At 46.5% G+C, this 144,179-nt stretch overlaps 3 protein-coding genes and 1 long non-coding RNA gene across 8 annotated transcripts; 2 read left to right on the top strand and 2 right to left on the bottom strand.

Moving 5' to 3' along the window:
* The first annotated feature begins 50,366 nt into the window (after positions 1 to 50,366).
* On the top strand, positions 50,367 to 95,774 carry LOC126542501 (3-hydroxyanthranilate 3,4-dioxygenase-like). Of its 4 annotated transcripts, none has more exons than XM_050189604.3 (5): positions 50,367 to 50,425; positions 81,904 to 82,747; positions 83,602 to 83,852; positions 90,059 to 90,316; positions 92,304 to 95,774. In XM_050189604.3, the coding sequence occupies exons 2-5, from the start codon at positions 82,436 to 82,438 to the stop codon at positions 92,554 to 92,556; spliced, it is 1,074 nt and encodes a 357-aa protein (XP_050045561.1). In that variant the 5' UTR covers positions 50,367 to 50,425; positions 81,904 to 82,435; the 3' UTR covers positions 92,557 to 95,774. The 4 variants fall into 4 exon arrangements, with proteins under 4 accessions (XP_050045561.1, XP_054932638.1, XP_054932641.1 ...); XM_055076663.2 differs by lacking the exon at positions 50,367 to 50,425 and adding an exon at positions 71,586 to 72,068; XM_055076666.2 differs by lacking the exon at positions 50,367 to 50,425 and adding an exon at positions 72,115 to 72,189.
* Positions 95,775 to 98,331: 2,557 nt separating this feature from the next.
* Coq5 (ubiquinone biosynthesis protein COQ3, mitochondrial) lies at positions 98,332 to 123,467 on the bottom strand. The gene is made up of 7 exons (XM_050189617.3): positions 123,220 to 123,467; positions 123,007 to 123,156; positions 118,773 to 118,949; positions 116,685 to 116,791; positions 113,949 to 114,037; positions 110,108 to 110,219; positions 98,332 to 98,620 (listed from the first exon to the last, which is right to left on the bottom strand). Exons 1-7 carry the CDS (start codon positions 123,401 to 123,403, stop codon positions 98,519 to 98,521), a joined length of 921 nt encoding a protein of 306 aa, XP_050045574.1. The 5' UTR covers positions 123,404 to 123,467; the 3' UTR covers positions 98,332 to 98,518.
* A 506-nt stretch (positions 123,468 to 123,973) lies between these two features.
* Positions 123,974 to 126,462, bottom strand: LOC126542524 (dynein light chain 1, cytoplasmic). Of its 2 annotated transcripts, none has more exons than XM_050189640.3 (2): positions 126,331 to 126,462; positions 123,974 to 124,957 (listed from the first exon to the last, which is right to left on the bottom strand). In XM_050189640.3, the coding sequence occupies exon 2, from the start codon at positions 124,954 to 124,956 to the stop codon at positions 124,687 to 124,689; it is 270 nt and encodes an 89-aa protein (XP_050045597.1). In that variant the 5' UTR covers position 124,957; positions 126,331 to 126,462; the 3' UTR covers positions 123,974 to 124,686. The 2 variants fall into 2 exon arrangements, with proteins under 2 accessions (XP_050045597.1, XP_054932646.1); XM_055076671.2 differs by lacking the exon at positions 126,331 to 126,462 and adding an exon at positions 126,165 to 126,254.
* Positions 126,463 to 127,095: 633 nt separating this feature from the next.
* LOC126542535 (uncharacterized) lies at positions 127,096 to 138,010 on the top strand. Its single transcript, XR_008614736.1, has 2 exons — positions 127,096 to 127,347; positions 137,772 to 138,010. It is a non-coding gene; the product is annotated as an uncharacterized lncRNA (long non-coding RNA).
* Positions 138,011 to 144,179: the final 6,169 nt, after the last annotated feature.

Below are 144,179 nucleotides of genomic sequence, written 5' to 3'. Positions count from 1 at the left end.
TGTTTCTGTATGCGTGCAATAGCCAGATTTTTCATGCTCCTCATGACACTCCATTGGGTGGTAGCAAATAAAAGCGCAGTTAATAAAGGGAAAATCAGACATCCACCCAATCGTAGCAATTGCTACAATGGAAACTCATGCGGGTTCCTTGAAAGATAAGCCTCGCAGTTGAAGAAAAATTCATCCTGGTCCGAGACTCGATCCCGGGACCACCGCCTTTCCGGGCAGCCGCTCTACCATCTGAGCTAACCAGGCGGTTGGCAGATGGTAGGGCGAAGTCGAATTTGTCGACCACACGAAGCAAAGGCAAGAGTTTGACGTAATCATGACTAGCGATCATTGTTTCTTTTCTCCTCTGCTAGTCAGAAAGCGCCCAAACTCTGCCAGGCAAAAATCCATTCGGCCAGAGAAAAGTGAACGCGCATCGAAGTGCGCCGCGCGGTGGTCGGGGCAACACGAGAAAAACGCATGCGCTCTGGCTGGTGCCAGCAGCCCGCGGGTAGCGAGAACAAAAAAAAAAGGCTCAATGTGTCCTCGCGAATAAAAGCCAAATATAAACATAAATAAGATCGTGGGTACCTTTGCTGGCTTTAGTATGTTGACATGGATGCTTTGGCGCAGGTGAAAGAAATGTTGATATTCTTTTCTGTGGCATGACGGCACAAATGAACCACCACAACGCTTCGTCTCATCGGACCTCGCTGCCTGCTTTGTCAACTTGTCTGATAGTGTGTCGATTTCGCTTGTCTAGTTGTGTGATCCTATGTACGACTTTAGGAAAGTCAATGTACCTTTGGCGTCAAATATTTATCACAATATTAAACCCACAAAGTTCCGGAGTCTAAAATCTAAAGCGCGACTTCGGAAGTGTCAATGCACCTTTCGCATCAAAAGTTTATGAGAAGTTTATACCCATAAACTTTCATAATTGAAATCCGCGCGCTCCGTAGATTCCTCGGCGTTCGCGAAATGCCGTGACGAGCCCGCTCGCCATCAAAACGCCCTTGAAACTGTGCTCGGATGGGGCTCCTTGCGTTACGATATGTGACTCCCAGTGCATGGGCGTTGCTGCGAAATCCAGCCCGATTTCGCAACGTTCGCGCTGAAATGTCTTTTCGAGCGTGGAAAGGACATTCTGGAGAAAATCCAGCATGATTTCCTGCGCCGGGGGTTGTTTTGGTCGGCGGAGCACGACAGCACGAAACTAGCCTCCCCCCCGGCTACGCCCCTAACACCAGGTGATTTCTTGATGTCTAAATTCAGAAGCATCGCCAGGACACCATCCTCACTAATAGATACATCATCTATAGGCAGTATTTCTTCCAAAAGCGAGATGTTTGGAGTGTTACCATTATCCTGCGTGAACAGAGAACAGAAGTATGTATTAAGTGTTTTAGCTATATCAAAATTATAGTCCAGAACTGCATCACCGATGGATAGACGTAGTACTGGTTTCTTTTTCGGCGACAAGTATCGCCAGAACTTTGCAAAGCATGAAAGAAGAAAGTTTTTGAATTGATGGTTCTGAAAATGGTCTTTCGCTTTTTCGATGCCGTTTCCTAACGTAACGCGTAGCTCGGTAATCTTTTCCGCGTTAGCGTTTATTGGATTTCGCTCATGCTTATTTTTCGCTTTTTTGAGTTTACGCCCCAAACGAACGAGGTCCTTCGTCAGCCAGGGGTTACAGGTGCGCATAGTCTCGTTTTTTTTAATTTTTGGTACGAACTGCGCAATCCATCGAGAAAGCGATTCCTCAAAGAAACATTTGTTCGACGGAAACATCAGCTGACTCGTACGTTGTGGTGAAATCAGAGAACGAGTTACCAAGCCTATCCAGTACGTAGACGCCACTAGCACGTGGAAACAACGGGACTATAATTTCTTTTTTCTTAAGTTTCGAAGAAAAATGCATTTATATCTATAAGCATACAATCCTGTGATCAGATATGCCATCAAAAAGATGGATACTTGGATTCCTCCGTAATAGCCTACTGGAAACAAGGAAGAGGTCCAATATAGACTCTGCATTCTGTTGAGTCCGTGTGGGTAATTGAAATAATTCAGCTAAATTGTGCAAACTGACGACGTGAACGAATGTTTGAGACGCGTCATTAAGAGCTTCTGGGAAATCGGCGGACCAGCGTATCGCTGGTAAGTGGAAATCGCCTCTCAGTAACAAGTTGCAGGAACGAATGGTGTTTGTACACAAGAATTCGTTTAGGTTTTCGGCTAAGCTATCGGAGTTCGGTGGACGATATATTCCAGCAATAATCAGGTGGCATTTCTCAAGAAACAGCTTAATTACAACGCGTTCTATTCCCGGTGTGTCCAGTAACCTGGACACACGCAATGATTCCTTGAGTAGAATTGCGACTCCGCCTCCCCTACTGTCGCGATCATTACGGTAAATCCTGAAGCCATTTGGTGTTATCGCGTGATCACTGATGTCATGACGCAGCCAGGTTTCGGTTATTACTATTACAGAAGGATAATGCGCTGTAATAATACTTTCCAAGGCAGCTAATTTGTTACTAAAGCTACGGGCGTCTATGTTTAGCCAACAGAATAGTTTTTTGCAACCAACATAATTCATCGATTGCGTCCGAGCCGGTTCGGCCTTTGGATATCAGAGGCCAAAAAATTTTCTTATCTGTGAGAAGAGCAACCCTTTTCTTTTGGCTGCTATCCCATCGAAACAGGGTGCCGTTGATATTGATTTTGTCGCATACGAGCTTAACTTTTTTTCTTCCCTTCTTTCTTTCGAAGCACTATCCAACAGATATTTGCGCAGTATCCTAGTAGTGGTAGGAAAATCATGACTTACGGAGACGCTCTGGCCTTTAAGCTTGTGACAATTCTTTGGGATTTCTATTTTTAGCGGTGGCCAATTAATTTTAGGACAATCGGTCGCGGTTACAGAAGCTTGTCGCATCGCACGATTTCAGTGCACTTCTGCTGTCATCATTGGGTACATGTTGCGACGATAGGTTTTCGTCGTAGAACAACAGTTCTCTGTAGTACAACAGAAGTTTGTCGCATTACTTCAGGAACACTTCTGTTATGGCAATTGGGGGCCTGTTGCAATGATACGTTTCTGTCGTACAACTACATTTTTCTGCAGTACAACAGAAGTTGGTCGCATTACTTCAGGAACACTTCTGTTGTGACAATTGGGGGCCTGTTGCCACAATAGGTTTCTGTAGTATTTCAACAGCTCTCTGTAGCACTACAGAAGTTTGTCGGGTTACTTCAGGAACATTTCTGTTGGGACAACAGGGTGCCTGTAGTGATGACAAATTTTTCTGTAGTACTACAAAAATCTGTTGGAGAGCTTCAGCTTTCTGTTGTAACAACAGACATACGACAGAGTGTACTTCTGTAGTCACAACAATGAATGTCTGTTGTACATCAGAAAAGTCTGTCGCTCCATCAGGAATCTGTAGTTACTACAGAAAAATCCTGTTGTACAACAGAAATTTCTGTAGTACTGAACACAACCTCTGTTGTCATTTTCAACTGGGTTTACTTACTTGTCTACGTCCTAGTCTATTAATGTGTTCAACAGATGTGACTTCGACGTCAAGCGTCGTCCCAAATAAGTCATCGACCACTTTCGCGAACAACGACTGTGATGTTTCATCCTCATCCTCTGGAAGGCCAAATACGAGAAGATTATTGCGACGGCTTCTGTCTTCTAGGTCACTGAGTTTCATTTGCAAATCATGAATACCTTTTCGAGTCCCGTGATTTTGGCACCAAACTCCTTAAGCGTTGATGTGGACGCTTCTACCTTTTTCAGTTTAGATTTGCTTACATGCAGCCTACGTTGTATTACCTTTTGGCCTTCCAGAAGTTGCTGAAGCAGCTCATTAGTGTTCGGTCCCGGCTGGGTGTCAAGTTATGGCTCAGAAAATAACATCACAGGAGTTACACGACAAGAATTCTTGGGGAACAAACTTACGACGTCATGTATTGACCACATACTAACGCGTGTTTCTAGCATGCAACCTGTAACAAGTATTGTAAAAGAAAAAGTTGCTGACCGTTATTTCATTGTTCTCACAACATTTAGTGAAGACTTAACGAATTCACGTGGGGAAACTAAACAGGAATTCCACATCTTCGATAACCAGAAGATTGATACATTAATTAAGGAATATAATTGGGACACTTTATTAACACTAAATCGTTGACAAGCATACGAGAAGCTAACTGGCATATTTAACTCAATTTATGATAAAAGACGGAAGATAATTACTATAAAAAGGGAAAATTGAGAAACCATGGATTACCGATGAAATTAAAGAGTTAAGTTGCATCAAAGAAAAGCTATGGCACAGAAGTAGGGCTAATCAATCAGACGTGCAGTTAAGAGAAGAATTTAGGCAAACAAGAAATAAGCTAACAGCTTCGCTAAGGCTAGCAAGGAATAAATACTATAGTAATAAGCTAAACAAGTGTAAATTTAATTTGAGAAAATCGTGGAACATAGTAAGTTCACTAACAGGCAGACAAACGAAACGCAACATAGACGAAACCATAAGAAATAGTTTCCCCAGAAGACAAATGGATGAAACAGCAAACGAATTTACTAACTGCTTTGTAAATACTGTTAAGAAATTTAAGGAAAATTCCCCTAGGGGTACAAGTGACATAACAATCAAATAAAACGTCAACTCTGCATATTTGAGTGAGGTAACTGATCTCGATGTTTGGGATGTAATAAGGTCATTTGCCATTACTAGAATGCCAGGATATGATGGGATTAGATTTCGTGAGATATTTTTCAACTTTGCTTGTTTGAAGAGTGTGCTGCTATATATTTACTCAGAAGTTTTTAGGACGGGTCAGATTCCCAACGCAATGAAAATAGCTTTAATTAGGCCAATTTACAAAAACGGTAAAATGCAACAGTGCGGAAACTACAGACCTATAGCAATCTTGCCGACATTTCCCTGCGTTCTAGAAAAGCTTATGCACAAGAACATGGTTTCCCTTTGCGAAAAGTTTCATCTGTTGTTTAGTTCACAGTATGGGTTTCCTTGCAAGAAAAGCACAATCACACTACTAGAGGACTTTTCAGACGTAGTTAACAGTGAAATAGCTAAAAATAAGATAGTAATTGGGCTTTTTTTAGATCTGAAGAAAGCTTTCGACACGTTAGATCATGAAATACTCCATGAAAAATTAGCTCAAATAGGATTCCGCGGGCCTTTCATGGAGGTTTTTAAAGACTACTTCAAAAATCGTTATCAGGGCGTTCGAATTCAAAATATAGACAGCGAGTTAATACACATAAAGCATGGAGTCCCACAAGGATCCGTACTAGGCATACTACTTTTTAATTTGTATGTGAACGATTTAGCCCACCTAGCGCTGCACTCAAAGTTATACCAATTTGCGGATGATACTGCTTTAATATTACCCCATGAAAATAATAATGAATTCGTTACTTTGTTACAAGACGATATATACAAAATAATGGCATGGTTTGAGAACAACTGCATATTTGTGAACAAAGCAAAAACACAGTTAATCTGCTTTCACAGCCCGCACAAAGAAGTGCAGCTAACTGAACATCTATACCTGCATAGTGAATACTGCATTGGATCCTCTTGCCAAAGTATGCAGTATGCCACAAAAATAAAGCACCTTGGTGTTATTTTCGATTTATATTTCTCATTTGTCCATCACATACAACATGTAGCTAATAGACTCCGAGCAGTATGTGCCGTCATGTACAAAATCAGATCAGTATTTGACGTTCGGTTAAGAAAAGTCACATATAAAGCTCTAGGGGAAACCGTATTACGATATGGCATTACGATATACGGACTTGCTTCGCCATATAGGCTAAGCGTGTTAATTAGAATAATACAAAAAATAACGAATAATATAGCATATGGAACAAACAGCAACCCCCATCGGCCACAGTGAGCTGATGGCAGAACATGGTATATTTGATGTTAAACAACTTTTTCTCTCCATGATATTTGCGAAGCATAATTTTGATTAATCCTTTAAAACAAGAAACGTGAAAACCCGTGATCTGCGCAAGACTGAAACATTCGTTCGGGCTAAAGCATTCACGAACTACGGTAAAAGAACGAGATCATTTTATGTACCGTTCTACTTCAATAAAATACAAGTTCCCAAATCGTCATTCAGGAAAATAAGAGATTTTGTACGTCACACGGTTCTGACAAGTGGCTGGGAATAGCAGAAGCAAACCATGTGGCAGGAATTTTCTGATGAACTTTCGCTAAAAATTGTATAAAACAGACTAGAGTATTGTGTTCTTTCTATGTGTATTTTGTTACTTTTACTTTCCAATAGTGATTGATGACTGCTACTTTTCCAACATATTGACAACTGTATATGATGAAATAGAGGGATGTGCTGTTAATATATTTTGCTGCTGCAATATGTCTTTGTTAAACTATGGCTCGTGCAGGAACAAATACACGAAAGTAGACGAGCGATTGAGCAATAGGGTGAGGGAATGGAAGGGAGGAGGGATTGAAATTTTGTACTTGTATTATGCCTTGTTGAAAGCAAATACACAGTGCTCCGATAAAAGCATCGGTGCTTTCGCGGACTACAGGTTACTCTTTGTGGCACATGCAAGAAATTTAATTTTGCTATTGTACTTTTTGTTTTTCTCTCTTCCGATTGTTTCCTCTGTCCTTAGAGCACAAGACTGTGCGATTTAGGCCAGAGCACTGCCCGTCCCGCTCAAAAGCACCATTGCTTTGGCGGGCTGGCAAAATATTTGACTGTATGTTTTATGTTCTAATAAACAAAGAAAGAAAGATTCGGCTCTACATTTCCAGAAAGCATAAGCAAAGAAAAAAGAACATTCTGTGCATACGAACAAAATACAAAGACACCGTTGGAGCACGCCAGCTGGAGCAGACAGCAGTCAGCAGACAGCAGTCAGCAGACAGCAGACGCGTGTTTGTTACTAAGCTGCATAAAAAGCAGCAAACGGTTCATCGTGATGTTCACGGGCGGCCAGCTGACGTGCCCACTGAAGGAACAAGATAAATATACACCTGGTAGCGAAGCTTCCATAGGAGCCCATACGTTCAAAACATGGCGGTTCATCGATGGTTCATGGGGCTTAGCGCCATCTGTATGTGGAGGGAACACTTCCCGCGGAAGAAAAAATAATGTGACGCCATATCCGTTAAAAACAGAAGTGACGTTATTTTGTTTTCGAAGGCGCGAAATTTGTTTTGTTGGCCTGCCTTTAGAGCCATATATTCAAATGCCTCGCCATTCGACTTGCTGGGAGTTTCGAGCTTTCAGCGCGGAAAGCTATGCAGGAAAAGCCCAGCCGTACGGTTATCGAAATCGCACCCCTGCACAGAACATACTTTCTTTGGAGGCCGACGAAAGCTTTAGGTGTAGAGTGCTGATCCTATCGTCGGATGCCAAGCCAATCGGCCAGCGCAGTCGCACGAAAACAACTAAACAATTATCTAGCGGTCGTAAGTCACTACTTTTTACTGAGAAGGTTAAGAAGCGATGAAGCTACCCCCGTCACCTAATTCAGACAAACTTCGACAAGCAAGAAAGCACATGTGAGGGGGGCGTATTTCAACAGGTGTACTTTACGAGCGCGCCTTTCTGCACATTGCATTGCGAGCGATAGCGGCGTCATCGCCCCCTGTAACGATGGGCGCTCAAAAGAAATGTATTTATTAATAATAATAAAATTATATAAACTTGTATTTTCTTAACTCCTCAGAAATATATAAAATTGACCAGGAATTTTATTTTCGTTGAATGAATCAAACTGTGCCTCGCTTGAAATTAAAAAAAAAGAAGTCTTTTTTGTTTCCCAATGTTTGTTCCCTTCAAACATAGTCGCATTTGAATCGCTGCTCCCATAACCACCCTTGCTGATGTCGGTGACAATTTGTACTGAACCGTTTATCGCCCGACGCTTCGCGACCTATTTGGATCGACCTTGAAAGGAATTCCAGCTGTAACTGGAAGGAAGCAGACGATGTCGCAGAGGGCGGTGGTATCCAGTCGTTTGATTCGAGCTTGTGCTCAAGTCCTTGCGCGCAGTCTCCGAAGCGACAGGCAGGAAAGACGGTACACACAGCATCCCCTCTTGCATCAAACGTCCGCGCCGTGTTCCGAGAAAGGAAATCTGCATAAAAAGCAGCAAAGGGTTCATCGTGATGTTCACAGGTGGGCAGCTGACGTGCCCATGTGTATATATATATATATATATATATATATATATATATATATATATATATATATATATATATATATATATATATATATAATCAACGAGAAGAAATGGGGTTAACCGAGGGGCCCGATTCTTATTAGTCATATCATAAGAAGCCAACAAACACCACACCAAGGACAACATAGGGGAAATTACTTTTGCCTAATAAATGAAATAAAGAAGCGATAAATTAATGGAAATTAAAGTGGATGAAAAAACAACTTGCCGCAGGTGGGAACCGAACCCACAACCTTTGCATTTCGTGTGCGATGCTCTGCCAATTGAGCTACAGCGGCGCCATTTTCCCATCCACTTTCTTCGGTATTTAGGTGTCCTAGTAGAACCCTGGGAGTGTTAGCCAGCGCCACCACTCACAGACCTCGGCGGCAAACGTGGAACGTCCTTTTTGCCGCAGGCGTCACGAGAACGTGACCTTTTTGGGTGAAGGCAACTGGTCAATAAAACCACATATGCTACCTTAAGGCATCAATGTTGCCGGATTCGAGACCCTCGTGTTTGTTGGCTTCTTATGATGTAATTATATATATATATATATATATATATATTAACCCCACTGACGTACATCACTCGAGAAGTTCAACAGAACATGCGACAGTGGCCTTCTTTATTTTCTTGTTGTTGTACTATGGTATATATGGGGTAACCAAGGGCAATAACAAATTTAGTTGTTTGTAACGCTGTGTCTTGGTTCCCACTCTGTTGTCTTACGCGCTTTATTGCGCTTTGATTAGTTACACTGGAGAAGCTTCGTTTTTGGTTAAAGAAAGCGCGAAGAAATGCGCTAATAATGACGCCACTACGCTTTTGTTTTGCGTGCGCAAAGCCAGTAACAGGGAACAGGCCATGGGAAAAGCAGACGACAAAGAAAAGCGACGGCACACGACAGCCATCGTTGCTTTATGATTGGCTGGAGATGGAATGCTCACGACGACCTGCAACGACAGTAATCCGCCTTACAGGAAGCACTGAACACAGCCTACGAGTGGTGTCAATCCATAGGACTGACACTTTCAACAGAGAAAACACTCTGCATGTCGGTTGCGAACAAGTGGAGTCGTCGACGGCTTCTATCTGGATGCACTCTTACGCCAGCTCACCAGCTACGCATACTAGCCGTTGCCATCACGGCAAATGGTTCCGCAAAACCTCGGGTCCACGAAAGTAAGCAACAAGCGCACCAGGTGCTTCATTTGATACGACAGGTCTCCAAGGCTGGGAGTTCCCGCACGAAAGTCTGCCCGTTTACTCGTCCGTACAGTGCCACAGCTTCGTCTGATCTATTCGGCTGAATTCCAGCACATCGCGGTTAGAGATTGGGCCCATTTAGAATGTATCAACAGGGAAGCAATGCGCATCGTTGCCGGGCTTCCACGATGCACACCAATCCCGACACTTCAGGAAGAGGCGCAACTGAACACCACTGACGAGTTGATTTATCAACGCCGCAAACAAGGAATCTCAAACCATCCTTCCTGCAATCTGCTGCTGATTTAGCTACATACATGAGCGGTCGGGTTTATATCACGCCATCTTCTGTAGATACCCTTCCACCCTTGTCTGGAGGACCATCCCAGTTGCTGTCCCCCAGATTTCGGACCTTGCCGTTGGGTACGGGAGATGGCCGAGGTTGAGGAGGACTTTGAGATGAAAACTGGAGGTTTATTTACATTATGTACAGTGAAAGTACAAAGAAATTAACAGTCATAAGGTCATTACGGGCCGGCAACAACTCGGACGCTGCGGCCCGTGGCAAGAAGCTCGAAAGAGACGAATGAAGGAATGCTCCCTTGCTGCTCCCGGTCTCTGGCTTTTAACCCCTTCGGTGTCTCGAAGTCACTTCCCGTTCGGCCAATCGTCGAGCCCGCTCAGGTGCCGTCATTTTCGGCCAATCGGCGAGCCCGCTCAGGTGGCGTCATTTTCGGTCAATGATAGGCGCCCGTGCGAATGTAAGTCACACCCGGCGCAGAGGGTCGCTCCATTGTCTCCACCTGTCCGAGGGAGTACTTCTCTGCGGTATTGCCTACCTGAGCTGCAACTGCCGTCACAAAGGCGGATGGGGGGGGGGGGGTTGCTGCCAGAGCTTCACGGCGCATTACAGCCGTCTTGCCTCGCGGCTTGAAAGCGCACAGCGGGGCCAGGCGGTTTGTTCTCGAGCGACCTTTCAGAGCCGCAAAGCAGCTTTGCTCGGGACCCACGTTACCTGGAACAATGCCAGGCTCCCGCTACACTTTCGGGAAGAGTCGACAACAGCTCCACATGCGGCGCACTAAGTGGGGGACGCCAACTTGTTTGGACGTGCCGCGCCTCGGGAACGTGGTAGATGTGCTTCTGCGCTCCTTAATTAGGTGTGACGCGATTCTGTGTGGCCCGGTGAACTCGAAGGAGGCTCAGGAAAAGGTCCCGTATCTAACACCGTGGGGTCACCAGCAACTCACAGACAACAAACCCATCAGCCACCTCCGAAATCCCGTCCTTCGTCCATCGGTTACCATCCGGCGCCACATTGAAGAAGCAGATGCCGCACTCCCGACAGGCTCACTGGTGGCCTATACGGATGTGAGCTGCACGGGCAAACAAGTGGTCGTGTGCACCGTGGTGCCAGGGCACCCAACCTTAAGTGCTAATTATGTGTACCGTCTGACAATTCTGGTACCATCAGTGAGTGCTAGACATTTGGCCCTACAAGACGCAACAAACTTGCTGTCAGCTACTTCTGCGTCGGCGACATCGGTTATAGTAATACGTACAGACCCCACCTCGGTCATAAACGAGATTCGGAAGGTATACATTGCCCACCCTTTCGCGGACGAAATACACTGCTGCACAGATGCCCGGTCTGCTTCGGATATATACAGTGTATTCCATGGGACACTATTTCTGCTCACATACAAGCTGACACCGATACCCACAGTGAACTGCCACCAACTGTGGAAGCACCTTTCACAAGTGACCCCCAGGGTGATTTCCTCCACAACAATGAGATTCTCCGCCGCACCAGACGAGATTTAATTATAGCGTGTTGCCCGAACCTCCCAGGTGGTCTTACCCGCCAGGCGGAGGTGGTGTTGCCGAGACTTTGTGTGGGGGCGGCACTTAACCCATCGGTCACGTATGCCTGAGCACAGCATCTCCATAGATAAATTGTGGATACCTGCCCTATTGCTCAGCTCGAGCGTCTGCGGCTACAATCAAACACGGTTGTGGACATGGCCTGGCCTAAACCAGATCCTACGGCGCTACTTGCAAACAGTGGGCCTTCATCCGACGAGACTATCAAACTATGATTCTTGGTTCTAGGGGACCAGCCATCAAGCACTATATGTACAGCGCCGAAATCGGCCTATATTTATGTATTTAATCGTTTGTGTTATTGGGCAAACTTTCAAAATAAAAAAAAATGATTGACTGGAGATGTTGTAGACCCCAGACTAACATCAGCCCTGGGCGAAATGACGTCACTAACGTCTTTCAATCGCTTAATGCGATGTTCTTTCTTTTTATTCTCTGATTTAACAAGCCCTTCATAGGCGTTATCGAATTCAGCGCAAGAATTTTCGTCCAGCCGGTGACGGTATTACGGTGCCCCCGCGCCTGCTGCGCAGTAGTCAGGTCAACACCATGACGAATAAAAAAGCCGGTCACAGTGGCCTGGTATCGCAAAGTGAACAATTTGAAGCGTGCACGACTATAAAGGCGGTAACTAAAACGCGGCGTATCATCAATATCAGCGTTTGCGGCGCTCAAATTGTGCTGTCTTGTGCGCTCCCCCGGCGGCGCACAGTTTGGTCCCTTAATTCAGTGCGCTTGGACGAAGTCACGACATTTGCGTATAATTAGCAATACAAATGATTATCGCATGGATTGTACTGAAGGACTGGACGAACTTCACATCAAGGCCGTGATAATTGCAGCATTCGGCTGACAAGAAAAATTATTTCATGCGTTGTATAACTTTTATATTTACGTTCAGCTTTCACGCACGTATCCGTATCTCCTCAGGCTTCAACTTTGCCTCAGTGATAATTTCGGGACCACGTGTTTTAACTATCCACAAAATAGTGGAAAAGTGCCTATCAAAAAAGTTGGTCAAGTAAAGAAACCCCATCGTTCCAATGATATTCGCTGCATGCTTAGCAGAGATATTCAAGCTGTTACACAAGGAAGGCGACGATCAACGGCGAATATCTCGACAACCTTCAGCTTGCCGATGTCATTGTCCTGCTGGGCAACGCTCGGGACACAATGCAACAACTGATTGAAGGACTTAACCGAGAAAGTGCAAGAGTAGGTTGAAGATTACTATGCAGAAGACAAAGGTAATGTTGAATGATCTGTCAAGTAAATAGAAATTCCTGATCGGCAGTCGGCCTCTAGAGCGTGTGAAGGAGTAACCTTGTCTAGGTCAATTGCTCACAGGGAGCGCTGATTATGAGAAGGAAATACACAGGAAAATTAAAATAGGCCGGAGCGCACATGGCCGGCATTACGAAATCATGACTGGGTGCCTACCACGGTGTTTCAAAAAGATCTCATCATACCATTCTCCGAGTACTACCGTGAAAGAGAGAAATTGGCATTCACCCGAATTGTAGCACGAAGCTGCAAAGGAAACTCATACTGGTCTCTCAGATATAAAGCGTCGCAGTTGAAGAAAAATTCGTCCTGGACCGGGCACGAACTCGGCACCAACTCCTTTCCGGGGCGGTCGCTCTACCGTCTGAGCTAACCACTAGACTAGCCCATCGCAGAGCGAGGGCGAATTAATCGCCAACTCGAGGCACTGGGGCACTGAATGTGGCAAATCAGTTCTGCGGAAGCCCGCAAGGTGGAGGAAAGCACATGCAAGGGAAGATTTGGCATCCACCCGAATCTATATAGTGCCTCGAACTCTGAACGTTCCGTTTGGACGGCAGGCAGGACATAGCGGGCTTTAAGCAGCCGTTTTCAGCTGCACTGTGTGTTTCGTTTTCAGTCATGCTAGACTGATGAAATGTAACGTTCTCCACCCTTCATGTAGATGTTTTAAATAAAGCCCGTATTCCTCGTTCGCGTTGAGAACAAGTTCCTCCCTTCAACAACATCCTTAGCGTGGATGAGTCGAACGATGGCACGGGCCAGTATACCTTTCTTGACATGCCTGATCCCAACTCTTACACGGCGCGTAGCCTCTACTGTGCCTTCCCTCGAAGCCGCGGTTTATGACTTGGCAATGGCACTCAACAAATATCGCTGAGCTTCGCACATGCCGCAGCTTTCCGATCACCGGCAATTGTTGACATTTCCTTCTTGCTTCTCTCCCCGTCCGGCTTCACGATCAAAAAACGAATGCGGCAAAGAACAAAACGTGAAGGGGGCGAACGAACCGGCATAAATACTGCAGATGCGCTAGCGTGCAGCAGGAGATTGCGAGGAATGCGTTTTTTTGACCTGCAGACAATGGAGTGCTCTTGCTGTGGGATGAATGACTTCTTCTAGAGACACGACCCGACGTGAGTCACCATCGAGTACAGACGCCGTCACAGGTACAGCCTAAGCATTCACAACGCGGAGATGTCGGTTTTTGAACGGAAATTTCAGAAGTGTATATGTATCAAGATCGTGGCTTTGGTGGCGTTGCAACAGGCGGGTCTAATCTGGCACTGGTGGCTCGCGATTGGTCCACCTGAATCGTCTCCTTTGGGGATATAAAGTTATAACACCACGCATTCGAAGGAACATTTTCACAGGAAAACGCACATAGAAGTGTGACGGAGTTTTCCTTCGGCCGATTTTGTGGCCTTCTTGGAACACTGAGCTATTATAAAGAGTAATGTCCAAGTCCTCTCCTACGGAATGTGGCAATGAAGGCGTATCACTTCATTTTATAACGTTGTCAACCAAGTTTGGCGATGCTGAGAACTCTTGAACTATCTGAGCAGTAGGATGAGGTATGAAAACCCATGAATCAAATTTGCAAGGAAGGTTATCTTTGTGTGCATGCGCTTGCAAACAAAATACCAGCAACCTGAGAAGGAGGAGGATGGTGCGAGCTAGGAAGGCGGATCCAGCACTGCAAAAGCATATGCCAACAATTGCTCCGCCCGAGCTTCTCATTTTAATTTGCGTAGGTTAAATGTGCCTCAGAGATATATGCAGCGTGAGCATGTCACTTATCACTAATACTGTTAAAAGTAAATGAGCAAGGCAGCCAAACGGAGCAAAAGCAGGGTGCTTCCCCTCCACCGAGTCCAGTTTTGCTATACCGTAGGCCAAGCGATCGGCGGCTATTAGCAAGTACAGGTAAACGTAAGCACTCGCTCGTCAAATAATTCTCTCTAAGGACAGGCAACGGCTTTAATATTTACTGATGCAGCTTCTATACCATATAAAAAACATACACTGAGACACTGCCCGTACGCATAAAACAAGCCATTACACTCTAATATGTTAAATAGCCTTGTAGATATGACCCTCACCGGCCTTCACGACCGTTGTCGATGCAGTATTCGAAGTGGGGGAGGGCACTGACGCGAGCCCAGTGGAGGAAAGGAGTAGCGTAGGAAGAGTATCTGGCTTTTGTCGACGCAAAGAAAATTATACTACTGAAACTTTTCGCAAATGACTGGTCGGTAACCGCGCTAACACACGTTCGTAGGCTATAGTTGGTTCGGATTCATGATATCAAATGTGCAGCGCGACTGGGCGAGTACAAAAAAAAGGCTGTGCGTGTCGTATTTTTTAAATATATGTTCGTCTAGACGCGCCGCAAGTTTTAGTTATGAATCGGTAACCAGGCTTGCTAGTTGACCCGCCCGTGTCACTCTGTGAGCTTCGAGTTCTGCAGCTCAGCACAAAATTGCGGTTTCAAAAATCCTGGCCGCGCTGCCGCATTCACATAGAAACGGAATAATAAAAAAAAAAACGCCCGCGTATACGGCGTCTCTCATAGCCGCTGACAAGTCTTGAGACGTCAAACCACGTTATTGTAAATTTTAGAGCTGAGCTTTGGTCTGTGTCACTGAAGCACTGCCACCTCCTTCTGACACTACGGCTGAATTGGTGTTTGAACGTCGGTATAGTGTTTCGTCTCAGTACGGCGATGAGAATTCCTTTGACGTTTACCACGAGGCAAGCCCCCCCCCCCCCCCCCCATTAATCAGCGCCTATCCAGAAGTCGATGCAGCGTTGACGCCGACTGTTGACGGGTCAACAAAAGACCCCTGTACCTGAACCTGACAACTTGAACTAATTGATGAAAATAGCCAAAGTCGAATGCTACCGTGAGAACGGCTTCAACCTCAGATTCCCAGATTGCTACGCGCTTGCGCCATATGCGGTCGAGAAGGTGCAACATCGCAGGCGGACTTCGGCGGAACGGTGCTCTATCATGGGCGGGATATTGCGATCGATTCGGTGGTTGTGATTGGCCGCGATACAGCCATCATATTCAGGGAAGACGACGGTATTAAAACCGGAGACCTTGGTACAGTGAGGGAGGTGGTGCTGACGCTTCCTGATGTGAAATAAATTAAATTATGTGGTTTTACGTGCCAAAACCACTTTCTGATTATTAGGGACGCCGTAGTGAAGGACTCCGGAAATTTTGACCACCTGGGGTTCTTTAACGTGCACCTAAATCTAAGTACACGGGTGTTTTCGCATTTCGCCCCCATCGAAATGCGGCCGCCGTGGCCGGGATTCGATGCTGTAAGATTTGACAGGCGTAACTGCAGAGATGAACTTGGGACGACAGGACTGGGCGAGCAGGCATTAATTGCAGGATTTACATTGGCAGACTAGCGCGACTCCCACATGGAGCCCGCAAAACTAACATACAGCAAACAGTTTACGAGCACACAGCTCACTACTACATTTCGAGCATGACAGAGCACTTAGCTCCCGACAACGATCACGACACGAGCACACCCTAGCAGCCGGCAAACGCTGCTTATAAGCCCTTGCTCGACGTCATAGTTCGACGTCATTCAAGATGACCCGCCTTTTTGGAGGATGAGGTGTGTCGGAGCAGGAATGGTCGGGAAGGTTCGTCCAAACATTGTAAACTCGCCGCCGCCCCGCACTATGGCTCACACACACAAAGGCACACACGTTCGAGCCCATACACACAAAGGCTCCGGAGTCGACGACCGAGGGCTTCGTAGAACTGTGCTCCGTCTCGGGTGGCGCGGCGGAGTACCACATTCCTGAGCTGACCGCGCGCCACGTGGCCGCCGGTCATCCGCAGTTCTCGGTACCGCCCAGCTTTCAGTGCCGACGTCAGAGGGCTTCGTAGAACTGCTTTGTCCCGGGTGGCTCGGCCAAGTACCAATTTCCGGAGTTGATCGCGCGCCACGTGGCTGCCGGCCGTCCGCAGTTCTCGGAAGGGCGCCCCGACTGGTGGGCTTGGAACACGTGCAGCGGGCTGAAAACTGGCACGTTGCCACCCAGTACGGCCATTCTTAACAAAGCCGTGATCTCGTGCTGAGCAGCCTAACACTATAGCCACTGAGCAACCACGGCGGGTTCTGATGTGAATATGATCTTGGATTGTAGCGCGAAGTGACACGGACACAGACAGGACGAGCGCTAACTCTCAACTAATTTTTTATTAAAACGAAGAACATATATATATATATATATATATATATATATATATATATATATATATATATATATATATACCGCAGCATAAGAACGTGACAAGGTAAAAAACATCAGTTAAACGGAAAACAACACAAAAGAAGGCTACTTCAGATTAATACACGTATTGTGAAGGTACTGAAATTCGCATTCTAACAGAGACAAGGATGCATGACTAACGCAAGTGTCTCCTGATCTTTTGATGTGGAATGCCTCGATTATTTCCCGTGTGGTTTGGCATTTGTGTCTGGAAAGAATTTTTGTGTCTGCAAAGAAAGGTTCACAACCACAATTGAAACAATGTGACGCTAGATGTGATGCAGATGTGATGCAAGGCAACCGCGAATGCCCGTCGAGGCCTTCGAGTCGCAGTGTACCGTACGCACAGGCAGTCTGAGCTTCGTTCTCTTCTTTTAAGATGCGACGTTTCCCTTACAGAGCCGTCGACACATAGGCTACCGACTGGTCGATCCCGGAGGCTATGTAATCAAGGCGTCGTGCGTCAGTGGGCAGATCCTCATAGCGCTGCACGATACGTGTCTTCGCAAGTGTAATTGCGACAGGGACACCAAGAATGACAGATTAGGTGTGGTACGTATTTGATCACGCGCTTTTGCACCTCCAGCTTCACGCGTACTGCTGTAGTATTGGCGCACAACTATAAATGGTACGTGATAAACATTGTCATCGTGACATACGTATATACATGACGCGCCATAAGTAGATAGATGAGGTAGTGCAGACTAGGCGGGCAGCTTAAGATAATAAATTTCTTAAGTTAGGTTAGAAGGGGGGAAGAAGTCTACACGCCTGATTATGTATAATCATGAAATCATACGACGCGTGCACAATGCTATCGTCGCATTGAAGTCAGTGGGCATTAACATGAGGACTTTGTTGTTTTTCTCGTCTGCATCATCGTGCGACGAAGCAGTTTTACATTCATGAAAAAAAAGAAAGGCGCAGTTTCGCCCAAAAGGCGAAGCACCTATTGCGATAGAAAATTAATAGATAGCTATAAGAAGTAAGGATAGTAGATTTGTCGGCCGTACATGCTTGTAAACATTCGCTTACTAAATTAACAATTATATAATGTGTAAGCGCGACTGAACGAAGACGCAGAAAGAAACATACACCCACAGAGAGACAGCGCTGTCTCTTGACTTGTGTGTTTCTTTCTACGTCTTCGTTCAGGCGCGGCTACACATTCTAACATGAATTCAATTCAACTAGCCCGCCAAGGTGTTTCGACTAAGTTAACAAGCACGGTGTCACACGGGCACAAGTAAAAATGAACATATCTCGCTCGATGAGCGCGGAAACTCGCTGTAAAAATGCTGGAGCGAGGAATCACGGCAGCAGCAGCGATCGAATTGACTTTCATGCATCTCTCGCTTCAATGCGAGCGAAACGTCAAAAGTACAGCGCATACGAAGCAACCGACACTACGCGCAGTCTGCAGACATCGCGGATCGCTTTCAAGATGAGGCCCGCGCGGGTGCGCAGTTTGGCCACGTCGCAGATCGCTTTCAAGATACGGCGCCCGCAGGAGAAAAACGCCTCCCCCCCCCTCCCTCCCTTCCTCGCTCGCTCGCTTCACCCCCGTGCCTCGCCCGCGGCAACAGTGGGTGCGTTTCCCGCCTTCCTCGCAATGGAAAAGAAACCTGTCATGAGTTACTTAGCAGGAAAAAATTAAATCAGGACAAAAAAGGGAACCTCATTACTTTTCGATGCGAGATCCGGATGCCTTAGAACACGCACTTATAAAGCGAGATATAAGAATGAAGAAGCATGTGCTTGCTGCGTTCAAGCTAAGGAAACGATGGAGCATGTTGTATTATAGAGTGTGAAGATATCTGCCCAGCGATCGATTTAGGAATCACTGGCCTCCTTTAAGCCCTTGGACTTCCTTGAAGCCCTTGGGGAAAGTAAACATGTCCGCAATACAGATTAGTAAGAGGCGATTGGAAGATTGGTGGAAGAAAGGAAGGGAAATGACAAACAAAGGAGGTGTACAAAAACGAAGTTCACAATAGGGTTTCAGAAACTTTAGTTATGGGAATTCGTCGTGGATTTTTACTTTCTTTTCTTTTTTAACATAGATAGGACATTAGGCAGTAAAATAACAAGAACTTGGTGGGGCAACTCGCCGCCCTGTTGCAAAGGGGACGCTCATAACATCCAAACTTCCATTCCTCGCTCGCACACGCGACATTGAGCTGCGTTCACCGGCACATCCTCACACGCTTTCACTCACACATAAAGCATAGGGCGCGGCCACACGGAACCGCACGGCAACGGCGACGGCAGAAATGCGCCTGGAGTGTCCATATAATTCCTATCGCAATAGAACACTGCAAGAGACGCCAAGCTTGCCACTGAAAACCAGTATTTTCCAGCATCCTGCTACTGCGCCTCGAACAGCTTGAACTGTGTGTGGCTTCAGGAAAATGAGGTGTTTGACCGCTTATGGCTTTGCCAAGAGGCGGCTATAGAGGCGCCTATCAACGTGGTTATGCGATCAATATCGGCTAGAGGTGCGCGAGTGAAGTGCCGACGTGGTGTCAGACGAAACCTAATGATGACCGACATGGTGGCCACGTATCAAGGAAAGTCGCAGGGTGACTGTATTCACAAAACTCCTCTTCAGTAAACCTTGCCCGCGACTATAGTCATCGTAGGGGAGGTCGTTCTGGGCGATCACCATATCATGAGCAGCAGATGCCCGAACGCTATACAATGGGGAAAATGGGGAAAGGGCCGACGTAAAAGATCAAAGAGAGGTTTTGTTCTAAGAAAATCAAAGAAGTCGGCCACATCTAGTGCGCTATGGCCTGGCACTGGGCATTGGGAGAGGAGGAGAAAAGGAAGAAAAGTGACGATGAGGGATTTTCAAGATACATTGCATGAACAAAATGTTGTGAGATTTGTGTTGAATAAACAGACATTCCCTGGGGTTACAGGTGGCATAGTATGAAAGCAAACAAAATTGTGTGCGTTGCCGTTAGTTGTAAAGCATTCAATTAATCGCCTTACTTACGCTTCGCTTCACATAGATTTCAACGTGTGCGTTGGATGTGAACATTCTTTTTTTTTTTTGACGTGATTCGTTCAACATGTATGATGAAATGAGTGCTCACATCTTAGCCGACCGACAGAAATCATTCCTGTGTTTGGCTCCTTTGTTCAAAATGTCTTCAAAACTTTAATGTCAGAGCGCGCAGTTTTGCCGAACGCTGACGCTCCTGTCAGTTCTCGATGCTTCGCGAAAACGGATAAACATGCGGAAAGAAAAAGAAAATGTCCGGCAATACCAAGAATGCCAGGAATGCTATTCGCATGAAAGGAAATGTAGGACGGCGGCATTGCATCGTCAATGTTTACGAGGTAGACAGCGAGTGCGAATGGAGCCGCGAACGGAAGTGCACGTGCTGCACTATGGCCCAAAAGTTTTTGAAAACACCGTTGTAAAGGGTGGCCATAAAAATGCAAGTGAAAAAGAAATAAAGGAATAGCGTCAAATGTCATTATTATTACGGGAAGTCATGGCGAAACAAACCGAACTCAAGAGCCCTGTTACGTTTCGCCTACGACGCGCGGTATAGCCGGCGCGGATGCAACGGACGCCGGGGCTTCGTTCAAAGCGGCGGACATTTTGGCCCGTTCAGCGCCGCCGATACGCCTCCCCGCCAAGCGCGTCCAGGCGTGTTTCAGTGCCACGTGTCTTCGTGTGTGCGTGTGTGTGTGTGTGCCCACGCTTGTCAAAGCGCGGCAGCCGGGGAGAGGAGCTCCCCAAGAGTGAAGCGAGGAGGTCTGACCACGGCGCCGGCCTGGCGATGCGTCACTACACTCGTCTCAACCTGTCTCTCAGCGTGTCCGTGGCGCCGTCACGTCCGCCAGTGACGAGGCGTTCCTTCTCGCCCTCAACTCCGAGACTATAAGAGCAGCTGCCCCCGGACGCCGAGAGAGAGGCTCCGATTTCTTCTGTCGAGTTACGTGCTCTCCCGTCTCTCACTTCGGTCGACCTGACCGCCCGCTCTTTTGCGATGTTAGAATAAACCAGTTGTTCTGTTACCAGTCGACTCATGCTTTGCCGAGACCTTCGGATGCTTCCAGTGCCCCAGGCCGCCAGGCCAACGCTACCCTTGGGGCTTGCGACCCGATTGCAACAACGGGTGTCAGCGCTGAGTTTGCAACAACTCGTGCCAGCGGTGCGATTCTAACAGCTGGTTGCCAGCGGTGAGATCGCGACAACGGAGGCCAGCAGCGAAGAGATGCGGTTGACTGTATGCTGAGCAGCACAACGACCATCCGGGAGCAGTGCAACGAGCCCTGTGTGATGACTGGTTGCCTGCAGCGGAACGACTGCGCTGAATTCTTGGCTGCGAGGTTTGGTGAGTGCGGGACTTTCTTCTTCTGAGTTTTGCCAGGCTTTTGTTAGTGTCAGAAACAGAGCTGGTAATTGTGGTTGTCGTTGCTGCCGGGTTAGTTTGCGGCAAGACAATAGTAGGCAGTAGAGAAAGCAGCATTCAGAGCAGCCATGGATTTGAAGTCGTTGCGCAAACCGAAATTGCTGGAGCTTGCAAGAGAGTTGGGTCTGGATGTCTCAGACAAACTCAGAAAACCAGAACTGTTAAGGGCTATTCTTGAGTTAGAAGCTGAGGATGACGAGCTGTCGGAATGCCTTGAGACCATTGAGGAGCGGGCAAAACGACAGGAGCGTGAACTTAAAGAACAGAAAGAAAAAGAAGAGCGTGAACGTAAAGAACAGATAGAGCGAGAGCAACAAGAAAAAGAGCGCGACCGTCAACACGCTTTGGAAATGAAGCGTCTCGAGGTAGAGATGGAACGCGCTCGTAATGGAAGTCAGGCACACGGTGCAGGAGAACGAGTATTGTTCAAAATGACTGACCTGATGCGGCCGTTTAAGCTTGGAGAGGACATTGGTTTGTTCCTGGTTAACTTTGAGCGAACGTGCGAGAAGCAGGGGTTCTCTCGGGAAACGTGGCCACAGCGCTTGCTCACTTTGTTACCCGGCGAGGCGGCCGACGTAGTCGCTCGCTTGAAGAGAGAGGAGGCAGAGGATTTCGACCAAGTGAAATCGAGTCTGCTAAAAAAGTACAGGCTGTCCGCGGAGGCGTTCCGTCGGAAGTTTCGGGAAAATGAGAAAGGTAAAAGTGAGTCATATACAGAGTTTGCCTACAGGCTTATGTCAAACATGCAGGAGTGGCTCAAAGAAGAGAAAGCGTTTGGTGACCACGAGAAAGTTCTGCAGTGTTTCGGGCTAGAACAGTTTTATAGTCGGTTACCTGAGAACGTGCGGTACTGGGTCTTGGATAGGCCAGACGTTAGTACGGTGGCTAGAGCCGCTGAGCTAGCCGAGGAGTTTGTGACGCGTCGGGCTCGCGGAGCTAAGGACGGTCAAAAGGGTGAATTTGGCTCCAAGTTTGAGAGGCCGAAGTTCACGCCCATGAGAGCAAAGGGGGACACACGTAGTGCGGATGCGAGTGAAAGCAGTCCGACCGAACGTAAGGAGACGGCGGCAGCCGAAGCCGAACGCAGAAAGCGTTTCGAGACGAGGCAAGTGCGCGTGTGTTATACGTGTCAGAAGCCGGGTCACTTTTCGGCGCAGTGTCCAGAAACAAAAACAAAAGTCGTGTTTTTGTCCTTATGCAGCACTGACGAGAACATGAAGCTTCTCGAGCCTTACATGCGAGACCTCCTCGTGAACGGGAAAGAGTGCCGAGTGCTTCGCGATTCCGCAGCTACAATGGATGTAGTTCACCCCTCCTACGTGGAACCCTATATGTTCTCGGGCGAGTGCGCATGGATCAAGCAAGCCGTGGAAGCTCATAGCGTGTGTCTGCCCGTAGCAAAAGTGCTTATTGAAGGACCTTTCGGAGCACTTGAGACGGAGGCCGCAGTGTCATCTATGCTGCCCCCCCAGTACCCGTACCTATTTTCGAACAGGTCCGATCACCTCCTGCGCGAGAAGGGGCTTTTGTTTGGTGAGGCTAGCGTTCAGGCCTTAACCAGATCGAAGGTTCGGGAGCTCGCTGCAAAGGCGGTAGTTGCGGGACCGACGTTGTCGAACGATGAGAAAGGGTCAGAGGCGCAGCAAGCTGATATTCAGAGCACGCCCGAACTGAATAAGATTGAGCCTGTAGCGTTAAAGGCACCAGATACTGGAGAGGAAATTCCCGATGCGGGAAAGTTAGAAGAGCTATCTGCAGATTTGCTCATCGCGCCTACGGCAGATGGACTTAATAGGTTGCTAAAAGTCAGCCGGTCGGCTTTGATAGCCGAGCAAAAGAAGGATGGCAGCCTAGAAAACATCCGCTGCATTGTCAAGGAAGGTATCGCCAAGAAAAATGCTCGCTTTGTGGAAAGAGGTGGGGTCCTGTACCGGAAGTATCTAGACCGCAGGGGAGTGGAGTTCGATCAGCTGATCGTGCCTCAGTGCTACCGTCAGGATCTGTTGCGCTTGTCGCATGGGGGTTCGTGGTCCGGACACCTAGGAGTTAAGAAAACTAAGGACCGTCTCTTGCAAGAGTACTATTGGCCAGGGTGTTTTCGGGACGCAGACCACTTTGTGAAGACATGCGACACCTGTCAGCGGGTGGGCAAACCAGGGGACAAATCGAGGGCGCCGTTGAAGTTGGTACCTATCATTACGGAGCCTTTTAGACGGCTCGTTATTGATACAGTGGGACCTCTGCCGGTAACAGCCACGGGGTACAGACACATTTTGACTGTGATCTGCCCAGCGACAAAGTTCCCTAAAGCAGTGCCGCTCAAAGAACTCAGCTCAGTTGAGATAGTTAATGCACTACTGTCCATATTTGCGCGAGCTGGTTTTCCTGCGGAAATCCAATCAGATCAGGGCACAGTGTTTACTAGCGCTTTGACGACAACTTTTCTCGAAAGGTGTGGGGTAAAGCTGTTAGACAGCTCAGTGTACCACCCACAGTCGAATTCCGTTGAGAAGCTCCACTCCGTCATGAAGCGCGTGTTGAGAGCATTGTGGTTTGAACAACAAACGGACTGGGAGCTGTGTCTGCCTGGGGTGACGTTGGCATTAAAGACCGCGCCGCATGTGGCTACGGGGTTTTCGCCAGCTGAGCTAGTGTACGGTCGCTCGCTGCGTTCTCCGCTTCGCATGCTTCGAGACGGATCACTGCCCTCTCCAATGGCTGCAGACCATCTCTTCCACAAATGGCCGCCTCCTGCGCTGGAGCCTAGCTTTGCAACAATATTCCTTTGAGGTGCGTTACAAAAAGGGGAGTCTCAACGGTAACGCCGATGGCTTAAGTCGAAGCCCCTAACGTGGGAATCAGCCTCAAAATTGTTTGTTACTGATGTTTTTCTTCCTGAGGCAGGATTTTTAACATATTGCTTTTGTGTAGTGTTTCAAAGTGATGATGTGCTTTCTCGTGCAATTTTCCAATTTGTGGACGTGTTCTGAGTGCTGCTAAACTACTGTAAGGAACTAGGCAGTAGTATAAAAGGGGAAAGAGCCTGGCAGGGCTTAGTGAGGGTTGTGCCGTGCTTGCGGACTGAGCGGTTGAGTTTCGGCGTAGTTCTAACGCTTGCCGGGAACGAGAACAAAAATGTCAACTCTCCCGAAGTCACTTTGCAGTGTCCTGGGTGAACCTGAACGAGAGAACGAGGCCTTCTCTGTGCGCTGCGCTCAAGAAACGCCGAAGGACGACCGACTTCGGTTATGAGCATCATCAAGCGACATCCCTCCGGACAGCGGATGCAGTCCCCTGACCATCGGGATCTCCTTCCCCCGGCGGGGCGGTCTGTTACGTTTCGCCTACGACGCGCGGTATAGCCGGCGCGGATGCAACGGACGCCGGGGCTTCGTTCAAAGCGGCGGACATTTTGGCCCGTTCAGCGCCGCCGATACGCCTCCCCGCCAAGCGCGTCCAGGCGTGTTTCAGTGCCACGTGTCTTCGTGTGTGCGTGTGTGTGTGTGTGCCCACGCTTGTCAAAGCGCGGCAGCCGGGGAGAGGAGCTCCCCAAGAGTGAAGCGAGGAGGTCTGACCACGGCGCCGGCCTGGCGATGCGTCACTACACTCGTCTCAACCTGTCTCTCAGCGTGTCCGTGGCGCCGTCACGTCCGCCAGTGACGAGGCGTTCCTTCTCGCCCTCAACTCCGAGACTATAAGAGCAGCTGCCCCCGGACGCCGAGAGAGAGGCTCCGATTTCTTCTGTCGAGTTACGTGCTCTCCCGTCTCTCACTTCGGTCGACCTGACCGCCCGCTCTTTTGCGATGTTAGAATAAACCAGTTGTTCTGTTACCAGTCGACTCATGCTTTGCCGAGACCTTCGGATGCTTCCAGTGCCCCAGGCCGCCAGGCCAACGCTACCCTTGGGGCTTGCGACCCGATTGCAACAACGGGTGTCAGCGCTGAGTTTGCAACAACTCGTGCCAGCGGTGCGATTCTAACAGCCCGCAAAAAAAGACAGCAGGTCTGTGCGACCTTTCATGAAACCCGAGTTCAGTTTTCAGCGAAGCTGTTTCTGTCGAGCAGTTGCAATGAGAATTTGAGTTGCCTGTCATTGAAATACAAACACATACACACACGCACACACACACGCACACACACGCACGCATTAAAACATTGCCCAAATACGATTGCTCAGCTTGAAACCTTGCTCACGTTTTCCGAGAACTTGTTAAGGCAGCTTTTTTTTTTTTACAAAAGCTGCAATTTATCCACACACATCTTAAATCTCGAGCCCATCGGTCATGATGTCCCCCCCCCCTCCTCCCCCCAATTTTCACTAAATTTGATCTCAGTGACATTTGTAGTTATCCAAGGGCAGCGGGCTAAGCTCCTGCGCGGCTCTTAAAACACGCTTGTAACGTTCCGAAGCGCTTGCAAAAGTAAGTTACTGTAGAAGCCGCAATTGATCCGGACGCTTTAAGCTTTGCCTACACATTACCCCCCATAGATTGCTCGAACCTTTTCACGATATAAATGAGGTCCCTCGTTTAGTTCACTGAGGACGCTGGGGAAACATACCATACGAAAACTGCAAAATGATTTGCGCGCTTAATAGCGAACAAAGGTATGAGTTGATTGACTAGTTACTTAGTTAATGGGTTTTATAGGAGCAAGGGCCAGTTCTGGCCAAGGAGCGCCTAAAGGAGGTGAGTTATAGACCGATGTACATGCCTATTCACCTTGACCGGTGTAAATTATTTACCGTGAATCTTCTATAATTCCTGCAAATAGGGAAAAAAACGGGGGTTCAGTCATTATTTACAAAGCTTATAATTAAGCGAGGAATTTGTCCGCGCAACACCGCTAACACGGTCCTTCTTTTCAGTTCTTTCGGGACACCATGGAAACATACAGCGTTCAACGGCTGCATGACGCTTCCGAGCACTTGCCTTAGGAATTTTTTAAAAATCGCATTCGACAGACGCTTTCGGTACTTTCACTACATAGCACGCATAAAATACCCTCTATTAATTCTCTTGAACTGGAAACTTCGTGGAATGTCGGCTTCTTTTTGGGTATTTGGCAAATTTCCTGCGCGGTTTGCAAAATACGTTTGTAAAGCTCTGGAACGTTTGTATAAGTGACTTGCTGCAATGGCTTTATTAACTTACGCAATAAAAGCTTTTTGTACTGGTCACCCATAACATAGCCTGTATTATTTTCGAATTAGGAGTGCTACCATCTTTTGTTTTCCCAAGGCAGCGGGAAAAGCTTGTAAGTGTTTCATACGATGCCTCGAAAGAGCTAAAACACGAAAGCTTAGCAATCTTCCCTTATGCCCTAATTAAGCCATAATACACTTCAAAATGTACCTACACATAGCAACTTACGTGCCCTCCAGTCCATTAAATATAAACTCGGCGAATGGTGTAGCTCTTTCAGTGCACCGGGAGAACGCACATATAACGTTGTGAAGCAAGCGCTTCTCCAATGTAAAAATTCGAAGCGCCTAAAGCTATACGTCGGACGTACTCGCGAACAATCCATGTTTGTCGTCTTAAAGATAGAGCGGTATACCCTATAGGGAGAAAGCTCTTCCGCAAACACGCATCCCGCGAAGCTTCGCTCTACCTTGAGAATACAGTGGTTAAAATAAGAACAGAGCTGCTTACCATATGCGCATACCTTCCCGTTGTCAAATGTGCTAGGTGGAATCCTGAGCAAAAAAAAAAAAAAAAACGCGAGAACCTATGGGCCGTACCGTGTACACTCCGACGGCAATCAGTGCTAGCGTGGTGGAGGGTTCGCGATTCTAACGAAACAGGCGTTTGGAAGTGGTTCTATAGGCGGTAAATACGTTATAGGACAAGAAGTTAGAGCAGAATGTACGTAAAGTGCTTAAGAATTGGTCTCCGGAACGCCAAATTGAACAACAAAAGTGCGGCAAAGGCTTGAAGAGCATTGCGGCAGTGGAAAAGTTATTCGGGAAGCTCCAGCGGTGATGTAGTGCTGGCATCTCTGATTGCCATGTTGTGATCCTGGGTTAATTCAATATGCCATGGCATGTTCTCACAGAAACCTATCCCAACCTGTTCACGTTACATGCGATATATCCGGAGATTTACACTGATGACGCGTGCCCATGCTTGCGGGAATAGATCAACACTTTCGCACATGCTCTGGGGATGTATCTCTATAGCAAGCCCTGACCTCAGCTCAGCTAGGTGGGAGGCGGCCCTCCGCAACCCACTCCTGGCTGAGCAACGTTGGGCTGTCCAGCAGGCCCACGATGCGGCTGGCAGGCTAGGCCTGTCGGTCCCGACGTCGGAGCGGCCCGCGACGTGCTAATACGCGTTCTGCAGGACTGTAAAATAAAAGTTACTCAATCAATCAAAGGCATGTTCTATCTTCTTTTCTGAGGGGAATAGTCTTCTTCTACTTCGAATTATTATTATTATTATTATTATTATTATTATTATTATTATTATTATTATTATTATTATTATTATTATTATTATTATTATTATTATTATTACTTACTTACTTACTTACTTACTTACTTACTTACTTACTTACTTACTTACTTACTTACTGCAGAAATTTCTATTCCGTGGAGAAAGCCTTTTTGCTATACTTAAATCTCATAATGGCAAATGACCGCAAGCAGCGCGTCCCTTACTGCCGCTCGACATCCAGATCTATTGCGCCGCCGGGTCGTGCGTGTACAAGTGCGTTTATTGCGCTGCTTCTAGTTTTTGTTCCGCTGTTCTTACATGCGTCTTGTAGCGCCATGTAAGAACGGCGCAATAAACTTACTCAAAGGCGTTATCCGACGGTTCAATGCGTGTGACCTTCCGGGCAGAGTGAGGACGCACTGCTTCCCGTCATCCTGCCTTGTCAGATGCATAAGTAAGTGGCGAAAGAAAAGGTATTCGTCAGGTCAGGCAAACTGCCACAGACACAAAAAGAAAAGAGAAAAAGCTGCCGCAGCCCTGATATGCCTAGCGTAGCAATCGGAGATTTTTTTTTCCGCAACGCTAACAAAACGGCAGACTACAGCACTAGTTTCTCAATTTTATTATTCACCATTTAGTCACTGACTTCCAATCGTCCAGATAAGCTGCATGACTTTTGTTGACTTCGGCGTTTAAAAAAAAAAACGATTACTCATGTTGTACTCTAACGTTTTTATCCGTAACGCATTGAACTCGAACAGTCACTGCATATTTCTTTAGAAAAGCGAGCCCTCAACAACGTTGCAATGATTGCCATCAAAGAGAGCTGCTGCAGGTATATGATATTCTCCATTATGTTTGCGCACATCTCCACCTGTACAGCATTCGCTACTTTATGTATAGCCGAAACAGCGTCAAAGTAGAAGTGCGTGTATACAGACGGACACGGCAGAAAATGCTTCTAAACGTTTGCAAAACTTCGATGCCTCGTACGACGCCTTAACTCGTGCTACCAATTTTCTTTATTGGTGGTCTGTATAGCGGTATAATCAAGGCAGTCCCTGAAACATCTTTCAAATCACCACGCTCGATGGGCGCTCCACCTCCAAGAGTACGATATTCGAGTGCTGTATGCCGCTCTGGCCGTAAACATTCGGACGCGTATGCCTTGTCTCGCTCCCCAGTGTCAGGCCAGCCCAATTATGAGAAAATACGTATATGCGAGTCCTCCCTCACCACCACGGACATGCTTTCGGAGCAGCAGAAGGATCAACGAATTGTTGCTATGCTGGCTTTTCTGTCACACCCAGTAGCGCCTTCTCCTGGCCGTGCATTCCGTCGCCAAGCACACCACTTCGCTGTTCGTGGCGAGCTCCTGTACCGCCGTAACTACCTCTCGGACGGGCGCAAATGGTTATTCGTGGTTCCTCGGCATCTACGTTCGGACGTATGTGCCCGTTTCACGATGACCCGCAATGCCTACATGCAGGAGTACTAAAAACATACGCGCGCCTGCGACTCCGTTATGGCGCGGGACGTACCGATTCGTCCGCCAATACGTCCGCTCCTGCCTCGCTTGCCAACGCCGCAAGAATATCCGTCGTTCCTCAGCTAGCTCCACTGCAGGCGTTGCGCTGCCCAGGACGCGCCTTTCATGGCGTTAGGTTTGGTATTTACGGGCACCTTCCGAGTACTGCAGACGGCAACCGCTGGGTAATTGTGGCGATAGACCATCCTCACGCGCTACGCGGAAACTTCGCCTCTGCCCAACGCATCTGCGCGTTATATGTTGCGAGGTTCCTTCTGCGTAGCATCACCCTTCGACATGGAACCCCCAGAGAATTGCTGAGCGACAAAGGCCGTGCCTTTCTCGCTGGCGTTATAGAAGCCCTACTCAAGGAATGCCACATAATACACCGTACCACAACTGCGTACCATCTGAAACTAATGGGATTGCTGAGCGCTTTAGCCTCACTCTTGACGGCATTTTATCCATGTATGTCGCATCTGACTAGACCAATTGGGACCGCGTTCTGCCCTTCGTGACGTACGCTTATATTACCGCCACACAGACCCCTACGGTATTTTCCCCGTTCTTTCTTCTTGCGGACGCAAGCCTTCCTGCACAATGGATACCATCCTTCCGTATCAGCCTGACTCAGCGGAGGTTACTACCCTGTCCGAAACTGCTGCACACGCGGGAGAGTGCCGAAAGCTCGCCCGCGCATTTACTTCGGAAGATCAGCAGCGACAGAAGCACCTTCGGGGCAGTCCCGCCTCTCCTGCATTTTATGCCCCTGACTCACAAGTCTGGCTATGGGTTTCCACTACGATCCCACAACCTTCGTATTTCGCGTGCGATGCTCTACCAATTGAGCTACAGCGGCGCAGTTTCCCCATCCACTTTCTTGAGGTTTTATGTTTCCTAGAACCCTGGGAGTGTTAGCCAGCGCCACCAATCACAGACCTTTGGCGGCGGATGTGGAACATCCTTTCTGCCGCAGCCGTCACGTGAGCATATCTCTTTGGGTGAAGGCAACCGGCCAATAAACCCACACATGCTACCTGAAGGCATCAATGTTGCCGGATTCGAGACTCTCGTTATGTAATAAACGAGAAGAAAGGGGGTTAACCGAGGTGCCTGATTTTTATTAGTCATCATCATACGAAGTCAATAAACGCTGACATGCGAAGGTTGCGGGATCGTTCCCCACCTGCGGCAAGTTGTTTTTTCATCCGCTTTCACTTCCACTAATTTATCATTTCTTTATTTCATTTATTAAGCACAAATAATTTCCCCTGTATTGTTCTTGGTGTCAGTGTTTGTTGGCTTCGTATAATATGACTAATAAAAATCGGGGCCCTCGGTTAACCCCCTTTTTTCTCGTTTATTACATAACGAAAGTCTCGAATCCGGCAACATTGATGCCTTCAGGTAGCATGTGTGGGTTTATTGGCAGGTTACCTTCACTTAAGAAGATCACGTTCTCGTGACGCCTGCGGCAGAATGGGTGTTCTACATCCGCCGCCAAGGTCTGTGAGTGGTGGCGCTGGCTAACACTCACAGGGTTCTACTAGGAAACATAAAAACCCAAGAAAATGGGCGGGGAAACGGCGCCGAGGTAACTCAATTGGCAGAGCATCGCACGCGAAATGCGAATGTTGTGAGATCGTTCCCCACCTGCGGCAAGTTGTTCTTTCATCCACTTTCATTTCCATTAATTTAGCGTTTCTTTATTTCATTTATTAAGCACAAGTAATTTCGCCTGTGTTGTCCTTGGTGTCAGTGTTTGCTGGCTTCGTATAACAATACAACAGTACTACGTATTGCAAGAGTACCTTAGCTTATTGCTCTTTCTTGGAACTAATTTAAAATTCTTGGGAACCTACAATATACATATGAATAAAAGTGGACAGCAGCCTTGGTATATGCACGCCCTGATAATAACGGCAATGAAAGCATAAACAAGGCAGCTTATTTGAAATACTAACGATCGACGTTTGCATAAGCAAAAATGCTGCCGCTTGTATAAACTATGCTGATTAAGCGACAAGGTAGAATGTAACTTTATTTAGGGTACAAAACAGTTTGTGCACAGTGTTGATGAAAAAAAGCAGTTGAAGCTGCACTAAATTGGATATCGGTAAAGTACACGCTAGGCAATGACAGGATGCTTTAGCTACAGGTAAGAGATGAACAGAAGCTCTAGAACATGAAGTTTCTGACGCCAATGCGCTCTCACTACACCACAGTTCACTTTAATTTTGACAGACAGTGAAAGCTGCTTGCGGTAGAACAATAACATCACATCCAAATATCCCAGTCTACTTCTGCGATCCGATGCTCACGTTTTCGTTACCTTTTTGTTAACCGATGGTTTTGAAGTTCATTTTGTTCCATGACCTGATTTGACCCGAAGGTGTGTTCTGAAGCTTAAATTCGTGAAATATTCTGAAACATGGCCAAATTTCAGCTCTCGCACAGCAAGCCCGATAAAAGAAACAATGCGCGTGAAGGACCAAACTTCATGGCCAAAAAATAGACAGCTGATGCTTTGGAGAATCCATTTACAGAACTCTTTGTTGATAAACATCGTAACGCTGAACTCTTGGTTGAGCTACAGTTAGGGACAAAGTTTACTTCCCATTGGCACAGTGAAGTTGGGATTTACGATAAGACGAACAAAGTTCCCTTTAGGCACACAGATTTTCAAACCACGTAACGAATTGCTGATCATAGCCCCTTCATTATTATTCCACAAGCTCAATAGCACATGTTCAAGTCTAAACAACTGCATTCGCGAACTTCGTTTCAGTGACTACGAAGAATATGTTGCGTCAATTCAGCATAACTCACAATACGGCGAGAGCAAGAAGAAGTGCGGGATATTTTTTGTAGAACTGTTCTTGTTACCGCAATGGCGAGCGTATACCACAGGTGTGTCAGCCCGAAATTCACAAGTTGTTATGATGTTCTCGTGTGTACGTGACACGAACGACAAATAGAATAGTGCACGAATGCATGTCCCGAGTGCAAAAACGGTGCATACAGCGAAGAAACGGGAGCGAGCACACCTGCTGACATAGATTCCCCGTCAACACTCAACGCTGTTCAACACAACTGAAAAAAAACCGAAAAATTGCAGTTTCGCCATAAGGGTGAAGCAATAAATGCGATAGCAACATGTTATAATATTACACGCAGTGTAATGCTCGTAGATTTAGCGGCAGTATGAACTACAGCAAACGTGAGCCGACTAAGTGAACATGCGCGGTGTGGCGTGAATAGGCACACGAACAGAGCAAGCTCAAAGACCGCGAGCAGCATCGGTTACAACTACGGGGTCTTGTCGGCGGTGCCGCCTTGCGTCGACCTCGCGTTCCCGTACTGCGGCATACTCACGGCGGGCACGACGTGGGCGTCCGCTTCGCGCGTTTGAAATCGCAGGGTCTCGTCGACGTCGTCGCTTAACCTCGGCCTCCGCTTCCAGCAGCGGCACGTCCGGGCGCCCCATGACGTTGAGCTGCGGCGTGCGCCACACACGCGGTGGAATATTATTTCTGCATCTGAACAAACGGAGTGGTCCTTGCACGCGTGCTGCCCCGTCTTGCTCCATCGCAAATCGGGCCAGTAAACTTTATTGGAAGATCGTGGAGACCCGTCGTGCCTCGAAGTTGGAGCCCTTAGTCCCGGGCCCCACGGATAGCAGCCATCGCGTCGGCAGGGTCGACCACAGCCATTGCTGGCCTGTCGCCGTCGTGTCGGTTTCGCGGAAGCTTCGCTACCGGCGTTCTGACAACACGCGGGGCAGCGTTTGCGCCACGTGAGGGACGCGGCGCTTTGCTGCGGAGACCAGGCACCAACAGGCACTGTTCCGGCTATAGATACCGTACGTTGCCTTACTACGTGCGGGGAAAACGATGTCGCAAGCCGACAGGGTCTGCACGGTCTGCACTATAGTGAACTAGAATACTTTCTAGTATTCTAGTTCACTATAGACTGCACAGTCTGCGCAGTCTGTTGTACAATTCGTTCCGGAAAGCAAAGTCGTCTAACCTGAGGTGTTAGGATACAGCTTCTGTGCAGCAGTCTCGGCGACTGGAACATCAACGCGCCTAGACGTCTTTCGCCGCCTAGCGTTAAAATTTCGACGCAAAGGGAAATCGTACAGTTAATGTGAGTAATGTTCTACAGAAAATATAGTAAAAGTAAAGGAATCGGTATTTTTACGAGTAATAATTGGTGACGGGGAAAAATCGTGCTGTGAGTTTATAAAATGCGTCAAGCGTCTCATCGCGCTATCATGCACGTGGGAAATACTTTAGCTCGGTGTCTCCTATCTAAACACATGGGAAAGGGGAAATCCTTTTTCTCGGCAACCACTGCAGAGAATTTCGCCACGTTTGTTGCATATAAAAGAAAAAATTAAAATCTAGTGACTGTTGGCTGCGAATTGTTTATTTAGGTCGAGAATTTTTTTGTTAAGAATTGACAAATATCGCAAATTTCCAGAAAACGAGACTCAAATTTAGAACTTTGTAACTTCGCAATGCAGAATGATATGGCAATTCTGTAAATTGCACTTAACAGAACATCTAAAGCGGACAAAATTGATATTATACGTGGCCCTCAAATAAGCCACTAATTTATGAGTGGAATATTTGCGAAATCCTTGTAAACAATGTAACAAATTCACCAATGTAACAGATTCACGTAAGATAAAAATTGAAATAACAAATCTGTCCGCTTTTGATGCTCTAATGGATGCAGTTCACAGAACCGACATCTGTTCTAGGTGCCGAGCTACGAATTTGTAAACTTCTTGCTTCTATTATTGTTTCCAAACTTACCGATTTTTGAATATACCATTCAAAAATTCAGGCCCTAAATTAAAATTCTGCTTCCAACAGTCACTAGAATTTAACTTTCTCTCTCAAGTGCTAGAAATCTTAAAATTTCCAGCGGTCATCTCAGAAAAGCGTTTCTACATTTTACATCTGTTTGAATAGGCGGCATATCGGAGTTGGGCTCAAGGAAGGAAGGAAAAAGTGGAGAAGGAAAGGCAGGGAGGTTAGCCAGTTTAGCTTAACCGGTTTGCTACCCTACACATGGGAGCGGGATGGGGGGGATGAAAGATGGGGAAGGGAGAGAGAGAGCACATAGCATAGCACACACACATCGTCCGTTAGAGTCCATCACTCTGGCGTGGTACGTGATATCACTGTCACAGCCGCTTGTCCAATCCCGTCTCTTTCAAAAACCGAAGTAGCCCCTTCGTCGCCTTCAGCTGCGATGTCTTCTGTCGGCGGCATGTTAAAATCGTGTCGAGGGACAATGGTCTAGTGTCAAGGTGTGCTAGAACGGATGCCAGGGACTGTCGCTGAACATTATATTCAGGACAGTCGCACAGAATGTGTTACAGCGTCTCCTCGCAAAGACAGGCATTGCAGAGAGCGTTGTCGGCCATTCCAATGCGAAATGAGTAAGATTTCGTGAAAGCCACCCCTAGCCATAAGCGATAAAGCAGAGTTGCCTCTCTTCGGCGGAGTCCAGTTGGCATATAGAGATGCATCAAAGAGGGCAGGTGGTATTGACGGTTGCTCCGGTTGGTCTGGCTGTTTGGTGTGCACCATAGAGAGAGCGTGATCTGCTGTGCAAGCACTCGAAGTCTGCTAACTGCGTCGGACCGTAAAAGTGGTATGGCCTCTTCTTGTGCGCCTTCAAGAGCTGCCCGAGCGGCATTACCGGCGTCTTCGTTTCCTATGACGCCGCAGTGACTTGGCAGCCACTGAAACGTCACGTGGTGCCCTTTCTCCTGTGATGTATGGAGTAAGCATCTAATATCGAATACGAGCTGTTCGAATGGCCCGCGGCGCAGAGCTGATAGCACAGATTGTAGGGCTGCCTTTGAGTCTCTGAAAATTGACCATTGTGGAGATGGCTCCCGATTGACGAAACAAAGTGCAGCGCGAAGAGCCGCCAGTTCAGCAGATGTCGGTGCTGTCGGGTGGTCAGTCCTAAAGCTGATGGTAATAGCTTTTGCTGGGACAACCACAGCACCGGACGAACACTGGATGTTTGTGGAACCATCAGTATAAATGTGTTCACTGTCCGCGTACCTCTCGTGCAGAAGAAGCAGAGACAGTTGTTTCAGCACAGGCGACGACAGTTCAGACTTTTTCCCGATTCCTGGTACACTGAGATGGACTGTGGGGCTGATAAGACACCAAGGGGGTATCGATGGCTTAGATGCAGCGGTGAAGCCCGAGGGAAGTTTGTCGTTGTACTTGACGATAGTTTTAGAGAATGATGATTGGTGCCTGTCTGAAGGTAGTGTTGCAAGGTGGTGATAGGGGGCACGTGCAAAATGTCTGATGTGCGTTCTCAGGGCTTCCACCGCAATGTGAGTTCGCATTGGATGGTCCCGAGCAATCGCAAGAGTTGCCTCTGTTGACGTGCATCTGGGCAAACCAACTCTGAGTGCTTGAGCTTGTGCTGCCTGCAGAACACGAATATTTGTCTTGCAGGTGTTGTTCAGTGCAGGTAGACTATATCTTTAAAAAACGAGAAAGAGAGCTCTGTAGAGTTTATGCATTGCGTCTACTGACATCCCCCCCGTCTTTCCTGTCAAGTATTTCAACAAGTGGGAAGTTGCTTTCAGGCGCCGTTTCATGTAGGCCACGTGCGGGCTCCAACAGAGGTCTCAGTCAATAATTACGCCAAGAAATCTGTGGGTTCGGTCATAGGAAATGGTCCACCCATTGATTGAGATGACATGAGGCGTCATCGGTTTGCGAGTAAATGCCACTAGTGCGCATTTTTCTGGTGATACGCTGAGACCCTGTTTACACAAGTAGTTCGCTGTCGAAGTGGCCGCTCTTTGAAGCCGCGCTCGTATCTGAGGACGTGTGACTGCTGAAGTCCAGACACAGATGTCGTCAGCGTATATGGAAATTTTGATGGTAGTTGGCAAGTATTCAGCAAGTCCAATAAGAGCGAAGTTAAATTGCGTCGGGCTGAGAGCACCGCCTTGAGGAACGCCCCTGCTGGTGTAGCGTCGCGTAGTTGGGCCATCGTCAGTTAACACATAGAATGACCTTGCAGATAGGTAACTATCTGCTGGTTGGGCCTAAGCTAAAGCTTCTTCTAATTTGGGACGTTATATTCCATTTACTGAGGCATGCGCCCGTGGCCTAATGTATAGAGTATTGAGCTGTAGTGTTAGGGGTCCTCTGTTTGAACCCAATTGTCGGGCAACTTCATTTATGTGAATTAAAGTCAAGGTCTTTCCTATAGCGGCTTTACCACCACTTTTCAGTATCGGGTATATTTCTAACCTCTGTCGTGGGCCGATGCCGGACATAGTGCAGCCTGCCGCTCCAGTAAAATTACATTACTTTCGGGTTTGAGCTTTGATATTGCTTCACACTTTTAATATTTAATAGCCTGATAATATTTAAAATAAAAGGCATGCGCTGTCACTATTATGTTTCATGAACTCTGTTTGTGGGCTGCCATTCTCAGAACTCCGAGGAATAATTTTGGTAAGGATGTAGAACCTGGTGTGAGCAACTTTAGAGATAGAACAGTGTGGCAATGTAACCCGCATGTACAGCTACCATATAGCATGGCATGGGGTATAGCATACATATGCATAAATATGTGGGGAGCGTCACGGCAACGACGGCGAAAATTCGCTGCGAGTGTCCATACAATTGCTATCGCAATAAGAACGATTACAAGGGACATAGTATTTATTTGTTCATTTATTCAATACTACAAACCTTGTACAAGTCCAAGCAGGGCGGGTAAAAAATTAACAAAGCAAATATAAACAACGTTTTAAAATATCAAAGTGTTGCGAAAGGCAAAAAATAATAATTCCAATCGGTTACAGTAGCAGAAAAAATCAAAACTTGAATGAATCCGTTCGTGCAAAATACGGTGTCAGCGAATTAGGATGATGGTGGCCAGTATGCCTTGAGGTTGAAGATGATAGATAGGGTGATGGGTTAATTGCTAGGTCCCGATTCCAAACCAAGAAAAGAAACATCAAACGTAAGGCTTTCCTTCTTTGTTCGAGACATTGGATGCCATTCAATGACATTCAAAGTCTTTGTTGCACTTCGCAATGTCTGATCACCGGAGCGGCTCAGTATAGATTTCCGGCGTACAAGATTGTTCGAGAGATGAGGGTAAAAGCGCATCCAGTTCTCGCTTGCAGCAGGGCGTCATTGGTCTGCGTTCGGACCGCGCGGTCGTTGACGTAGGCGAAGTTTTTTATGCATGAAATGCTTTTAGCTCCTATTGTCGGAAACCATTAAGTGACCTTCAACCAAAAGCCAGAGCCGATAACCGTGTGTTTAGAAAAAGTTTATTTCGACAAGAGACGATACGAACGCTGAGTCATAATCACGGCACAATTCCACCGGGACGATAACATGTAAGAAACGAAACACAGCACGTTTTCAACGTAAGTGCCGTCCGAGTCCTCACGCACCAACATATAGACACATATACCCACGGAAAGGCACAGTTACACAAACTAAATGCCACATGTACAAAATGATTTTCAATATGTACAGTGTACACAATGGTTATGTAGAATGATGATGTGATAGAACACTTTACACAATTTTGAAGTGATGTGCGCGGGATGTGTATATACAAAAATGATCATGTATACGAGAGGACACACACACAGAAATCACGGGCACACTTTACACAATTTTGAAGTGATGTGCGCGGGATGTGTATATACAAAAATGATCATGTATACGAGAGGACACACACACAGAAATCACGGGCACCTGCATTCTATGTGCATTAATTGAACACTTCTGATGGTCTGGCTACAAGAACCAGGCTGGACGAAAATTCAGCCATACGCGTCTATCAGCCACCGACAGGAAACGACATGACCACTGTCGAAGGAACTCTTCTTCTCCAAGGAAGAACAACTCCTCCGACAGAAACGACAGTAGCTCAGAGTAGAGCTTCCCCATAAGTGGAAACAGAGTGCGGTGACGACGTCCCGTGGCAACTGCCTCGCACCGGTTACGCCATAGACAGAAGGCCCCCGCAGCAATTAAAAGTCGCGCGAAGCGGCCACGTGAGCAGCGACCAGATGTAATAAAGCGGTTAACTCCAAAGCCACGAAATCCAGTATGCACGGTCCTCCAAAATATCCTGGCAACGACGCATTGCAGCAGTACATGTTTATTGGATTCCTGAAGGGGGCAATTCGGACACCGCGAAGGTGGGACAACGCCCCACCGCTCAAGCCTGTCCCGAGTTGGAAGCACTTGCCACCCTAGACGCCACATGAAGTCGCGTAGGTGGCCAGGCAGGAATGACGCCGTTATCGCATCCCACGACACATTATTTGAACGTGCGAGGTGCGCTGGGGGAACTAGAGGAAGCAGTAAGGCTGACATAGTATCTACTACACGGTTTTGGAGAACGTCTACATCAGGACATACCTGTTGTATGTGGCGATAAAATGCCACGGCCGTACAGTAAAATGTAGGTGCGTTTAACACTTGTGGTCCGCGATTTAAGTGTACGCCCGGTAACATGTAGCGAATATTTGTGCCAAGGAAATAGCAAGCGAGTTCACGCGCTGGACACTGATCATGCTGTAACAGACGGAGCAGAAATCGCAGAGCAAGCAGCCGGCAGCGGACAGACACGGATGGGAAGGCGAACCCACCGCGAGAGCGTGGTTGCCCAAGCGCCGCGCAACAGACCAGTTCTGTACGGCCCGACCAGAAGAAGGCACCAAGAAGGGACTCCAAAGACCTAGTAACCCGTAATGGTGGCTGTACGACGTGACAAACGTACCACACTCGGCCGCAAAATACCGACTGCGCTAAGTACCTTCTTTCTGATAGGAGTAAATCATACCCTTGAACATCTTCAATATTTCGCCTTACACCTTCAAGAATTGAGAGCCACACAGAGTCTGATATGCCATTAGAGGTGTAGTCAAGGCCTAAAATGCGAAGAGAATTGCTCTTTTGAAGACGGAAAAGGGGACTTAGGCACGTCTGTGGTGAACCAATGAACAAATAACGACATCTTGAAAAATTTAGCGCAGCACCTGAAATATTTCCGTACTCAGTGAAAATTCGAAGGCTACGGGTTAAGCTATCTTCATTCCTGAGATATAAAGTGATGTCATCGGCGAAGGCTGTTACCTTCACAACACCGCTACCAGGCAGTGGGAGACCGCATACGTAAGGGTCTCTCACTATTGAGCGCAGAAATGGTTCAAGGCTGAGCACAAAGAGTACTGGGGATAGAGGGCACCCTTGACGAACGCCACGAGTAACGGAAAACGGTGCACTTTCTCGATCATCAAGGAACAATGTACTTCGGATATTTGAATAGGTATTCCTAATAAGTTCAACAAAATTTGACGAAAAGCCGAAAGAGGTCAGTACATTAAAAATGTAGTTATGTTCAAGGCGATAGAATGCCTTCTCTTGATCTAGTGAAACTAAGAGACCACGTGCCGACCTGGTCAGCGTGTATGTCATTATGTCACGCGTGACGAACGAAAGACTGTGTATCTCTCTGCCAGGGATTGAGCATGCCTGATGGTGTCCTATTAGGGAAGGCATCAGGCTTCTCAAGTGCCGGGTGAGAACAGCTGTGAAGGTTTTGTAGTCAGCGTTGAGAAGCGTGATTGGCCTCCATTCCTCTGGACGAACTGATGACGGATCGTGCTTAGGTATTAGCACAATACGACCGTCCCGAAAACTAAGCGGGAAATCAAAGTTCTCAAAGCATTGGCTGATAACAGATACGAAAGTGGCACCAATATCTTCCCAGAACGTAAAATAAAACTCAATGGGTAACCCGTTCGGCCCTGGGGCCGAGCCGTGCTTCATGGAAGATAATGCTGCCTTCACTTCCTCGTGTCGTGCACAAAGACGCTCAGCTACCTCAGGTGGAACCTGAGGCAGCCCACTAAGCAATGTATGAAATCCTCGATAGCCATAATCTATTTGCATGGTCGTACGCGCCATGTTTTCAAAATGCGTTACAAAGAGCGAATAATCACGCGTGGGAGGTGGTGTAACAGGAAGTGCTCTTGGGGCCGCAGAACCGAATGCATTCGGCTCTCTAAAAAGCGAGTTTCTTGAAAAGCGCAGAACTTCGGGGTGTGCACACGGATTACGTCTGCATCGCCAAGCAGCAGCTGACAAAGACGACGCCGCGATGAGGCGTTGGAAACGCCTCCGTAGCTCACGCTGCCATGACCGCAGCAACGGAGTCAGTTGGTTGACCCGAAGGGCGATGCGGAGCTTCGTGGCAGTATCCGCCAGTTCTTCTGACGTACGTCGTCTGAGTGCACGTTGTTAAGAATGGCGAGCTGCAAGGAAAAATTGCCACCCAATTACGACTGGGGGACAAGACGCGCATCCCCCACTCTCCGTCGTTGCAGCTAGGCTGCGTTCGAAGAAGCGGGCTTTGTGCTGAAAACCGCCTCCATCCACCAGCCTCATCGCCGTTGTGACGAAACGGGTTCGACGGACGAACTATTGTGCCCGAGGCCCCCAGCGCCGACCTGATTTGCTACGCGTGAGCAAGCCGCAGCGGGACAACGAGCTACCCAGAATGTCTCCGAGGTACCCGGAACGACTCCCCTCCTACGACGGCTCCAGACCTTCGCACCTGTGTGCCTTTGTGTGGGCGTAAACGATACTGCGGAACGGCGCCCCTCTGTCGTCGACTCCAGACTTTCGCTGCCTTGTATCGCCGGAGGACCGAGTGTTTAAAAAATTACCGACGATTACGTTACTTCCTAATGCGAAATTTGAGCGCAGCAAATAAGCTGTTTCACCTTTTCGATGCACACCGGAGATTCTCACGGCACGTATCCGGAAGCGGTTTCACGTCATTTTGGAACCAGAGCCGATCACACACTGAACACAAACTTCCAAACGGATTGTCTGTAAACTGTCGCCGGAAAGCATTTGTTGCACCCTGACTGTTTGCGAGCCTTTGTTTGCGTTTGGCCTCGGCCTCGGCCGCGCGAACGGTAGAGTCTTCTCTGCGACGGCGATGAGCTTCTGCTTCAGCCTCGCTTACTGCTGGTTGCTCTCGACGGCGGCGATGAGCCTCCGCTTCGGCGGTGCGAACGGCAGGGTCTTCTCGGCGGCGGCGATGAGCTTCTGCTTCAGCCTCGCTTACTGCTGGTTGCTCTCGACGGCGGCGATGAGCCTCCGCTTCGGCGGCGCGAACTGCAGGGTCTTCTCGGCGGCGGCGATGAGCTTCTGCTTCAGCCTCGCTTACTGCTGGTTGCTCTCGACGGCGGCGATGAGCCTCCGCTTCGGCGGCGCGAACGGCAGGGTCTTCTCGGCGGCGGCGCTTAGCCTCTGCTTCGGCGACGCGTACTCCTGGATCATCTCGACGGCGGCGACGGTAAGCTTCTGCTTCGGCGGCACGCACCTCTGGATTCTGACGGCGACGGCGCTGGGCCTCTGCTCTGGCAGCTCGTTTAGCAGCAGCAGCAGCAGCAGCAGCAGACGGAGGACTTCCATCGGTCGTCTCGCTCATGGCTCAGAAAGAACTGGCAGATAATTTCGCAGTGGCGAACGGCAGCGGCAATTTCGGCTCGGGTGGTGCACATATACAGATCCGCCGCCACCGATCTGGCTCTCTGATTGCCACCGCACAGGGCGAACGGCAGCGGCAATTTCGGCTCGGGCAGTGCACATATACAGATCCGCCGCCACCGATCTGGCTCTCTGATTGCCACCGCACAGGGGTTGCATTGGAGGAGGAGCGAAGAAAGGAATTAAGTTCGAGCCGGCGCTTTGACAACCGGAGACTCGCAGGAAGAGGGGGGAGGGGGGCGGCGTGTACACCCAGCGGCAAACGATGGGGGCAGAAGCGCGCGCAGCAAGCGGACAACACGATAAAGGGAGGAGGGAAGAGATAGCAGCGACTGACTGATGCCGCTGACGCCGATAGTGAGTCAACCCCAGCTGCGGAGTTGGTTTCAGGGACAACGCCGCCGATGCCGACACAAACAATATGATACCCTCGCTTCCGCAGCGCTAAGAACCAGGTCTAGCCGTGGGAAGGTGGTCACGTATTCGTCGACGTGCCGGGGCCTACGTGAAATAACCGGCGCGTCGGCAACTGAAGAGCACCCTATCCGCCACACAAGAACAGGGGGGGGGGGGACCCTTTCCTCCTCTTTCTGCATGGCGGCGACGGTGTTCTATGCAGTCACGTTATCTTGACTCTCTAGCGGCGTCAGCGGCACCCAGCGGTATCAGTCGGTCGCTGCTAGCGCTGGGGGGATGAAAGGGGGGCGGAGCTGGTTACGAGGCCGACGACAACGCCGACGACGACGCGAAACCCAGGAACGGACGCCAAAGAGCTGCGCTCTAAAACGGCTGTTGGGCGGAGGCTCGACACACTTCTCTCGTGCAGTCAGGTTGGACTGACACACTTTCTCTTAAACAGTCATGTTGGACTGACACTCTTTTTCTTAAGCAGTCATGTTAGACTGATTTAAATTCTGTAAATAAACCCATTTTCCCCGTTCTCGATGAGAAGCAGTTCTTCCCTTCATCAACGTCCTCAGCGTGTTTAAGTTGGACGACGGCATGGGCCAGCTACCTTCGAATTCATGCCGGACTCCAATCTTGGCAAAGGATCTCGAGCGATGGGATTGAGCCCCCAATCCTGACAACGTCCTTCAACTGAACAGTGCAGACGCCACTGCACCTTGAGCGCATCCCATGACTCTCGGTCAGATCTAGAAACAGAGGCGCCCAAGATTCTTGACAAACAAGAGCGCGAGCGCGCGTCATGTAGACCGCGGATGTCTAGATGCCAAGGTTTTACTGATGAGGAAGCAGGGAAGCGAATTTCAAGTATAACTGGTTTGTGATCGGAAATATAAACAGGGGATGAAGGTAACGTTATCACATCAGACTGGGTGACATACTGAGCTAAATTGCTTGGCACATAGACACGGTCTAACCTGCTTGACGACGCACCGCGTCGCCAGGTCCAGGCAAATAAAGAACCATGAAAAAGTCGATATGTATCCAGCAACGAAAAATGCTGGACGAGGCGACGCAACTCCCGTGCGTTCCAATCAGGGCGACCCCAGCCCGGGCCTTGCACATCTGCTCATGTGTCTAAGACGCAGTTAAAATCCCCAACAAGCACCACGTGACGACCGTCAAGGTCACGTCCAGGTCACGCAAAAAATCGTTGGACTTAATGGCCTGCGCGGGTCCATATATGCACAAAATCCATAACCTAAATGAAGATAGTACACAATCAAATGCCAATATTCGCCCAGTCCCGTCGTAAAAGACATGATGATCTCGCAAGACAGCTCTGTTGAAAATAATAATATCAACTCCGCTAGATCGTGACGTCGCGAAGGAGAAGAAACAGTCTAGGTTAAAAGTGCGTATGAAAGTAAGGACATGTCCAATGGTGAAAAAATTTGTTTCTTGTAAACACAGTATGTCACAATTTTTTGCGCGGGGCACGCTGATAATTTCGGCTTGTTTTACAGGACTTCGGAACCCTTGTGCATTAATGAAATAATTTTCAGGGTGTCAGCCATATTTAATTAAATGTATCACCAAACTGACCTGGTCGTGTTGTTCAAGTCGGCGCCCCGGGAACAAGTCCAGGGGTTAAGCAGTGCACGCATCACTTCGACCCTCTCGAAGAAGGCCGAGGTTTTTTGGCCCGCTGTAACTCGGCACGGCGATCCGGGCCGCGGTCCGAGTCAGAGGCTGACGCATGAGCGCGCTTTACGTCTCGTGGGGCCGCCATTTCTATGTCGAGTTCATCCAGGCTTGGCGAGAGTCGAACGCTGCTATCAACTCCGAGGCTGAAGCTGTTTTCTGATGAGGTTGATGTCGGTAGTGGTAGGGCGGCGTAATTGATTTCATCGTCGCCGACAACTTCGGCAGCTGGGGGCTCATTCAGATGTAATGGCTGCGCCGTTGTAGGAGATGCAGTTGAGGCGGATGAGGCCACAGCAGATTTCGTGGGTATATCGACTGTAGTGATCGCAGGGTCAGGTGTTTTATATGCGTTTAAAACTTTGCTGCGATCAGGAGGAGTGATGGTAGCAGCCAAAGTGGAGGCGCTTTCGGCCACAGCACGCGCGTCCTTCGCTGCTTGGAAGGCCAGCGAACATGGCGTGTTGCGATCCGCCACGTCATGGTCTTCTTTTTCAGTAGAGGAGGCCGGCGAAGATGGCGCGTTGTGACTTCCCGAGCTGCATGCCTCTTCTTTTTCATTTCTTGACGCTGGTTCTTGCGGTGTCAGTGCAATTTCTTTGGTTACGGCGTCACGCGCAGTCGCAACCGCAGTTGACGCCGGCGGTAAGGGGGGAAAGGCTCCAGCAGCAGCGTTTGACTATGAACGCCGCACAGGGCACGCGACCGTAGGGTGACTATCCCCGCAACGCCGACAAGGACGGTCACACCCGTCACTTTCGTGGCCATGGACGCCACAACGGCCACAGAACGCTGCGGACGGTAGTGGTCACTGGAACCGCACCGACGACACACGCGTTGCAAGCCGCGGTAGTCAAACGTCACACGATGACCAGAGACTCGCAGATAATTTGTGACCGGGGTTGTGGTACTCATTTCCATACGCAGGAAGCGTGTGCCCGTGAGCACGCCACGTCGTCCGCTCATAAGACCAGCGTTGACAGACAGAACCTTGCCGTATGGTGATAGTGCCTGGACGAGGACTTCATTCGGAACGAAGGACGGCAAAAAGAGGCAGGTTACGTTGGTTACCTGCGGGCCGACGGGAACGACAGGACAACGCTCGGCACCGATGACGAGGCAGCCAGCATTGACGATTAGAGTCATGGAAGCCATGCTCTTGACGGTGACTTGGAAGTTGAGGCCTCCCATGTGCTGAACGCAGTAGACCTCAGAGAGGCCAACTATTGAGGCCGTCGCGTCGACGACGGTCTCGGGACCATTCCCCGTAGGGACAACAACATCGAAGACCTGGGCCTTCGAGGGAGTCCATGACGCTGTAGGCGCCATGGCGTGAGAGGTGGACGTCCCCGACGTGGAACACGCAGGGGCGTCGGTACGAGACAACTGAGAAGGGGCTGGAGCGATTACCAAACGACTCGTACAGGCAACAAATCGCAAGATGGTTTGTCTTTGGCCCCCAACCCTTTGTACAGGACCGCATTACATGCGCTACTTAATACCCAAACAAGATACAAAAAATATTGCTTCCGAGTTCACCTTAATGTTTGTTCACGACATCGCTCAAGCTGTAAACTTCCAGTACACTCGTTTTCTTTCTAATTTCCAACAGCAACGTTCAAAAGGCAGGTACAGGGCACTATGCACTTCTTTGTCATCTTTTGGCGCTGAGTCAGAGTTGCCTGTGCTCTTTTCAATGCCAGCGGCCCGCGAGTTCCATGGCATTGGTCTTGCGTCGCCTCGAGAGATGGGACCACGCTGCGTGGCGCCTCCTCCAGGCGCTTCTAACCGCCGGGGTCGCTTAGCGGTTGTAGCCGTAATAGTTGTGCTACTAAGCACGAAGTCGCGAAATGAAATCCCGGCCGCGCAGGCCGCATTGCGATGTAGGCGAAATGCAAAAACGCCCTTGTCTCGTGTATTGGGGGCGTGTATGTGGTAAAAATTAATCCTGAGTCCGCCACTACAGTGTGCCTCATATTCAAATCGTGGTTATGGCGCGTAAAACCGCCGAACTCAATTCATTCTTCTAGCTGAGCAGTGCAATCCGTCTCCCTGGCGTCTTTCGTTGCCTGTCGTGCGGCCTTCAGTCGGTTTTCTTCTCCTAGCTGGGCAGCGTCCATATGGGCCAGTGCACAGTATAGCGTGGTGCGGAGTGGTGCGGTGCGGTGTGCCGTTGCGAGCATGAATTACAACCATTTTAAGATTGTGGCTAGTATTATCTCCAACAAATCTGCTTTGCCGGTGGCCATTTCGTGCTTACATCTACTCTAGATTACGCGTGAGCCAGCAATTTGTTTCCTTTTCTTTTTTTGTCTTGTGCTAACCGAATTTTGCATGCAATACCAAAGGACTTTCACTGGATTTCCAGTTCGGTGAATGAAGTTTCTGTCGGAATCCGAAAGGGTATTTCAAGCGAACTTTTATTCGTGTTCTAAACGCATTCGTAGGCTTCGGGCCATATTCCGCTAGATTGTGTTCCCTCTTTAACTTCTTAGAACGGTACGAAGGCGTAGCGAATGGTGCAGCGGTTAGAAAAGTCTCCCAAGAGGATAACCACATGCCATGCTGAGCGCCACACGGAGACGTGTGTATAGACGAGGCAGCCTCAAAGTTTCCGCCCGCGACACCAGCGCCGATCGCTCCCCTAACGGACACACACACACACACACACACACACACACACACACACACACACACACACACACACACACACACACACAAACACACACACATATATATATATATATATATATATATATATATATATATATATATATATATATATATATATATATATATATATATATTAGCAATGAGAAAGACGCAAACTCAGTATGATGTATTTATGGGCGACTTCAATGTGAAAGTGGGTGAAAAGCAAGCTGTGGTAACAAGCAATTGGCAACTACAGCATCAATTCTAGGAACACTAGAAGATAGATGTTGGCAGAATTGGCGAAAAGAAATGGGCTTCGAATAATGAATGCTGTCTTCAGCAAACGGAGTAACCTGAAGTGAACCTAGAAAAGCCCTAAGGGAGAAACAAGAAATTAAATATATTTCATACTATCTGTCAATGCCAGAACAGTGCAGCATGTCGAAGTGTTAGGCAGGGTAAAGTGCAGTGACCATAGGTTAATGAGGTATAGAATTTCTCTCAATTTGAAGAGGGAGAGAGTAAAATTAGTCAAGCAGAAACTGGCCAACTGAGACGCAATAAGAGTAAAAGCAGACGAATTCAGGCTAGTGCTCGCAAACAAGTATGCGGCCATAGTAGAGGAAGATGATAACAAAGAGGTAATGAAAGAAACAGTAACTAGGCTGATTTCACAAGCAGAAATTGAAGTGGGAAGTAGGCCACCAATAAATAAACGACAAAGCATGAAAGTGTTGTTGTAATCGCACCGCTGGCACGAGTTGATGGGGTCTCGGTGCTGACGCCCGTTATTGCCAATGGGTCGCAAGCCCCAAGGGTAGCGTTGGCCTGGCGGCCTGGGGCACTGGAAGCATCCGAAGGTCCCGGCAAAGCAAGAGAAGAATGGTAACAGAACAACTTGTTTATTCTAACATAGCAAAAGAGCGGCCGGTCAGGTCGACCGAAGTGGAGAGACGGGAGAGCGCGTAACTCAACAGTACAAATCGGAGCCTCTCCCCTGGCGTCCGGGGGCAGCTGCTCTTATACTCTCGGCGTCGCGGTCCAAAAGGGAAGGTCACGGGATGAAGGTCACGGGACGGCGGAGCATGAGCCCACGACGGCGCGAACGGTTGAGCCGAGAGACCTGCTGAACCGAGTGCAGTGACGCATCGCCAACCCGCCCACACGACGGCGCGAACGGTTGAGCCGAGGGACCTCCAGGCTCCTCATTCGGGGAACTCCGCTCCCCGGCTGCCGCGCTTTGACAAGCGAGGGCACACACACACACACGCACACACGAAGACACGTGGCACTGAAACACGCCTGGACACGCTTGGCGGGTAGGCGTTGCGGCGGCGTCGGACGGGCCAAAATGTCCGCCGCTTTGAACAAAGCCCCGGCGTCCGTTGCATCCGCGCCGGCATTACCGCGCGTTGTAGGCGAAACGTAACAGTGTCCAACTCAAGAGATCAGATAGAATTCGCTTAACTGTCAAGACTGATCAACAAGAACAAAGTAAGGGCTATTCCTTATTATAACGTCGGAAGATTTGAGGAAGCAGTAAAAAAATTGCCGCAGCATGAAATCAGCGGCAATTCTACCACATCTACCACGATCTACCACAATTGGCATAGTAAGGCGCGCGCGTATGACGAACATAAATGATAGGGCATGACATGAATGTCATGACATGCGTGTCATGTAGGTCACGAAACCGCCGCCTACGCCTTCATGCTCTCGTGGTCGTTTCGTTAACTTGGTCTGTACCACGATTGGCATAGTATGGCAAGAGCGTATGACGGACATAAATGATAGGGCATGGCATAAATGTCATGACATGCGTGTCATGTAGGTCACGAAACAGCCGCGTACGTCTTGGTGCTTTCGTGGTCGTTTCGTTAACTTGGTATGTACCACAATTGGCATAATAAGGCAAGAGCGTATGACGGACATAAATGATAGGGCATGACATGAATGTCATGACATGCGTGTCATGTAGGTCATGAAACAGCCGCCTACGTCTTTGTGCTCTCGTGGTCGTTACGTTAACTTGGTATGTACCACAATTGGTATAGTATGGCAAGAGCGCATGACGGACATAAATGATAGGGCATGACATGAATGTCATGACATGCGTGTCATGTAGGTCATGAAACAGCCGCCTACATCTTGGTGCTGTCATGGTCGTTTCGCTAACTTGGTATGTACCACAGTTGGCATAGTATGGCAAGAGTGTATGACAGACATAAATGATAGGACATGACATGAATGTCATGACATGCGTGTCATGTAGGTCATGAAACAGCCGCTTACATATTGGTGCTCTCATGGTCGTTTCGTTAACTTGTTATGAAAAAAAAAGAGGTGAGGCGTGCAGACAGGACGCAAGAGTAGAGAAGTGGACAACACGAACGCTGCCAACTGAAGGGAGCACCTCTTTTTTTGCATAATGAATCCTTACCAACTAGCTCAGCTTTCTGTCGTTCTAATCTCGTTAACTTGGTAGGCTCCCCGCACACTGCTTTGCATAACATCGATTCCCACAGCGCGTGGGATCTGCTGGCTTTTTATTTTTTTGTGACTCCTGCCCTTGTCTGTGTACACTTTCAATTACCCTGTACTTGGTTGCAACGCAAGGCGCAGCAGGGTCGCCTGGCCGAGGTCGTCTAATCTATTGCGAAATCTGCACAGTGACATACGTCATGGCTGAGCAGAAACGCCTCGACCTTACGACGCCCACTATCATGGCATTGAATGGGATTGGCGCTATCTCAATTTTCAGATAAGTATATAAATAAGGAACGGCCGCTTGTACTATTGATAACAAACTACTTGAGACTGCGTGACTGTTCACTTAGCTCGATAAGTGGAGGTGGCCTAGGATGCTCTAAAAAGGACTGGATAGATAACGGGCAGTGACATTATCAGCAGAAAGGCTGCAAGCTTACATGCATGATACATTTGCATAATACCTCGCCTACTCCCTAACTGACTGATTGCCCGCCAAGAGGCTTCTGTGGCTATGGCACTGTGCTGCTGTGCACTAGGAAGCGGGATCAGTTCCTGGCTGCCGCATTCTCATGAAAGCGGAATGCAAATCTGCTCGTTTAGCATGCAGCTGGGTTCCCCTCAAGGAACCCCAAGTGGCCAAACCTAATCAGTGACACGGTGTATTCAGCCCATCGCCGCAGCTTTGGGGCGTTAAACTTCACATATGAAATTCATCCATCCATCCAAGCTTTCATCCTTACATTCATGCATTCATTCACCCACCTATTGACAGACACTTGCATCCATCAGCCACCGCAAAGCAAACCATATCTTAGCGTATTGAAGGGCGACCTAGCAAAAACGGCTTGAACTTTCCCGCAATGTACACGCCGCAATAACTCGCATATTTTCCGAGAAAGAAGAAACAAACTCAATAGCGCTAAAGAATACGTAACAGCAACATGTATGCTATTGGTGTTCACCTTCCGGGAACGACAGATATATACTTCGAACAATGATGGAGATATCAGCTCCCGCGCCTATCAGATATGCTGAAGTGACTCTTGAAGGATACGCGAATTGCTTTTGTACCTCACTACGTGCGTCACAATACAAACGACGCTTTTCTTTTTCAATGTCAAGGTCGCGCGATAAACTCGCCGGTACATCCTGGACACACGCTCACTTCGTACCTTCATAAGCGCGCCACGGGCATGCAGCTGAAGTACATTATACGGGAGTGCTCGGAAACCTCGTAGCCGGTAAGCGATCCTCACTGTCGGTATACTAGCGATCCATGGTTCAATCTCTCTAAACAAGTGTTAACTGAAACTATAATGGTTCGTCAAAAGCGCAGCAGGTTGGGCGAGTTGGTATGTCATGACTTTTTTAGGCTTGTAGCGCAGCTCAGAACGAGCAAAAAGGAAGGTGGAAAGTTCCTTTTCATTACCCGTTCCACCTTCCTTTTTGCTCGCTCTGAGCTGCGCTACAAACCTAAAAAACTCATGATATATTGGTTCGTCCTATCTGTCTTGCGTTTGTCTTGGCTGTTTAAAGCCTTCATGACGTTCGCTTTTTAAAATCGAAGCTTTCTTTGCCTCTTCCTTCGACTTTATCGCTGCTGCAACTGCTGCTGCTGCCTGGCACACCGCGTCGGAGAGTGTTCAGAGCGTGTGTACATGACAGCAGCGTGGCAGAGATGAAAGGTGACGAAAGAAACTCGTTTGCACATTTTCATCGCGTCGAATGTGCACAGTACCCTCTGGAGCTCCCTGGGCGTCGCCGAATTTGTCTCTTGACAGCTGTAACTATCCGTGACCCCCGCAAAAGCATTGCAGAAATTGCAGCGCTTACCTTACTACTAACGTACAAATCCAGACGGAAGCTAGAGCTAGATAGAATGCGATAGATGAGGCAGAGAATGGGTAGAGCCGACGCAGTCGCGAAACGAGTGAATAACAGCCTTGTCACTGTCCCAGTTCCAAAACAGGGAAAGGGGGAAACAGGGAGTGGATAGGGAAAAGGTGACGTGAGAAGACGAGGAAACGCTACTACTCCAGACACGACAGCGGTTGCCGGCAAACGGGATAAATTTAAATTTAAGGTATGATACGGTACGTTTGTGCTACTTCTGAAAAAAAAAACACCATGCACATTTGTCAAACGGACAACTTACGCAGGGCGTGCAGAAGCAGAGACGCATTAAAGCGCACCGTAGGGTATGGGCGACACTACGGCAGCGGTGGCACGTCAATCAAACCAATACTTATGTGCCCGCCAAGGTAGCTTTGCGGCTATGGCATTGCTCGAGGTCGCGGGTTTGATCCCGACCGCGGCAGCCGCATTTCGACGGGGGCGAAATAAATACCTATCGAGCACTTAGATTTAGGGACACGTTTATGAACACCACGGTGTCAAAATTAACCCGGAGTCCGCCACTACGGCGTGCCTCATAACCTGATTGTGGTTCTGGCGCGTACAGCCGCATAATTCAATCAAAGTTTAACACTTCTGCCACGATGCGATGTGCCATGTGAGGCAGTGAATATGCTCAACCCTCTCAGAGGTTATGAAGTGTGGCTCACAACAATGCCTCAAGAAAACACCTCTCCCTGTGTGTTCTGTGTACTATGCAGACAAACAGCAGTGGTGCACGCTGAGTAACGTGTACCATATCAACTCACCCGTCTCGTATTGCACTAAACGCTGAAGAAATGTAACATTCGCTGTCAATATCACCGCCAATAATTGTCAACCAAAGCAAACAACGCAGAAAGCTTCGCTTACATCGATTCCTAGAGTGCGTGGTGCCCACATAATTTTTCATTCCTATTGTTTTTGTCTTTCGAGTGCACGTGACAATATACATGTTTGTTTACTGTAACGCCTGCTCCTATGTTACGTGATTATACTTACGTTGTCTTCGATATAATTCGGTCGTGTTGCGAGCAGTAGTAAGTGCTCGAACAAACTCACTGCCTGTCATTGTAGTTGTGCTCGCTATTGCGTGCTTAAGAGTGGAGGTTTTTAAAGCTAAGTTTCCTTTGCCTCTTCTTTCTACTTTTCCTCTGACGCTGCTACTGCTGTATTGCACTCCACGTCGGGAGGTGGTTCAGAGCGTGCACATACATGGCAGGAGCGTGGCAGAGAGGAAAGACGACGCGAGAAACTCGTTTGGACCTTAGCACCGCGTCGAATGTGCACAATACCCTCTGGAACTCCCTGGGCGTTGCCACAATACCTTCTTACCTAGGTGTGGGCAGCGCAACTCAGACGAAGGAAAAAGGAAGTATACGATACGTCTGCTTTTATTTGTCCTTCGTCCGGATTGCGCTACTCGCCCCTAGGAACATGTTCAGTTACCAACTCGCCCAGCTTGCTGGTTTAATAGCTTCTTGACAGCTGCATTAATCTGTGACACTCCGCAAAAGCATTGTAGAAACTGCAGCGCTCACCTTTCTACTAACGCGCAACCGTCTGTTATATAGAATGCTAGAGAGGAAGTGGAGAGAGGAAGCAGATAATGGTTAGAACCAACGCAGCTACGAAACTAGTGAATAACAGCGTTGGAAGTCTTCGCTCGCAACTCGCATCCATGGGGGGAGGGCGGGAGAGGGGAAAGGCTACGTGAGAAGGCGAGGAAACGCAACTTCTACGGTGCCTGGATGCGCGCGCCCCCGAGGCACCCTCGCTACTACTAGACACGGCAGCGGTTGTGGACAAACTGCATAAACTTGAGTCCAATGTACAGCGCCGTACGTTTCTGCTATTTCTGAAAAAAATAAGCACCATGCAAATCTGTCAAGCGGACAATTAACGCACGGCGTGCAGACTCAATGCCTCACTAAGCACCGTAGCGGCTAGGTGACATCGTAGAACCACCGCAGAATCTAGGCGTCGCACTTCAATTCAAAACTTCTCTGCCCGCCGTGGTAGCTTTGCGGCTATGGCATTGCTCGAGGTCGCGGGTTCGATCCCGGCCGTGGCAACCACATTTCGACGGGGGCGAAATACGAAAACGCTCGTGCACTTTGGTATAGGTGCTCATTAAAAAACACCAGGGGGTCAAAATTAATCCGTAGTTTTCCACTACGGCTTGTCTCATAATCTGATTGTGGTTTTGGCACGCACACTCCCATAATACAAGTAAAGTTTAACATTTCTGTCACGATGCGCCGAGTGAGGTGACGACGATACTAACTTTCTAGGAGGTTATGAACAATGGCGCACAATAACGCCACAAGCAAACACTTCTCGCTGTGTGTTCTGCGTACCACGGATAGACAAAAAGAAGCGGTGCACGCAAGGTAACATTTACCATCAACTCACCAGTCTCGTATTGCACTGAACGCTGAAGAAATCTAACATTCGACGTCAAAATCACCACTAATTATCGTCGATTAAAGCAAACAGCACAAAAAGCTTCACTTCCGTCGATTCCCGCAGTACGTGGGATCCGCGTAATTTCGTTTCTGGTGCGAAAGCACCTAATGGCCCATTGAGCGATAAAGCCGGCGGATTTAGCAGCGAAACGGCATCAAAATACCCAATGCCTGCGACGCCACGTCGCGTCACGTGCGCGCCTCGACGGAGCTGAGCCAACACTCACCAAGATAGCACAAGGCCTGTTTACTCCGATCTATGACGTCACGCTACCTGGCCTGAAATTTCCATTGACAACGCTGTCGTGACGAAAGCGTTGACGTCAGACTCACTGTTGCCTACTCGCGAGCACCCCCGTTAGATTCTATGGCAGTCGGGCCAGGTAGCACGACGTCATGTATCGGAGTGAAAAGGCCTTGTGCTATCTAGGTGGTGTTGGCAGAGCGGGCGAAACGGTGCACTTGCTGCCACGCCAGGTGTTTCGCGAGGGTAGAGGGTATCGCCGCGAAGCCACGTCATCCTCGCTCTCGCAAACCTGTGCTATCCGCGCGTTCCTCGTCCGCGCAAGCTCTCTCGCCTGCGTTCTAACTTCGCCTCGATAATCGCTATAACGAAATTTATGTATAAAGAGAGACTATATTCGAGAGAGAAAACGTTGGCGGTAGTGAGTTTCGAACCTACGACCCACGCTCATGAGCCGAGTGTCTTACCCACTCGGCTAAACCGTTGGCCAAGCGTCTCAACGCGCGGGCTTGCCCGCGATGAGTTCATAACTCGAAAGGCCGCTCAGCGGCGTTCAATTGGACATTAATGCTTTCGCATTCACAACTCACATATAGGTGTCCTGGGAATTTTTTTTATGAAGTATTGAAGCACCTTTGCTATGAGCTTCTGTAAAATCGTGCGGATTTCTGTATTCTTATTTATATCTTCGTTATATATTTTCTGGTTTGTTCTTTTAGTATTTCATTATCTTTTCGTTTTTGTTTCATGACCTTTTGACTACCCTTACTCGGAATGTCGTGGTTATTACTGATGCAAGCCTACCAACTTGCGAACCTCAAAATTCAAAACATCCGGTAGACATGACAAACGCGAGGGGTGGGGTGATCGCATCCGTTTTATTGAAGTTTGCACTAGGCAGACATTCTGCAGGATACGTACGCACTTTATTATTTATGACTTGTAAAAAAACTAAACAAGAAACAACAACAGAAACTGAAAAGCGACCGACTTTTTTTAGATCACAGCGACATTGAGGTTGCCAACTTGGCCTGCTTCAGGAAATTGTATGAATAAACATGCTTGCAGCATGCACCCCTCTAGTACACGGCGTTTTCTGTTGCCAAAAAAAGAGCACGCAAAAGTACAAGTTTACCAGCAAAATTTATTTATTGTGCATTATTCTTTTTTCAGTCTTGCGCAGCCTGCACGTTTTGACATCTTCAAAATTTTTCGCACACGGAATATATTTTTTCGTAAATCTTGACGCAGCAATCGTAAAGTCATAAAGCAAGCGAAAAATTCGTAAAGTTTACGAAACATTTGTAAGCAGAGAGAGAGAGAGAGATAACGAAGGGTTTGTAAGTATGCTGATGGGCGCTCAAACGTGGCCAGATTTGAAGGGAAAGGAAACGACTGCCCCCACCCCTTACGTCCCCATTATATGTGACGAGTGACTGTGTTCCTGTGACGGCGACAAATCGAATAGCCATTGCTCCTCCATTCGAATATGATAATTCACCGTTAGATAGCGTCGAATATTCGTTTCTGCTGGAATACAATAGATGGCACTTCTTCCAAGTCTACAGGGAGAAATATCTACGCAAGTGATAGCTGTTCCAAACGATTGTGCTGCTGGAGAGCCGTTGTCGCTGCATGCGTAGAGGCACCAGTTGTTCTTGAGCGAACGTACGAGACAGGCAACTACAGCTCAGTGATTCAGTAAGGAATTCTCAGCTTCGTAACATCTACGAATTTGTTGCCTCGATTCGGGCAAATCGATGTACTACTTAGCCAGACTCGCCGTGTTTGCGTCCCTCTAAAATAATCTGCAGTGCTGTAGTTTCTTCCACGAACACAACACACTTGCGTGCATTTGGTGTCGTGCATTCTTGTTTGTTTGTTTCGTCACTGTATAAATGCCATGTCACACCAGACACTTTATTTATACTTTATTTATACAATACTGCGGACTCATGGTCCAAGCAGGGTGGTCGACAGAAATACAAAATAAAGACAACAGAAACAGCTACGAAAGAAAAGCAACAATAATACAGGCTCAGAAAGGTTATTTGACAGTTGGATCACTTGCTTTGATAAGGCAGTTCCATTCACTAATGGTTCTCGGGAAATAAGAAAACTTAAATAGGTCTGTGCCAGCAAAATATGGGGTCAGAGCGTTTTCATTGTGGTGTCGGGTGGGCCTGCTAGTTAAGGGTGACAAATATCATGCATCCAGCGCTAGTTTGTTTCCCAATGGTTTGGAAAGAAATTATAATCTAAATTTTTGCCTTCGTGCCTATAATAGGGGAATGCCATTTGCTTGCATTAAATCGGAAGGCGATTCTTATGCTGAAAATGTATTAAAAATAAATCTTACGGCCTTTCTCTGGATACGTTCAAGACAATCAATGTTGCGCTTAATATGAGGATCCCATATAATTCACGCATAAGTCAGTCTTGGCCACACAAGAGCAGTATAGCAGAGCAGCTTAAAATTAATGGGAGCAGTTTTAAGTTTATATTCAAGGGCACAAAGCTTGCGGAAGGCGGATGAACAAACATTATCAATATGAAGATTCCAAGACAGGTTTGAAGTGAGTGTTACACCGAGCTATTTATAGCAACTTACTTCTTGTAATGGTGAAGACCCTAATATATGGGTATATGACAGCGGATTTTTTCGGCGCGTTACTGGAAGGCAGACACATTTGCTCGTGTTAAGGGTCACTCCCCGTTTTACACACCATTGATGTATATTGTCCAGACTAGTGTTGAGATCGTTGTAATCGTTAATGGAACGAATTTCTCTAAACAAAACACAATCATCAGCAAACAATCTTATCTCTACACCAAGGCGAACAACATCAACAATATCATTGATATACAATATAAAGAGCAAAGGGCCTAACACATCAACTGTTACTCATTTGCGAGCTACACCTTGACTGAATTTCTATCTGTGAACGGCATTACATTTATCAAATTAATGGAAACATACGTTTTCTTACCAAACGCACTTCACACAACCGTTATATTTCACGTTGTTCAGACACATGGAAAAAATCTGCGACACCAGCGTCAAAATCTTCGTCAAGAACTACGGCAGTGCGGCTAAATTAAAAGTGAAAGAAAGCACACGCACTTAATCCAAGCTCCACCGCGCCGACATCTGACGATAGCACATTCGCATGGGACCTAAAAATAATTTTTAAAGCAGAGCATCTTATTTGTTACAATACTCGTTCGTCTATGACAGACAACCCTTCCTTTGATAAAAGGCACTGTACGTTTAACCAACACGAAGGTCCAAAACGCGAACTCGCATTTTATTCTCTTGGCACTGCAGCGTATGTCGGAGAACGATTTCTTAATTGCCGTACAGTGCCCCACTTTGCTTTCTACGCGCATCATGAATGAGGCCATTTCTGTCTCGCAGCAAATCAGCCATTCGGCTGCACACGTACAGGTAGCGTCATATGGTCATAATATGGCTTTGTCGCAGCTGTTCGTGCCGCTATTGAATATGTTGAAAAAAAAGAAAACCATCCTGCAAAGGGGCAATACTTTCTTACTCCAAATTAACCCTTGAATGCGCGCGAAGTTTACGACGTGGTAATTATGACAAAGTTATGGCCCAAAGCAACGAAATTTGTCATTGCGTTGCTGTTAGAGGACATGGTGTAATCTTTCAGAGGCGCTCCCGGGACATGGTGGCATCGTTGGTAAACACATCGCTGATGACGTCACTGGAGCACCGACGCGCCTCATACCTTTATCAAGAGTAGACACGCTGCAATAGAGCTTCACCATCTCGCGCGTGACATCACGTTCAATCACTGGAATACTCCGCAGAACTCCAACCACCGATCCACTGTCACAACTGCAGTTATACCAACAAATCTTTCACGATGCTCCGAAACACTGCTGTGTCGGCTGTGGGTCGGAGTAGCCTTCACTAACTTGTGCAGCTATCACATTGGATTGACTCACTCACCCATAATTTCACTAAGTGCAGATGTGAAGAGACCATCGATCATCTCCTGTGCAGCTGTTCCCGCTTCGATAAACAACGCCAGACTCATGCAGTGTGCCTTGAATAGACTGCATGATAGGCCTTTTACAGAAGCAAAGGTCTTGGGCGCCTGACCTCACATCTCGTCATCCCAGAAAGCCACACGAGCGCTTCTACAGTACACGAAGGCGACGGACTTGAGTGCTCCACTATAGATACCTTGCACCTTGCTTAGTTCATCTGAATAGTCTAGACTATAATGCCGTCTCTCTCTCTTTTTCACTTCCCCATCCTCCTTCCCACGTGTAACAAGCTAAAGAAATCTGGTAAACTTATTTTCCTTCCTTCCTTCCTTCCTTCCTTCCTTCCTTCCTTCCTTCCTTCCTTCCTTCCTTGCTTCCTTCCTTCCTTCCTTCTGAAGCCGGTAGCACCCTCTCTTTTGCAGTCCACAAGCTAACTGCTGAAAATCAGCTTCAGCGAGGACTAGACGTTATCACAAGTTTTCTTGACAAACGGGGTCTCCAAATTTGACCCCCCCCCCTCTGGTCCCCCAAAAGAAAAGACAAGTTTGTAGTGGTTCTCAAAACGTACAAGCTACAAAAAGCAGCAATTTATTCGAGATAACACTCAACTCTCCATTCGAAACACGAACTTCCAGCGCAAAGACATCAAGGTTCAAGAGGTATTGTATACCACCAAACCGCCAAGTCCACCCAGTGGATCGACAAAACACTGCAGACAACCAAACAAACAACATGGGTGCTGCGAAAGCTGACGAGCAGTACCTACGGCCAGTCCGAAGACAAAATTAATAGTCTCGCACAAGCGTTGGTTTGCTCAAGGTTCTATGGCCTCTATGACCTCTAAGGCTGACCTTTTCTGCCGACAACGCCAACCCAGCTGCACAAAATTGAGAGTATGAACAAAACATCCGTTCGCATAGCGACAGGGCTGCCGATATTATAAGGCGAACCCAGCGTACACCAACCGACCTCCAAATTAGCTGCCGAAAGACGCCGTTCTTTATGTTGCCCGATATCTATAGTATAAACAGCGCGCAATGAGGGGTGCAGAATTTCTGTCTATATATTCTTGAGCTGGAGCTGAAAACATTACAATAAAAGACAAGTGCCGCCAGCATGGCTTCTTACTATGGCTTGGTGGTCGTTAAAATTATAATGCGCTAACAATATGGCAAGGAAAAAATTGATGATAACAACCGAGAAAGCTTATGAGGACTTGTAGAAAGGCAAGTACGTACAACACCTTTACAAATGCGGCTCCGTTGGCAATGATGGATGGTTACAATTGCTGCGAAGATATTGCTCACAATGTCGGTACTGCTTTATGACAGACGGTGCCCAGGACAATAGCAGACAATAGTTTCTAAAACGCTAACACTGGCATCATACTTTATTTGCACCACATAGCCCGCCCACCGTGCATACATAATTAGCGTGTTACAAAAGATGTATCACAAGAAACTCGCAATATGAACCAGCAGCGAAAAATGCCTGCGCGCTCATGAGAGAAATTTTAATGATAGGTGGGGGGTTAACGGAAGAGAAGGTTTGGCATGCTGCTACAGGTCTGATAAGTAAAAAGAGATCAAAGAACGAGAGAAAAGACAAAAACAAAACGCACGCGCATCCACTCGCACAAGAACTCGGAAAGAGGTAGCAATGAACACCATGAAATAAGCGAGTTGGAAAGTGGAGCTTTATGTCGCCGTCAAAAAACAAGACCATTTCTGTCCTTTAGAGCTGCACCACGTGCTGCTCACTTCGTCGAAGTATAGGCAGCATGCAGTGAGCGACGAACGATAAACGTTTAATCAATAATGCAGGGTAATTAAAGCCTTTGTAGAAAGGTGCTCATTCAAGTGTTCCAGAGTGTCTATAGTACTGTCGTCATCTGCAAATGTTTTCCAGAATCCTAAATAACCTGTACAAGACACTAGCTACCTGTTAGTCGAAAATAGTGCGAATGTTAGTAACAACGTGCGGCGAAACTTTCACATTCCTGGCTTAATTAAAAGCGTCGCAAATAATCACTGATCCCACGTTTCCTCCCTACTTTCGTGCGTGATACGAGGTTCGTATAGTTAGTATATAGCTTTCTTTGGTGTAGTCGATAAAATAAATAAGGCACCTTTATTTATAAAGGTGCGTGTGCGCGTGTGCGTGTGTGCGTGTACGTGTGCGCGCGCGTGTGTGCGCGTGTGTGCGTCTGCGCGTGCGTGTGTGCGCGCGCGTGTGTGCGCGGGTGTGCGTGTGCGCGTGCGTGTGTGCGCGTGTGTGTGTGCGCGGGTGTGTGTGCGCGGGTGTGCGTGTGCGCACGTGTGTGTGTGCGAGTGTGTGTGTGCGCGTGCGCGTGTGTGCGCGCGTGTGTGTGCGCGCGCGTGTGTGTGTGTGCGCGCGTGTGTGCACGTGTGTGCACGCGTGTGTGTGTGTGTGTGTCTGTGCGCGCGTGTGTGTGTGTGCGCGCGTGCATGTGTGGGGAGGGGGTGCGCGCACGCGTATGAAATACAGCATTTCTAAAAAGAAGAAGAAAAGCTACTGCTTGAAAGCGTTATATTGGCCATTCCACGCTATATGTTATCCAATGTTCCAAGCAAGCTCAAGTTACAAGAGAGGTTACATTCAGTAAAAAGAAAGGGCTCATTATTGGTTATGTGCAGAAAACATTCGGCTTGTTGCGGTCAACTAAGAACTCTGCAATTAACTTACGCGTACAAGTGCTCCAAGGCATTTTGAGCGTGTTTTAAGAGCGGAGCCATATTTAAGCCCGCTGCCCTGGCATAACAACGAATGCCGATGGCACCAAAATCGACGGAACATGGGGTTAACGCTATATGGCAAATGTGTGTGCGAAGTTAAACGTGCGTGGATAAAACATTGCGTCTGAAAAAAAAAAAGACTAAGCAAATGTTCGCAAGTGTCATATACCGCCGTTATAACCTCTGCTTCGAGATGTCTCGAGATACGTCTGCGTTATACGCTTGCTTTACATTTGGTGCTGATGAAAATCATGTTCAGTAGAATGTGTGACGAAACTTTAGCGTTCCTAGCTTTATTAGAAGCATTGTAAAATAAATGCTGAACCATATGGTTCTCTGTCTCTTATATGCTGCATTATACGTGATTCGTACGCTTTAGCTTTCACCAGTGTTCCCAGTGAACAAAACAAGGCACCTCGTACACATTTTTTTCTTTAATTAGGAGCAGGTTCTGAGTAATATGTAGACGCCGTGTGTGGGCTAAAAAGAGCCTTAGGAGTAAATTACGCATGCAAGCCATCCGGAGCGTTATAAGAATATTTTACGAACAACCCGGATTTTATCCGGCTGCTCTGGGAAAGGTATGAACGCAACCGAGATCAGATTTAGCGAAAAATTGGTGGGAGGGGAGGAGATCATGGCCAATGTTCTGACGAAATCAATGTGTGGGTATGAATTACCGGCTTCGAAAAAATTCATTTACAAGTCCTCGAAAACTTTATGTGCAGGCAAGGTTTGAAACCGGCCAGTCATATATGGATAACGTTCTAAACTATATGATTTAATTACAGGTTACTGAAATTCTTCTAGCAACTGCTCGAGAGAAAACACTTCACTGGAAATAGATTGTTGTCTACCCTCAAGGGTGCACAAGTCAGCTATCATTTTTTTATTGCGATAGCAATTATATGGACACTCCAGGAGCAATTTCGCAGTCGGTGGCGCCATCGCCGGGATGCCGGCCCTCACCGCTCCCCCCCCCCCCCCCATTTAATACCCTCGTAATGAAGGTCTTTGAGGGTACCTTGAATGAATGAATGAATGAATGAATGAATGAAGTTTAAGTGCGATAGCGCTAGGGCTTCGGGCCGTATGCTGTGGGTGCGAGTAAAAGCACGCAAGGGTGAGCGGAGGACGGTGGCTCGATATCGCGCGCGCAAGGGAGGAAGTTGGGGAGGAAGCACGCCGTCTTTCTAGTGATACACGCTTTTCTTTTTTTTGCTTAGAACCATTCGCTGGAACACTCGGCACATATACTCGTATACGGTCAGCAGTTTCTCGTGGCTATCTCTCAGTGGTGTGTCGTTAAGGCGAGACTGCAGTGCGCGGCTAGACGAACAGGATTCCCACCGTGAGCAAATTATGATGAGAGCCGTCCACTTATCTTAACGACCGCCCAACTTTTTGCTGGGTGACCCTGATGACTTGTAATCGAAAGTGCGCTTTAAGAAGAAGCTTTATCACTGGCGCTGCTCCCATCTAAACACGCGGAACGGCAAAAAAATTTTTTTTCTCGGCAACCAGTGCGCCAAATTTGATCAGGTTTGTTGTATTAAAAAATTCGAGGACGCTTAAGCTTCGCCTTCAAGAGTGAAACGCGACAGCGTTCCCGTCGACCCGCCAAGGGGTGTAAGACAATGCGCTACGGCGCAGCGATCACTTACGAGGCGCCCCGCATCGGACTTTGCACCCACCAATCACGCGGTGAGCAACGCAGCGTTCGGCGCGGCAACGAAACGTGCGCCTGAGCAAGCGGAACGAACCAAAGAACTCGGTGTCTCAGAGGGGGAAACGATCTACGCCAGCCAAACGTCGTGATCGGCACGGGCAGAGAGATATATAGATAGTGATCTAAAGAAAGGAAGGACGCTTGATTCTGCAACCTGTGAGAGAGCACGGCGAAGCGTCGTCAGGGGAGAGGGAGTCGGGGCCGCGACGCGCCTCGCACCGGTCCCCGCACAGCCCCAATGCCCGCGTGGCGCGCCACCTGTCGGGGCAGCGCCGTACATCGAGAGGAGGGGGTCTTCTGTGTTTGCCGCAAGATGGCTCTGCGTGTGCGGAAAGCACAGAAGAAATGTAGCGGAAACGTACTTCGCTACTCGTGTAACTGCAACTTCTGTAAGTTACATGCTCATAATTACCGATATACACCGCAGTATAACTTTCTACGGCACGTTTCTAAGACAACACCGCATTCACTAGAGGCGCTTTTGTACCGCTTTCAAGCACTGAACTCGTGGCTGAGTGGTAGCGTCTCCGCCTCACACTCCGGAGACCCTGGTTCGATTCCCACGCAGCCCATGATGCAAGTTGTTTTTATTTATGAATTGCCTGCTTGGATTTTTCGCTCACGGCCAACGCCGCGGACGCCGACACCGACGCCGACACCGACGACACCGGCTTTTATGCGACACGAGCTCCTTAACGCTGTCGCGTTAAAAGACAAAAATAAATACGTGAAAGTTTCGCCATAAGAGCGAAGCAATGAATGCGATAGCAACGTGTTACAATATTACACGAAGCGTAAGACTCGTATAGCTGTATAGTGGCAGTGTGAACTTAAGTAAACGCAAGCCGACTAAGTACAAAAAGCGAACGGTTGTGCTAGGTGTCCTTTTCTTTAATCTTGCCATATTGGACAATTTATGTTTATTAATTAAAGACAGCGTCTTTCTTAACGAATTTACCTCCACGTTTCCGTATCGGGTATGTTTCAAATCTCCTTCCTGAGCCAATCCCGGAGGTGGTGCACAGCCGCGCCAATAAGATCATCTTTTTTCAGATTGGAACTCTGTTATTGTTTCGAATGTTCAATATTTAAGTCTGATAAGATTTAAGATAAAATGCAGGCGCTGTCGATGTTTTATTTCATGACATTTGTTTGTGGGTTGCCATTCTCAAAATTTTTAGGAATAATTTTGTCAAGAATGTAAGACTTGGTTTGAGAAACTTTAGTGATTGAATAGTGTGACAACATAACCCGCATATGTCCAATACTACACAATATACCCGCCGTGGTTGCTCAGTGGCTACGGTTAATAAAGGGGAAAATCAGACATCCACCCGTTCGTAGGAATTGCTACAAATGAAACCCATACGGGTTCCCTGAAAGAAAAGCCTCAGAGTTGAAGAAAAATTCGTCCTGGTCCGGGACTCGAACCAGGGACCACCGCCTTTCCGGGGCAGCCGTTCTACCGTCTGAGCTAACCAGGCGGCTAGCAGATGGCAGGGCGAAGTCGAATTTGTCGACAACACACGAAGAAAAGGCAAGTGTTTGACGTAGTAGGCGAAATGCGAAAACACCCGTGTACTTAGATTTAGGTGCACGTTAAAGAACCCCAGGTGGTCAAAATTTCCGGAGTTCTCCACTACGGCGTGCTTCATAATCAAAAAGTGGTTTTGGCACGTAAAACCCCATAATTTATTATTATTGCTACATAATATGGCATGTATAATACGGATACCTAAACATATGCGGAAGCTCACGGCGACGCCGATGGCAGAAATTCGGTTGGCGTGCCCACATAGTTGCTATCGCAATAAAAGTTACATAATATAGAGACTCTTAGGAACCGGATTCTTGATTTTGGCCGCCATTGTATTTCAAAAGTGCAAACTCTCGAAAAACGAAACTATACAGCTTAAAACTTCAATTCAGGGATGAAAAACTACATCACAATTTTGTAAACTGAACCTAATGATAAATCCAAAGAGAATAAAATTGGTGTATTGTAAGGCGCTCTGAAATAACTAGTTTGCGAGCAGGACTCTTGAAAAACTCTCGTAAACATTGTGAGAGATTCACGTAAGCTGTAAATTGATAAATCAAATTTGTCCCGCTTAGATGCTCTAACAGATACAGTTTAGAGAACTCAGATATCTGTTTTTGCTACAAGGGTACACATTTGTAAGCTTCGTGATACTGTTTTTTTTAACATGCCAATTTCCGGCAATTTTATAACCATTTTAGGCCCTCAATCAAGATTCGGCTTCGTACAGTAACTTGAATGTAACCGTCTCTCTTAAATGAACCAAATTTCAATTATTACGGTCCAGGTCTTGTTGCACAAAAAATATTTCTGCGTTTCACATGTGTTTGAATAGACGGTATCGGAGTTTGCCCCGAGCTAATGCTTCCTCTTAACTGTGACCCATCTTTCCAGTTTTCCATCCAAAATGAATTCTACATTTTGCCCTCTGCTGTAGTAATTATTTTTTTACGTTTCTAGGTATTTAAGTCGACGTCAAGCACTACAGCTCTATAGATCTCGCGACCTCTATCTGCATATTCTTCATTCCTTAATGTATATATTTATAATATTAAATAAATAAATTGACATTGAAAGCAGTACTATCGAAAGAAATACTACTTAAACCAGACGTATTTAAAGATAGACGCCGTAAATCAATATAGACGTTTGTTTAGTTTAAAAGAACAAGTCAAGAGAGATTTGCGTTGCATCGACACGAAGCTACCGTTCGTCCTATAATACACTGTATCTGCCACCACGTGGAAAAAGAAACTCCTAGAATTGTCAGCCATCGTCATGCCATACATATCGTGCTCGTAAACGTTAATATAACAAACAAACAGGCCGCCATTGGAATCTGAATTTGACAACGCTTAACACTAGAACGTTATCTAGTGAGGCGAGTCTAGCAGTGCTATTGGAGGAATTAGAGGGCAGTAAATGGGATATAATAGGGCTCAGTGAAGTTAGGAGGACAAATGTAGCATATACAGTGCTAAAAAGTGGGCACGTCCTGTGCTACCGGGGCTTAGCAGAGAGGTGCGAACTAGGAGTCGGATTCCTGATTAATAAGAATATAGCTGGTAGCGTACAGGAATTCTATAGCATTAACGAGAGGATGGCAGGTCTTGTTGTGAACCCTAATAAGAGGTACAAATTGAAGGTCGTACAGGTGTACGCCCCTACATCCAGTCATGATGACCAGGAAGTCGAAAGCTTCTATGAAGACGTGGAATCGGCGATGGGTAAGGTCAAAACAAAATACACTGTACTGATGGGCGACTTCAATGCCAAGGTAGGCAAGAAGCAGGCAGTGGGGGAATATGGCATAGGCACTAGGAATAGCAGGGGAGAGTTATTAGTAGACTTTGCAGAACAGAATAATATGCGGATATTGAATACCTTCTTCCGCAAGCCGGATAGCCGAAAGTGGACGTGGAGGAGCCCGAATGACCAGACTAGAAATGAAATAGACTTTATACTCTGCGCTAACCCTGGCACCATACAAGATGTGGACGTGCTCGGCAAGGTGCGCTGCAGTGACCATAGGATGGTAAGAACTCGAATTAGCCTAGCCTTGAGGAGGGAACGGAAGAAACTGGTATATAGGATGATAGAACTCGAATTAGCCTAGACTTGAGGAGGGAACGGAAGAAACTGGTGCATAATAAGAAGCCGATCAATGAGTAAGCGGTAAGACGGAAAATAGAGGAATTCTGGATCAAGCTACAGAACAGGTACTCGGCTTTAACACAGGAAGAGGACCTTAGTGTTAGAGCAATGAACGACAATCTTACGGGCATCATTAAGGAGTCTGCAATAGAAGTCGGTGGCAACTCCGTTAGACAGGATCCCAGTAAGCTATCGCAGGAGACGAAAAATCTGATCAAGAAATGCCAATGTATGAAAGCCTCTAACCTTACAGCTAGAACAGAACTGACAGAACTTTTGAAGTTAATCAACAAGCGTAAGACAGCTGACATAAGGAAGTATAATATGGATAGAATTGAACATGCTCTCAGGAACGGAGGAAGCCTAAAAGCAGTGAAGAAGAAACTAGGAATTGGCAAGAATCAGATGTATGCGTTAAGAGACAAAGTCGGCAATATCGTTACTAATATAGATGAGATAGTTCAAGTGGCTCAGGAGTTCCATAGAGATTTATACAGTACCAGTAGCACCCACGACGATAATGTGAGAGAGAATAGTCTGGAGGAATTTGAAATCCCACAAGTAACGCCGGAAGAAGTAAAGAACGCCTTGGGAGCTATGCAAAGGGGGAAGGCAGCTGGGGAGGATCAGGTAACAGCAGATTTGTTGAAGGATGGTGGGAACAGTGTTCTAGAAAAACTGGCCACCCTATATACACGATGCCTCATAACCTCGAGCGTGCCGGAACCTTGGAAGAACGCTAACATAATCCTAATCCATAAGAAAGGGGACGCCAAAGACTTGAAAAATTATAGACCGTTCAGCTTACTGTCCGTTGCCTACAAAGTATTTACTAAGGTAATCGCAAATAGAATCAGGAACACCTTAGACTTCTCTCAACCAAAGGACCAGGTAGGATTCCGTAAATGCTACTCAACAATAGACCATATTCACACTATCATTCAGGTGGTCTAGTGAAATGTGCGGAATAGAACCAACCCTTATATATAGCTTTCATTGATTACGAGAAAGCGTTTGATTCAGTCGAAACATCAGCAGTCATGGAGGCATTACGGAATCAGGGTGTAGACGAGCCGTATGTAAACATACTGAAAGATATCTATAGCGGCTCCACAGCCACCGTAGTCCTCCATAAAAAAAGCAACATAATCCCAATAAAGAAAGGCGTCAGGCAGGGAGATACTATCTCTCCAATGCTATTCACAGCGTGTTTACAGGAGGTATTCAGAGACCTGGATTGGGAAAAATTGGGGATAAGAGTTAATGGAGAATACCTTAGTAACTTGCGATTCGCTGATGATATTGCCTTGCTTAGTAACTCAGGGTACCAACTGCAATGCATGCTCACTGACCTGGAGAGGCAAAGCCGAAGGGTGGGTCTAAAAATTAATCTGCAGAAAGCTAAAGTAATGTTTAATAGACTCGGAAGAGAACAGCAATTTACGATAGGTAGCGAGGCACTGGAACGTGGTAAGGGAATACATCTACTTAGGACAGGTAAAAAAAATTATTAAATTATGGGGTTTTACGTGCCAAAACCACTTTCTGATTATGAGGCACGCCGTAGTGGAGGACTCCGGAAATTTCGACCACCTGGGGTTCTTTAACGTGCACCTAAATCTAAGTACACGTGTGTTTTCGCCCCCATCGAAATGCGGCCGCCGTGGCCGGGATTCGATCCCGCGACCTCGTGCTCAGCAGCCCAACACCATAGCCACTGAGCAACCACGGCGGGTATTAGGACAGGTAGTGACTGCGGATCCGGATCATGAGAATGAAATAATCAGAAGAATAAGAATGGGCTGGGGTGCGTTTGGCAGGCATTCTCAGATCATGAACAGCAGGTTGCCATTATCCCTCAAGAGAAAAGTATTATAACAGCTGTGTCTTACCAGCACTCACGTACGGGGCAGAAACCTGGAGGCTTACGAAAAGGGTTCTATTGAATATGAGAACGACGCAACGAGCTATGGAAAGTAGAATGATAGGTGTAACGTTAAGGGATAAGAAAAGAGCAGATTGGGTGGGGGAACAAAGGCGAGTTAATGATATCTTAGTTGAAATCAAGAAAATGAAATGGGCATGGGCAGGACATGTAATGAGGAGGGAAGATAACCGATGGTCATTAAGGGTTACGGATTGGATTTCAAGGGAAGGGAAGCGTAGCAGAGGGCGGCAGAAAGTGAGGTGGGCGGAGGAGATTAAGAAGTTTGCAGGGACAACATGGCCACAATTAGTACATGACCGGGGCAGTTGGAGAAGTATGGGAGAGGCCTTTGCCCTGCAGTGGGCGTAACCAGGCTGATGATGATGATTATGAACAAACAAACAAACATGCAAGGAAGCCCATTTTTCCCAGGATATATGCGCTTAAGTACAGCCATTTGAGCGAGTTACCTTTCCTGCATTACACACCCGCGCGGTGGCCCCGTGGCGATGGCGTCGCGCTGCCGAACTCCAGGTCGAGGGTTCGCTGCCCGTCGCGGCGACCATACTTCGATGGCGGCGAGACGTGAAAACGCGTCCGTGTTAAATGCGACTTGGGAGCACGTTTAAAAGAAAAAGAGCCCAAGAATTGCCAAATTAATCGACAGTCGCATCCCCTCCCACTTTCCCTTCACGACGTGCCTCGTAATTAGGCGGTATAGTTTTGGCTCATATAAATATCCCGCAAGTTCTTTTTTCTTTCTTTGTTGCATTCCCCATGGATAAGCGTTCCGGCATGTTCCGACAATAGCAAAAACCTTCTATACAGCCGCTCATGCAGGTAACCTTCTGAAATGAAAAACATTTTCAGCACGAGGTTGAACCTGCATTTATGTGTGTATATATATATATATATATATATATATATATATATATATATAGTGTGATTGTTTATATGTGTCTGTATATATATATATATATATAGTGTGTATATGTGTGTGTACGTGTACATACGTGCGTGCGTGTGTGCGTGCGTGTGCGTGCGTGTGTGTGCGTGTGTGTGCGTGCGTGTGCGTGCGCGTGGGCGTGTGCGCGCGCGTGTATGTGTGTGTGTGTGTGTGTGTGTGTGTTTACTGATGATCGTCGCATCTCATCCATTTTTCACCTGTACAAAAACGACGTTTCACAGCGACGACTTCGTTGGGGCAGTTGTAGAGCTGTCGACGCCTGATCGCTGTGACTGGACCCACACTACGCGCAAAGCTCGTCCACGTTTTTTGGAAAGCAAGACGAGCTGCTCATCGTGCAGTGCATCACACAAATCAACGCATGCCATTTCCTAAAAGCGAAGCTTGTCGCACGTTTTTCGTCGCGCACTCCCTCGCGCCACGACAAACGTGGTACATTTCCAAAGTAAATACAATCATTGTTCACCGCGCGGTCCACCACATGTAGTACCGCAGGCAACATAGCATAATGTACTAATGTAATATACTACTATAATGTACTAATGTAATGTACTAATGAAAAAAAAAACAGAAAATATGCAAGAAAAGAAGGAGGAATAAACCGTCTTCGCCAGGTTCTCATCGCGCGCGTTCGAATACGCGCAAGATTGCCATGCGACTGGCCGCTCGAAGCACTTTGCTTGTATTAGCGAGCTTCTTTCACGCTCGGAAAAAACGCTTTTATGTAGCACGTATTGAGTAACAGGAAGCCGTATCGGGAGTTTTCCATATGGCACTACAATTTTCTCATTGACACTTTTCATCTAATTATAATATTTGAGAAGTTCATTAGTTAAGTAACTATAGACGGAATGCAAAAGATAAACTGAGTATCGCAATGGTTGGGGTCGGGCATGAAATAGATGGTAGCTGGCCCATGCCGTCGTCCAACTTATCCACGCTGAGGACGTTGTTGAAGGGAGATTATGCAAGAAAAGGTGAGGCCTGCAGACAGGACACAAGAGAAGTGGACAACACGAACGCCGACTATCAACTGAAGGGAACACTGAGGCGAAAATAAGAAAGAAGACACAAAACTCATCTGCGCAAGCTCTGGAATATTATCACCACGTGCCAATCAGGTACACGTGCCGGTCTACGTGTGAGATAACTGTTAAGGCAGGTAATCTCTTCCTTATGTAAAGTAATCGAAGGCTGACTCACGCACGTACTTCCACAATTATAGATATGCCATGCCTCTACCATAAGACGCGTATCTTCATTCTTGTGCGTGTACAATATCGCGCATTCATCTAACCTAGGCGTGCAGTTACAATCTTGGCAATGTAGGGAAAGATTAGAATGCGATCCACCGGTTAACGAGCTTTTATGTTCCATTAGGCTCTGATTGATACACCGCCCCGTTTGCCATTTGTAGAACTGGCCACAGCTAAAGGAAACTTTATAAACAACACCCATACGACAGTCAGTAAAACTGTTGCTCTTATTGTGCTTCACTGGACAAATATCTGTTCTTTTTTTCTTTTTGGCCTTTCACCTGCTCCTTCTCCCTCTGCACGGCAGCGCATATCTTACCTAGCTTATTGGAAGCAGTGAAAGCAACATTCACATCATATCTACTTGCAACTTTTTTAAGCCTATGCGATACTGAATGAGTATCATTCGATGAGTATCGCATAGGCTACAAAACGAGTCGCCGCAGCAGGTGGGGAAGGGTTCCAAGGCCGCTTCTGGGAAGCTCACCACCTCGGCAGCTGCGGCTGGCTGGGAAAATTTTGTAGGTCGGTACCCTTGCAGGCCGTTCGTAACAGTATCTCCAAGCGTCGGCAAACAGCATTACCTCGGTTCCGTCCAGCTGCGTGACATTTGCATACTTTGTAATGTTTGGCTCAAGTGGAGTGAAACACCCTGCATATAGCAGCACAGTGTTGGCTGGCTACACGTGCGAGTCACTGTACAACTAAAGTGAGCTTCACGTAATCCAGCCGAAGTTGTGGCACTGTTCTATATACATCTTCAGCGGGCGGCGTTTTTTCTGCGTTTATTTTTTTTTTCTAACTAAAGGAAAATACCGAGAACAACCTCTATCAGCACGTGCGTTTGTGTTTAGCTTCCCTCTTTTTTTACTTCAATATATATATATATATATATATATATATATATATATATATATATATATATATATATATATTGCGGCTGTGCGTGGGTCGTCACGGGGATGAAGTGGACGGCGGCGGCACAGGCGTGCAACGTGTCCGGGAATACCGCACGAATAGCAGATGGGCCGATTGTCCGGTGTGCGCCAGGGATTAATTACTCGATGGGCTGGAGGTCGTGGCGGCGTGGGGGTAAAAACAGGGCTAGGCATCGGAGGCAGAGCCCGGAAGGTCGGCGGTCGTGGTCGTGCGACGGCGTCGGCGTAAGTCAATGGGGCGGTGAGTTGAGGCGCCCGTTCCAGAGGAAGGACCTCGGACACTTGCTCTTCTATAACATGTCGTAGGGTCGGACTAAGGGACGAACTTAGTAGCATTGGCGATGCGGCTGCGGAACTCTGCACGGCGCACTTCTTCCTTACAATATATATATATATATATATATATATATATATATATATATATATTAGTACTGCTAGTCTGTTCTCTCATCGCTGCTTTATCTCCTCCTTTTACGGGCCTAAACCTAATACATTCCTGCACGTCTTCTTCCGCAAGCATCGGCCGCTTTACGTGCACCTAGACAGAAGCGCATTTCAATGACGCCACAGCGTGCCCGCACGCACGCACACGCAGGCACGCGTAGCCTTCCGCTCGCTTATTAGAACCGGCAGACGACCGCTACACAAACGCGACGCCGGCGTCTCTTTTCGCAGTGCTGTCACGTCCACTCGGGTGAACGTCGTCGTCCGTATCTCTCCGCCGCCGCCGCCACCGTCGCGGTGACTTAAGACAGCTCGATTTAAAAAAAAAAAAAGGCAACGCAATAAATAAGAACAAAAGAGATAAACGCAGGTTTGCGCGGGAAGGCCTCGCACATCGGCAGTTTGTCCGTCCGTCGTATACAGGCTGCAGCGTGCGGCTGCCGCTGCCTGCGGCGGCAGACAACCGCCTCTTTTGCCGGACACATGCATGGTGACTTTCCATTGCTCGCGCTGGAACTCATACACAGGCGACGCCCGAGTTCAATTTACAAGTGAGTGAGTGTGAATGGATGTTCCAGTGCCCTGGGGGATATTGTACCACGTGATCGGCGTGCGAGCGCCCGCGACGCTTCTCGTCCTGCGGTTCGAGGTTTCCGGCGCCCCCCGTAGCAGGTCAGTGGACGACCCACTACGGAGATCTATGCGATGGCAGCCGTGCCTTCTGCTGCGTTCTATACGCCTTGTACTAAGGGCGTACGCGCGTATCTTCAAATAACGAACACGTGACGACATGACAACTGCCAAAGCACGCGTACGTATGGCTGTAAAGCGATATAGCTCAGATGCTCCGCGCTTCGAAACAGCGCTGTGCAGAGGGCGCAAGCAGGCAAAACACGGCTAAACGACATCGCTCGATTGAGTGGTACCACAGAACACCTACGCTGGCACACCTCCAGTGCAAGCATCGACACGCTCGTGCCGGTCGACGGAGGCCTCACTTCCGTGTAGGACGCTGCGTGCCGCGAGAGGTGACACACACACACACGCACACAAAGAAATCCTGTGTCATAAATGTTTATTTCTTTTGCCCAACTCACTGTAATTACACTAAGTCACACAGAAAAGTATATAGAAGCCGTTTCGACGGTATACGAGCCTATGGATGCGTTAACAATTTCATCATCTTACTCTATAAAATGATATCCTCTGTTAAAGGTCTTTGTCAAAGCGCGATATGCCGACATCACAAGCCATAGCAGCGAAGGGCGACGATGGCACTGTTGAAGTTTTTAAGGACGACAGATTTGGACGAGCGGCTGTAGCCTAAACTAATGTATACAGTGCCACAAATGCTATTGCGTCGTGCGGTGATAGTATGCGGTGACAATGACCGACTGCGATTGCACGTGCTCCCTTTATTCCTCTCTTTCTCTACTTTCCCGTCACTTCCCCTTCCTTCTCTCCCTAGTGTAGGTTAGCAAACCAGATCTTGCCCTCTGGTTAACCTCCTTGCCTTTCCCCTTTCTCCTGTCTGTCTCTCTCTCATCATCTTATTAAGTATAATTGTGCATATCCCACACGTTGTGGGAATCGACGTTATGCGAAACATTTTGCAGGTGCCTGGCTATCTAGCATTGTTTGTGGTGCCGAAAAGCGATACCAAGTGGACCAACGTGTTTGTTTAAATTGAGCAGTGCCTGGGTCGTGAGCGTACGTGCCTGTGACGACAGCAGCGCGACGATGATCACGCTGATGGTGATCGTACGGCGATAAAGGCGTGGTTTTTACGCCGACAGTTCGACGCGAGCTTGCATATGCAATGCTTGGTTTTTGCATAGGTGAAGGACGAGCGTAAACGAGCGAAACACAGATTGTGACCTCATAATGCGATCGCGCTGCGTGTTATGCAATTTAATTATTGGAATCGAACCCGAATGTCGCAAGAAGTGTCTGGAGCAGAATTACTTAAATCTGCACCTGCCCTCCACAGTTTGCCAATTTGTAAAGGCGATATATTTTGGGGCTTACCAGGATTTAGTACGCCGACACAACGTACCATCTGCTGCAAGCATCCTCTAGCCATAGCAATGGCACTCGCATCTCGCCCAGGGGTAAAGCCCTGTGGCGTATAGATGCGCTCGGCGGGTGGCTCTGCTCTGTGCTTAATTAAAGGAACGCCAAACAGAAACACTTCAATCATTTCGCATAAAAGAATTGGCTGTCCGCGATAGCGGACAGCCGATCTTATACTCCCCTGGCATGCGCAGGCCTCTGCGAACCCCAACCTACGGACCAGTCCGGCTTCTAGCTTTGATGTCCCCGTTGCCGCTTTGGTGCCACTATTTAGCATTATTGCCGGTGCCTCTAGGACTCCAAAGCGGCATCATCATCGTCATCAGCCTGGTTACGCCCATTGCAGGCTGATGACGATGATGATGCCGCTTTTGTGTCCTGGAGGCGCCGGCAACAATGCTAAATAGTGACACTTTGTTTTAATTAGCAAACAACGCGATCAAATAAATATAATGGCGTCGAGCTGCCAACTTGCGATGCTAAGTTCAGCACTACCGCGCCCCGCGACTTCTGCCGGCGCGCCTAGGGACAAGCGCATACAACACGCGCTAAGGAACTCCTCCGTAGTACCTAGGCAGAGTCGTACATTCAAGGAGCAAAAGTCCTCACATTTCTTCTCTCGCACCCGCTCTTACTCGCGCACGCGCGCAAATATGCGTTTATTTCACTCAAATGGGACCATTCAAAAATGCTCCTGAAAAGTCGCGGACAGCAGCATACGAAAAGCTTCCCAAGAGCGAAGATACTACACCGGGAGAGCAAGCCCGGCCTCTACTACGGCCCCTACTGCTCCCCCGGGAAAATCAGTGATGTTTTTTTTTTGAAATATAGAAAGCCGCAAGGGGCAAGAAAGGTTAAATCCGGCATGACTGACTCAGCCCCAGCGCCGCAGGCGCGATAGTCTGTCCGACGTACCTTCAGACACAGCGATCACCAAATGGCGCGTCCGTGCCCACTGTTTCACCGCGCGGGCAGCCAGCATCAGAGTGTGAACAAACTCGACCCCACTCCGCAATGTTGGCACGCCTACGGGACAAACGCATGCCACATGAGCAATGAAACTTCTCCGTAGTGTCTAGGCAAAGTGAGATATTCAAGGAGCAAAAGCCCGCAGATTTTCTCTCTCTCACCCGCTTTTACTCGCGCCTGCGCGGAAACGCCGGGCGCCTCGGGAAATGCCACGGCCCGTTGTACTCACTAGCAATTGTAAAAATGCACCCGGGCCACCAGGAGTAGAACGTGACCCCTCTTCCCTCCCCCCGGGGCCTCGTGCGCGACGGAAGACGGCGCGCTTCCTCCCCGCTTCTCCCTCTCGTGCACGACATTGAGCCCCGATCGCCGGCTCACCCTCGCATGCTTTCACCCGAACATACAGCATTCGGCGCACGGCGACGATTTTATCGGCCTTGAATTTTATACGGAACCTCACGACGACGGCAACGCTGACGGCAGAAATGCACCTCGAATGTCCATATAATTGCAATATCATTGCGATAACATTTATATGGACATTGAAGGCAAATTTTCACCATCACGGTGATGTCTTGTATGAAGTCCAAGTGCGATAACATCATATCGCGCCCCGCGCGTCGTACGCTGTGGGTGCAATTGAAAGCTTGCGAGGATGAGCTGAAAGTGATGATGGCTTGAAGCGCGTAGTCTTCCTGCGCGCTGTAATGGTTGGGGTCGGGCATGAAATAGGTGGTAGCTGGCCCATGCCGCCGTCCAACTCATCCACGCTGAGGACGTTGTTGAAGGGAGAGACTTGGTCTCACCGAGAACGAGGAATACGGGATTTATTTACAGTATCTACATGAGTACGCTACAGTTCATCAGTCTAACATGACTGAAAGAGAAATGCACCACGGCTGCTTATAAACAATCTGTCCTCCCTAAATCCCTAGTTGAGGCAAAACGGCCATTCCACCAAACGGAGCGTCCAAAGTCATCGTAGCCTTTGAGGGGGAGGGTTGACGCACGCACTTCCGCACAGGTTGCACTGACCACTACAACATGCGAGGGTTCTCGCAGACACGGTGCTTGACCCGAGCAGGCGCCTTTTTATCCGAGAGTTGACCCTGCAGTAAGTGGCCGCCGCGTCTGCCCATCGACGGACGACTTCTAAGCTGCGTCAGACGGCACCGCAAAGCATCTCCTTCCAGGAATTCCCCGCTCCAATCGAACCGTGAAGGCGGCGTATTCTTGTCTTCACAAAGCAGGTTGTCGCCGCAGCAGACATCCCGGCGCCGAACGGCTGGGGACGATGGTCGCTTCCCCGAAGAACGCCACCCCCGCGGCTGCGGTTGGCAGGGAAAACTTTGCAGGTCGGCACCTCTGCAGGCCGTTCGTAACAGCGTCCAATGTTGGAGGTCAGGTGATCAAACGCGCTCTAAAGAAGTAGAATGCGCGTCTCTCTCTCCTCCTCCGTGGCTGCGCACGGCCGTCCGCGCCCATGCATGCCGCATCTTGGAGGTAATCTGCGGCGGGTGCAAATACTTATAGGGAGAGCCGAGATGGGTGGTGGCTTCATGCGCATTGTGTTCCCGTGCGCCTAATGCTAGAGGTCGCCTAATCTCAAGTTTCCTGGACGCGATGGAGCGAGAGGCGCCACGAAGCGTTCGCTCCCGGCTGTTGGCGCTCTTCATTACACCAGCGTTGTGACAGCGAGTGCTCCAGGTCGAGTGAGAACTGACCATGTCCGCATCTCAGGGGAAGAATGACACCATGCTTCTTACTAAAATTAGCAAGTGAATGCTTACTTCAATTTATACGGTTGATTGATACTTTGTTATTGCTATCAAAGCTTGCTTTTCGCGCCAAACTACGACCTTTATTGACGTCCTTCTTAGCAAGGTGTGACACGACTCCCTTCGTCCAGGGCCTTTTGGGCAAGTACATCCAACTCCACGTCGCCATGATATCGGATGTGGCTGCGCACACACTCAAATATCGATATCGTGGTCCGGCGTTGACGCATCTTCCACGGTTTCTGCAATGCTGCGAACTATTTCTCCGTTTTCATGAGCTTCCCGCGAATTCACGATGACTTCAAAGCCAATTTGCTGCCAATATACGAATTATCCATTGTCAAGTTGTTTCTGTTCTTTCGCAGATAATGTTAAATGCCTGAAAAAAAGAAAGCGTGAATGTACTTATGCAATTCAAGGAGATCGATGCGACAGTTATGCATTCACTTTTCTCGGAGTTCAGGAACAAGAAAAGCTGAAGCTAGCGATCGTTCAGCGGCCTCGGAAGACAGTGCGTACATTGTACTGCACATTGGCTTTGAATCTTTTCAACGTTAATTCGTAAACGATTACGTAAAATATTTATACTGAACACGAAGTCAGGTGCCTGTGGAAGTGGTTTAGTTATATTGCCGCCACCAGTTTTCGATGAGATAGACACTCATTTGACATAAGCCGTTTTGTCGTCACTGACGACGACAATCACACGTGAAGTGTGTTTCGAATACCGCAAATTGACATAAAAATCATGAATGCAGCGCGAATACGGCAACCCACCACACGATGTCGCATCTTCCGCTTCCTGTCTATGCAAACAAACGCAGTCTTTACCATATCAAATATTGCCAGGATGGTCACTTTGTCCGCATTCATGGAGGTCCTGCTTCTGCCATCTATAACAGGGATATTCTATCAAAAAAGTCGCAGTTCTGTCCGAAAGGCGAAGCATTGATAGCGACATATCAAATCATTAGATAGTTATACGAAGTAAGCTTTGTAGTTTTATCGGCCGTACAAATTGCAGTAAACATACGCGCTTACTAATTAAATTAACAAGCACGGTTGCACGGGTCCGCATAGGCAAACGTGAACAGTTATCACTCAATGACGACGAAAACGCTTTATTGCAGCGCTGGCGTGACGAAGAGCGCCCCCGGATTCGCGCCATGCACCCCTCGCTTCGCCGTGTCTCGGAAACTTGAGATTACGCGACCTCCAAGAGTAGGTGTGCGGGACATAGTGAGCATGTAGGGCAACCAGCTCTCTCGGCTCACCCTTAGCCTGTGCACCCGTCGCAGATTACCTCCATGATAAGGCGCTTAAGCCGCGTAAGCGCTCAGTCACGTGAACAGCCTCGGCCGAGCTAGCGCGCGCTTGCAACGTCACCAAGCGCTTGATCACGTGTCCTCCCACATTAGGCGCGCGGAAAGGTACGGGCGCACCAAAAAAAAAAAAAAAATGAAGCCGCCTTCCTTCTCGGCTTACCGCCAGTTACCGCTGCCCGCTTGCCCTCCAACACATGGCATAAGGTGCGCGATGAGATCTTGTCGCACTTGCAATGGACTTACATGTGGAACCTCAACGCGGGGTTGAAAATTCTCCTGGAGTGACCATACATATTGATAAAATTGGTTTTCCGCGTTCGTAACATATCAGTAAATAACAAGAGCCGACTTGCAAAGCCGTTATGCCCTTAAGCTATCTTCGTATCTCAGGAGGATAACTATATTTGTATTTCTCAATTGTATCTTGCATACAGGTGTCAAAGCACAAGTTTTACAGCTGCAGGAGGCGCCTTGTCAGCTTTCTTATGTGCATGCCGTGTACATCAAGAATAACGCTCAGTGACGGCAGCGTAAACTGTTGCTTTGATGGTGACCAACGTTTGTGCACCGGTACTATGGTGGCTAGAGGAATAGCTGCGCCGATCGAGCTCACCACATCCTACGAGTAGGTCACCACTTCTCCGCATCATGACGCTGAATTGGTGCTGCTTTCGCACGCACACACACATGCAGACACGCGGAACTAGCGTGTACTAGACATAGACAGAATCGACCTTCCCTGCTTCCGTTTCCTGTTGGAAAAAAAAAATTTCACTGACGATTACGATACTCCTTAATGCCAATTTTGAGCGCAGCCTCTGCTCGGGCAGCTCGTTTAGCAGCAGCAGCGGCAGACGAAGCATTTCCACCGGGTAAGTCGCTCATTGTTCAGAAAGAAAGCGTGAGCACGGGAAACGCGTACCATGCGCGGCGCCGCAGACGAAGTAGCGCATGCGCAGTTGGTCCTAAGCCCACGCCAGCGCTTTGTTTCCGGGTTGACCGCATGCCTCGTCGTGCTGGCACTCCACTTTCATCTTCACCCTTCTCGCCATATCCTCTCCGCTTTACAAATATAGGTTGCATTGCACCGTCCTCTCCGTTTTCCTCCTCGCGTCTTGCATCCCCCCGCTGCGCTCTGCGTTCGCTCGGTTACGCCGACGCTCGCCGCAGGGAAGAGATTGATACGGCCAGGCCCATACAGGAATAGGTGGCGCCATGGGGTAGATAGAGAAGTTTTGAGGAAGGAGGAAAGGAGATGTATACAAAAATTCTAGGATGAAAAACATGTGTAGCATGCCTGATTAACTCAAGCAGGCTGGTTGGTTGTCGCAGCCCCATTTCAAAGGGGATGTCAATAAATGATGATGATCATCATCAAGTCAGTATAACGATACTTCTGCGCGTGTCGTCAGCTACCCTAAGCAGACGACCAGCGTGTTTTACGGTATCGTTGCCGCTGATTTCAGATTTGATGTACACGTAAAAATTAAATTATGGGGTTTAACGTGCCAAAACCACTTTCTGATTATGAGGCACGCCGTAGTGGAGGACTCCGGAAATTTCGACCACCTGGGGTTCTTTAAAGGGAAGCTGAAACGGTTTTCAATTTCCATGAATTGCTGGGGTTGGGAAGAACAGACCTAATAATTTACGGTTCCGAATCTTTTTTCTTCGTTTTGTTAATATAAGGGGCGGAAATCGCTTTCTAAATCACCCCCGCGGACACTCCCCCATCGCTTCCCGGAGCGCCGGGTGAGGTGGTTGCCAGAGGAGAGAACCGGCGAGAGTGACCTCAGTCGCGGGGACCGAGCTGCCGGACCGGCGTGCTGGCATGTGCTGGCATGCCTCTTTCCGTCCTGCGCTTTACTGAACGACGCTACGAGAGATTTGCTGCCGCCGCCGCCGCTCACGTTTGTTTTCTTTTGCGATTTTCGTAAACTGTTCTTTCCTTCTGTGCTGCGTGAGTGCCTACAGCCAAGGGCGCCCAACATACCCTCGTTCTGTGCAGCATTCGGCTGCGCGAACAGAGGCGGGCGGGACGATGCGGTGTTTCACAGGTTCCCGAAGGACAAGAAGCTTGCAGCGCAGTGCGGTGAAGAGAGAAGTTCGTGCCGACGAAATCAACTGTGCTGTGCTCGGACCATTTCCGCGATAGCCGGATAGCCTTACGACAAATGCGGAAACGCGTTGTTGCTAGCGTTGCTATACTCCGTTTCATACATCAGGTGCAGCGCTGTGTAGGCTTGAGATACTTCTTGCAGTGGCTGCGTTCGCACTTAGAAAAAGTTCGGTGTTTCTTGACCCGATTTTTTAGAAAAATTTTTATATATAAGCTCGGTTCTGAATGAAAAAAAAAAGAATTTACCCATAGAAACAATCCGTGTACTTATACGGCTGCTAACACTTCTTTTAAATAAATTTTCTTTTCGGCATTTTTTAATTGCAGCCCGTCGCGGCAGTTTCACGTGCATGCTCGCGCGAGCAAACGCCGCTGGCACGCTGCGAAGCATAGACGGAAACGCGCGCAGTAGTAAATTTTGGTGACCGGACTTCGTGCGTAGCTTCCACAGCGTTGCACCTAAGGTATGAAATGGAGTATAGGCTTGCCTAGTGACATTCCACGTACGGTTGCAGTTATCGTGTTTACCACACGGCGGTGCTAAAACTGCCTAATATCTTTATGTCAATACTAGCATGGAGCACGCATACCGATTCTTGATTGAGCCACAATCGCAAAGTCGTCGAACCATAGTATGAATAGTGCACATATAATACCTCTGGCCATCTCTGGATGTGTATGATAAGCAACTTCCATGACTGTACCTCGCAGCACTGCATGTGCGCGCTTTGAAACGCGGCACTTATGTTCGCGATCGTGTATCGACACTCAAAAAACCACGGGACTTTAGACAAGCAGCGGCAAGGTGCTTGACATCGCGGAATTGCACCCGTGTTTACAATCTAATGAGAAGTTAGCGCTTCGGCATTCTTCCAACAGCAAGTTCCCAGTGACACTTTAGCGCATTTTTTCTCCCGTCATTGGAACGTGCAGCTACATGAAAAAAAAAAAACATGCGTACCAGCTAAGATTTCCAACGCGCGAGAAGGTGCACACATCGCTCTCGCTTTTGGCACACTCAACATCGTCGTTGCCGCCATCGTTTTCCGTATCGGCTGTCGGTTCGAACATGTACGGCGAAAATACAAGCTGTCCGAGACAGCGAGAACGTTCCATAATGCTTACAACTCAGCTATGAAGCCAGAACAGAACAGCGTGCTACGCTCTGAAACGGCGGCGCCGACCGGCGACTGCCGCGAATGACGTCACAGCGGCCCCGACCAATCACGGGCAACAGCGGCGTTCGCGCGATGCCCTGAGGCGCTGGTGCGCGTTTTCATGAAAAAACAGCCGCTTGCGCTTGTTTCTGGCCTTTTTGAACCAGATATTCGTGTTCAGGGGACTCAAAACTGTAGAATGCCGCAGAGAACTCTTTTTTTTTTTTTCGAAAAGTGTTTCAGCTTCCCTTTAACGTGCACCTAAATCTGAGTACACGGGTGTTTTGGCATTTCGCCCCCATCGGATCGAATCCCGGCCGCCGCGGCCGGGATTCGATCCCGCGACCTTGTGCTCTGCAGCCCAACACCATAGCCACTGAGCTACCACGGCGGGTGATGTACACGTAATAATGTTGCTCTGAGTGCGCCTATGTGTGCGCGCGTACTATGTCTTTATCTACAGTACGTTAGCTAATATGTAAATTCCGTGTGCGGGTGTGCGTGTGCGTGCGTGCTTCCGTTTTCTGTAATCTTATAGCGCCGTGCGCGAAGGCGCGTACATGTGTGAGGCCTGTGTTTACCGTTGTGCTAGACTCTAGGTATTCATTCGTCATAGCGCGCGCACCTCAGGTGCACACAAGACCATGGGTCTGAAAAAGGTACAGCACACGCGCGTACTACCGAGTGTAGCTAGTTAATTCATGCGTTTAAACTGGAGGACACAGTGCCGAACGCTGCTCACTTCGTCAACAACCGTGCACACAGCTGTGCCATGGGCAAGTACGAGGTCCGCGACGTGCGTGCCATGATACACTCGTGCACGTGTCGGCCGCTCACAGCTGGCGGCACTTGGCGTGAGAGCAGTGCTTCAGTGCGGCATCTGGCAGTATATGCATGTGTGTTTCTGCATTTATTCATTTATAATTTATGTGATCACACTGACCTTTTATTATTCGAATACGCAGCCTCACCCCTGGACCAGGCGTCCAGCACCACGGAATCGCAGAGTCGCAGCGACCATCAGCCCTGCTGAGTCATCAAAACTGCAGAGCCCGGTGGGATTAGATATGTTCATACATTGGCGCCGTCGTTCAAGAAGTACTGCTTTTGTATTCGACCCTTAAGGAAACGCGATTATTGACCGGGACGTTAAAAAGAAAGGAAGACCAGGACGCGAGATTGCGTGCGCGTTCTTTTGAATATCATTCGGAAGCGTATGCATGCGCAAGATAAAATGTCTACTGAGGACAGTTCCTCGTGTTCTCGTTGACAAAAAACATGTCGACGTGAGCACTACGAGCAGGGGAGGCTCGTCTGTCCGCACTATCTCGCGAATACACGACGGATAGCTGTGATCTCCAGAGGACAAAACAACAAGCAGCTGCCAAGTGCAGCAAACCCAGGCCGGGCTCCTTCGGAGAGCCTGTTCGAAACAACTTAATTGTCACCGCGACCGGCCCCGACGCGTATCTTCTGTGCAAACCACGACAAGCCATAATGATAGCGACAGCCACCATAAACGGTCCGTTCGGACCACGGCGGCAGCACAGCCGGTCGCCGCTGAGGGACCCGAGTCCGCCCAGACGACGACGTGCGACCGCTCCAGCGCGACACATTCAGCCGAGCAAGTTCGGGTGCGTCGACAACGGCAGCAAGCCACTTCGACTGCGCAAGCGCAGGGTATCATCCGTCAACGCAACCGCCATGGGGGCCGTCAAGTACAACGTGGACCAGTGGGTTGAGGCCAACAAGGCCTACTTCCTGCCACCCATCTGCAACAAGATGATGCACAGCGACGGTCAGCTCAAGGTCAGTGAAATTGGCACTCTCGAAAACCAGTTGCCCCGAACGGGCGCCCCGCCGGCAACGTGTCTTCCACCGCTTCACTTTTACGAGGTCGACCATCTGGCGAGAGAAGCGTGTTCTTTCAGCGATCGTATAAATGCAATTAAAAGGTAGCAGAAAAAGGATGCCCTTAAAATGAACTTCGCTTTTTCTTTTTTTCCAGCATGTGTAACAATATACGAATGCACCGTGCGCATTTTAATAATGGAATGCATATGTGTTGCCTATGGAAGGCAACTATTTCGCGCCATTGTATGACGCGGTTTATCGCACCACCCAAGTTTTAGCGACCCATAGAATATTACCCCCTCTCCTCAGTAACAGGCGCCTGAGGTATCGATATATTCTTGCCGCCATACTAGTAACTTCGTTTCGCACTCCTTCTGAAGGGTTTCGTGAGCGTCATCCGTTAAGTCAGGCCCTACATCACAGAGCACGCTTCCATTACTACCTTCGTGGAAATCTGACAAAGCAACAAAGCTAATTAACTGTGTGGCATGTGGCGGAATCATACACAAGAATCGGACTCCGAATCGAGTATACAAAATTGAGCATGCCGGTGTGCATTCAGAAAGGCCTGACAGCGCAAAAAAAGAAAAGAATGCACCAATCATAAGGACGTCAGGACCAAGACCGCGTCGAAAGCAATGTCTACCTTGCAGTCCCAATACTTGCTCCGCTAATTTCTATTATTATTATTATTATTATTATTATTATTATACTACACTGCTCTGCCATCAGATATGACACTTTTCAGTCTCTCCGTTACGACATTAAAGAGCGCCAAGCTTCTTAAGAGGGCTCACGTTCCTGCACAGGTGTTCTACGTGGGCGGTCCCAACGTGCGTCCCGACTACCACCTGGAAGAAGGCGAAGAGCTCTTCTACATGCTGCGAGGAGACATGTTGCTCAAGGTGGTCGAGCGCGGCAAGGCCAAGGACGTGGTGATCCGCGAAGGCGAGGTGTTCCTGCTACCCGGCAGGATCCCGCACTCGCCGCAGCGCAAGCCCAACACGGTCGGGCTCGTCATCGAGCGGGAACGGACGCAGCGAGAGCTGGACTGCGTGAGGTGCGCGACGACTTTGCTTTGTCTCGCAAACATCGGCGATGTTCCTTCGGCACGCGCTCACATGCCGCGCATTACAGCACATACATCAGCGTTCTTGAGCCCGTCGCGAGACACATGTGGAACAAACTGCCCGAGATATCGCGAGGAGATAATAATGGGGATATAAAAAAAAAGGCTGCCCCGCCCTTGTCGTTGCTTCCTGCAATCATCTGCGTCCGCATCGAACTTCTAAACAAGAGAGCGTGCAAGCGATTGTTCAAACAGAAATTGCAGCAGTTTAACGCGTAACCATCGCCAGCCGATTATTGCGATAGCAGTTATATACCCTTACACTCTAAAAACAGATAATCGTCATCTGTCTTGCCCGCGTTTCCTTTCTTTAACGCTGCGAGCCCGGTACTTCCCAGTCATGAACGGCATGCGCGTTATCAGTGTGACGCAGCATTCTCGACAGGAAAGTAGCGAGCGCCGAGTTTTCAAGAAAGGAAACGCAAGCAAGGCAGATGACGATTATTGTTGTGGGACAAATATACACCCCAAAGGGTGCAACCGTTTTAAGAGTGTACACTCTTAGAAAAATTTACACCGTTTGGGGCGTATCTTGTCCCACAACAATAATCATCTGTCTTGCCCGCGTTTCCTTTCTTTAACTCTGCGAGCCCGGTACTTCCCAGTCACGAACGGCATGCGCGTTATCAGTGTGACGCAGCATTCTCGACAGGAAAGTAGCGAGCGCCGAGTTTCAAGAAAGGAAACGCAAGCAAGGCAGATGACGATTATCGTTGTGGGACAAATATACACCCCAAAAGGTGCAACCGTTTTAAGAGTGTAGGCAAAAGTACACCCTTTGGGTTGTACATCTGCTACACAACGATAAACGTCATCGGCCTTGCTTGCGTTTCCTTCCTTAAAAACGCCGCGCCCGCTCCTTTCCTGTCGGGAATGCTATGTCATGCTGATAACGTGCTAGCCGTTCGTGACTTGCAAGTACCGGGCTCGCAGCGTTAAAGAAAGGAAATGCGGAGACGACAGATGACGTTCATCGTTGTGTGGCAAGTTACGACCCAAAGGGTGTAATTTTGTTTTAGACTGTACACTCTAAAACAAAATAGGAGGAAACAGCTTTATTAAATAGTAGAGGAAAGGGAAGGGGGAGCCAGGTGATGGGGAGAGGCTAGGTCGGGGCCCAGGGGGCCGTAGCTGTCGCCGCCCATTCCACCAGCCTGGACTGTGATTCTTGGTCGACACTTCTCAACGCTTTCTCCCATTCCTCAGGTGAGGGGGCATGTTTAGCTTCGAGCTTAAACGTAAGCGGCCAGATTGGTGGCGCCAGCTGGTGCTGCAAAGCTCAACCATCTAAACACAGAGCCAATTACTGTTGGCGGCGAGCTCCACCACTGGAAAAGCTAGCGTCACCGTCGAGGCGTGACATGGCATGGGTGATCATGTGGACACAGCGGCCGCGTCGGCTGCTTCGGAAGCGCCGAAGTGAGCTGAAAAGTTTAAAGTCCCACCTGCGCCTCGGTTCTGATTGAGTGGTGGGACTTTACCGCCTTGGGTGTCTGCTTGAAAACATTTGAAAGTACTATAATAGGTAGTGGCTGCCAATGGAGGCGTGCAGCATGGTAGTTCGGTGCAGCAGTGCCGGACGTACGCAACGGAGCCCGGTGTCAGCCTTATTCACACGTAGCCGCAGGGCAAGGAGCTGCGTGAAGCTTGGCTGGCGAAATTTAGAACCGACAGACAGCCATCGGCTACAACTCGGGTATGCAGCAAGCACAGACGCGAGGAACATTTCTGCTACGGCGCCGGGACGGCGCGATGTTGGATGAGTAGCAGAAAACGCGCACTGAGACGCTCGCCTGCGCCCGCTGCCCGGTTAATGTCATGACGGTTTGGTCTATGAACTTGTTGATGCTAGATACTGGCAAGTTCACTGGAACGGAAAGGGAGCGGTAAGACGCACATTATAAAAAGGTACGGTATATGGTCATGTTTGTGTTATGAATTAAATTAATGCACTGGATTACGAAAATCAAGCAGAGGGAAATCGCACGCTGAAAAGACCGATAAACATACAGTGCGACGCAACTTGAGAAATAATATTGAAATGTCCAGCAATTTAGAAGAAGAAAAAAAGATTGAATCGTCGCGACGGCATATCACAGTCGCCGTAGCCAGGCATCGAAGTTATTTTTTGAACAGTTCTGATAGCGTCCACGCAACAATGGTTGCTAGTGTACTGTCAAATGTTCATATGCTGCGGCCTAAAGCTCACGGCATGGTGCGAAAACGCGCTCACAGCGAAAGCCAAACATTGTGCACGGACATGCATGCAGACGCGCAGTTGGTCGCTGCGAACCCGTGCGATCACTGCATTGAGGCTTCATTTTGTTAAGCCCCATTTGGTTATACAGACAGCCCACTATAAGAACGTATTTCACATAGTTTACTTTCAGCAATTGTCTACCTTTAACGCAAAAGCCGGTTCGGGAGACTCCATCGCGGCGACCGCGCGCAGTGGCGTTCGCGTATACTGTACGTATTCGGTAAAGAGATAGCATCTGTAAACGATTCTGTGCTTTCAGTTTGCCCAAGATTATTATATCGACAGTCGAAAACTTCCCTCGTTTGGAGAGTACCTGCATAAATGTACAGGAGGGCTGCCGCGTGGTGTTTTTATTGAGCGCCGTAAGTGAAACAAACCTATGAGAAGCGCGCTGCGTGACCCCTCATACTACGCAAGTGAGGCGCTTCCGACAGATGGCGACTCCGTAACCCCTCGCCGCCAATATTCTTAGCTGGGGTGTAAATTTTCGACAGCTGCGTAATTGTGAACATAATTACGGCTCTGCCGAAAATTTGCACCAGCAGCGAAGCAGAATAAAGTAGGTTACTGCAATTTTAGCGCTGTGTCTGGTTGAGTTGTTGATTTGAGCATAGGCATTTACATTTCATGCAGGAACACTGAAACGTCACACAGTACTAAATTTCTTAACCTTGAATTTGCAAGTTTCATTTAGCTATTGTGTAAAGGTGTTTTCTTTTTTTTTGCGCTCGAACTAGCATGCAGTGCCCGTCAGATTCTTGAAACTTTTTAAAGGTGCAATTTTCATGAAGTATCGCATATGTATGCTTATGAGCTGCGGATGTTATTTACTTCCTTGTGGCTTCCCTTGAAACAGCATCATGAGTTTTTGCTCTTTACTGTCAACATTCTGCAAGAGGCCTCAGTTGCAGGTAGTCGTTACCTTCGGTGAACGAATTTGTTTGGTGCCTGCCATTGGCATTGCCTAATGGTAGAGTGGGCACACATTTATGAGCTAAATGTGGGGCTATTAGCAGCTTTTTTCTCGATTTGGGAGGTCAATGAACGGTACCAGTATCTAGTCTAGCCAGTAAGCACTAGCCTCTTTAGTTCCATGATACTAATAAACATTTTCCGACAATCCCTAATTCATGTGAGCTTCCAAAGGAATGGAACATTGGGAAGGTGGTTCAAACTTACAAATCTGGTCCCAGAAATTCAGCTCTTAATTATCCTCCCATATCCCTTACAATAGCTGCTGTAAATTATTAGCGCATGTAGTTTTCACGAATGTGGCTAGCTTTCTAGAATCCAACTCATACTTTAATAACAGCCAGCATTGTTTTCAAATTCAAATTCAAATTCAAATTCATGTTTATTTACCAGACAATACGCTGGAAGGTCCGCTGGGCTAAAAGCCGTAAAAACGGCTTGACGGGGCCCAGGTAACCGTTACATGGCAGCGGCTATACAAGGTGCGGAGGAAAAGGACTAAGATACACTGTTACAAAGGCAAAAATGAAAAAGATGCAGAATACATTGCGTAATATAACATTCATAAATCACACAAATACACTTGAAATACGATGCACATGAAAATGCATATGCATTTCATGCATATCATATTCCTGCGAAAATCATATTCCTGCGAAACATATCTAGTATCATTCACTCATGAACTGCATCGAATCCTGGATCGCTCATCGTGCGCTGACTGTGTCTTCTTCGATTTTAGTAAAGCATCTTAAAGTATGCCATAAACTACTACTCTTTAAACTAAGCTTGCTGAATATCGACCTTAACCTCCTAAAATGGATATAGAGAAAATTTCCTTACTAACTGCTTCCAATTTGTTACTGCTAACGGTCGTAACCCTCCACCCACCGAAGTTTGATCGAGTTTACCACAAGGGTCTGTGCTGGGACCACTATTATTTCTTATCTGTAATAATGATCTGATTGCTAAAATATCTTCTAATATTTGTTCGTAGATGATTGTGTTATCTTCTGGGAAATTAAAAGCACTGATGATACTATAACACTCCAAGCTGATCTGGATAATATAGATGAATGGTGCGGTAAGTGGCTAATGGAATTAAATATTAACAAATGCAAAATAATGCGCATATCCAGATCTAATTGTACTTCTAGCACCTGCCATATGAACGTTCCTAGATTTCATCATGTCATATAAATATATTGGTATACACATTAAAAATAACTTAAATTGGACCATTCATATACAGTACGCCATTAATAATGCTAATCGCATGCTCGGGTACTTACGGTGCACCTTTTTCAAAGCACCAACTACTTTAAAGTTACAGCTTTACAAGACTCTAATACGCTCGAAACTTGAACATGCATCTGCAATATGGGATCCCAGTCATGTTAATCTCATTAAGTCACTTGAACTAGTACAAAGTAACTCTACCCGTTTCATTCTTTTTAATTATAAACATGCTGTGAGTATAACCTTAATGAAAACTAACCTAGCACTTATTGCACTTGCTAACCGCTGCAAAATAGCCTGTCTTTCGCTATTTCATAAAATTTTTAATCGCACCACGCTTCACAATGACTTCAGCCTGCGGCCTCAGTACATTTCAAACCACATTGATCATCGCAGTAAGGTAGGAATTGATTGATGTCACACAAAGTCTTTCTTTCAGTCTTTCATCCCCCGTACATCTCAGGAATAGAACCACATTTCCTCAATTATCGTAGCCATCACCGATCACAAACTTTTACGCGAAACATTAGCTAACATTGTATAATGAGGAGAATCATTGTATTAACAGAACTGACTGCACTTATTTGTTTGCTTTACACTACTCTGTAACCACTCCCCTCTTTAATGCCACATGGCCCTGAGGGTACTTTAAGTAAATAAATAAATAAATAAATATTCAAGTTGCAAATAGGCAACAGAAAAAAAGAATGCCACTAGCAAACCTAGAAAAAAAAACTTGCAATCTAACATAGCCTTCGTAAATAACTGCAAGAATGCGGCAATCCGAAACATCAACTGACATTAATGCCATTCAAATTGTGCAACATGATTTTCAGCTAAGTAGGAACCCTTCAATCATATAATAAGATCACTTGCCCAACCAAAATAAAGTGATGCTGTTGCTGCCATTCTTGCAAACACGAACTGCCACCACTTCTGCCAAAAATTTCAAAATCGACATAAAAGAGCACAAAGAGGCACCGTTGCATGTGGCACCACCTTTGCTACCGGCACTGTGCTTGAATAAAGCTGTCTAATATTTTCTCATGCTTACTTCACTTTAAAACAAGTTTAATGCACAGCTATGTTTTTTGAAAAAAATACATCTTATTTTGTTACTTGCTCTTTATTTTAATGTTAAACAACCCCATTGCAGGCTGCAAGTTGTAGCATGCTATCAATGTGGCGCAAGATTTGATCCGGTGAACGTGCGCGCTTCAAAACATGTGCAGGAACTCTACAAAGAATTGGTTCCATGCACTCCATTTATGGTGCTGATTACACTACAAGGGGTTTATACGCCCTATACACGCAACTATATCCCCTCACCTTTTCCAAAGCATGCCGGCAACTTCCTTGCTAGGTCTAAGGTTCTACTCCCACCAAAGACCGTGGGTTCGACTTCGACCAAAGGTCGTGGGTTTGAGTGCCCTAACTCTATCTTAGTTAACTTCGCCTTCGCTAACACCAAAGGTCACGGGTTTGTAGCCTTATTGTACTTTTCGCGTTGTCAATGCGTTTTTGCTTAAGGTCGGCTGACCGATGAGACATATAAGGCTTTTGCTATAATAAATGCCAAGGTGTTAAACAGGTGCACCACTGCACCATATAGCACAGTATATAATGGCACCTGTATTTCACTCTGACGGTGTTCTCGTATGTCTAGGTTCTATCTTGATGACAGCTGTCAAGAAGTTCTGTACGAACGCTGGCTCCAGTGTGATGACCTGACGCAAAAGCTAGCGAACCTGCTCAATGAGTACATGGCCTCTGAAGAGCACCTCACCAGAAAGCCTGGTCCAAAATCCTTCCTGAGGAAACCAGCCTATGAGCCGGATAGCAGCGTGAACCTGGAAGCGCCCTTCAGCCTCAACCAGTGGCTCGATGAACATGGGGCTCAGCTGGACCACAAAGGCGGCAAGAGGTCAGAATGCATTACACAGTAAAAACGGCCTGGCAATGTTTGGGAACAGCGTGAAGTGTAGTTAGTGCTCATACAAACACTGACCACCATGCAGGTACCGGACATTTTAGTTGGCGAAATCAGATGCCTATAGCCGACAGTTCAATGTAGTCACGAGCAATATAGTACAGCAGGATGGTGTCTAGTAATCGCTGGCCATGGGGGTCAAAATGTCCAATTCATGTTTAACACCAATAATGGTACCCGATATGTGGTCATTTGACAAGAATGCAGAAATTGCCCTCTTTGCGTGAATGTGTGGTGCGTCTGCTCCCCACTACTCCATGGCAGTAAGTTCCCTCCCACCATGACATGCTAAATACGTATGCTAGTTCTTGCCAGATAATCAAAGCTAAGCATCATTGTGGTTGGTCAGTATTTGGGAAGACCACCACCAAGAAATGCAGAGGAACAGTCCAGGTGTATGTCGTGGGTGAGAAAGTTATCTGCTGCAAACAACGTCCCCATCACTTCCCAGCCTTAATGAGCATTCTTTCCAATGTCTGACAGGCACATAAAGTACCTTAGTGTCTCGACACTAAACACACTGTGGTTAAAAACGCGACGGGAAAGACATTAACAGGCAGCAGGAGTGCCAAGAAAATTTGAGCAAACCCACCCACAAAATCTGGACAACAACACTACCTAGAATATATAAGACCTCTGCATGCTCAAGGAACATGTGGCCAACTGCGATGGCCAGTGCGCCAGCACTATGCAGCCAGTGCGTGGGGTCACGTGCCTATTGGTGGCCACATCGTTCCTGTGCCATTTCTTTGCCGATCAAAAGCGCCATGAAGACATCCATCACCAGAGTGGCAGTTTCGGTACATTGGTATAAGAACTAAAGAAGCGCGAACTGGACACAGACAGAAAAGGGCATGCGCACACACACAGGTGCTCACTGTTCGCATCTAATATGTACCTCCTACATGCGTTTTGCCCGGAATTAAATGAAATAATAAATAAATAAATAAATAAATAAACACATTATTTCATTTATTAAGCTCAAGTAATTTCCCCTATGTTGTCCTTGGTGTCAGTGTTTGTTGGCTTCTCATGATATGACTTATAAAAATCGGGCCCCTCGGTTAACCCCCTTTCTTCGCACTCATACTTATGACATTTAAGCCTTACATTTAATATTCCAGTGCTCTATTATGAGCAAAGATTCTTTTGCATTAAAGATGCACTAGTTCTTTTGTTTGTTCCAATAAAGCAAGCTAAGATCAGTAGAACTTGCAATGTTAAATTGAATCAATCAGTAATGTTCCTGGAGAAGCAATCTCAGTCAATCAATTTTGGAGATACCTTCGCTTTCCCGTCACGTAATGTACGGCGCAGTACCTCACAGGAGCGACAGAGGCTTTGCTGGGTAGCTTAGACAATCAGCATCAGCTGAATGCGATATCCTTGAAAGTGAGCGAATAACAATGATACTCCTGCTTATAAATTCTTAGTAATGGCAACATTCGAGCGACAGGGGCTCATGCTCAGCAAGCCCGAGAACACTGTGGCTACTGTGGTGGACACTACGATAGTGCGTGCCTCACTGCATGCTCAATTTTGTCAGTATACAAACGTTTTCTGCAATGTATACAATACCGAGTCACACGTCAAAAGTAGTGCCGGCATGTCTCATGGGAGGGGGGGGATAGGCAAGCCTCCCCCTCTTCTGAATTTGCCATTCCATCAATTTTTTCCACTCCTGCGAGTATTTGTTTTCTGCACTCGCAAAGTAGAACACTGTTATGCGTCTGCTCTTAATATCCATTCCTGGTTTACACATTCACGATAAAGAACAGTGAGTGTGCTCCCATGTTTCCTCCATAATTCATTTTTCTCCCATTTTTGAGATATATCAACACTTGAGTTTGCAGTGCACTTGCAAATTAGCTTTGGAAGAGGTAGCCAGTGAGCAGGTTCCCAAATTCAAACCTACATGCAGGGATCTGTTCGGGCCGGGCCACCAGTCGACCATCGTGATGCTCGGCAACGGAACCCATGGGACACAGTGTGCTGGCACGGAGACCTTCCTCTGGCAAGTCAAGGGATCGGCCAGCATCAGCGTAGCCGGCAGTGCGTTCCCACTGGCCGAGAACGACACCATGCTCGTGCCCACGCCCGGGCAGTACACACTTGTGAACCAGCCTGGCGGACGCACTCTTGCTACCAGCATGCCACCAAAATGCATCTTGTGATACACCACCACCCCTAAGTGACCCCTCTAGTATGTTAGCGGGGACATCGGAATCACTTTGCGAGTGGGCAGCAGTGGTAAGCGCCCTGCAACAGCCACTAGCTGTGCCATCTATTCAGTGTGTCGGAGAAACTGCAGCCATTCCCCAAACTGAGAGAAAGTGGCCAGGTGAATTGCAAAGCATCTCGCCTACCCTCATTTTCAATGCCACTATACCAGGTCATCCAATCTCAGTAGCAAACAACTCATTAGCATTCAACCACGAATTCGCACATATGATCTTCACATTCAACTTTATGAATAAAGACATGGCCACTATAAAACTTCTGGCACATATTTTATCAATGAACTGTCAATCTGCAGGTGTCTTTATGAATTTTAGCTGCTATGAGCATTAAAATACTAAAAAATTATGCAGATCTCATGAACTGCTTGGATGGATGTTATGCGAAGAATTTCTATGTAGCTGGCTAACCAGTACCACTTGGGATTCTACAAAGTTTTACCTGATGGACAAACAGGTTTCGCATAACGTGAATGACCCTGCAAACTTGGGTAGCCCCAGAGTAGACGGTACAAACCATATTTCTTGCGACAATCATCGGGCCTATATTATTAAAAATGAAAATCTCGCATCTCGTATTATCTCGACAAAACAAATGTGGTAGATTTAAGAGCTGCAAAAGAAACGCAACCACTTAGCAATGCATTTTGGCAGGAATTTTGATTTTAGAACATTTACAATTTAGAATGAATTTCCCACCATTGCTGCTGAAAGCAGCACTTTAAGAACCTACAATATTTGAACACAACAATCTCATTTGACAGAGAATGCATCAATATTTTTGTAAGAGGCATTGAAGGCATTTGGAGTTATCTGCATCCTCAATCATGTGCTTACTTAACAAGGTTACTTTAGAAATTTACCCGCACACTATTACTACATATAGAAAGCAATATTTTATAAACGGAACAAGTTGTAAATGTCTTTTACCAGTATGGGCTATTGTGTGCCTTCTGTAATAATGAATGTATAGGACTGTTCTGGTTCAAGTGTATGATTTTTGTACAGTGACGATACAATGTACAGATGTGTATGAAGCATTTTAGTTGACAAATAAAGGTCTTGCGCAATAAATTGCTTTTCATCCCAAGAAATTTTGTGACAAGCCTGAGGAATAACTGACATGATTGATCATGCTAAGTCATGACATTACATTGTGCAATAGCATTCTGGTCAAATGGTATGCAGCTGACAAGTCCTGTCCTTTTATAAGGAAAGAATCATTGTGTACAAGAACTGCTGCGTGTAAAAAGTGATTTCATCTTTGCAATTAACGAGCAGGAAAGTGAGAATAAGTGGAATCGTGAGCAGGGTGTTGCAATGTGCACTTTAAATGAGTTCTAAACTTTAGAGGGAGCCACGGAACTGTGCTAATTCAAATGTCTCGAGGCCAATTCGAGGCCAATTCAACTTTTCAGTCAGACAGAGCTAACATAACAAATGAGCTAGTAAAAGCCAATAACTGTCACATTATGGACATACCAAGTTCATTGGAACTGAAAGCAACAAATTTCACCCTCAATTGAAAAAAGAAAGAAAAGTTGGAAGGCAATTCAAGCTCCAGTTGAAGTCGCAAGACAGCCTTCCCGATCGATTTGGGGATCAGATGGAGGTGGGGTCACTCGCCACCGTGCTGTATCGTGTCACCTCTCACGGGAGGGGAGCAGAAAGAGCGTTGCTAGTTAAGCGCAATGCTCTTGATTGTCGCAGTCGCTAGGTAGCCTAATGAATCAAATTTTCATAAAGTGATGCAATGCTGATCAGCATTGCACTTTGCCTTCTCGGACGGTGTTCTAACTACACTGATATGGGTGCTTGTGCTCCCGTGCATGTTTGAGTGGATCCATGACAAACTGTGGTGAGCCTTTATTTTTTTTTGTATCAACTTTGCCCTTTCTGCTGCTTAACCCATAGAATGTGGTTGCTACGTAGCTGGACGGAACCACGGTAATGTTGTTTGCCATCGCTTGGAGATACTCCCATTATTTTGTGCATACCACCTAACTAGATAATTAGTGTCAATTAATTAATCAACTTCTCAATAATTAAAATTAAAATTAAAGTGTAGATTAGAAAATTGTAGAGCAACATGAGAAACTCCCGGTATGGCTTTCTGTTGCTCAATAGGTGCTACATAAGAGTGTTTTTACGAGCATGAAAGAAGCTCGCGAATACATGCACGCCTCGATTGGTCAGCCATGCATCAATTTTGCATGTGTTCGTAAGCTTTTGAACGCTCGGAAGAACACTTTAATCTAGTACCTATTGAGCAACAGAAAGCTGTATTGAAAGTTTGTCATGTTGCTCTACAATTCTTTAATTCAAATTTTTCATATAGTTATAGTGACTAAGAAGTTTATTAATTAAATAACACAAATCATCTAATTAGGCAGAATGCAAAAAATTATCTGAGTATCTCCAAAGTACGGCAAACAACATTACTTTGGTTCAGTCCAGTTACATGGCATTTGCATATTTTTAATGTTTCGCTCAAGTTACATGAAACACCCTGTATATTTACAAATATATCTGCCAAAAAAATGACGCCGAAACCTGAGGAATAGGCAAAGAAAAAAAAAAGCTTCACTTTAAAAGTGGCCTGACGATATAATGACTTGGCAATGACACCCAGCTGAGTAATGGGATGGACGGATGGACACAGCAAAAACTATTTTGAGCTTTTACAGTAAAATGTTATGCAGATTGGTGCAATTGAACGTCACGCAGAAACTCCAGTAGCTCCCAGCAATGGCAGTTTGTATGAATCACATTGACATGCATACTTCTTCATCTTTCTCCGGTGACAACTTTTCACCGGCTAACAAACGTGAAACATTATGGCTTGGCGTAGATTGTGCCTGCACGTATCAGAAGTTTCTCTAATGTTATCAATAGTTCTAACCATTGTTTGTTGTCGCCGAACCTTTTGTAATCTGATTTTATGCACGAGGCAAATTGTGTAGTACTTTCCAGAAGCCACGCGGGCACCAGTGATTATGCTGGAACCTTCGACGAGTCATGTGTAACAACCAATGAGCTTGACCCACTGATCAGATTTCGCCATTAGCCGACTTTGCTCGCCGCCATCGTGCTTCGAGTGTCACTTGCTTTTGTGGGCACTGGTTCACCCAATAAAAAGTTAGCTTTGTGATTTACAGTTTTGCTGGTGTTTTCTTCACCGTCACTACAACGCGACAATATGCGGGAGTCAGTAGGCCAATTTTATTTGCGCTTGAAAAGCATGTGTGCTTTTGACATGGCTGCAACGTGTAGCCATTGGTGCCCAGCATGAAGCCTTTGGAACAGGGCAAATGCCAGCAGTATGCAGAACTGCAGCTTGACCTAGAGCAATCAAGTGAACACGCACAAAAGTGTGAACATGCACATTCTTGTCCTTACGGCTTCTGAATAGCTTGGGACCCACTAATTATCTGCTGGTTTGAGTGCTGTTATGTTAATGTATACGCAGCATTCACATCTTTGCTAAATTCCTTTTCATATCCCTGAGCGCTACATTAAAGGGGCCCTGAAACACCTTTTGAACATAGTAAAAAAAAACATTGCCAATTTGTTAACGATGCTCCCGTGAACATGCGAGCCAAATATTATTGCACTGCATGCAGCAGGGAATTTACAATCTTGTCTCAAAAGCAGTGAATAGACACTTGCTCTTGCATCCGCAATGTTGTCATCGAAAGTTGATCGAAACCAGTTGGCCTACCAAATCTATTGGCTGATTTCTTGATCGCGAGAACATTCTCAGCAATACATAATTGCTAATTTTGAGTTAAATAAATGGAGCATGTATATGCCTGCAATCTCAAAACGACAGAAAAGTCATTTCATCTTTGCAGTGCACATAGATGCATCTGCTGCGAGTGGCCTCCTAGATAGAAGTTATGTGATGTGTAGTGTAGTCTATCACTGCCGCCACGGGGTGCTGCGTGAGCCCTTCCACCATGACACTCAAGCTTTGGCCGGGGCTTTGCCCTTTTGGCTTCTGCGCTGTGTAGCTTCCAGTGCACTAGCCGAGACAAAAAGAGAGAGGAAGCTAGGTATCAATGCGATAACTCCACTTGTAGTTGAAGGAGGGTTCTAAAAGCTTTTGTGGCTTGAGATTGGTGGGACAACATACTTTAATAGTGAGGCCATTCTATGATTAGTTAGAAAAGCATTTCAGAGCCCCTTTAACATATTCTACAAAGTGGTGCTAAAGTGGTTCCAACAAGCTCTTGCAGAACCATGTGAATCTTGCAGAGGCCTAATAAGCACCAAACTTCACCAGTCAGTGGGCATAAATAAAGCAACGAAAACAATATTTGGCCATTCCAAATCAAGTCAGAAATCCAGTTCCTAACTTTGCATTTCTGGGACAGGCATTCTAAGCCATGACATCACAAGCTAGCATGTATTCAGTGGAGCTATTCGTGCTCATGGAGCACCCAGAAGGACATGTTGAAAGACAAGGAAGAGGACGTATCGGGCAACGATTACTTACCACTCTCTTACCACATTCAATGTCCTAATACTAGAAAATGGAATCGAGGCTGGAGTTACACGAAAAGGTGAGCTTAGAAACTTTGCAGGCATATAGGATTACTGAAGTGGATGCTCGGGCAAGTTGGTACGATATACTTGGAATTTGAAACATCGTGGAAGATGGAACACCAGTAAAAGAAGGACACAGACATGGCATTTGCTCACAAGTATATAAAACGCAGTTGTGATGAATAAACCTTGTTGTGAGTCAGCATCGTGTCTGTCTGTGTCCTTCTTTTACTGGTGTTTAGTCTTTTGCACCGCTTTAAATTCCTAATATAAGATTGGTTTGGCTGACGTAGGACAGAGGTAAATGGAGAACTTTGAGAGAAGCCTTTTGTCTTGCAAATGATTTGAATTAGGGTGATGACAAGATGATGTTCATGATATTCAATAGTACCAGCGTAAAACCCACCAAGAAGTGACAGGAGAAAGAAGCGAACTGCTGAAGTTGCAGCTTGAAACGTGTGCCAACATCTCCAAATGGTGAATAGCCAAATGGAGCAAGGCAGAGGCCAGCTACAGTCTTGACTATCTGCCATTACAGCCACAGTCCACAAAAGACTCCAAGGCACAGACCAGTCATCGTGACTTAAGTGACGGTAGAGAAAACACATATGTTAATGACGAATCAGCAGTATTCAATGCTTATTCCACATGGTTTGGGTATGGGACAGCCACTTCTCTTTGATTATAAAAGTTATATGCAATTTCTCTTCTATCACAACAGTTACAAAGGCGAACTGCTCATTTTGAAAAAAATTACTATAGAAATTCGCACAGTTTATATGGGTATTCAAAAGTTGTATTTGCATTCAACTCTGTCTCAAGAAACATTATTCAAAAATTGCAACTTGGTCTAAAATTAAGCAGCTTTTATGGAAAAGTGTCACAACATTGCCATTATAAAAGCTGCCTAATAGTTGTTTTTTCTTACTACAGCATGTAACTAGGCTCACAAACTAATAAACTTGCTTTTAGAATAGATAGGATTCTTCTAGGAGCCATGCTACAGTTTCTCAACAAAATCAAAGTAAGTATGAAAATATGCTAGTGTTCCAAAATGGGCATGCCAAAGAACAGACTGCACTTGAAAATGCTGGCAGCACCACTTTCTAAGGCACTTGCCATCAGCTTTCAAGTCATTTCCAATGCATAGGATGAAAGGGGAGATTCTTTCATAAATAAGTTCATTTATATATTCGCCAGTCATTTATATAATTCACCAGGACCCTGGCGTATACACAGCATCTATGTACACACCAACAAGGAACAGTATTTTTTAACAATCTGGGAATATGGACGCAACCGAAGTGCGGTGAACAAAGCAAGGATGTCGCATCTATCTGTCTTGCCTCCGTCAAAGCTTGAAGCCTGAATGAATGGCTGCAACTCCATTCATCAGATTTTCATAGGTGACTTCCCTGAAACCTGCTGCCTGGATCATTTCCTTGAACAGCTCCTGCATCCAGTCACACGCACACAAAAAAAAGAGAGAGAGAAATGATTAGACGCAATATGCACAGACAAGGTTGCCTCACTTTTCTTTTATAACTAAAAATGTACAGTCTCCATCATACTTAACCCAAAATACCCCTTACAAGCCAACTGCACCTAAACTTCACAGTGACTAATTTAGTTATAAATGAATAGTATATGCAGTAGAGCTCCTTTCATGCTGTATTTGCATGATTCTAATGTGCACTTTTTGTAATAAAAGGTGCACATAAATTTGCATGTGTGTTAATTGTAACTAATCCTACTCAACATAAAAAATGAAGCCATTCTAACGAAAAAAAAAAAAACTGAATGCAAGGTCGCTAGCCATTCTGCTATCGATCTGATCTGAAGAAAATGACTGTTGGAGACATCGCAAGTTGGGTCCATGGCATGTGGAATCCCCTCTCGCAGACGATGGCTGCATGTGTCTCCAAAAGTGAGGCATTTCTAATGCATTAAATGGAACTGAAAATGACTTTCCGTGGTTGGTAGACAAGGAAAAGGAGTTGTTAAACTCCAATAGCCACTAGTTGCTAATATTCAGCAGTGCGCGTGTCTGTGTGCCTTTGTATGCTCTAAAATATTGCTTCAACATGGTACGCATTGACTCAGGTTTCATCACATGATGTGTGCGGTAGAATTAGCACCAAGTTACTTTTTAAAAATATTGCAGCAGTAATATAACTGCACATTAGAATCAGTGATGCAGTAGAATCGTGCAAATACGGTTTGTTCATTTAGAGGATTGCGAAAAAAGAATATAGGTATGATCCGGGAAAACATACCATCCGATAAGGCTTGCAGCAGCACTACTGATATGACAAAGAGCTACCCTCACACAAAACCTAATTTGAAGTTAAATAGCAAGTCATGGAACTTTTTATTACCCTCTCAGTAAAGCTTGGTATTGTTGAACGTTGAACACCTTTTTTGGAGTAGATGTAACCACGAATCAGGCTAAATGAAGCTTGTACTGTCCATTTGGAATTTTGGCCTAACCGTCAATAACAACAGCTTCTTTTCAAGCACTCACAGCGCATTGTCAGTTTCAACGTAGTATCACATTTTGAAGTACCAGCGCAAAGTATCCGAAGGTCACAAGACAGTGTTTATAAATATGAGTGCAGGGCAACTTTCGTCCACCTCTTCTTGGCTTTCGTATGCGCAAGCCGTGTTGAGATCAATGACCGATGACCATCTTGGCAAGGCAATGGTGATCAGTGTCAACGTGGAGATTAGAAATTTCACATTCTTCAACTGTTGACATGCTGGCTAAGAATATGCCACCTGGAAGCACTTAAGGTCCAAGTTGAAGTTAAAAAGTAGGAAAAAGGCGCTTTTGTTCATGACAGTCACAGCTATTAGCCCCGAGACCTTTGAGTGGCACTCTCTTGCATGTGGCACCAATGAGGGGATTGCACTGTCGCGCATGCACTTGCTATGTGAAGGCAACTTGAACCTACTGGCCAACGTGCTCTGCTCGAGTGTCTGAAATGTGAGTCTGCAGGTTTGTAGAATAGTATGTATGAAATGTTCCAGGACAGTATTCCCTGCAAAATTGAGCAAAATTGCCATCGTCACCCCGCTTAGGGTGGATTGCTCCACGTGTCGTCCGCTAGTCATCAGTGTGTACCCTTGTGTGTATGGCAGTGGTTTATCATCATTGCTGTCCTACAGTCGTGGTGCATACATGATGATTTGTCAGACTGTTTTTGATGATGAACTGCAGCATTTGGCTTTCAGCTACAGTGTCTGCACTGTAATAACTGTTTCTGTCTGCCTAGCATGTGCTGCATGTTTGGTCGCCCTCTGCATTGGCCACAGATATTACAATTTTGTTTCTGCCCAGCGCGTTGAGCATATCACGAAGGACGTTTGATGCCATTCTCAGGAAACTATGTCATCGCTGCGGCGCACTCATGCATGCACTGCTTTAATGGCATTGCAGCAAAATGCACTCGAAAATGTGTGATAGAAGGGGAGACAAAAATCTTGTGTAGTCTTGTGCTGCAATGCTGACTTTCGCAAGATAACTTTAATGAAACTTGATTACTTTCATCATGACGCAGCTTGCCTCTGCGTGTTAGTAGGCCTAGCGTAAAACTTCCTTTTTTTGCTCCTGCCATGGTTAACAGGCACATTTTGCAGGTGAGATTCGTCCAGCGATGAGAATTCGTGTTACCGCATAACAAAACAAGCAGCAACCATTGCTTAGGCCACCGTTTTCAATATATTTTGTTCTGTGAATGCAGCTAGATGGTGATCAGCTCCACATAGAGCCTTCAAAGTGTTTCTTCAACTATTCACAAGTTGCCTCTTGGGTCATGCTGTGAGTGCCCACGGCATCAGCCCCGACCCTTCGAAGCTACAAGCTTTAGCAAGCATTCCGCCTCCTAAAATGACGAAACAAAGTAAACGCTTTTTGGGGTTTCACTTCCTACTTCCGCCGTTTCGTCCCTGGTTTCACTGCTCACGCTGTGCTCCTCAGTGAACTTCTGAAGAAAAAATCGGGAGTGGCATTGGGGCACCGACCACGAATCAGCGTTCCAGAACATTAAGGCAGGCCTGTCAACTCAACCAACACTCGCACACTATCAAAAAGACGCCCTTAGCATCATCCACACTGACCCAAGTGGTCTTGGCCTTGGGGTTCATAAACAAGAACACTGAGAATCTTAGCTTTGCTGGGCACTTGACTGAAAAAGTATCTGCAGTGCTAAACACACACATATTAACACACGCTAAGCACACACACAATGGCTCAATAAAATGTTGTTATACTTTCTTACTTTTCTTTCTTTCTGTAACATAATATTTCATTGTGCTGATAATGTGAGTTTTCGGAGCTGTTTCCGGTAGTCTGAAAGTAAGCTGAACTGAAATAGTCTGACGTTAACCTAAACAAACAAAATGTTTGCATTAGAAAGTTGTCATGAGATTTATTTGCAAGAATATAGTGAACGGCACGCATGACGATTACGAAACGTGATAGACAGTGGCGTAACTAAGGTTCGAGATAAACCGCCTGTCAGTAAAATCATGAGATCTTTCTTGTCAGTAAAGGTTTTATGCATGCAACACCAAGTGAATAGAATTATGAGTGAAATGTAAAATTTGAGAAGGCAAAAATATGGTTGATATTATTTTTTGGCGGGTAATCTGCATAAGATGCGCTAAAAGTGCTAGTTGTGCCAACAATAATAAGTAACTAATGAACTACTGAATTGAGTAACGCTGAGTGTTTATGTAACTAAGTGTAGGACCTATGCGTTGAACCAGGATAAATGTAATGTGACAAATATTAAGGAAGTAATGCCTGAAAAACTAAGCAAAGTGAAAAAGACTGCCCATTTGGATCAAATTTATTTGGAAATGAGCCGTATATTAAAATATATTGCATCAATTTCTTTTGTCCTAGTTCGCTGCACATACCCCTATGTGAGGAATGAATGTGGAAAATTTCATTTGAAAATACGTATTCAGAAATATCAAAGTTTGCATAACATGAGGTTACATAACATAAACTAACAAATGCACGACTAAGTACCGAAATACCTGGTAATGTTACAAACCACAGAAAATGAAAAAAAAATTTATTTTGGATAATATTTATATAAATGGAATAGTACTGATTTTCAGAAACAATACAATGTGGTTTCAGTTTTGCAATATTAGAGTATTGGTAGGAAAACTCGCTGCAATTCCCAAACTAATTATGATAGGAAGATAACTTCTTTTGCAATACGTTCCTCAATGCTTGGGCATACATAAAATTTAAAATAAAGAAATCAACCTTGTGCAAAAGAATTGACTTTTGAATGTGGTCTTCCACATTAACGCTCATCTAAATCTAACTACATACGAGTGTTCTTGCATTTACTCTTCTATCGAAATGTGGCCACCGTGGCTGGCACCTCAAGCTTAGCAGCACAATGCGACTGCCAGTGGGCAAACACATCCAAGCAGTTATATGGAAGATATATATACAGGGTGTTTCACCGAACATTTTCAAAAATCTTTAAAAGTTGCCTGTGGCAGATATCACAATTCTAGTTCATGAGCTGGTCTACTCGAAGCAAGGGACAATACTTGCACAAAAAATTGAGATGCGAAATCGACTAATTCATAAAAATTTGCTAACTAAGCTTCTAACTAATTACATTATGGCCCATATTTCAATTTAGAAATTCTAGCCGTGGAGCTCGCTAGGCAGATCCACTTGGAACAAATTTTCAAGATGACACCAGTTTCGAGATATAATTTCCTGAACATTGCAGAGAAATGCATTGGCATTCCAGTTAATTTGTTAACAAAACGTTGTTTCATGTACTGAAGCACACAAGTAACTAGAACGCCAATGCCTTTCTCCACAAAGTTCAAGAATTTGTATCGAAACTGGTGCCGTCCTGAGAATTTGTTCCAAGTGGATCCGCCTTGCGAAGTCCACTGCTACAATTTGTAAACTGCAATATGAATCATAATATAATTAGCTAAAAGTTAATTAGTGAATTCTTGTTAACTAGACAATTTTGCATTTCAATCTTTTGTGCAAGTAGTGTCCGCCGCTTCGAGTAGACCAGCTCACAAACTAGAATTGAGCTATCTGCCACAGGAAACCTTTAAAAAATTTTGAAACTGTTCGCTGAAACACCCTGTATATGACGTTTGTTGTCCTCCTAACGCTGGCATTTATAAAATGAACACTAGCAAAATATACAAACAGTAATTGGAGAGCACCGTGCTAAGAGAGCATGCAGTCGTCAGAGCGTGAGCAAACACGTGAGAATGAAGCTATTCTAGCCTGAGCTTAGCAGACAACAAAGGCAACCCCCCCATTTGACGTCACTGCAATGCCATTTGCAGGGCCGCTATTGGTCATGCACATGGCTAATGTGAGGAACAGCAACACTCTGGGCCAGAAGGACGTCGAAGAGGGGACAGAACATCACTCAGTAACATGTGGCTGTGCAGTCAAAACAACACAGGTGAACAGCCTGAGGCAATATGCACACCTCCTGAAGGGAGCATAAAAGTGTGGCAGCGTGGCATCGAGACTGTCGATAAGCAGAGGGAGTACCAGCTGAAGGATGCTGGTAACACAGCCGATGAGCATAGAATGACTCAATAAAAAAACAGCCGTGGCTTAGCTTGGTTAAGCCTGGTGATTGCGAAGCAATAGTGCGAGGATTGCGAGGCGGTTGGTGGCTACTGCCTTGCCTCGCGACGGCGGGAGATGGGGCCCCGTTTTTACACAGCTGGTGTGACGTCACACCGACCGTAGCGCCCCTGGTGAGAGGAGCGGGAGTTAGGCCGCCGTTGGTGGCTACCGCCTCGCCTCGCGACGGCGTGAGATGGGGCCCCGTTTTTACACAGCTGGTGTGACGTCACTCTAGGTCACGTGGTGTGACGTCACGCAGCGAGGTCACGCTAAAGGTCAATGGTGCCTACCACCGCCTCGCCACGGAACAGGCTGAAGTGCGACCTAAAGTAGTATTGCTTCGCAATAAAAGTACAACTCAAGGATAACATCATGGGGCACTGGTTGATGACAGTGAAGAGGAAACACATAGGGTAGCAGGCAATGTTTACACAGGAAGCAGACCTGCCAAGAACAGTTGACACGCCGGTGTCAGCAACATGGAGAACCTGTATGGCTGCCGGTGTAAGGACCTTCTTGATATGTCTACATAAGTCAGCACTCATTACTCACACATGTGCTCCGGTAGAGTTCCTGGACAGGTATGCCAACTACTTCAAGGTCAATTGCATTTTTCCTCGTAGACACAAGAAGGGGATTTGGTGCCATAGTAGCAAATGCAGCACCACCTCCAGGCACTGCATTTTTTAATCACTACTAAGGTGCAGCAAAGAGCCACAGGAGATGAAAGGCGACGGGGCTGCAGCAAGCAGGACGATGAGCGACATGTTTGAGGCGAACAAGATTGGTGTCTGCACAGCAATGGCGAGCAACTGTACCATGCATGCCTAGCAGAAACATCGGCGGCATTCGACTGAACTGGGAGCGAAAAACAGCGAGCAGTGCTGTCGAAAGGGCTCAGGTTGGTGGCCGTGCCAGATGTCGAAAGCCAGGTGTTGCAACAATGAAGGGTGACATGTCCAACATGGCAACAGGTAAAACAGAGCAGCTGATTGTCTACAGTTCTCCACTCAGCTGGGTTGCAATAATGTGGAAAGAACCGTTGGCCTGAGGAGACCACAGTAGTAGGGCATTCACTGAGTCTATGAGAGGTGACAGAATGCGTGGAGTACATAGCGATATTTGTGAGTTCTTGGCAAATGATGGCTTGCACAAGCAGAAATGAAGCCGGGTTGGTAACCACGGCTTAATAAATGGATGGAAATGGATGGATGAAGCTCATGCCGAACAATTTGCTTCAGATCTGATGTCGACGGATGTTACGGTGCCATTTTGTCTTCACACAAGGACATTGCAGCAGTATTTGAGAGCTTAGCTTTCAGTACTGCTGGCACCCATGGCAGAACTGAATTTGCACAGGAGCTAATTGAAAGCATTGTCGGCAATTGCCTTCAACACATGTCCTACCTTCTTAGCTTCTGTCATATTGCTGTCAGATTTACGGCATGAAGCCAGCATGTCCTGGATATATGAGACCTATGATTCTGTCGATGAGTGGGCGTGGGATGCCTGTTCTGGCTTTGCGGCAATTTTATGGTCGACGAGCTCGCCAAAGAGGTCTTCTAACTTCTGTTTACCTAAGTCCCAGCTGCTTAGTCGCTCTTAGTGATTTTTGAACCAAACCTTCACCGTGCCTTTCAAGCAGAAAATAATGTTGGTTAGCATGACGGCGGGTCCTGTTTGTTGTGGGTACTCATAGGCCAACTAGTTTTCCATGCTAACGGTATCGGTCCCCCAGAACGTCCCGAGATACCAAGGATGTGTCAGGACAACTGATGATGAGGACAGTGTTGATGGTGAAGGCAATGGTGATTCAGAGGTGTTGCCGTTAGCCATGGCGGAGACGGCGATGTGACATCCGCTGCGGAGCTTGGTTGCCAGCCACAATAGACCGCACCTCTACCAATATATTACGGGGACGCAGGAAACATATACATGGCGCATTCACGGACAATGTACAAAAATTATACAAGACAGCTGACAAAAAATATTTCTGCACAAAGCCACGCCCAAGACCGTAGTCTTCTTCCTTAATCACCCTGTAACAACATAAATGCTGGTGTAATAAAAAAATATGATGCAGTTTGCTTTCTCAATAAAGCCATGCCAAAGAAAACCACGTAATAACCGTCATTCCCAAGGCTGTAGAGTGACTTCATTTCAAGTTCCCGTTCGCCCCCCTCCCCCATAATCTTAGTTTTAATTTCTACAGTATACACCACCTATTTCTTCTACAAGTACGAATCAACTTGCCCAAATCAATGTGTTGAGTGGAACATATTATTACGATATGATTGAACGATACTCAAGAGACGAGCCGCCGCGAGAACGACGAAGAAGTTGGTCGGTGCCCTTGGCACGAGCGAGTGTCAGCCTGGCTGCCTGGCTCCAGTGTAAATAGCGTGTAAATAGCATCTCTCGTCTCTGTCTTTCCACACGTAACATTTCTGGTGGAGGTGCTGGCTCTCATCGCTAAAAGATCCTACAGGCTGGCTTAGCCGATGGGCTTTGAGGCTACAGGAATTTTCATATTCCGTGGTGTACAAGTCTGGCCGCCTGCACCAATACGCTGACAGTTTGTCGCGTTACCCTGTTGACGACTCTGACTCCTCCAATATTGCCAGTGCTTCTTGCGTATTCTCTGTATCCCAGCTGCTTCATTTCGCCGACGAGCAACGCCGTGACGCCTACATCAGAGCACTCATCGACCGTTTTGGACACTCTCCGGCCGATGCTACTCTACGCCTCTTTGTCCTCCGCGACGGTACTCTGTACCATCGTAACCTTCATCCAGACGGCTCTGAGTTCCTGCTTGTAATACCTAAACACCTCCACTCCACCGTTCTAGAAGAGCTTCACGACGCACCAACGGCAGGACACCTCAGCGTATCTCGAACCTATGACCGTGTACGTCGCCGTTTTTCTGGCCGTTCCTTGCCCGTTCCGTACGACGTTACATCGCCGCTTGTGAACTTTGCCAACGACGCAAGAAGCCTTCCCAGCTCCCCGCTGGTTACCTGCAGCCACTCGACGTCCCTGCCGAGCCCTTCCATCGTGTCGGCTTGGACCTTCTAGGCCCATTTCCGGAATCTACATCAGGAAACAAGCGGGTCGCAGTCGCGGTGGACTACGCGACCCGCTACACCGTAACCCGTGCTCTTCCGACCAGTTGTGCAACTGATGTTGCGGACTTCCTGCTACATGATATCATATTGATGCACGGTGCTCCGCGTCAATTGCTTACAGACCGCGGCCGCACCTTTTTGGCCAAAGTCATTGACGACATCATGCGTGCCTGCTCAATACAGCATAAATTTACCACCTCCTACCACCCCCAAACAAATGGCCTCACTGAGCGTTTGAACCGCACCCTTACAGACATGCTATCCAAATACGTTTCAGACGACCAACGTGACTGGGACCTGGCTCTACCTTACATTACCTTTGCATATAACTCTTACCGTCTCGAAACTGCTGGCTTTTCCCCGTTTTACCTCTTGTATGGCCGCGAAAAGACGCTACCACTGGACACTGTGCTTCCGTCCGCCACAGCTTCAACTAGCGATTATGCCCGTGATGCAATCGCCCATGCTGACCATGCTCGCCAACTTGCGCGCGCTCGTCTACAAGTGTCTCAAGACAAGCAGAAACAACGCTACGACCTCTGTCACCGTGATGTCCATTTTGTGCCCGGCGCCCTTGTGTTGCTTTGGTCACCATCGCGGAAAGTCGGCCTTTGTGAAAAACTGCTTTTCTGTTACACAGGCCCATATCGCGTGATGCGCAAAGTGACCGATGTCACCTATGAAATCGTTCTAGCCACGCCCACGACGTCCTCCGCTGTGACAACCAGTGACATTGTCCACGTTGCCCGACTCAAGCCCTACAACTCTCCATGCACCTTGGATATTTAACAGCACCGTGACAGTGCTTTTGCCGCCGGGGGGTAATATTACGATATGATTGAGCAATGCTCAAGAGACGAGCCGCCGCGAGAACGACGAAGAAGTTGGTTGGTGCCCTTGGCACGAACGAGTGTCAGCCTGGCTGCCTGGCTCCAGTGTAAATAGCGTGTAAATAGCATCTCTCGTCTGTGTCTTTCCACACGTAACAATATGATGCTCACACTGGCATGTGTCCCTTGTGCACGCATGCCCTCTCGTTCCCTTTGTCAATGCACTCTACTCTTTCGTACATTCTACTCTACCTCCCAATACCTCCCAAGGACCTTATGACAGGACCTTTGAAAACATGAGATGCAAGGACGTTACAGAGCTAACTACTAAATAAGGCACTAAATACAAACACTACATCAACCTAGGTTAATTCAACATCTTCACTTTAATGTCCCTTAAACCATTTGCGTGAATTTCATGCAGATGGTTGTTACAATATCAGGTTCACTCCAGGGCGAATAAAGCTGTCTCCAACTGTGGCTGTCTGGCTTGAGAGATCACATTAATGCTCAAACACACTCAGACAGATATGTAAGCCAAGGAGTCGTCAGTATGGTCAATAGCCTAATTCAGGTTCACTGCAGGACAAATGTCTCTCCGAGCTATCTCAAAGTCTTGCATCGACTGACTCTGCACCATGCCTACAAATTTGACCATTTCGTTATTACACCACCTGACCCTCTGCCATACCCATCTTTGTTGCTCCCCACCTAGGAACCTCATTATGTTACTCTCGCAGACAATTGGCTGTCTGCTCTATGCATTACATTGTCTGCACAACTTAATTTTTTCCTTTTAATTTCACTGTGATATGTGCTCCCTAATCTGTTGTTCAAATCTGTTGTCCAGTGTCCTTCCTGACTTGTTCTCTTTCTTTCCTTATGTATTTCCTTTTCCTTCGGGCTCTGGAAATGTCACGAATGCCTAGGTTTCAACTAGCCCAGGTTTCAGATTTAAATATAGCTGCCTGTATGCTCTCCAATCTATACCACTCTCTTCCTGCCTCATAAAGGGCCCCTAAACCTACCTGAGCGCAAGAACTTGTTATACATATATAGCAGCAGCTGTACTAGTCTACAATGACGGTACAGCCACACAGAGTTTTCAAAATTGCGCCTCGGCATAAAGTTGCAGGTATTTGGTGAACGACTACACCGCTGCCAGGCTTTTTGGCTTGCCTCCGCTACCCTCCCTCCTCAATCAATTCAAATCAACTTTATTTTCAGGTGCACCTGCTGGATGGTCATTCTAGGCCTACTTATTCTCAATTAGAATGGTAGACAGTCCCAAGTGCAGCACACGTGGTGTCAAAGAGATGACCAAACATCTTCTGCGTGACTGATCCACATACAAAGATGAGAGAAGTGCCCTTTGAACAGCTCTGAGGCACTCAGACAACCAGCCCTTCATAGAGGAGAAGATCTTGGGTCCGTAGCCTCGTGCATCTGCTATGTACAAGGTCACAAAGGCCTAGTGCATTTCTTGAAATACACCAGCCTGTATGACTGTCGGTGACTGACTCACCGATGAACGCTTGTGTGTGTAACAGTGCAAACTGTGAATTTCTTTCTTCTTTCTCCTCTTTCAATCCCCTTTTCCCCTTCTCCAGTGCAGCGTAGCCTCTGGGCTAAGCCTGGTTAGCCTCCTTGCCTTTCCCTTATTTCTCTATCTCTCTCTAGGCTAGAAGTTACATAAGTAGCTTGACATGTCTTAAAAGAACGGTGTGTGGACAACTACAACAGTACAAAATAACAATAACTAAAAGCAAGTGAACAACAGCATAATCGGTGAAAATTTGAATGCGAACTCTTGTCAGGTACTTCTCTACACTTTGTGTCGCCAACTCCCCGCAGTGCAGCGAGAGCTTCAGGCCACATCAACTGACCAGCATGGGGATCCAGGAGAAGGGCTCTCTTATTGTTCCCTTCTGATCACCCTTCGTGTCACACTGGCTGAATGACAGCTTCATGGAAGAATCGGTTGGGTTGTTTTTCGAATTTATGGCTTCTCCACGTCGCATAGCCCTGCCATGTCCGTCGAGAATTCATTGTCACAGCATCAGGGCGTCGAACAGAAAAGAATACTGGTTCGGTTCAGGTTCAATGCACTCATATTTCGTTGCCAGTTAGAATACACTGTAGAACGCACTGACTATACTTTTCTTTTCAAGGATAACAGTAAGCTGCCTTCCATGGCTTGGAAGTGCTTGCCATATAGGCTCCGACCCATTATTGAAAGCTAAGCAGCAACTGCAAGACTGGGCCCTTTATTCTTACATGGTACAGCGGGACAATCACACTTCACAAAAACCAACGCAGTCCATTCAAAGCCTCACCTGGCATGGGAACTTGCGAATGCTCTCGACTAGGTACTGATATGACTTCCAGTCCCGCGCCAACAATAGGCCCATGACTGGTATCACTTGGAAGGAGTAATTGTCGTATATGCTTTAAAAAGAAAATGAAAAACAAACCAAATAATATGGTTAGCGCACTATGGAGACACACAATCATTCAAATTTATTCCCTAAGTAAAGCAGAAACCACAAAAACACTGATATTTTTGTTAGACATATTTTTCCAGGGATTGAAACATCTTCCCGATCACACAGTGTTTACACCAATATCGCACAGCAACACGCTGCAAGAGCACGCTTTCGTGAGAAGAATGTGTTGTAATGGTCAGTTTAAGTCTGTTGATGAGACATAAGAAACAGTACTAAATCAATTTGGGCTGGTAGGCTACCTTTTTAGAATTCAATTTGCACTTCTTTTGAGGCAATAGATTGTTTCCCAGCGAGGAGAAGCAAGGCCAAACTTCAATTTTTTAATGTAACACTCAAACCAAGGCATCAATGCATTGAGAAAGGTTACAAGGAGTGTGCCGACCCAGCTGACAGGAGTCTGCCCTTACTGTTTATATTGTTAGATGTGCTTACTGCTTGCAAATGAGCTCAAATGATTTGTTATCTAATGTTTGAAAATGAACTAGTCGTGCTAAGTTGTGAGTTGTGACATCATAGGGAGCTGCTGCTCTCGAAACGTCGTAGTAACACTGCCAGCCATCTTCCTCTTTCGCATTTGTTCCTGGTGCACCAAGCTCCTACACTTGAGAAAAGTTACCTATTTGTTAATTTAGAGGCCATGTAGCTCTTCACTCATATTTTTCTTTAGCATTCCTTTAAAGGCATTGACAAAAAGAAATAAAAAAATTAAATTTGTAGACCTAATCTAAATGTCAAGCAGTGTCCATAATAGCTTGTATCATGTTACGTGTACTTGAACAGTTGTGCTTTTGCCACATGTTGGCGCAGCCACGTTATCCTGCACTACAGTGTGGTGACATGGCTCGCATTATGTGTCGACCTCTCGCTCACATATGCCTTAGGGACTTGATGCCTCAAAATTTTGAGCTACAGCTTTTGTCACGTGTCAGGCAGCGCAAAGTACCAGCCTTCGGTTAGTGTGTGAGCAAGCCTTTCTTTGCCATTATGTCTGCCTTGTGCAGGCAACAGAACGTTATTTAGTAGTTCGCCTTTGCATTCAACCACACATACACATGCCCTAATCTGTACTCCACTCGAATATAAATGCGCTGCTGCACTTGCTATGCAATGGACAGGCACCTGAAATTTGCCTGTACCAGCTCTATGACATGTGCTTATGTGTATGCACACGTGCATGCATACTTGCATGTGTGCACATGTTCTTTGTGCTCACGCACACCATCTGCTCACACATGCATGCATGCAGACTACTCTCGCACCTCTCTAGACTCTACCCTCTTATAGCGCTGTCACGCAGCCACTTTCGAGACTGATCAGGATCGAACTTCGTGACCCCGATTGGCTCCCTTCAGCAGCTTGCGCAAAGGAGCCAAAAGCGACTGAGAAATTCTATCCCGATCAAAGTGTGCCGTATGACATCAGCATTAGACAGGTGCTTCTCCCACCCGTGTGCCCTCCCGACTTTTCCTCAAACCTCCTCACTTGATAAAAGTTGCACTGCAGTCTACGCTCGCTAGAATGGACCAGCGTACAACAGACTTTTGGACCATACTTCACCCTTAGTTTGCTCTCCCTATTTTATTAATGCAACGAAGTTGGCTTTTATCGGACCACACTACAACAGACTATCAGCTACAGCGGACGAAATTAGCGGCAATTTTTGTCAAAATCGGGTGCATAAAACAGACTTCCGCCGTGTCGACACGGGCTGACAGCTGATTTGCGAGGAGCAGCTGATGATTGTGGCTCAATAAGGCGGGGTGAAAGCGCCCCGTCTTCTTTCGCGAACGAGGCATGGGGGGAGGCAAGGGAGAGGGGGGTTCTACTCCAGCGGCTGCTGCTTATGGCGCGGCTGCGCGGGCACCATATCTTGAAAGCAATCTGCAATATGGACAAAGTGTGCCCACTGCTTGTAGCTTTGTATGCACTGTGCCTTCGACGTTTAGTTCGTGTTGAAGTGACAGGCAGCACGGAGGTCAATTCACTCGCTGCTGCTACTGTGCTTCCTCACTCCAATGTTTTGGCAGCAACTTTCCACGGTCATCGGGCGAGATGTGTTCATGTTTACCTGTGCATGTGTGACACCAAGCTTGTTAAGTTAGTAAATGAATGTTTACAACCTTATATAGCCAATAAAACTACTATCCTTACTTCATATAGCTGTCTACTAATGTGCTATCATAATCGATGCTTTGCCTTTCGGGCAAAACTGCGACATTTCTTTTTGTTTGTGTTTTACTTTGGACGTTCGTAACTCACTCTTTACAATAATGTTGTTACACGTTGTGACCAAAGTTTTGAAGTGAGACATTTCGGATATTACGGACTTCGCATAAAATGGACATTTTTTGTTTGATTATCAGGGTTCGTTGTAACGAGAGTCGACTATATTAGCCATTAACTCTTTTGTTACCAAGCCTATTCAAATTGATCACCGGTGATTGAGTTGAATAGGCGTGGTAACGAAACAGTTAATGGCTAATACAGTCGACTCTCGTTACACGGTGATCAATGCTTTAGATCGCCGATTTCGACATGTTGGAGCCGTTTCTTATCCACTTAAGGCCATCCAGTAGTTGGTACAGGCACTGAACTTTCAGAATCAGTTTAAATTTTCCCGCTCTGGAGATGTTGTGATTTTTGACGGACCTTTCTGCGAACCAATGTGCGTATGTTATAGCAAAAAGGGGCGTGGCTGTCACCCTGTGCCGTGTTCGAGAAAAAAACATGCCGGTCACAATCATGCTGTACTAGCATCAAAATTTTGCAATCAAATGACTCCCAGCAAGTCAGGAATTAAATTACATTGCCGGCTTTGCCGTCCGGCAGTGCTGAGCAGTGATAATTACCTGAAAATGATGCCAGCTGTTCACTAGTTAGCTTTGGTTTGGAATGCAAGCCATTTTATTCCACCAAAGTGTATTTGTGAAGGTCCACCACATCTCCAATATGTGGACCTAGCATTTTCAACCAGTTTCCAAGAGTTTTAGTTTCGCTTCTCTCATAAAATCCCGGCAAGGGGTGCTGCCTGTGACACTGCACACATGCACAGCTGCATTGCTAGAAAAGCGCACTTGAAGTTAGTGATGTGGACTCGAGCTTTGATTCCAAAGATGACAGCAAAGCAGATTCAATCTCTGACAGTGACGACGTTTTCAGTCAGCCTGAGACATCCGCAGCTGTACATCGGCAAGTTTCCTTTACGGCATTGAGTGGTCTCCTTTCTTGTGCGTGCTTATCTGCCAATCTTTTTGCACGACCTGAGAGCTCTAGTGATTATCTTCAGGGTTCATACTTTGCTTGATCATGATGTGCTGCTATCGCCAGCAAAGAAACTTCCGTTCATGCCAAGAAGGCCGCCTGTAGCACATCTCGGCCCAGCATTACAGAGCAGCGCAAGACAGTTTACGTAAGTACACAAGTACACAATGTATACATGTAGCAAATAGACAAACAAAGCCTTTGATGCAAGGCAGTAATTTGGCATGACTGTTCTGTCATACTGGGTTCTTAAAAAGCGCTAAAGAGACAAAAACAGATGCTAGAAAGTGCCATGTTATCTTTCTCATGTAAGTCCATGTCTTTTTAGCACTACATAAGAACTTAAATGCAAGAAACAAGACTACAGTAGTGCATCGTCTTGGAACCAAAAGCATGAGATGTAACTTACCTACGCAGCAGTGGATTTTCTACCTGGCTGAACTCTAAGCAAAGAAATCTTCCTCCAGGCTTTAATACGCGATATGCTTCGCTGAGCACCTGCACAAGGTGAAAAAAATGCAGGTTTATTAGATATTAGCTTGAGGTCTAAAACGCATACTTCAAAAAAAAAAAGAAAGAAATGCAGCACAAACTTTTCCTGCATTCAAAACCATATGAGCCAAACATCAAGCACCTACAAAGGTATAAATCCTGTTAGTAACAAAATAGTAACAAGATTCAGCAGAAACTATTGGAAAATAATTCTCAAAGTCAAGCTAGAGCTTCCCGGTAGACCTGCCGAGATATGCTGCAGGAGATGCGTATCGGCTAGGTCTAACTTAACGCTATGAGGCATTGACCCCAGAATCAATCTGCATTAAAAGCCACATTAAAACCCTTGCGAGGACACGCATCCTGCACTGGTATCAAGATCAGCCCACCAAGTCCCCACCTTTGACTGCGCTGTATGTGGGATGAGCCCAGTTTATGTAGCCAGGCAGTCATCCAGGCAAACAAAGTCGGGAGAAAAGCCAAAGGAAGCTTCAGTTTAAAAATCAGGTGAAATCATAAGGTTTAACATCCAAACATAACTCGAGGTCTATGAAAAAAACACTATAAGGGGGGTACTATAGATTACTTGAGTGTTGAGACAGCACCAGACCCAATTAACACTGTTGAATCCAGATTAATTTTGTGCACCTAGGGCTGTTTGGCATGTACCTAATGGGTACACAAGTATTTTTGCACCAAGCCCTCATTGAAATAAAGCCCTGGTGGCTGGGAATCAAACCCATAACTTCAATTTCATTAGCAGAATGCCATGGCACAGTGGCAGTGGCTGTTGCTCATCCACAGCAGCAACCACTGACACACAGCAGACTCAAGGGTTTACAGTAAAAATCTTTTTCAAGTTTGCAGGTTACTGCTTCAAGTGAACGTTTAGAAAAAACAGAACCTGTTTCGCATGCTTACAATAGCAATCATCATGATATGAAGCCAACACGCAATTAAACCAAGAAAAGCATGGAATAAAATGACTCATTTTTATTTTTTAATTTAAATGTAGGGTTGATAAAGTAAGAGGAAATAAAACTGTACAATCTAGTGCAAATTTAATACCAAATAAAGTCAGATGAAAAACACTGCCACGGTTGCTCAATTTGTATGAGCATTACACACTTGAGCGAAGCGTGGATTTGGATCCCACCTGAGGCGAGTTGCTATTTTTCATCCACTTTCATTTCCCTTTACTTTGTTAGTTCTACATTACAATTGAAAAGAAGGTAATTTACCCCATGTTATCTTGGCCTCATTCACTGTTGGCTTCATATCATCATGGCTAACAGATGTTGCATTCTTGTTCACTCATCACTGTGGTAGCAGACGTTCGTCATCTGCACTACTGTTTCTGGCAATACATTGGTTTGGGCTGGCTAGTAATCCATACTCTAATGTGTAAAATTTTAGGACCAGACTCCAGAGCTAAAGAATCTAGAGTCTGGTTCATGAAAGCCTTCCATTAAAAGGTGAAGCTGTCCTCAAACATGCGTTCAGCTATTGCACAAAGTACAACATGGTGCAATAAAAAAAAAGCACTGAGCTTTTCACGCTATAATTATTGAATGGTGTCGCAGATAATAGCACCTGTTTACATCCTCGGTAGTGCAGAAGTGATAGATACTCACTGCACAAATGTAAGCACTAAGCGTGGAAAGTCTCGGCGTGCTGAGCACGCGCATTCGAGTTAACACGAAACCGCAGGTGCTGTCTAAGGAAAGCAGTGTATGCTGCACAAATGCATACACACATGAGGAAAGCTTGAAGGGGGCAAACTGCAGAGCACTGATACACTAATTTCACGACGATGCCAACAATTTGTACACAACCCCACCACTCTTCTTGATGAACGTTCCTCTAGTAGACTATCAACTGCAGAAACAACAAAGAAGCTGAAGAGAACCCAATGTGTGGCACGTCAGAACAGCAACGTAACCTAGCAAACATTCTGTTTAGCTTTTTCTGCAAAAGGACGTCATGGAAGGTAAGAAATTTAACAACAGCAAGTTATAGCTGAACAAACGTTTTAATGTCACCAACACTCTTGTTCCCAGCGTGCGCATGCCCTCATGTCTGCAGTGATATCATGAAATGTGGACATCCAGCTTGCCCACAGATCTGGCTCTAAAGGGGGACAAGAACTATCGGTGGCTGCCCCCCCCCCAATATTTCCTCCAGCCCCTTATCACCCTCTCGCTTTCGCCAAGTGATGAAGTGGTCTCATGCACCCAATGAAAATGGAAAATCATGCTCTGCATTCCCCCCTCCACAGAAATGTGCTCATAATACTCTTGCCTGCCCAATCCAGTTCCAGCTTCGATGGAGCGAATTTTGTTTGTGTCAAATTACTGCTGTGTTTTTATGTAAGCTGAATGATCTTCCACATGGAACGAGATCCATAAAAACATAAAGTAGGCCCTTTCTTGGCACAATAAAAAGAAATTGCCATCGTTACCCTAACTTACAAAAGGAGTGCACGGAGACACCCACTCTCAAATCGTTTCAATGAAACATACAGCAGAAGCACCCACGATGTTCTGCAGTTGTAAACTTTTCAAACAAAATCTCCCTGGTTGTCGTCATAATTTAACTTAAGGTTATCTCATAGTGACACCGCAATCAAACTTTGAAAGCATCAAAAGCTTACCTTGTCAATATGAGTGACGTTACGAATACCAAACGCGATAGTGTACGCATCAAAGTGACCATCACCAAATGGCAGCTGCTCAGCATCCCCTTGGCTCCAAGATATATCTACAGAAACAAGAAGTACAGCTTATCACACAGCCACTTCTATGGCATGGCAAGCTTGGCATTTGCCCAAGTACAAATAAACAGCAATTGAAAAAAAAAAATTGTTTTTCACATGTGTATTCCCAGTGTTTTGTTTCATCAGAAACAACAAAAGACCAGTAGACCAAATATCGAAACCATCATTGATGCATTGAGCAAGCTGGGGATGAAAAGAAGCTATTAGACAGTTTTGGCTGAGCATCACATATGGACTGCTCCGCTCACACTTCATGAATCGAGACACTGCAAATAACTGCATTGATGATGATGATGAAAACATTGATTGAAGCAGTAAGATGGTCTTGGAGATCCTATGGGTTGGACCCCAGAGCCTGGGCTCCACTGGCCTCAGCTGCCCGCCAGACTTGGTCTAGAAGCACCATTCGCACCTCTGCGTTCGAGCTGGTGCGCTGTACCTCCCATTGCACCATACTGGGGGTTACTGGTTTACCTAGGTAATTATCTAGACTTCTGGCTTTCGTCTCACCCCCCCACGCAATGTGGTAGATTGATTTCAGATTGTGATAAGCGTGTCTTCCAGAAACTTGAGGAACACGCAGTAATCTCAGCTGCATGCACAGTCATGATTTGCTCAATTGCCTCTGCAGTGAAGCGAGAGAAATGTTCTGCTTTCCACTGCAGGCATGAGTGAAGCACACATGCGCACTAGCATTCCTGTTGGGCGGCTGTGCAAAAATTGTTAGGATATATTAGCAAAGGGGGCTGTAAATAATTGGCTAAAACTCTATCTATTTCATTCCATCAGCACCTCTGTGTCGTTTAAAATGCAGCTCGGCATTTCAGGGAAGTTATTGTCTCGAATTTCTCTCTCTCTACCTTCTGTCACATGTGACAGGTTTACATAAGGACACAGAAACAACATTAAATCAGCAAGACAGTTTTACATCTAATCCTAAACTAATCCAGACAGTACTTAGAGCGGCTTTTCATGACGTCAGTGGTGATGCTGAAATGGGCATGCACTGGTAAGAAGTGCTATAGTAGCAGTAACTTCAGACATGTCCCAAACCACAGCGAATTCTAAATGCTCTTGTCTAGCAGAGCTCCTATTGGTGGAGGAGATAATAAGATTGTGTAAGAAGGTTACCTTGGTGTCTAAACAGTTATCCCAACAGACATGTTGAAAACTGCCACCAACGGCAATAAAAGCCCTGTAGAGTTGGATCAAAGACACGTTTGCAAGATGTTGCCACCAGCATTGCTTACAGCTTCTGTGTTGATGCCATGAACAAGCAAGCGACATGGGCTTGTTTGAGGGCACAGATCATAAGTGCGTTTGCCAATCTTTGAAATCTACATATATATATATATATATATATATATATATATATATATATATATAAGCTCACAACTCCCTGTAGTGCCATTTGACATGCGTGACCACAGTACCCAGTTGAACATACAATATCATTTCCACCTAGATCCATATACCTTGAGGAACCAACAAATTTGACCATTTAAGAACACAAAAATTAATGTTTCTACCCAACTTTCCTTTATTGCTTGGTGCCGGTGACCCCTTGTAAAAAGAACTGCAGCTTCAGAAGAACAGGCTACAGATAACCATCAATGATGTCTAATACAGCTAGACCGTACAGATGTCATAGACAGCCCTTTATGAACTACCATATTGAGCATATCGCACTGTAATTTGCGACTTCCAAATTTTTCTGCAGATGCACTGTAAACCAAATACTGTAAAACCCTATAATTTAATGGCCCAAACTGTTCTAAAACGGTGGCCTTGGACATATTTGCGCGGCAACTAAACTTTGTGATCTCGAGCTTGTGCCAAATGGCTCACTCGGGCGGCAAAAGCTTGTTTGCTTTTGTTTTGTAAACTAATTTCTGCATTAGTAAGGTCATGCTGAAATAAAAGGATTTACAATATCAGCAGAGCGGCCAAATGAAGGGAACCAACCAGGATAAAGAAGATCATTCCGTCGTTTGCCAGCTTCCAGCATTTCTCTGTTGATGTCCACAACGTAAGCATGTGCACGCTGACTTGATGAGCCATCAGCGAGATCCGCATCTGTGTTGTCATTAGCTTGGAGCTCTTGATATCTCACAGCTTGAATGAATCTTGTTGAAATGTCTCCTGCAGCACAAGCAGCAAGCGTTCCATGATGTGAACTTGACACGTGCCATGAGCCACAAATAACACAGCCTACCGACAAAAGTGTGATGGCTCAAAGAACAGAACTCAAATATCCGTTTGAAGCACTGGGTGTATACAATTATATAAGCCAAGACGATGTCTAAAAATCAGAAGCTCTAGTGCAAATCAGAGCACTGTATGGGCCTGTTCTTCTGGCCTGGACCCGGACTGAGCCCTAAAGTACTCTACGTTGGCACACCCAAGCACTGCTCGGTTCTGTTCAACCGATTAGCCCTTGAGCCTACAAGAAGCTAGGACAAGTTCTCAGTTATTCACACTGTCTTGTAATGAACGGGCGCTGGCCGATCTTCAAGCTGCATCAAAGCAGCTTTTTGCACTGCTTGCTGCTCTTGCTAGCTACTCTAACTGTGAGATAGATAAATATTTCATATCACTTCATTGCTAGCCGAACATGCACATATTACTATTCGAATATCTGGTATGAAAACACGCATATACGACAGACAGTTAGGAAAACAGGGAGGGATCAGGCAGGCAGCAGCCAACAGGAGTGGCACAATGCCTGCTTGCATTTAGGGAGCAGGATGTAGAAAAGCACATCCGTGATCACCATGCTCATGCTTTATTTAAAGTGTGACGGAATGGCTCTACTACATTTTCTAAATAGTTGTGCAGTAATATGCTATAACAAAGGCAAAGGTGAATATGCTCCCATACACCCCTCCAGCCATCTCATCTCACTTTTACATCTCATATAATAATTGGGATGTACAATAATGTAACTCTAGCTGGTCTATTGCCTTTTAGGAATACCGCAATACGTGGCCACCAGAACCTTTCTTCATTAAACATAAACTGGTGATCAGCATGGTTAACCCTCATGTGCAATCATAATTTCACACGGACCATGCCATTTTGATTGCTTTATTTGTCTACATTATAATAGTGTCAGCTTTTCAGTCGACAATTCAGGCATCCCTGTTTCGCAATATATGCAAATGTTTCAGTACAGTGCATCCACAATGTAGGCAACAGGGTTTTTTTTTCCCCGTCAGAATGGAATATGATCTACTCATTTGTTCGTGTAATTTCACAAGGAACCCACCTAGTGCTAAAAAAAACATATACAATGCAATGAACACAAGCATTGAGCCACTTAATGTGTGAAAATAGCATTGAAAAAAAAAAGTTTGTTGACAAAATAAAATTGTTTGCATTTTCTTTTTTACATCCCCCTAACAAATGTTGAGAGATTTTGCAGCATTCGCATAGCCTTAAGGTATTTATCTAAGAACAATGGACACTTGAAAGTCTAAATTTAATTGGTTAGACTAATTGTGAGATGAACTACAGCAGAATATTAAACACAACTGAAAAAAATAATGAAGAAATACAAAGGAAACCAGTAGTGAGTTGCACTATGCTTAGCAAAAAAAAAAAAAAAAAATGTGAATGAACCTTGCAGAATTTATGTGCTACCCCTTTATTTAGGTTATCTAAAAACTTGTAGACAATTTGTTTAATTTTTGCTTTTCTATTAAGATGATCACACACAGGCAGTGCAAAGCGGCACATCAATGACCACTGTCGAAAATCTACATATTTTTGTGTAGCAACAAAATATTCCAGATGACTCTGCCTCTAGGCACGCCTTCTGCTCTTGAAAAATGCAACCTGCTGTACCGAAACTCCTCTCGCTGATTCCTCTTGTGATTGCAACAAGAAGGACAGCTTGGAAATTTTTCTGCAGCAAGTCTCGCTCCAATAAAGTTCCCACTCTTTGTAGCACGAAGGAAATGCAAATATCTTTCTAACTCTTCATCATTTTGATTCGACTCTGTGATGTCTAGCAACCCTTGAATTTGCCTTTCACCACCACTCCCCTCCCCCTTTCCAATGCGCTTCCCCTTGTTAATAGGCAGGGCTGCTATCAAACTCACAGCCGTACCTCCATCGAATGTCAGGTCGCCCATCTCATGCCCAAGCATGATCACCTCTAGGAATTCGAGGTCATAGTAACCTGGGAACAATGTTGACCAGAGTTTTTTTTAGTGTTGTCAAGATGAAAGAATTCCGGCAGAGCTCATCTTAAGATTACTATTGAAGTTAATGCTGTTAGCATTAACTTCGAAGCCACTGTGAGGATGACGACATGACAATGATGGGATGACCGTGAAGTGATGACAATAAATAACCACGGCCATGACGACTGTGGCATAATCACAATTGATTTGAAGACAGCATAATTATAACAGAACGAAAGAGAAATTATGTTGATGGAATGATGAAGGCAGTCCGACAACGACGGCATGACAACAATTGGATGACATTTCTGAAATTATGGCGACCATGCGACAACAGCGTGATGACGGTGGCCTGGTGACAAGGGAATGACGCCAAATATACGACGATGATGGCGTGACGACAACTGTATGACGAAAAAGGCGGGATGACAAAAGTATGATAAGAATCGGATGACAAAGCTGGAATGACAACAATGGAATGACCACGATGGTATCACGACTGTGGTATGTACAACAAATGCGTGACGATGACCGTATGTTGACGATGCATTGACAATGATGGCATGACAACCACGACATAATTACAATTCAATGATGACAACATGATTACGATGGACTGTCGATGCAACCACAAAAGCAGTATGGCGAGGGTATGACGACATATTATATTGACTGCTACTAAAGACGGTGACAGGGGAAGAGGACACAAAACAACAACATTGGCGGTGCCCGTGTCGTCGTTTTGTGTTCTTTTCTCCTGTCCTCGTCTTTATTAGCAGTCAATATGATATGCAGTAAACACCAGATAGGCCAAATTGAAGTTCTTCTGAAGGTGTGATGACAATTTGATGGCATTTCTGAAGTTACGACAGTGGTACGACAGCATTACGAGAACGACACGACTAGAATGGGATGATTACAACTGTGTGACGACGATAGAACTACCATGACCTTGAGGACATGTGTAGTGGCTCAAGTCAGCAGACAACAATTGGGTCAGATGGCGTCAGATAGATAGATAGATAGATAGATAATGAGTACCTTAAGTCAGCAAAGAATGCTAATCGCATTGAAAAGTGAGGCATTTAGTGGGCACTGGCAATTGCTGGCACTGTTGTTCCAGTGTCTGAACAGTGCTGCTAATGTACACTAATCTGAGCAGCATATCACTTCTATGTCGAGGCCTGCCTGCGTAGGCTTTCCCATAAACAGACTGACACCACTGACCAAAAATTTGCATAGGGCTGCAGTTTTTATAGTCTTCAGCTTTGTGGAGTTGCAAATAGCATGTTCGGGCCCGACCCCAGCCCGAAGCTCCTAGGCCTCAGCCAGGCACGAGTCAACAATTGCTTACCCGCCCAGAGCCCGGCGCGGGCCAAACTTTGGCTTTCGGGCCAGCCCGGGTCCATGTAGTGCTCCAGTGGAAATAATGACACAAATATAGCGCATACATCTCAAGACACAGCCAATCAGACCTGTGTTAATAGTTTATTTGAATGAGAAAAGTTGGTTAGATTTAAAAAAAAAAAAAGAAACCGAACAAGGTCATGTGCACGTTTGCTGTTAAGCCAGTGTGTCATCATGTAATGGGTTCTCTCGTTTTTTTTACGGCAATGAATTTTACTGAAAGTTCAAGCATGGAGTCTAGATTAGTGGGCGCAAAGCACACTGAAAAATTCCTATGCTTAATCTGTCTTTTCTGCTACATGTTTAAAATAATGCTGAAAGCACAGGAAATTAGTTTAAAGCTAAATCTTAACATCTTGACAAGGGTTCGTTGTGCCAGAAGGGCAGTGGCCAACCTCATCAAAAAAAGCATATATAGTTTTACCAATCACAGGGTTCCATAAGTAATTAAAGTCACGAACAAAACACCTGTCAGGATGGCTGAAAATTCTGCAAGATAAATTTGACCCATGTGCCTCAAGCTACATCTATTCGAATGCACGCCCTAAAGGCATTGCGCGACAGCCCCTTGGTTGCATAGCAGGAAGTTTTTACAAGCGACCTACCGGTTCCTCCAGCAACATCGATGAGCTGCATTCCCGGCAACGGACCTAGGACCGAGATCAACCTGTCCTTCCAAAGGCGATGAATTCCCGCACTCATGGCATCGTTCATCAAATCGTACTTTTCCGCCACTCGGCTGAAAACTTCACGAACTGCGCACCCAATATGAAGATTTCAGATGGAAAACTTCCGTGTCAAGCTCGGACTTGTCTTACCTTTCTCAGCCTTCTCGTGCTCCGAAACCTTTTCATACCCAAAATTTGTGTTGTGATCCCTCAGGGCCTCTTCCGTTTGCAGGGAACTCTGGGGTCCACCACTCACATATCTCACGAACGCTACAAACGAACTTCTGCGTCCCACGAATCTGGCTGCAAAGCGCAACCGGCAGGAGGTCGCCATCTTCAGCGCCCAATGTTAACCGACCGTCGTACGTCAAGTCCACCGAACAACAACAGCCACACATGCAAACTGCAGCAGGTGCAGTCGGCTCCCGCGTTCAGCCTTGAACTCGCGCCAATAATCGCTTTGCCGTCGAATCTTCGCCAATCGACGGGTGGAGCGTATATCGGGCCGGATATTTTTGCATAGTGAAACACCATCGCGTCGACTCAACATGGTTTCACGTTACGGTGCACCGTGCAAGTGATATCCGGTACGATCAACCATTTCTCGGACGATCGCTTTCGGCGATGTCACTTTCAGTGCATGCACATGGCCCGGTTGAGCAAAACCGGATGAGCTGGTCCGAGAATACGTCGCCAGTACCTCGTTTAACAGGAGCACAATCTCATGGCGTAAAGTTCCTGGAGCGTTCAAACTAGCCCTGGAATCGAAAACTTGCCAGGGAACTTCTCTTGATCTGAAAAACTTTTTCTTTAAAGATGAAATTATGTTTTCCCGTAAAATTCTTCGCAAATACCGGTGTGCATGAGCCACATTTAGAGAATAACCAGCCAATATACTACATGGTTTAGAACAAGAACTCGCGAAGTAAAATTTATTATGCCATGTACACACACACGCACACTTGACTTGTGTAAGCTGCTATACAGGGGTACGAAGAAAAAAGGGTGATGGACGCTCGACCAAAATATATATATAAACAAACTTAGCACTTTCAACAGCCAACAAAATGAAGATTTCAGTGATGAAGTGTTCTCATTTTCTACGTAAATGACAAAAAAAAAAACGAAATGTGGTGGCTTCCTTGTCTTAGCAGCAAGCACATGATAGAATGCCAAAAAGAAAAATGTGGGAAAAGAAAATCGAAAAACGAGCTGTCAAGAACAGCCATTCCATGATAGCAAAGTGTACAATTTGGGCGAGAGAGAGAGACAGCAAGCAGTCTACAGCGGCGTTAGACTGGGTTCAGGGACAGGACAATTTCATTTCTCTTGTGCGGCACAGAGATTGTAAAAGCCATGTTACAATATGAGAGTAGAACTTGACTGGCTGCAGCAGCGATGGTTGCAGCTGCCTGCAACAACCCACCCTTAGCCCCGGGAAAAGAAAACAGGTCATCTCTTGCTCCCCGTTTGGCGAAAAGCACCAGCCTCCATCCACGGTTGCACTTCAAAGGTCCAGGCGAGCTACTTTTGAGTCCTAGATGCATCCAGTCCTTTGTCCCTTCCTTGAGCTTTTCCTTCCCTGCCGACCCTCCCGTCCTTTGCCCATGTGTTGGCTCAGCCGGACTTGAAGAGCAGAATGGCCACTTGGCCGAGGTAGAAGTAGATGAAGTGCTTCGTTTCGTGGGTCACGTAAGAGCCGAAGTTGCGGCCCACGATGCAGTGCCAGGTGGGGTTGTACTTCTTGTCAAACTCCTTCTTGATGTAGGCTGCGATGTCCTTCTCGATGTTGTATTTCTCGAGGGCCTGCGTGGCCACATCCACAGCATCCTGCTGCATCTCCTCGGACATGTCCGCATTCTTGATCACAGCCTTCCTGTCGCTCATCCTGGGCAAAACAACGAGGCACATACAATGTAGCAAGGCAAGTTAAAGCAACTTTATTGCTAATTAATGTGCCACTAAGAGATTATATGGAGGAAAAAATAGCCACGAGAAAACGAGGCAACATCCCCGCACAACCATAAGTGCAACACTAATTCTATGAAATGTGTTCATTTAGAAAGGGCAGTAAAAAACCGACCTTCCCAAAAGCAAAAAAATGGCAAAAAAGTCCATCTTTTGTATCTGGGCAAGCTAGAAATGGGGTTTACCAAACGTTGCCATTTTCATAATGCGTTAGTAGACGTGAACCTGCAAGAATTTAGGCAACTGTATGCATGTAGTGACTATGCAGCTCCACTACCTAGGCCTTTTATCGAAAGAGTGAAGGGGGTGAGGGGGCTAACAAGTGCATTAACACAGCCCAGCATCACAAGCTCTTGTAGCAAATCTGCGAACAATCAACGGAAATAAACATGGAAGCCATAAAAAATTGCATGAAGCCTGCCACATCGGCACGCTCCATTACGGCATTAGAATTGTAACGTGCGAACTGCGTGATCTATGCCGGCACGCTGACAGTTCGAAATCGAACGACCGGGGGTTCGCGAGTCGGCGCTCCGGCACAAACAAGCAAATGTAGTTCACAAGACTACCAACGCTTAAACTGCGTCACCCACACCGCTGACGAGCCTAACTAAACATCGCTGTTGCTCGCAACGATAGTCAAGTATACAAAACACCGCAAAGCGAGTGGCCCTCGCATGACACCGACGTAGCTAGTCAAAGTTAGGGTAAGCTATTCAAGGCATTGGGGGAAAGATAGTAGGCCACAAAATTCACTCTTGCCCGAACAAGATTCGCGCGTTCCACCTCAGCACGCCCTCTCCATACATGGAAAGGCACACCACCACAATACCTACGCAACGCCCGCGTTTGCGCTCTATGGCTCCACTTAAAATTAACAACGCGCCACAATTAGCTAAGGCTTACCAAGACTCGCAGTAACGACCGTATCGCCTCAGAAAACCAGTAACTACGCGTTTAAATCTGTTAAGCCGAAACGCCGGGAACCGCGCGCGCCAAAAGGAAGACGTGTCACGCCGACTGCAAGAGGCGCCATGGCGTAAATAACACAAAAGCCCGTGCAAACGAGAATATTGGTAATAAGGCAGCCACGGATAGCATGGAACAACACTGTCGGCAGCTATTACCTTCACGCAGAACAGCTAGCCAAGGGTAACGAATGCCCGCTGCGATTCGGAGACAGGCCTCACGCTGTGCGATGTCGCGCGCCGGTTTCACGAAATGCGCTGCCAGTCTTCTTCCTTTTCAAACTAGAGAGCCTCAAATATGGACAGAATTGAAAACGCTGCTTACCTGACGGAGTTTCTTTCACGCTGGCGTGAAGATAGACCTCGAAAGCACAGGTGTTAGGCAAAGAACTTGCACAGCTTCTGTCCGCCGGCGAACGCGAAGTTCCTAAAGCAATGTGCACGTCCTATTTCCAACGGTGACCCCTCATTGGGCCAGAGAATGTAAGAACGGCTTCCCGATTGGTTCACAGCCGGTCTTCTGCCACAGCTTCTATCAGCCCAGAATACTTTGCGGCTTGTTTGGCGCGGTTTTGAAGACGTTTCTGTTTCGTTTCCAATCGCTGAATATTTTAAAACTGATAACCGATGCAAATCAGACAACACCATTCGGCAAGCAGTAACAATAAAATTACTATTGCTGCTGTGGACTTCTGAGAGCTTCAGTATGAGGGGTGCCTACTTATTTAGTTGTAATTAACAAACCCAGTTTTCCATTATTTTGAACAAATAAAAAATAAACAAAGACGTACACACACTAAAATAAAAAGACTACTTGCTTGTTTCTAAGTTTATAAAACACATGTAACATTGATTAAAGTGGGGACCTTGAAAGACATGATAAATCTCAATGGCGGCACCGCAACACAAAGCCTTTGAGATTACAGCAACAATGTTGAACATCTTGGAGGGCTTAGACAAACGTCACGTCACCACGAGGGGCAGCACCTGTTTTAAAAGCCGACCAATCTGTATGTTATGTATCAGTGCTGCCAATAAGGTTTCAAACAATCTTGTGTTGTCATTACTTACTGATTTTATGCACTGATAATAAGCGCAGCATAAAAATAAATATAAATAGCTTAGTGGCATTGGTCATTGCCCTGACTCAAACAAAATGCGTATATCATGCGTCCACCTACTCATATACTCCTCTTTATAAACATCTATCAATAAACTCACGAACTCGCCGATTAATCACTGCATGCATCGCTGTCTGTGTCGCTGTCACCAGCCGCTGTGCGCGAATTTGTGCGTACTTCTTTAGTTCTGTCTGTATTATACCTTTATTGGCCGGGATAATGTAAGTTCTATTTTGCGCGTTTCATCAATGGTTAGAGTGGCGATGCGCGCACGTTCTACATTATCACCAGGATCAGCCGACCGTGAACAGTGGGCGATAAAAAAAGGTATATATAGAATCGAGCGTGGTAAATTGTATACTTTATAATATGCCGGCTCAGATATTGCGAAGATATGTGTTTCGGTAGCGGATCGTGCGCACTGCGGGAATTCGGTGAAAACGAAGCTCCCTTGGTGTAAAAGCTTGTGTTAGCGAATTTTGAGAGCATCACGTGAGGTTACGCTGTAAATGTAGATATTATCTATTTGGTGCTAATACCATACTGACACTATGTGCGGAAGCTTATAACTTGTGCCTCTCCAACACTGTTGCTAGTCTGTGTGATCACACATGCTACACACACCACAGACACTCCGAACTTCTTGTATGAAGCTTGTCATGAAGTACCTGTTTGCTGCGGCAAACGCCTGTCTATTTATTAATCTTTGTTGACGCTTTGCTTCGCCATCTTTAGCGCGCATCCATTCCCGTTGTTCAATGTCCAGCGCTGCCTTTCGTTGACGTTCCGCTTCACGCTCTCGACTCAGCAACTTTTCACGTTCTAAGCCACGCATAGCGAATACGCGCCTGCTCGGCGCTAAGCTTCTTCCTTGCTCGAATTCCCTCTACATCAAGAATACGTTTGGGTCCCATGCCTACTATAGCAAGCCACTACACATTCCGATGCATATCCAATGACACCATGCAAGCGGCTCCTCTCCAAATTCTTCCACGTTACGTCAGGCTACGACGCAGGTTTCTGGTTTCCACGCCACTCCGACGCAAGCACGACAGCTGTGTTAAATGCCTCCCGCTGCACCGAGTAAACGAGAAACGAGACACAGACGCCAAAGAGGCAAATATGCTTCGTTGAAAGCTAACATTCTTCTACTGGAGCCTTGAGAAGTGTCTCATAAGTTCCAGTGGATGACACATGATGCAAGCTTTCCGTAATGAGGTTGTACTGATAATACGAGAAATACAAACCTTTGGCTATAACGCTCTTGCCGTGCATGTTGCGGGCGACAATCAGTATCGTACCGCATTGCTGCTCTGTTGAACACCCTTCTTTCTACTGGACTAAACTCACATGACCCCATTTTATTCCTTTCTAAACACAAAAAATCCCCGGAATTAATTCTTCTTGCTTTTTTATTCCCAGGTTAAATGATCATGATATGCCTATTATACCTTTATCACTTTGCAATTTTCAAAAACTATGTGCTTTTATTGTGTTTTCTTTTTTCTTTCTTTTTTCTTTTGCACTTCTCACTTTCCCCAAGTTCCACCTCGTAATATATGTGGGTATTTACAGGATTTCATTTTCACTCACACTTTGTAGAAAACTGTATACCACTTCTTATTTTGCCGTGTTGCTAAAATGTGTTAGTGGGATTTCAGTATAAATAAACAAATAAGGAGTTTTGCCTGATTTTGCATAAGTGACAACCATCTGCATCTGTACCTATATTTTAATACAAATCATATGCTTTGAATTGTCTATTTCCTCTCTCTCTTCATCCCCATACCCTTCCCCCAGTGCAGGACAGCTAACTGGACATGTGCCTTGTTAACCTCCCTGCCTTTCCTGTTGTCTATTTCTCTCTATATATATATGCCTTGAATGCATAGTCAGACAATCTAATTTGCTGCCAAGTGTACTTACAGTCTTACATTTGAATTAAAAACAAGGGAGAAGTTCACAGTGCAGTGAAGAAGAGGGCGAAGAAAACACGCTCGTGTCTGCTGTGCGTACGATCAGCGTTCGTGTGCTGCCAGTGTGACTTCGATTGTGCCTAGTGTCAGGATAAATCGTCATACTACAACAGGAATATTGAGGCTTGAAGTGATTAACTGTGATGGTTCAACGTTTCTTGTTCATCCAGAGTTAATAAATACATTTGGAATGGTTGCACTCGAGGCACAATAGAATGAGAGTTGCTTTCTTGTGCAAAATTAGTCATACTATGGAAACAATGTAATTGCTGCAACAAATTTATTCGTATTGGATGGATCTGTTTATGGGCTAGTGTAGGATGAAACAAGAGTCATATATTCCAGGCTCGACTAAGCACTACATGGACAAAGGCACTACAGAAAGAAAGGCACTCGTGTAACATTGCTGTGTGTGCATGCTTTTCTGATGAGAATCGTTGCCGTCTGCACGATTCTTAGTCGGCTGTGAATCGTCAACTTACCCACGCTGTCACGTTAGTAATCAAGGTAGTAGTCATTCCAGCCATAACCTCCTACAGACGCTGCACATTGTACCCTTACCCCTAGACGTAAATCGACAGCACATCTGCCCCTACTGGAAGCAACCTCAATGGCTGAAACCCTTGCAAGATATGTTTGTGACGTGGCACCTAGAACTGCAATTTATTAATTTACTAGACCAATTTCTATTTTTTCTCTCTTTTGCTTACATGTTCGGGATGGTTTCATCATATCTCTTTTCAGGAACACAGTCAAAGGGAAAATGAATGTTCTGCAAGCTATACACACACCATAAGAAAGTCAATGGTCACCTCCGTGAAAATAGGTCGTATGAGTAATCTCTAAGCTCATCCCTACCATAGACTGTTTGCAAGTTTACCAGGCATTGTATGGAGGGGTATAGGCACTCTGCAGGAAAAGGCTTATAGTTCATGGTGCCATAGTCAGCAGAACAGGTATGCTAAAATGTGGTAATACAAGCTCTTCTGCATCTAAATTAGTATCAGCTGACACATATTTTTAAATCCGATCTCTACAGCACGCTTTCTCTCACATGAAAGAATGGCACTTAGCATCTGTGAAGTTTTGGGAACCATAAAGATATGTGAGCTTCATGCTCAAGTTGAAACTTGAAATGCCTTACCTGGCGTCATTGGCATTGTTGTGACATCATGGCACTTTGCTAATTTGTCTGCTATTGTGCAGCAGTAAGGCTAACTGCTCATAAAATAATTTATCAGGAGTGTTGCACATATTTCTTCAGACTTCTGACTCCTCACATGTGGCAATAACATGATTGCAGGAACAGAGGGAGCCAATGTATTATGAAATAATGACCCACCCACCTATTGGGTGCTGAAACCAAAGCTGTTTTACAAAAACAAGCACTATTATAGTAAATTATTTGGGATGCTCCGATGCTTGCCAGTATTCTCATATTTGAAGGGTATGAGTATTCGTTTAATGACAAGCACTGAAGTAACGTGCCGAGTCTCAACTTCTTTGTTTCTCTTCTGGTCATTACAACTTTTATGTTCAGAATAGAAAAAAGAGGGCACATTCCTGTTTACCCATCCATGAGCTTTGTCATCGCTCTTTGCAAATAAGTTTGGCAGCTTTGGTAACCAAGCATCGCATTGCATCCTCTTGCAAACAATTTTGTTAAAACAAAATTGAATGAATTTGAGAACGATTGAAAGAGTCAAGTACCTCCACTTTGTGTGACAGTCACTAACATTCCAAACCAGCCACAAGGCTGGCTGGACAAATGTTGAGCCACAGTTACAACATCCTTTTCTTCATGTCATTTCGTTTTGCATGCTTCATGCATTGAACGGTTTTGGGGAAACGCGTCGGCTTAAAATTTTTTAGCATAGTGCCTGCCGTGGGTTGCACTCATCTGCGGTAGCCATTTTATACTAGCAGACGATATTTGTGTATGAGGGAGTAGTAAAGAAGCCAGTAGTACCTAAAATGTCTATAGTAAGGAGGCACTTCATGCTTAACAAGAATGTAATACTGGGTGAACTGGAACAGATTCGTCATGTACAGCGCACAGAAGACAGGGATGAGGAAAAGTAGAGCGAACACAAGTGCTGTCTTTCCAGTACAGGTTTATTGGAAGTGTAATGATTAAAGAGGCCCAATTGAACATGGAAAACTGGAAATACTAATAAAGGTGTCTGGAGAATGCACTAGGAGGCGCACTGATCAGTGCACTTGTGAAATTGCTGAAGCTTTCCATGTTGGAATACTTGAGAGACTAGTCTTGTGTGAGTCAAGCATCTATCACTCTAAAGCAAGAGCTTGCCCGTCTAGATCGCATGTAACTATGCTTTGTACCGTATGTGTGCTGACGTTAATCACCTGTCTGGCTGTTTGATTCAATTGCGCCCTTTTTCTTGGGGTTTTAGAGTTTTACATATTTCGTGCTTTGCACCTAATTCTCTCGTTTTCAGTAAACCTTTAGTTGAAAGACGGCACTCGGGAAATTCTGAATGGTGTCCAACATTAAACTTTGCATTGTGCCTTTGTTTGCCCTGTACTTCATGCTTTGTAGGGTGTGCAGGCTTGCAGATTCGAAGACTGTTGCAGAACAGTGGCAAGCAAAGCTGCAATATTGCTAAGTTATACACCACATTTGCTTGTGGTGAGAGACATGCTGAATATAGTCAAATAAAAACTTGCATTAGGAAATCCTTGCTCCCATTTATACAAGATACACTCAATAATCACCAGAAAGTAGAAATCAATGGACAATTATACAAAACAAATACTTTTGATGCTGAGTGTAGTGAAGTGAAAATGTAAGTGTTGGGACATTTTCGGCTATATATTGTGAGGCAGCTTTGATATTTGCAATGCAATTTGCAAAATTTGCTTTCAGCTGTAATAAATGACTTTTACTGTGAAGGTGAAGGATGGCTTATAATTAAAACAACCACTTTGTCTGCAATTAAGGTGGCACTGTCTTTACATGTGCGCAGTATTTTTCTTTTCTTTGTATCTGCAGCTCAAAAACCACAGCAAAATGGCAAATATAAAAATTCATTGCAGGTTAGAAACATGAAGCATGAGACCAAGTTCTGAATACTACGTTTTATATAACTTTATATACTGAATAGGGTGCACTCAAAAGATTTGATCAGATTCTGCTGGATAGAGTTGGCCATGTCTTCAAATTTTAGAGATTTCAACGTGTACTTGCTCCTACTAATCACTGTGAAGGGAGTTATGAAGCCATAAAAGTTAGTGTATTACACACAATCCAGGAGGCAGTGAAAAATATACTAAATTTAAATTACGGTTATGCCTAGTTATAGCCTGCAATTATCCCTCCTTTGAGCATAGTTGGCCACAGCTACGCACCTGTAGCATATAGAAAAAATATGCCAAGTTCATTATCACTTTGTTCAAAGCAAAGTATTGAAGTGAAATCAAGAGAATGACTGCAAATGATAATGCAGATTTGCCAAATGGATGAATGCTGTCACTTTGTATTTTTATTTTTCCAACATTTGTAGCATGGCAGCACAGCCTAGCTGACCTCTGTGTCACTTCTCTGAATGTACGTGTTGTGTGTGTGTTGGCCTGTTTATCATGTGCAGCGTGTTGTCGAGGCTGTCCACTGATACAAAATATGTGTTTGCAGCTGACTGCCCTTAAAACTGTACTGGGTCATTTCTCTGAACATTGGTGCCGGGAAATTGTACGGAACGGGATTGTATAAACTAGATGCACTCATCTGTGAAGAAATACAACCATTAGGTGCAGTGTTTGCGTCCCAAATAAGATGTGCCAACTAGCCAAACAGCAAAGTTTCTTGAACAATAGACAAATAAGTAGGTGCGGCACGTAAAAGTTCAGCTCGTTTGTGTAATGGCGTGCAAGAGCTGCCGTTTGAGTGAGTGAGCGAGTGAAAAACATTATTGAGCTCTAGATTCGCTGATCTTCTGCAGTCTTCAGATGGCTTCGTCCTTCTTCTTGCACAACGGTCGGTTGCCCTTAGTCCAGGGCTCCGCTGGATGCTGCTGCCAGTTGTGCTTGCCAAATCAGACCTTCTTGGTCGACCCGGCGATCGCTGGAGAGCACTCCCTCCCATTGCTCAGCACTCGAGTTTGGTATAACGGGTACCACGTCTATCTTCTGGCATGCCCACGTTATGTGATACAGCGTGGGTGTTTCATGGCACCAGGGGCATTTGTCATTGTATTGTGTGGGATACATTTTGCTGAGTACGTTTAGGTTCGGGTACGAGCCCGTTTGTCGCTGCCTCCACGCGACAGAGTCCTCTCTGCTTAGGGAGTTGTGCAGTGGTGGATACCGCTTTCTGCAGCCCTTGTAGTAATTTAGTATCGCCGAATAGTCTTGAGGTACAGGTTTGGTCCCCCCGAGGTTGCCTACGTTGGATGCTCGGTAATAAGTGTACCCTGGAGCTATCCTGTCCGCCTCTTGGTTCCCTGCCACTCCCGTGTGTCCCGGCGTCCATACCATAATATGCCTAATTGGTTCTTCATTTGGTTGTCATTGTGTTATGCGGTCTCCGGAGCAGAGTATGCAGAGCGCTCCATGCCCTATTTTGCCGCGTAGGTTGTTGCGGCACGCCGTTTGTGAGTCTGTAAGGATTGTTAGAGACCGTTTAGATCGATATCCCTCCGCTGCCGCTAGAGCGACGGCCGCTTCTTCAGCCTCGACTATCGTACAGTCTTGTAGTGATGCGCTGGTGATCTCGTGTAGTTTCGAATCAATCACCGTTGCTACCGTGTTGCTGTTGCTCTGCCCCACTGCTCTGGCGTATGTGGCTGTGTCCACGTATGCGTCGTTTCTTGGGGTGCTAGTGTCTTTTGTAGGTATTCAGCCCTGGCCTCTCCCCGTGCTTTGTGTAGGTTGGGATTCATGTTCCTGGGTATGGGTGCTACCTTTAGTGTGTTGCGATAGTCGTCCGGAATTGTTTTGGTCCTCTGTATCTCTTGAAGTTGATCGGCGCAGCCTAGTTTCTTCAGGAGCTCCCTGCCAGATAGGGTCTGCTGTAGTCTGCACAGTTGGGAAACTAGTTGCGCCTCTCTCAATTCCTCGAAGGTGTTGTGTAGTCCTAAGGCTAGGAGCTTTTCGGTTGAAGTGTTGTGGGGAAGGTGGAGTGCAGTTTTGTAGGCTTTGTGTAGAATTGCGTCCGCCTGTTGTACCTCACTCTTGATGGGATGTAGTAGGGGAGGCTGTATGCCACTCAGCTGACCACCAGGCTTCTGACCAGCTTGAGTGTGTTCTCCTCTCACATGCCGTGGCGTCTGTCGAGGCAGCCACGGGCGTGATTATGCGGGCCACTTGTAGGGTGGATGCCTTGAGTAGGGCGAGGGTGTGGGTGCAGCGTAGCGTTGGCTTGACTGTATCCACATCCCCACGATTCTGATGAGCGTCTTTTCCGATATCGGCTTCCCCTCGAGGCTTCTCCATTTACCTCACAATCCCTGACATGCATAAAAAGACTGATATGCCTGTTTTGGCAATATTCCAATTGGCTCAGTCTCACATGTTCGAAAAGGTTCCAGATTATTTTCGTGTATTCACAGATGCATCTGTACACAGTGACGGTGAAGGCGCCTCTGCAGCTTTTTTCTGCCCTTCGACTCAAGTATGGCGTATCTTCCAAATACCTCATCCAACTTCGTCAACAACTGCTGAGCTAGCCGCGATAGGTGTTGCACTGAAATACGTGCAAGAGGAGTTAACTACATCGAAGATTGTCATCTTTACAGACTTCCGCGCTGCCCTTAGCAGGTTACAAAGCAGTGAGATTGATTGTCCACTTGTGCGCCGCATTACTGACTCTGTGAGCAAAATTTCATCACGTGGGGTGTCTCTCGTTGCTCAATGGATACCTTCACACGTAGGAATCGCTGGAAATGAAGAGGGTGATCGGCTCGCTTCAACTTGCGCTCATAACGACTGTGACTGCCCAGAAATTTTGTGCAAGCTTGATGACGCTCGTCTGCTGATTTGTCGCCACCTACTCAAACAGCATCCAGACCAGCGCGTCGCAAATGGAACGTTCCTGCCCCGTGTTCGCGGTCGAGGCTTGCCTCGACACACTAGAGCACAACTGCTCAAGCTGAGGGTGGGCTGTGTGAACGTGTACGAACGATTATACAGACAAGGACATGTGGCGAGTCCATCGTGTATGTCTCGTGGCCGCTACAAGACACTTCAGCATCTTATATTTGAGTGTCCCGCTTTCAGTGCGCAGCGCATGTCGCTAGTGAGAGACTACCATCTCCATGGCCTGCGGTGCACGACACTCGACGAATGTTTGTACCCCAGTGGTTGTGCGTCTAAACGTAATCAGGCTCATCGCACTCTACTTACTTTTCTAGAGTTAACGAACTTAGGTTCACGTTTGTAGCGTCGAGACTATTTTATTCAACATTCTGTAGTAGCGTACGTGACTTTCAGTGACCGGCCCTACTGTGTGCGATCTGTACTGTGTTCTACTTTATTCTTTAGATTTGTCCTGTTGCTCTTCCTTTTCTCTTCCCCCCCTCCTTCCTATCTTCTATTTCTGTGTTGCTCTCACCTCCCTTCTGCAGAGTAGGCAGGCGTTGTGCCCCTTCCGGTGGCACTTGCCAGCCTGCTCCTCGCTTTCCCTTTCCTGTTAATTGTATATATGTGTTCAAAACAAATAATAATCCCCTCGAGGTAGACGTCAAGCTTTAACTCATTACTGGTGGGGACTGTGCGGTTTCGCTTTCCTCTCCAAACTCTCAGGAGCTCGGACTTCTCAGTGGAGCCTGCTAGCCCTCTTGCTCTGACGTAGTCCTCTACGCAGGTGGCTGCCTCTTGTAACTTCTTTCTCTCTGAGTGAGCCTGTGTTAACCCAGATGGTGATGTCGTCGGCATACATGGAATGGTGTATGCCGTCTATTTCTTTTAACTGCTTTGCCAAGCCAATCATAGCTATGTTGAAAAGCGTGGGGGAGATGACCGGCCCTTGAGGCGTCCCTTTGTTTGGAGTAAGGAACTTCTCTGATTGGAGCCCTCCCAGGCCAGTCGTTGCCATTCTGTTTGAAAGGAAGGCTTTGACGTAGCCGTAGACTCTCCTCTCACAGTCTAGGTCATTCATGCACGTGAGGATAGCCTCGTGGCTTACATTGTCAAAAGCCCCCTTGATGTCCAATGCCATTATTATGTTCTCCCCGCTACTGGTTACATTCCCGAGTACTTCTTTGATTTGAAACAGTACGTCTTGGGTCGATAATTTTGCTCTGAAGCCGAACATGCTGTGGGGATACAGTTCGTTGTCCTCCGTGTACTGTTGTAGTCTCAGCGCCACCACTCGTTCGTACAGTTTTCCCAGGCACAATATGAGCGAGATCGGTCATAGGTTCTCAATTTGCAGTTTCTTGCCTGGTTTAGAAATCATGACTACCTCCGCATGCTTCCACTCCTCGGGGACCATCTCCACTTCCCAGTGTTTGTTGAGAAAGTCGGTTAATACTGCGACTAACTCATCACTGAGGTTGCGGATGAGTGCGTTATTGATCTTGTCTGCACCTGCGGCCGTGTTTCTGGTCGTGTTTCGTATAGCTGCGTAGACCTCTTCTCGCGTGATGGGTCTGTCCAGGTTATCGTTTCCTCTTCCCTGGTAGCGCTCCGCGTAAGCTGCTGGGTTTGTGTCCCTGAAGCACTTAACACGTACCTTCTCCAGGAGTTCCGAGTTCCGCACACATCCCAGGCTAAACATCCCTAGAATGCACTAAAGATGCCGTGAAAGCAGCTGAACATTCAAACAAAAGTCCACGTTCTTTCTTTCTTTCTTTTTTCTGAAGGCATATGAGCAAAGACAATGTCGCAGTTGTAACCTACCGCATCACATCACAAGTAGCCAGCACCAGCTCGAAGAACATTGATGTTCTTGAAGAATATAGAATGTGTTTCTGTGAAACACAGACCATCACATGGGCCTTCTGTTCCAACAAGGAACAAGGCTAGGCAGGAAATGTTGCATGTGGACGTTTGTCAAGGAAATTGAAGAGAGAGTCTGCTGCTGGGAGGGTAGCTCACATCACTGCCACTCAACGCTTCATTTGCTTCAGTTTCAGGTTTCGTAAAGCTTTTTCAATAGTTCTTAATAGTAGAACACCCCCTGCCAGTTTTTTCCAATTTAAACTGTATAATCGAACTTTCCTCCTGGTTCTGGTGAGGGACCCTTTAACTGAATTATATTTCAGTTCTAAGGATGTTTCTAGGGATGTTTCTAGCATTCTATGTTAGAGATGTTTCTATTAGAGATGTTAGGGATGTTTCTAAACATTCTAGGGATGTTTAGCCTTGGATGTGTGGGAGTCCCCATGGATATCCATGACAAATCTCAAAGAGTTTCTTAGTTAAAGAAGAAAAGCTATCCAAAGGATGCCCCAAAAAGACATCTGTATTCTTTTTGCGAGAACGTATATATTTTAAGCTCTGCTCACCCTATGGCTTTCATATCAAGAAGAAAGGTAGACACATTTGTGTGGAATGCAATAGCTTTTTATTTTGCTTTATATTCTACAAGTCATGTAATGTTTTCCAGTTTCGACTAGGGAATGCTTATTATGCACTTCACTGTGATATAAAGTGTATTGCACTAAAAATAGTCACCATCACCATTCTCTTTCTTTTTTTGTCTACTGCAGGACGAAGGCCTCTCCGAGCGATCTGTTACCCCTATCTTGCACTAGCCGATCCCAACCTCCTCATGGCTGAAAACACTGGCGGCAAAAGGTGGCAAAACCCGTATATGCGTTGAACTGAAGTTAGAGCAAATAAACAGATGTCCTGACGTTAAGAAACGTTTTATTTGGCATGCATGCATGCAATTTAACAAAATGGGCCCATGTTCTGCACATAAAGCAAATAAAAAACAGTGGAAGCAGCTGGATCAAGAAAATTCAAAAGTCTACTCCAACACGCACTAACCTCAAGGTAATCCTGATTACCTTTTTTTTTTTTTAAGGACAGTGAACTTCCCGCTTTGACCATGACAAGGGTAGTGTGCCAATGCACATAGTTGCAGTCTCTTGCTTTCCCTCTTATGAATGCACTCCAGCCTCTTCAACTTAACAGACCTGCAATTCCAGTTATTGAAAGCCATTAGACTGACAAACATTGGTACATGTGCTATACAATTGATGCTTATAGATGACCAAAATGCATCTGTTGTGTGCCCTGTTTATATCTTGTCATACAACATTAACATGACAGATTACATTTTTTAGGCACAATAGGAAGGTCTCTTGTATTAGCTAGCTAGGCAAGCTACAGTCTTTCAGGGGCTGAGTATGGATTACTTGGATCATTGCCTGTTAGGTCTTACCCGGCAACGCTTGAAATGTCACTTGTGCATGCAATAGGCTGTTGTTGTTTTTTTTGTCTTTTTTCCTATGCAAGTTTTCCCTGCTTAATATATAACCCTCTTCCTGACCGCTTGCAGAGGATAAAAATGATAGACCAGACTGACGGTCCCATCAATCCTTATTGTGCCTTTTCCTTGCTGCCTGATGGGACCCTAAAAACAAACAAACAAAAAATTGTTTCATCATGTCCAGTAGCTGTCACCTGTGCCACTTCGATATCAGGTGGCAGGCAAATGGGACCAAGGGGGATGGTGTGTACCTGACAGCTTCTGGGCACACTATGATACCGTACGTGCAACTGCTATCAGATTTCTGGTTTTTCACTAATGGAAAGAATGGGGTAGCGCTAAAGTATCCAGGAGCCTCGGGGGTGGAGCCTGGTGGTGGGGTGATCCCAGGGCCCCCTTCGCTATATCGAACAAAACCTTGAATTGACTTTGCTGTTTCAATGTTCTAAAAGCTCTAAGGTTAAAAACCGGCAAATCTAAAGCACTTTGTTAAATAAATAAATTTTGTGAAATTGGGTTTTCTCACACGGAGGTCCGACGGTATTTTGAGTTGGGTTACCTTTTAGGTGTTTGAAAAGTATGAACTGCAGCAATATTTTCGTGTGGTTGGTGCTCTTGTAGGGATAATCTGTTCAGTTGGTCTAGTGTACGCTTGCACAACACTTTAACTGCTTGCAGGGTACACCATGTGCGTGGTGTTTGAAAGCTATGGATGCATGCCCTTGCTTGAGTTAGCTAAAGCTGTATGTAGGACTTACGTTTAAAAAATAATAAACAGGAATATTGTCGAGGCTCACTTTATTTACAAAGAATCTCTATAGGCATATAATTAGTGAGCGATATCTTTCCCTTCTTGGTAGCAAAATGGTGTTTGTGATAAGACCAAACTTCTTTTTCCTGGCCTGCACATATATTGATTATCACCTGGTGGCAAGTGTGCACGTGTAGAGAATTGTTGTTCTTCCTTTATCAGTCGGGCGTGTGTGTATATATATATATATATATATCCGGTTGTGCAGACGTATATACATACGTTCGGACAACCTGTATATATATATATATATATATATATATATATATATATATATATACACACACACACACACACATACATACATACATACAGGTTGTCCAGACGTGAGTTGAACCGAATGCATAATGTTGGCACTGGCCTAGAGTTATTCAGTCTTTTTTATTTTCCCCTTAACTGTTTATTTATCAACTTTTTAAGTTTTGGTTGTAGACCCGAAGTATGATATGCAAAGTTGTAGAGCACCTCGAGAAGCCTCTTAATAAATTGCTTCCTACACAATGTATCTCACGTGGTGCTTTTTTCCGCGTTCCAAAGAAAGCCCGCGACATATGAAAAAATACCACGTGACGGGGCACTTGCGCATTGTTATTGTGCTGCTCTCAAGCGTGCAATGGATGAACAAGGTTGGCTGCAGCGAGAATGGCCCGCGACAGGGCCTGTCTGGCTGAGAGGTGCTTTTTCTTACAGACCGAAGACGGCCCAACTTAGAATATTACATCTGCCGTGGTGTGCCGCAGGGGGGAGTGCTGAGCCCTATTTTGTTCAACCTCGTCCTGTAGGACTAGCGGCGTACTTACCGTGGACAGTTCATGTCTCAATATACGCTGACGACATTTGCATCTGGGCCTCTGTGGTGACTTGCCCTCAGGTACGAGCCAGGCTTCAGGTACGGCAACCATGACGGTGTCTTATCTCTGAGAGCAAGGCCTTAGTGTGTCCACTGAAAAGTGCGCATTGGTTGGCTTTACGCGCAAACAAATGTCATTGTATCCTGTTTCAATCAATGGTCAAGCTGTATTCTATGTTAAGACGCATCGCTTTCTAGGTGTCATCATTGATCGCAACCTCTCGTGGAGCCCTCACTGTATCTATCTGAAGAAGTTAATTGCCATTGCTCAGGTCTTCAATATTCTGTGCGGTAAAAACTGGGGTACATTCTATGATGCAGCTGTACAGGGTACTGTTTCTCAGACTCCTACATTACAGTGTACCAGTGGCGTCAAATGCATGCAAGACGGACTTTCGCACTTTGGAGGGCATACAAGGTCAAGCTCTACGCGTGTTTAGGGCTGCCTCGGTGCACCTCGACAGCAGTAACAAATGCAATCGCAGGAGACCATATGATCCAGACACATGTAGCTGTCGGCTCTCTCATAGCGCACATTCGCCATCTGTCAAGGATTCCCGACCATCATTTGGCCTCCCTACCAGCCAAGAGACCTCAAGCAACCTTTTTAAGAGTGATTAGCGCTCATCAAGAGTGCATACCGTCATCTTTTACACCGGCGGTGAAGCCTTCATCTCCCCTGTGGTGCCTGCGACAGGCTCAAGTGAATTTTGCTATTCCTGGAATTACAAAAAAGGCCAATCATCCATCGCCGGCTCTGAAGCAACTTAGGCTCCTACTGCTGTACCAGGCGTATCATGACCACATGCATATACATACCAATGGTACGACCTCACCTACCAGCTCAACTGCCGCATTCGTCGTTCCAGCTAAGCAGGTTACAGTTAGATTCAAATTGTCACACATGAGTATACATCTACGTCGGTAGAACTTGCAGCTGTCCATGCAGCTATGATGTACGTCACCGAAGAGCCAACAGAGAAATGGGTCGTATTTTGTAATTCTAAGGCAGCTCTTCACAGTATCAAGTCTGCGTTACATCACAGAACTTACGAGCAGATGACCTCCGACATCGGGGAAGTCCACCTCCATGTTCTGGCAAGAGGGCACAACATTATACTTCAATGGATTCCTGCTCACTGTGGCATCGTTGCCAACAATTTTGCTGACAAGGCTGCCCGGTCTGTCCACGAAGATACCCAGACGCGTCCAACACCTTTGGCGAGGTCGAACGCTGCCAGGGAACTTCGTTTACTTGCATGCAAAAAGTAACAATATCTGGTCACAAGTCACATAAACTGGACCCCATGCTATGGCTACAACTGCCATCGAGTTAAGTTCTTGTGTTACTGCCGAGCGTTTCTGTGAAGAAATGCAAACATTCTATATTATACCATCAACTACTCGACGTCGGCAAACATGCTTTAGCAGGTTAAAATAAAGGTAAATGTTGTAGTTGTATAAGTCACAGATAGCCGATAGTAAGATGCTTCTTGCACCACGGTAGGTGTGGTATCCTAAGTGGATTCTTATGTGCTATGTTTATGCGTTTATGCTCTTATTATTCATGTGAGCTGCCGCTGCAAAGTGTAGATCCACGCATGAAAAATCCGTAATGGGCTGGTCTGAGCTCCTTCAGCGGGCTCTGTAGCGTTGCCTTGGAGAAATGTATTGTCGACTAGAAAATTAGCACTTAGAATTAATTTTCACGAATGAAGACGGCGTAAAATTATATTTGAGACGACCGTCGTAAGTATACAAGCATAGGGAAGGAGAGCGAACGCTGCAGAAGGCGCCTGGACGTCGCCCGTACTGCATAGGTGTTCTGTGGTACTGCCTTGAGACGACAGGCCAGCGGGCTCCGACAGGGGCGGGTCCATGCCCTGACGTCACGCGAGCGGCGCTCGCAGCGCCCCTGTAGGTCGTTCTTGAGGCTAATTGTCAGGATTTGCAGAAATAAAGCAAAAGCATGATTTGAAAGCCGTGCGCGTTCGTGCCAACAATGATGCAGCAAGCTTTTTGCTACAATAAAGCTTCAACTGAATATGTAGAGGCAACTCTAAAGAAACCTAAAATGATGTGGGCAACGGAACTCGGGTAATGACACTTTATGGGGGAGGGGGGTAGGCTTCGGCATCGCCGGGAGGGGGGGGGGGGAGCTCTGCCTTACCCGGAAAACTTCGGAAGGGGCTCGGACCCCGGAGCCTCAGTCCACCCCCCCTTCTCCGTAGTCGACGCGTATGCACAGATGTTACTGCGCCGAGTAGCCCCGAGTTTCATAGCGCTTTCGGTTCCAGTTTCTCGGAGCAGTTAAAGGCCAACTACAACGAAACCATGGACCGCGTATAAAGCCTAGTTTAAGGTAGCGTAGATATATAGGAGCCTCCATGAAAATTTGGCGTTCGCAATACGAGCGGAAGTGTCACGAAAAGCTCGCAAAAATTACTATTTTTATACCGAAATTTAAATAAAACACCGCCATTATTGCTCGCCGGAAGTGACGCATGACCTAAAGCGCACGGCTCCTCGGCATGACCTTCAAGAAGCGGCGCCCGTGGTGCACTGAAAAATTTCGGAGACGGCGTGCTGAGGCTGCGTCATAGCGGTCGACAACCACCAGGTGCATGTGTCGTCTGCTTAGGAAATGTTTAGAGGCTGCTAAGAAAGAAACTTCAATTGGCCAGTCCTGCGGCTTTGCCGAGATTGATTTAGTCAAACAAAGTCAGCCAAAGTGACTTTTAACATATTCTGTAATTGGTTTTAAAACGTGGAAGAGTAAAGCGATAAAATAAAATTAGAATATATTACGCTCAGTGTTGTATTTTGTTACTCAGCTCCCCAAAGAAACACGAACAAGTCTGAAACTATCTTCAGCTAGAAGCGCTGTCACGCGTGTGTTTCGCATTCGCAGCTTTCCATTCATGCACCACATCCTTATATGTCAATGTGATACTTTTGTTTTCTTTGCACTCTGTTTTCACAATGGCCCGTGATCGTTTACTACGGCGTCCCTTTATCATAGTATGATCGGATGTCACAACGGAATTCAGAACCTTATTTAGTTGCCTCTGACCTATTTAAAACGCTCATGCCGGTAAGACAACAGGGCACGTATTCTCGGATGATCACTTTCGGTGATACTATCGCCTTCGCGTGACGTAAAACTCAGCCATCCAATCACCTCATCCGGTCTTGGTCAACCAGCCAATCAGTGTGTCTGATGGCCGAGGCAATGGTATCGCCGAAAATGGTGATTGGCAAGTTTCACAGTACTTTAAGGCGAAAGCTTTACTAACCGCGTGAGCGGAGTTTCACCGTCGCCAGCAATTTCACCACCATTTGATAGCAGCTGCGCCATGGCCTTGGTGACGCATCACGTGACTCGCAGAGCCGAGCTCCGCCGCCGGCTTGGCGCATTCGCTCTCCGCAGCTGGGTCGCCGCCTTACCACGTGACTCGCCGCGCGCCTGGTTAAAGGGACACTTTTAAAGGTTACCGTAAAGTCAAGTTAAAGTGATAAAGCAATGCTCTAGAACGTCTAAGGCGTCAATATAATCGCGAACAGACCTTTAGTAACCGAGAAATTGAGGTAAATGCATGCCACGATTTGAGACCCCGCAGCGACATTCTGTTACTAGCCGATGACGAAGGCACTCCTCATCATAATTTATGTGACTAGTACTCAACTACTCTTATTAAAAAGATAATTTCATTACGTTATAAGACGGGAAAAAATGATACTTGTCTACTTCTATTTGATTTTTAAAAAATAACATTTTGACGTTATCCTTGAGTAGTATGGGTGATCGAAAGGTTTCGTTTTCGCTCGACTCTGCGCGCTCGACTTTGCGCCGCGCACGCTTTGGAGTTTCAGTTGTTTCTTTATCGCGTCGTGCTGCGGTGGTCCTGCTGGCTCGCGAAACTTGCATTTTGAACAAGCAGCGAGAATGCCACGTCCATGTGATGTCGTGGGATGCGCGAACGATCCTTGGAACTTGGCCAAGGGCAGTTGCAGCGGCG

This window comes from Dermacentor andersoni, chromosome 3, assembly GCF_023375885.2.
Source record: "Dermacentor andersoni chromosome 3, qqDerAnde1_hic_scaffold, whole genome shotgun sequence".
NCBI classification, from domain to species: Eukaryota; Metazoa; Arthropoda; class Arachnida; order Ixodida; family Ixodidae; genus Dermacentor; species Dermacentor andersoni.
The sequence above is the reverse complement of the archived record's forward strand: the minus strand, read 5'-3'. Positions and strand labels throughout refer to the sequence as shown.

Bases quoted from the DNA above. Each gene is read 5' to 3' on its own strand.
- LOC126542501 (XM_050189604.3), top strand. From the start codon at position 82,436: ATGATAGCGACAGCCACCATAAACGGTCCGTTCGGACCACGGCGGCAG. The intron at 82,748-83,601 runs GTCAGTGAAATT...GTTCCTGCACAG, and splicing joins ACAGCGACGGTCAGCTCAAG to GTGTTCTACGTGGGCGGTCC. The intron at 90,317-92,303 runs GTCAGAATGCAT...ACCTACATGCAG, and splicing joins GACCACAAAGGCGGCAAGAG to GGATCTGTTCGGGCCGGGCC.
- Coq5 (XM_050189617.3), bottom strand. From the start codon at position 123,403: ATGGCGACCTCCTGCCGGTTGCGCTTTGCAGCCAGATTCGTGGGACGC. The intron at 116,792-118,772 runs GTTGGTTCCCTT...TTGTTTCTGTAG, and splicing joins GAATGATCTTCTTTATCCTG to ATATATCTTGGAGCCAAGGG. The intron at 110,220-113,948 runs GTAAGTTACATC...TTCTTTTTAAAG, and splicing joins GAAAATCCACTGCTGCGTAG to CATATACGACAATTACTCCT.
- LOC126542524 (XM_050189640.3), bottom strand. From the start codon at position 124,956: ATGAGCGACAGGAAGGCTGTGATCAAGAATGCGGACATGTCCGAGGAG.